At 52.3% G+C, this 121896-nt stretch overlaps 1 protein-coding gene across 2 annotated transcripts; it reads left to right on the forward strand.

The window, feature by feature from the left end:
• The first annotated feature begins 64185 nt into the window (after positions 1-64185).
• Positions 64186-119892, forward strand: PSD2 (pleckstrin and Sec7 domain containing 2). 2 transcript variants are annotated; one of them, XM_081231748.1, is made up of 16 exons: positions 64186-64268; positions 70661-70799; positions 84972-85396; positions 88799-89239; positions 89623-89817; positions 92642-92722; positions 95919-96031; positions 96758-96816; positions 110088-110177; positions 111285-111328; positions 112407-112597; positions 112768-112838; positions 113269-113426; positions 114332-114476; positions 115687-115830; positions 118524-119892. In XM_081231748.1, exons 3-16 carry the CDS (start codon positions 85023-85025, stop codon positions 118731-118733), a joined length of 2316 nt encoding a protein of 771 aa, XP_081087874.1. In that variant the 5' UTR covers positions 64186-64268; positions 70661-70799; positions 84972-85022; the 3' UTR covers positions 118734-119892. The 2 variants fall into 2 exon arrangements, with proteins under 2 accessions (XP_081087874.1, XP_081087873.1); XM_081231747.1 differs by lacking the exons at positions 64186-64268; positions 89623-89817; positions 92642-92722 and having other exon boundaries at positions 70729-70799.
• Positions 119893-121896: the final 2004 nt, after the last annotated feature.

Genomic DNA, 121896 nt, shown 5'->3' on the forward strand with positions numbered 1-121896 from the left:
GACTGACTCCTCATTATTCAGGTCTCAGCTCAAATGATACCTCCGAGATAAAGTCCTTGACCACCTTATCGAAAACCACCCACCCACTGCTACCTCCAGCGGTGTTGTTATGTCACCCTACTACATTATCCTGCTTATACTTTCACAGCATTTGTCACAATGTGAAATACATATTTGTGGTTTATATTCATTCTCCCTCTCTAGAATGGAAACCCCTGAGAACTGGGGACCTCATTTCTGTGATTTACTGCTGAAACCCCAGTATCTAAAACAATGCCCGGCACATGGAAGGCACTCAAATAGAGAATGATTAAATAAATGAAATTCAGGTATTCTGTTAGGGACTTCACCCAACTTAATTCTTACAAGAAGCTTTGAAAGTTGGTATTATCTCCATTTGAGATGAGGAAACTGAGGCTCAAGGAGATTGTGTGGACTGTAAGTTATGGTAGCTGGAATTACGCCCAGGGCTGTGTGACATCAGAAGTGTAAGGGATGTGGGGATGAACGTGAAGGTCTCAGCAGAGCGTAGGCCAGTGACAGGGGCACGCACAAGAAGAGGCCAGGGGTTGGGAAAGGCCACACCAGGTGGAAGCTTCCTCTGGGAGCTCAGCTGAGAGCACCCTGTGGAGCCTCTCCTGGGTATGGGGGCTGACTCCATTTGGGCTGCTGTAACGAAAATCCCATAGACTGGGTGGCTTAAACAACAAACATTTATTTCTCATAGTTCTGGAGACTGGGAAGTCCAAGATCAAGGCACTGGCAAATTCAGTGTCCAGTGAAGACCTGCTTCCTAGTTCATAGACACCATCTTCTCACTGTGTCATCACATGATGGACAGGGCAAGGGATCTCTCTAGGCTCCCTTTCATAAGGGCCCAAATCCCATTGATGAAGGCTCCACCCTCAGGACTTCACCTCCCAAAGCCCCCACCACCTCCTTATACTATCATATTGGGGGTTAGGATTTCAACATATGAATTTTGGGGGGACACAAACATTCAGTCTATCACAGAGGCAAAACCTAATATACTGTTCAGGGAGGTGGGTGCATGCAATTGATGCTGCACTGGGGGCCTTCACACAGGCCTGGCATTTTGCATACCCCAGGGCAGGGCTAAGATGTGAGCTATAAGCCAGGGTGGCAACCTCTTCCTCCAGTGTGCATCCACCTTTCATGTCCTCTCCTGCCTATCAAGGTGCTGGCTACCCAGCCTGGCATTTTAGGCCTGACACTATTCAGCCCTCGTCTGCCTCCCTCTTCTCCTCTCCCCTTGCTGTACCTGACACCCTGAAGTGGTCCCTGCCCACAGTGCCTTCAGTCACATGTCTTATCATTTTCTCTACCCAACCTTTGAAGACCAGCCCCTGCCCTGACCCAGAATTCCCCCAGGAAGGGATGGAGGGGAGGGTGAGGGGTGAGGGTAGACAGGAATCTTCCCATCTCTGTTCCTATAATGTTGGAAATAGATAAGGTTAGGTGGACCCTAAATGAGTACTACCCAAAACCCTCACCCCCTGTTCTGGGTCAGCAGTTTGCAGGGGGTTGGGGGGAATGCCAAGAGGAGGAATAGGGTACCAAGACCAGACCTTTGTGTATTTTGATGTTATGTGAACAGCATGCAAAGCAGATGCAAATATTATGCGAACTAGAACTTTTCTTTTTCTAGTCATCAGCACTGACAGGCTCTGAAATGGGATATAGGGGCCAGAGAACCCAAGGGGAGGTGTGGAGATGAGGGTAGGCATCAACACTACTTTGTCAAGAGGAAGCTAAGTTCAAGCAGTACCTGAGTATCTATTGTATACCTGACACCAGGCTGGGCTCCTGAGAGTTTAGATAAAGACTCAGGCATAGGGAAGTTGAGTGAAGTAAGGGCAAGATCCATCACCACAGGGATTTGGCTGAAGGCCTTTCAGAGACATCCTTGCATTTAATAGAATATGAGACCAGATAGTAGAATGTTTAAATTCTCCTGTTCTAGCCTCAGCCAGACCTGGGTTTTATTCTCAGTTCCACCACTTAATTGCCATGTGATCTTGGGCAAGGCACTTCATCTCTGGAAGTTTCTGTTTATTTGCTCATAAATTAAGGATTGTAATAGTATGGACCTCATTGGGTGGTTGTAAGGACTCAATGACATGTATGTACCAGGGCATGGTGACTGGCCCTGGGTAAAGGCTCCATAGATGGGAGTTGTGACTGTAGTAACTGCTGCCCCAAAGGGGCCCCTCCACCCTCTCTGGCCCTGTTCTAAGTTCCTAGAGCACAACATTCCCTAACTAACCACAATGGACTCTTCCAAGCACCTGCCTGAGGGCAGGGCCTGGGTGTGCTTTTCTCTGTCCCCACCTCAGCCTTGCCTGGAGGGTCACTCAACTGATTGAATGAATGATAACTGAATGCTCTCAACTCCTCTGGCAGGCACGGAAGGCAGGCCCCTATGGAGACCACTGAGGGGCTCAGAGGGTTACCCCAGGATGGTGAGCTGGGGTCCTGGATGAGGAGTGATCCCAGCAGTCAGTTTAGTGAACAAGGACTGGGTTAGTCCCTTCCCTATGATCCCCACCCAACTCCCCTCCAAACAAAGGTGTGGGGCAGTGGGGAGAGGAGGAAGAGTTTCTACCCTCAGCAAATGAAAACAAGGCCAGAGGTGGGGTAGGAAGGCCAGGGGATGGTCCTGATACAAAGAGGCAGGTGGTGGTGATGGGGGTGGGGGCGGGGGGGGGAATAGTAACCACAGTGCCCATAATAATAGCCCAAATTTATTGAGCACCTACTCTTTACCAGGCTCCGTGATAAACACTTTTCAGATGTCATATTCAAACCTTACAATGGCAATCTCCTTTTCCTTTTAAAATGTTTGACAATATTGATAGAGATGCCTGTCCAAGGTCACTCAGCTGGAAAATATCTGTACCAGCATTTGAACCCTGGCATTCCTGCTCCACAACTTCACCCTTCACCTCTAAGCAGCCCCTCCATGCTCCCAAAGGCTGACCTAGGTTCAAGTCCTGACTCTCTCACCAAGCTTCTGTTGCTTCACCTCACCTCCACATCCACTTCATCAGCCCAAATATATCATTACTGCAGAAAGCACCCCCCTCCACCCCCATCCTCTCCCCTCCTCCCTGGTCCCTCTCTTGTACCTTTGCCTTCCTCTGATCTATATAATAGCCAGAGGGATCTTTAAAAATTTAAGTCAGGGCTTCCCTGGTGGCGCAGTGGTTGAGAGTCCGCCTGCCGATGCAGGGGACACGGGTTCGTGCCCCGGTCTGGGAAGATCCCACATGCCGCAGAGCGGCTAGGCCCGTGAGCCATGGCTGCTGAGCCTGCGCATCCGGAGCCTGTGCTCTGCAAGGGGAGAGGCCACAACAGTGAGAGGCCCGCCTACCGCAAAAAAAAAAAAATTTAAGTCAGACCATGTCACTCCCAGTTCAGAACCCACCAAAGGCTCCCACTGCACTTTTCATAAACCCTGACCCCTCACCTGGTCTGCAAAGCCCTGTTCTATCTGCTGCTTCTTTGGGCCTAAGGTCATGTCCACAGTGGCATGCTCCACACCCTCTCCTTTGCTTGACTGGTTCCTCCTGGTCTTTCAGACTTCAGTTCAGATGTTACCTCCTCAGAGAGGCCCTCCCTGACTACCATAGCTAACATGGTCCCCTCCCTGAAATCGGTCTCACATGACCTATTTTAATATCTTCATGGCTTTTCAGACTCTCTGAAATGATCTTGTTCACCTATTTGTTTACTTGATTATGGTCTGTCTCCCTGAATTAGAATGTAAGCTCTATGAGGCTGATGTCCCCATAGTCTAAACAGCACCTGGTACTTAGTAGGCACTCGATAAACATCTGAAAGAATGGTTGTGGTTGGTGTGACCTGAATCAAGAAGTCCAGTCCGTCTCTACCTCAGTTTCCTTTCTCTGTTGGGCTCTGTCTCCTTCTCTCAGCTTCCCAGGGAGTGCTCTGGATGAGATCAGCGATGGCAAAAGACTCCCTCCAGGGGAGGGAGGGCACGATGCCCGCCTGGAGATGAGGTCAGCGTGGCAGGCACCTCTCCGCTGTGCAGGAGGCAAGGCGAGTTGCAAAGATCGTTTTGAGTAGACCACTGCCCCGGAATGAGATCCTAGACTGGCAGGGGAGGGTGCGCAACCCCTTCCTCCGGTGGCAAGCTCCTCCCGGCGGGGCCTCCAGTTCCCCCCTCCCCGGGGAGGCAGGTGGAGCTGCGTCCTCATCTTTGTTCCCATCTGGAGCGCGTTTGGCGCGGCGTGGCGGGGGCGGGGCTGCGCCCCCGCGGTGCCCGGAGAGGCTGGCCCGCCCGCTTATCTGATCTGCGGCTAATTGAAACTCCCTGCTCGCGAAGGTCAGCTCGGTCCCCTGACAGCTGCCGAGCCGAGCCGGGCCGGATGGAAAACCCGGGCTGTGCAGGGCCCGGCGGGGCGCGTGGGGGAGGGGTTGTGGGGGGCTGCCTCTGCGGCAAAGTAGACAAAGGCTGCCCCTCCCTCCTAGTGCGCGCTGCTGGGGGTCGGCAGAGGTAGCGGCCTTCGCCCTCACCCAGCAGGGCGCTCCGGCCGGGGTCACGTGGCCTAAGGCTAAAAGGGAGGGTGTGGGGGGAGCCCTTAATCCCTACGCGCCCGCCCACCCCGCTCCCACGCCGGGGCCCTGTCTGGGGTCTCTGGGAGAGTCACCCCCAACTTCCTGCCCCTACTCCGCCTCCACGCCCCGGCTATGAGACTTCCTGCCTCCCCGGCTCCGGGCTGCTCAGGCTGTGGGAAGCTGGCGGGGCTGGGGCGGCCGGGTCCCCTCCCCCTGCGCGCTCGACGGGGCGCTGGAGGTCCGGGAGGAAGTGTGCGCAGTGGGGGGTACGGCCTGGCCCCGGGGCGGCCATCCGGTGGGGCAGGTGCGGCCTCAGCCCTGGGAGGGAGGGCAGGCAGGCACGTTGCTAATGGTGCTGGGGCAGGAGGGGGGTGGGGCGCACACCGCGGGGAGTCCCGTTTCCAGGGTTCCGGGTGCGGATGTGGCTAGCTCAGGAGGTCCCGCCCGTCGCACCCCAGGCAGGCCCAGGCCCAGCAAAGCCGGCACGTGTCCCCTCAACCTCCTGCCAGAGTCTAGGCTGAGGTGCTGGGAAGCTCTCAAGGTGCAACTCTCAGCCTTCAGGCTGACCGCGCCCTTGAGCAATGCCTTTTGGGCCTTGGCTTTCCCAGTCCGTAAAAAAATAACCTCAATGACAGCTACCATTTTTCAGAACCACGTGCCAAACATAGTGTTAAACGTTTCACGTACTTTGTCTCAAGCCACACAATTACATTTTGCTGATGAGCAAGCCGAGACGCAGAGAGGTTGTGACTTGCCCGAAGTCACATAGCTAGTAAGATAACCCAGGCGGACTCCAGGGTTCTTAACTATGGGTGGTCTTGCTTTAGCAGAGAGCTCTGGAGTTGTGCGCCTATATAGGTCGATCCTGCGGGGCCATTCACTAGTGCAGGGAGCCCTTTGGCGGCGTCTCGCCGCACGTGTTCCCCGTCTTGGAGCTGGGCACGTGTGTCTTGGAGCATTCCCGCGTGCCAGAGCCCGGGGACAGAGGTATAGCCTAGCGCACTGGTGCCCAGGTTCACCCTTCCCGGTTGGGACCCGGCAGAGTCATATGGCTTGAGCCGCGGGCGGAGTGGAGCGGGGGCGGGGAACTCGGAGTAGAGTCCACGCGGGCCGCGGCGCCTGGGAGGCAGCAATCCTGGCGCCTGCAGCCGGCGAGGCGCGGGGTGACGCGCGGGGGCCCAGCTACCGTGACCTCCTCCGCGGTTTCCATGGAGACGGTGCACTATAAATAAAAAAAAAAAAAAAGAGAGAGAGAGGAGGAATTTCAAACCCGTTTTCTACCGCGCTAGGCGGGAGCGGGGCGCGGGGGGGGAGGAAAGCTCTCTTTGAATCGAGTTTCCCATTTCACCTTCCCAGGCGGTGGGAGTGCTTCCCCCGCAGCCCAGCCGGGAAATTGCCGCCCCTCACGCCGCGTGGCGCCCCCGGAGGAAGCTAATTAGCGCAGCCCGGGGAGCTGGGGACTGGGGACCCGGCCCCGGGGGACCGGGGCCCGCCTCTTGAGGGGGGAGCGCCTACAAATTGCCGCTCCCCCCCATCTCTCCAGGCGCGCACGCAGCCCGGCGCGGGCCGGGGCACAGGGCGCAGGCGGGAGGTCGCATCTGCAGCTTTGGCGCAATGAATCAGGCGCGGCCGCCGCCGCCGCCGCCGCCGCTGCGGAGCGCGTCTGGCATCCGGAGTCTCCCGGGATCGAAAATAATTTGGGCAAAGCGGTGGGAGGTGTGTGTGCGCGCGCGCTCCGAGGGGAGGGCGGGGGAGCCGGCGGGGCGGGGTGCGCGGGGCGGGGGGGAGGTGCCATCCGACAGCCCCGCTGTGGTGAGAACAGAGTTGACACTTCTTTCCTTTCCACTTACTGCGGCAAGTACCGCGAGGAAGCTTAACCCTCTCACTGCTTGGACGATTAGAGATGCCGCGAGCGCCCTCCTGAGGGCGCGCCAGTGTTGGGGGGCCAGGTGTGTAGGCTCTTTTGAGACTGGTCGTTGCGGCCCGCTGGGTTCAGCTCTCTGGCTCCTCAGACTGGCGCTCCCACCTGAGCATTACTTAAGGCACCCTCCTCGGGGCTTCTCTCCATCCCTCCTTTTACCTTCTACAGATCTGGCTAGTGTCAGCGTTATGGCCTCAGTTTCCCCACATGTACAAGAGGGTGAGAGTTCTGCAGCAGCTTCCTTGTCTGGATGGTGACCCTAGTTTTGTGACCTTTTGGCTGGAGCACTAGGCAGAGGCAGGAGTGGGTGGTTAGGGCGGTGGGTGCAGGAGTTGAAACCCCCCCTCCTTCATCTCCCGCCACGCACTCTGGGCGCCCTTCAACAAAATGGCCGAGTTCCTGTTTTTGCCTCTGACGGCAGAAATGTCACCGCCGCTGCATTAAGCACGCTTGGTGGGAACTCGGTTTGGATCGAGAAGTGGTGCTCAGCTCTGCCAAGCTGCCTGCCGCAGGGGGGTGGGGATGAGCTGGCTGGCCAGTAGGCCTGGCTGGGGTCAGCCTTTGTCTGTGCGGTTCCCACCTAAACTGCCTGCCTCTCCAGCACCCCCAGGCTCCCCTCCCTCGGCTATGCTAGTTGTTCCCACCCCACTCAAGTTTTTTACGGGGGCATCTATTCAGACCCTTGTGCCTGTCTGGCTCAGGGATGGCAAGGAGAGATGATTAGGGGGCAGAATCCACTTCTTCCTTCTCCCCACCCCCATGATGGGTAGCATCTCTAGAATTTACTAATCTTCTCCCCATTAGATGAGGAGTTGCCCTTTGGATGAGAAAGGAATGGTAGCCAGACCTCAGAGCATCCCCAGCCCCTGAAGTTCCCCTAGCAGGGCTTGAGTTGGGGGAGCTTTCCACTTTCCCCTACCCTCCTTCCTGCCAAGGGATCCCACCACCCCAGGAGTTCTCAAACCTTGGTGCACTGCAGATCATTTGGCCTTGTGAGCTTGCAGATGTGGGGAGGGAGGGGGTGCGGTATGTGGAGAGTCTGATTCAGTGGGTCTAGGGTGGTCCTGTCATCTGCATGCTTCACAAGACCCTAGGGGTCGACGCCCTGGCTCTTACCCAGGAGTCAGAGCTGGGAGTCCCACAGAGTTCGGTGGTCATGGCAATTAGCACCTGCACTGTACAGACTGGGAGATGGAGAGACGAGAAGGGACTGTCTAGGGTCACTCTCTAAGGTAGGGGTTTCGTGGTTAAGAGTGTGGGCTCTCTTGGCTCTGCTACGAATCAGCTGCATGCTGAGCTAAACCATGCCTTGGCATAGGGCAGGTGAGCTAAACTATACCTTGCTTTCCTCAACTGTAAAACGGGGTAACGCTGATAGTCCCTAACCTCACTGAAACAATGTGTGGCCTCAATGGGACAGTGTGTGGAAAGTGTGAGCGCAGGTCCAGGTACTTAGTGTGTGATAAATGTGAACCTTTATTATTGCTGTTATCACTATTAGAACCAGAACTGGAACTCAGGTCTGGGGTTCAGACACTAGTTTTGGGGGCAGAGAGTCTGGCCCAGCTGTTGTTGGCTCCCCAAGTTTGGTCCTTCAGGGCCTCACCAAGTCTTGGGCAGGGAAGAGTGGGTATGGGGTAGGAGTCAGTCCCCTGGGGGTGGCCTCATCTTTGGGTCTCCCCACCACAAGCCCTGGCGCTTTGGTCCTTTTTCAACCTTGGGAAATATCGCCCTCTCACAGCTCCAACAGTTCCAGATGCCCATTGGGCACTGGCCTGGTTAGTGTTTGAGGGCTTGCCCCGCCCTAGACCCATGTCCACCCATGCTTCCTTGTCAAGCATCAGATCCTGTGATGGTGGGAAAGAGGCCAGGTAACTTAGCACCTCTTCCCTGCCAGGGGATGGTGGTGGGACAGGCAGTATTGACCTTGGGCATTCTGGGGGCAGAAATAGGATTGGAATAGGATACCCAAATTGGAGAGATCTTTGAGGATGGAGGAGCCCACCTCCCTCTTTGGAAAGGCAGGTTGGAGCTGAATGAGGACATACGACCAACATGTGCCTGGAATACATGGCTGATGTCTGTTTCATTCTGTGGCTTTGGGACTACTGGTTTCAGAAGTGTCACTCAGGGATTGTGGTTAGTATGCTGAAAGGACTTCCTGAAAACCAGGGCTATGCACTGGGGAGGCTTCTGGGGTGGTCCCTGGGCACGAGAGCATTCAAGTCTGACGTGGGGAAGGGGTATGTGTCTATTTGAGGCTGGCTGGCAGATGGCTGAGATGAGAGCTCCTTCTTGGGCTGTAGGCAGTAGAGGGCACCAGCTTTGGGCCCTACTGTTCTCACACACACTTGCCTACACATCTACCCTTGCTCAGCCACACTCATCCGGACTTACACTGGCCCATATGTTCTCATGCTCCCACATGTACATTCATGTACCATGAACATTTGTGTACACACATGCTAAAACACATGTGCAACACACATGTACACTTCTGCATGAATTCACACTAGTATGTGCTTGTGCTCCCAGATGCACATGCATGTGCACACAGTATCCTGATGCACTCATGCACGCACACATTAACACCTGTGTACACGCATATGTACTCATTAACACTCATGTACGCACACATGGGCAAACCCCTAAGCATTTGCTCTTCCATCAGCTAATTTGTGTGTATGTGGATTTTCTGTTTTCCCTGAGGATAGTTCTATCTTTGGTCATCGCCAAGTACCCGGAGAACAGAGATTTGTTCGACTTCAGGGCCCACATGCCTGGTATTTGGAAGGTGTACAATACAGTATTATGTGGAATAGATGAGTAAATGTGTAAGCGTATACAGGATGTATGAGTGAACAATAACCATAATAGTAAAAGCAACTACCATTTATTGAGTACATGCTGAGTGTCTAATCCGGTGTTAAGTGCTGTCTTTAGAAGTAGCATCTCTTCTAAGCCTCGTAGCAACCTATGACACAAGTACTATTATAACTCCTGTTTAGGACTGTGAGAACGGAGACTCTGAGAAAGTCACTACTTGTATTAGTTTCCTAGGGCTGCCCTAACAAAGTGCCACAGACTGGGTGGATTAAACAACAGAAGTTTATTGTCTCACAGTTCTGGAGACGAGAAGTCTAAAATCAAGGTACCGGCAGCCTCCTTTTGAGGGCTGTGAGGGAAGGAACTGTTCTAGCCCTCTCTCCTTGACTTGTAGGTGACAGTCTTCTCTGTGTCTCTTTACATCATCTTCCTTCTATGTGTGTCTGTATCCATATTCCCCATTCTTGTAAGGACACCAGTCATATTGGATTAGGGCCCACCCTAATGACCTCATTTTAACTTGATTATCTCTGTAAAGGCCCTATCTCCAAATAAGGTTGCATTTTCAGATACTGGGGGTTAAGGAGTCAACATATGAATTTTGGGTGGAACATAATTCAACCCATAGTGCTACCCAAGTTCACACATCTAGGAAATAGGGGAAGCAGTATTTGATCCCGGGTCTGGAATGTTAGAGGCTACAGTATCATCCTACTATGTGGTGCAGAGTGTGTGTACGTGTGTGTGTCCAAGTGGTCACTCCCCCTGGCTCCCTCTCTCCCATCAGCACCTGGGTGTCCAGTGCCTGCTTGCATGAAGGAGTTGGCCTTTTACAGCCCTGGCTCACTGGCATGTTGGTAGCTTTAATGCTCCTTCGGCTATGATATGAACACCTAAAGCCATCTCCCAGGACCCTCGTGGCCAACGCTGCCCGACAAGTCACCATTGACAGGAGTGCCTGGAGATGCACACAGGGGACTGGGGGGGCTGCCTGACTCCCCCCCGACTAGCTGCCATCTCAGATGCTGCAGCCTCATTTCAGAGGCTGCTGGCTTTGAAGTGCTCAGCCCAGTCAGGCGGGAAGCTGGAGCCAGTGTGGGGGAAGGGGGGCAGTCACGAGGCTTCCCTGCATCAGCTGGGGCAGCTAGGACCAGGCAGGCCCCATGCTGACCTTTGTCCACAGCCTGAGCCTCTCCTTGCTGCCAGGAGTCAGGGGAGCTGGACCTCACCCCTTCCTGCTCCTCTGAGCTTGGCTGGGGTGGGGGGCTAAAAAAGAGACCTGGCCCCCGGGACCAGTGAGAGAGACAAAGTCTGAAGGGAGAGGCACAACCTCAATTCTATAGGGAGCCCAGACTTTGGAGACATGGCCTCTGCCTTCAGGGAGTTTTCAGTCTGAAAAGTCGTAGCTTTTCTGAGCCTCACTTTGTCCATCCAGGAAGTGGGGATGGCAGTTTAGTTTGTTGTGAAGGTTCTGGAAGTTATGGTAGAGGAGGACCAGGATTAACATGGGCATCATACCCCACGAGTAGCTATAGCATTTATGGGGATGAAGATGATGATGGTGGTGGTGACGGTGACAGGCAACAATTACCGAGCACTTACTGGCCCTCAAGTGCATTCTTTACCCAGTTATCCCATTTAATCCTTCTGAGATGTCTGGGAGGCAGCTACCAACATCACTGCCATTTTTTTTGAACAATTTATTCATTTACTTATTTATTTGGCCGCGCCACGGGGCATGTAGGATCTTAGTTCCCCAACCAGGGATTGAACCTGTGGCCCCTGCAGTGGAAGCTCAGAGTCTTAACCACTGGACTGCCAGGGAAGTCCCATCATTGCCTTTTTTTTTTTTTTTAATAAATTTATTTATTTATTTTTGGCTGCATTGGGTCTTCCTTGCTGCATGCGGGCTTTCTCTAGTTGAGGCGAGTGGGGGCTACTCTTCGTTGCAGTGTGCAGGCTTCTCATTGTGGTGGCTTCTCTTGTTGCAGAGCATGCTCTCTAGGCCTGCAGGCTTCAGTAGTTGTGGCTCGTGGGCTCTAGAGCACAGGCTCAGTAGTTGCAGCGCACGGGCTTAGTTGCTCCGTGGCACGTGGGATCTTCCCAGACCAGGGCTCGAACCCGTGTCCCCTGCATTGGCAGGTGGATTCTTAACCACTGCGCCACCAGGGAAGTTTCCCATCATTGCCATTTTTAAATGAAGAAACTGAGGTTCAGTGAGGTTGACTTGCCCGAGGTCACACAGCTAGAGAGTGAGGGCGTGGAGGTTTGATGGTGCTCTTAAGGTTTCCCAGCAGGCCCTGAAGTTATATGAGGATGGGGTCTCAGGGTGGAGGCCTCGGGGTAAGACTCTACCATGGCTGGTAATGGCACTGATTCTGGGGTCCCCACACTCTGAGCCCTACGCTGGCCTTGGTGACAGTGGCTGAGGTGTGTCCATGATTGAGGATGATGAAATGTATCCTTTGTCAAGGTGAACCAAGCACCTGCCTCCACACTTTTGAATTTGGTCCTCACAGCAGTCCTGTGAGGTCAGCAGCGTGGGAATTATTCTTTTTTTTTTTTTTTTAATTAGTAGATTTTATTATCATTATTTTTTAACAAAGACTCCATATTTTAGAGCAGTTTTAGGTTTACGGAAAAATTGAGCAGAAAGTACAAAGAGCTCCTGCCTTCTATCCCTCTCCCCCACCCTCCACCCTCCGTTTCCCCTATTATTATTATTTTTTTGGGGGGAATTATTCTTATTTTACAGATGAGGATACTGAGACTCAAGAGTGTTGGGAGGCAGTCTCCTAAGCAAGTCAGAAGGTAGTGAGGTCTCGCTCAGATGAGAATACCCATGGGGATATTCTTTCTGCTAGAGGCAGGTAAGTGTCTTCAGGTCACTTCAGAACAAAAGCCCTCCCTGGTTCCCTTCCCCACCCCTGGGTTGCAGGCACTGTGACTGAGGGCAGGGGCAGGTAAGGAGAGGGTGCAGATTCCCAAGAACCAACTCCCAATAGCAACAGCAGTGTTAACAGTCGACATGTACTGGACCCTCACTTTGGGGTAGGCGTGGTGCTTATGTGTGTTTGTGTAGCCAGTGCTTCAGGCAGCCGCTGCCAGCCAGCACGAATAGGCACAGGAATTCAGTTCAAATAAGCCTGTATTAGTGAGCACCTGCCATGTGCCAGGCGCTGGGTTGGGACAGAGCGATGCAGGTGAGAACAAGGGCAATAACTGAGAGGCAGGTGTGAGATAATGGTGATAACTGATAACGTACAGGAATGGCTAGACTGTGGGGACACAGGCACGGGGCCCCTAGTGTCTAACTGAGGCGCTAGGAAAGGTTTATCCAAGTAAGTAATGTCTAAGCCAAGGACTTAGAGTTCAGTAGGATTTAGCCAGACAAAGAAGAAAAGGTGTCAGGGAAGAGTTCTAGGCTTTGAGTACAGCCTAGAACCACAGAGGCCTGAAGGTAGAAGGAGAACAGCCTATCTGAGGAACTTAAGGATGCTAAAGGTGGCAGAGGGTGGAGGGGGAGAGAGGGTAGAGGGAGGGCAGATCATTGCTTAAGGACACTTCAGGCCAGGGTAAGAGGTCTGGTCTTGACCCTGTGGCATAGGGGCCCACTTATCCTGCTTCCTGTCCCCTCTGCCACGTGGTACTCTCCTATCTTTAAGACCCTTTTGCATCAATTGGATTTGTCCAATACCTCTGAGCAGTAGGTGGAGCAAGGGTCACCATACCCATCTTACAGATGAAGAAACTAAATCTCAGAGGTTATTGCGTTCACCCATTTTACCTGGCTGGTGAGAGGGGGATTGGGCCTGGGCCCCAGACCTCTTCAGCCCAGCACTCAGCCAACGACCTGGACTATTTGCAGGACGTCAGTGTGGATTGGGATGGTGGTGTGGTGTGGGGTAGGGGCACGGTCCGGTTTGGGGAAGCCCTGGGGATGGAGGGAGGGTGAGGATTCCCCCTCCCCAAAGCTCCAAGCTGGAGAGGACTGCTGCCGCCTCCCTCTTGCAGTCCCCAGTGGCTGGCTGGGGCTGAGTCAGCCTGGATGAAGTCACCTACTTCCGTGCAGCCTGTGCCCCCTGACCTGGGAGGCGCCTGCCAGGGGCACCAGCCGAGCAGGAGGACGGTCTGGGCAACTCTCCAGGTCTTTCCGTCGCAGCTGATTTAGGGGGGCTTGAGGTGTCCGGAGCCCTCAGAAGCAGCTGGGTGTCTGGGGCTGCAAGGCCCATAAGTCATGCTACCACCCGCTGTTCCCTGCAGTGCTCCCTGAGAGGTCTGTGATGAATCGCCAGGGACTGGGCTCATCAAAATCAGTTTATGCCAAAGGGAAATTAATTTCTGTCACTCTGAGTTGGGGTGTGGGGAAGGGAAGGGCAGTGCCAGAGGCAGGCCAGTGACAACACTGCAGGGAGGGGAGGGATCCTACAGTGTGGCCACGGTGGTCCTTGGCGAGGGACCCTGCCCACTTCCACAGAGGGGATGACCGAGGCTTCAAAGGAGTCTCCTAATCTTGGGGAGCAGAACCCAGGTTTTGTCCTTTATTAATTTTTCTCCCCTCCCTCCCTATTTCTGTATGTATTTATTGAGCACCTGCTATGTGCCAGACACTGTTCCAAGGTGGGGACACAATAGTGCACAAGACAAAAATCCTGCTTTCACAGAACAGACATTCTGGTCGAGTAAGACAGACAGACTTGTAATAGGTAGATAAGAAAATACTAGACAGCAGGAATACTAGGTGACTATTAAGGTAGGGTGATATGGCCAACTTACCCAGCATGGCCAGGGAAGACCTCTCTGAAGAGGAGGCAGTTAAGCTGACACTTGAGTTTCAGAAGAGGATAACCCATCAGTTGTGAAGCACATTTTCTGAAAATCTAGTGCTGTTGGGGGCTGGGGTAGGAAGAGTGCATTTCAGGGGAAGGAGCCAGCAGATGTGAAGGCAGGCAACCCCCAGCCCAGCACTCCCCTCCTGAGGCTGGGCTGCTGACTGCTGCCACCTGAGCAGCTCAGCCTAGGCCCGGCTATGTGGGTGGCTGGGGGGCAGGCTCAGTAAATGGCTCTGTTGCCTGGACTCTCTCTCTTACTAGGGGGAGAGTTCAGTAATTTAATATTACAATTTAATATGTTAGAAACAAGCCTGGATTGCTTATAGGGGAATTCACAAGACTCTTTTTATTTTTAATTTTATTTGTTTTGGGCTGCATTGGGTCTCGGTTGCTGTGCGCAGACTTTGTCTAGTGGCGAGCGGGGGCTACTCTTCGTTGCGGTGCACGGGCTTCTCCTTGCAGTGGCTTCTCTTGTTGCGGAGCACGGGCTCTAGGCGTGTGGGCTTCAGTAGTTGTGGCTAGCAGGCTCTAGAGCGCAGGCTCAGTAGTTGTGGCATGTGGGCTCTAGAGCACAGGCTCAGTAGTTGTGGCATGTGGGATCATCCTGGACCAGGGCTCAAACCCGTGTCCCCTGCATTGGCAGGCGGATTCTTATCCACTGTGCCACCAGGGAAGTCCCCCACAAGACTCTTCTTTAAAAATAAAACAGGAGATGTCAAAGAAACCTTGGGTGGGACAGCTGGCCCTGAGTCAAGGATCTGCTTTCTCTCTTTTTGAACCCTAGGGCTCCTTTGTGGTTAGGCAGGGGTGGCTGGGGGTCAGTCGTTTCCCAGCCCAGCTTGAATCCCTCTGCCAGGAGTTCCTCTGTGGCTCCCCATTGCCCAGTCACAAGAACCTCAGGCTGGGCATAGTGCCTGTCTGAATCCTCAGAACAACACTGTTAAACAACTATTGTTATTTCCATGTTACAGATAAAGATACTGAGACTTGGAGAGGGGAAGAGAATTTTCCAAGGTCTTACACCTGATTAGTGACAAAGCCAGTATTCAAACTCACAGCCTGAGCCATTAATCTTCACTGCCTTCCCTATGGCCACATCCTCACACTTACCTGCTCTTGACCCACTTTCCATAATCCTGCGTTCCACAGACTGCATGCCACACAGGTTCCTACCTCAGAACCATTGCATGTGTGGTTCCCTCCACCTGGAGTCCCCTACCTCCCCATCTCTGTTGAAACCCTAACCATTTTTCATGATTTTGTTCAGCTTCTTCCTCTTCTGTGAAGTCATGTGGTTTTTCCCACAAGCAAGGGGGCTGCCCTTTATCTCTTATGCATCATAGTTCTATTTGCCCTACTTTCTGAGCCCTTATCACACATATTTTGTGTGCCCAGAGATTGGAGTGTGACAGACCAGGATTTAGGTTCACGTCTCATTTATTCTCTTTATTTTTGTTGTGCCATGTGGCGTGCGGCATCTTAGTTCCCCGACCAGGGATCGAGCCCAGGTCCACAGCAGTGAAAGCGCTGAATCTTAAGCACTGGACTGCCAGGGAAGTCCCCATGTCTCATTTCTGTCACATATTGGCTCTGTGATCTTGGGAGGGCAACAACTTTGTCTCAGTTTCTTCACTAGTATAGTGGGCCTATACCAGGGAGTCAATAGATGATGAATTAGAAACACTCAGTATAGGGTCTAGGTAGCACTGAAAAAAATGGCAACAGTTGTTACAGAGCATCTTCTAGCCTCAGTTTCTTCATCTGAGTAAAACGGGGAAAATACAGTAATTCAACGTTCCCTTATAGGTGGTCATAAAAGATGACAAAGGGTGTCCGATGTGTCTGGCACACAGTGAGTTGGTGTGCAGCCAGAGAGGGCAGATCTAGGGATTCACCACATCTGTCTCCCTCACGGGTCCAGCCCAGGGCTTTGTGGCTCGGAGCTTTTTTTTTCCAGTCGAAGTTGAGGTGGATTTACATTTCCAAATGATGTGGGCTCATTCAGTCCAGGCAGCCCTCACACCCAGCCAAGAGGCTGAAATGTCTCCCACAAAGTCTCCATCATGATCATAACAGCAATTAATTTTTTGATATGGGCAGTTGGCATTTTCATTTTATGTAAAGCACTTTTGGAAAACTTTGCTGTTTTTACTGATCTGTAACGTATTATTTAAGTACAAACAGCGGCTGCACAGGCAGCTTTAAGCAAAGCCCTCAGCTCCCTTGCAAACGGACTGCTGCCTGAAGTTCTTCCTGAGGAGAAATTTGGGAGCTCCCTCTATGCAGCCACCCCCCACTCCCACCCTCCCTTGGTTATGAAGCAAATTCTCTGGAAACTCTGCCCTCTAGTGGCTGGGGGTGGGGTGGGGGTAGGTGAAGACCCCCAGCTCCTTTTACAGAGGGAGGCATTGTCTTCAGTTAACCTTCACAGGGGGGAAGAGGTCTGAAAAGCATTAACAGAAAGATGGGCTGGGGTCTTCCCTGTTGGTCCAGTGGTAAAGAATCCTCCTTCCAATGCAGAGGAAGTGGGTTCGATCCCTGGTCGGGGAACTAAGATCCCATATTGCCACGGGGCAACTGAGCCTGTGAACCACAACTACAGAGCCCATGTGCCCTGAAGCCTGCGTGCCACAACTAGAGAGAGAAAACCCCACACACCACAACTAGAGAGAAGCCCTCGAAGCCTGCACGCCAAGCCCACACATGCAACGAAGACCTGACACAGCCAAAAAAATAAAGAAAATAAATAAATATTTAAGAATAAAAGCATATGACACAATAAAATCATTAAAAAAAAAAAAAGAAAGAAAGATGAGCTGACCCAGGGGCAGGCAGGAAATCTGCTTTCAGGTGGGGGAGGGGCTGTGCCCAGAAACCAATGGGTTCTCTGTCCCTAAAGACCTGTAACCTTTCTCACCCCACTCTTCAGGCCGATTTCAGAGCTGGGAAGACTGAGATTGACATTCCAGTGGCACCCATCTTGGGGCTATTTCTCTGGGGAGTTGATCCCACTTTCAAAGTACAGAGACAGCCAACGGGAGGTGGGGGCTTGGTTGCGTGTCCTTTTGGGGCCACAGCTGATGGAAATGGAGCTTCTCAGAGGAAGCAGCTCTGTCCAGAGGGCAACCCTGAAGTGTGAGGTGCCTGCAGTCTGGCTTGTCTACTGGGTACCCAGGTGTCCCTCTCCACTGGTTGGGGTCTGAGCATCAGTTTGGCAACATTGAATGAGAGCTGGAGAAATTATCCAATAGTTTGGAAAATTGGATATAAGAAGAGAGAAATGGGGCAGCGGACCATAAGAAGGCTCTATCTTTTTAGTTCATGGTACCTGAGGATTTCAAGAGACCTTTGCCTGGAGAGGCATAGAGACCTGGGAGCAGCTGGGCCTCTGGGTGTTCCTGTGGGGCCTGGTGGCCCCTCTACCATCCTCAGTTTTCCACAGCCCCATATACTCAGGGACAGCAGAGGCCTTGCTGTGAGTGACAAAGTAGATGGTGTGTGGCCTTGGGAGAGAACTCCTAGGGCCTGTCTGGGCAGCCCCTACCTCCTCTCCCCTTGGGTATTGGGAGTCTAGCCATCTTTATTGAGCTTAAGGTTATTCAGTCAACAGTGTTTCTTGAGAGTCCCCATGGCCCGGGTTTGTGTTAGGAGCTGGGCCCCTGAGTGTCCCAAAAGTGTGTCCCCTCAAGGGACTCACCACCAAGAGAAGGGGGCCAAACCAGTGGACAGCTCATTCCATGCCAGACATCTGAGATTGGGGATGCTCACAGCAAAGGCCCTTAATCTGGTCTGAGAGGCCAAGGAAGGCTGCGTGGAAGTAACTTGTTGGATTCCAATTACACCTCTTGCTAGTTGTGTGACCTTGGAAGAATTTTCTTTTTTACCTTGCTGTGCTTTACTTTCCTCATCTTTAAAATGGGAATAATAACACCTATTTCAAAAGACTGTTGTGAGGATTCAGTGAATTAATACATGTAAATATCCCTGAAAACAGTGCCTGCTACACAGTAAGTATTCTGTAAATTTTTTTTAAATTTTTATTTATTTATTTATTTATGGCTGTGTTGGGTCTTTGTTGCTGCGCACGGGCTTTTCTCTAGTTGCGGCGAGCGGGGGCTACTCTTCGTTGCAGTGCGCAGGCTTCTCATTGTGGTGGCTCCTCTAGTTGTGGAGCACAGGCTCTAGGCGTGTGGGCTTCAGTAGCTGTGGCTCGCGGGCTCTAGAGCGCAGGCTCAGTAGTTGTGGCGCACGAGCTTAGTTGCTCTGTGACATGTGGGATCATCCTGGACCAGGGCTCGAACCCGTGTCCCCTGCATTGGCAGGTGGATTCTCAACCACTGTGCCACCAGGGAAGCCCTCTGTAAATTTTAAATAAAGAATAAAAACAGGGAATTCCCTGGCGGTCCAGTGGTGAGGACTCTGCGCTTTCACTGCCGAGGGCTCAGGTTTGATCCCTGGTCAGGGAACTAAGATCCCACAAGCCATGTGGCCAAAGAAATTTTTAAAAAAACCTACCGCTTGGATGAGTAGTACTTGGCAAGCATATGGATAGGAAAGAGTGTCCTCGGCAAAGAGAACAAGGGCTTGGATGTGGGGAAGCAGGTTCCTCCAAGGGTCTCCCTTCTGTGTTACCTGGTGGGGGTGACAGTGGCTGTCCGGGTCTATGATTTGGGCTGGTAACTTCACCCCCCTCCCCTCCACCACCACAGTGTGGTCTTGGGGCCTGAGATGTGACTGAGTCTGTGGGCTGTGACGTACCCACTCACCTAGTCCTGTACTAGTCCTGCCAATGTTTGTGAGCCCAGCCCTGGCTGGGCAGTGCTGGGCATTCTCATGTGGGCAACTAGAGCTCCCCGTTTGTTGGGAAGCCCAGGGGTCAGGAGGGCTTCTTGAAAGAGGTGCTCTCTGAACAGTGTCCTAAAGGAAAATGAACACTTTCCCAGACAAGGGGAGCAGAGAGTTCCAGGCAGAGGGCACAACCTGTGCAAAGGTTGGAGAGATCCCAACTCAGGAGAAACAAAAAGACCTTGGGTGGAGTTGAAGTGCAGGGCCTGGCGAGCCCCACTTTGGGTCGGTTTTATCAGGAGGTTTGGATTGTCCTCCCTTTGCCCTCTAGCCCCAGCAGGGGTGGTGGCCTAAGAGGTTAAAGTCTCGTCCTGCTCCAGGACCAGCCCAGGAGCTGGGGGTAGGGGCGCCAGTTGCCCTGTGCCTCCCTCCCACTCCAGAGCCGGGAGGGTTTGGCAAAGCAACAAGGCAGCCTTTGTGTGTCTCTGTGGGTCTAGGCACGTCTGGCCCAGCCTAGGCGGCTGCTGGTTTCAGTGCCCTGTGATCTTGGCCACGCGGGGTGGGGTAGGGCATCCTCAGGGTCCACACAATGTGACTTCCTGGTGTCCCCAGCATCCCCACCAGGCCTCCCCAGGTGAGGATGCCTGTGCCACGGAGTGCATGGCCACGTGTGGGGCTGGCAGTGAGGATACAGAGCAGGTAGAGGGCAGGTGGAGGTGTGCGGGGAGGTGGGGGATGGGAGCCGGGGACATCCCAAGGCTCCTGTGTGCCGCGGCATGTGCCTGAGGGGTACTCCTGGGTGAGTCTGTGAGTGTGCATTGGGGTGAGGACATGCTTCGGGGTGTGAGGGTTTGGGGTGGAGCACATGAGCAGCCCCCAGCCTGCTCAGAACAGAGCACTGCTGTCTCTCCCCTTAGCGCCAACAACGAGGCCTCTCTCTTGGCGCATAATGTCCCCTCTGTATTGTCTGCTGCTCAGTGGTGACGATAATTTTAAGGCTCAAATCCTTTTCTCGGGTGCTGGGGGGAAGGATGGAGGCCGTCTGGGGAGGGCCAGTGCTCCCGGGCTGGGTTTCAGCCTGTTTTCAGGGGAGGTCTGTTGTGTGCTTGGGGTCTCCCCCTACACACTTACCACCCTCCCAGGGGCAGCAGAGGTACTCCCAGAAGCCTCTTCAGGACCCCCTTAACCCCGCCAAGTCACGTGGCCCCGCCCAGCTCCAAGCCCTCGCCCACTTAGACTTCAAGGCCTGGGGGCTGAGACCTCTTCAAAGGAACCAGCTCTCTTAACCCCTTTTAGTCAGTGCCTATCTCTGCTGATCTAGATGTTTCTTCATGTTTACCCCTAGTCTTTCCTGCTGTGGAAGCACTAGCCCAGCAGTTGTGAACCTTTTTGATCTCAGGACTCCTTTACAGGCTTGATAATTATTGAGGACCTTGAAGAGCTTTTGTTTATGTGGGTTATATCCATCAAGACTTACCATATTAAAAATTAAAATTTAAAAACATGTATTTGTTTTTTGAATTTGAATATTCATTAAAAAAATAACAGTAATGGGGACTTCCCTGGTGGCACAGTGGTTAAGAATCTGCTTGCCAATGCAGGGGACACGGGTTCGAGCCCTGGTCTGGGAAGATCCCACATGCCACGGAGCAACTAAGCCCGTGCGCCACAACTACTGAGCCTGTGCTCTAGAGCCTGCGTGCCACAACTACTGAGCCCACGTGCCACAACTACTGAAGCCCGCGCGCCTAGAGCCTGTGCTCCGCAGCAAGAGAAGCCACCACAATGAGAAACCTGTGCACCATAACGAAGAGTAGCCCCCACACAGTAACAAAGAGTAGCCCAGGTGCACAGCAGCCAAAACAAACAAACAAACAAACAAACACAGTAATAATTCCATTACAAGTTAACATAGATAATATGCTTTTATGAAAAATAACTTTATTTTCCGGAACAAAGCAAAACTAGCAAGAGGAGTGGTGTTGTCTGTACATTTTTGCAAATCTCATTAATATCTGGCTTAATAGAGCAAAAGGCCCCCTTGGGGTTGGATTCTCACATCTGCTTTGCTTTCAGTCTGTTGTGGTATGTTTTTGTTGTTGTTGCAGTATATGAGGAAAACTTGGCCTCACACAGATTTCTGTTTGGAAACTGAGGAGTATTTTCATAGCCTTTCCAGATAATTTGATACTACACCAAAACTTGACAAGTGGTAATTTCTTAAAGGTTAGTTGCCATGAAGAATCTGAAGTTCTATCAGTGAGCCTTTTATATTCTGTTACATTAAAGTCCATTTGTCTATCTTGCCCTTTGAATAGATCTTTTGCTCATGCATAATTTTATAACATTATGCATTGATAATTTAGAAAACATTAGTTCACTGAGTTATGCAGATCTCTCAAATGTTCACACGCTTCATTATATAATATTAAATAATCACACTATATCACCATCAGTTTCATCAGAAATGTACCAGGGAGGGAGTTCCCTGATGGCGCAGTGGTTAAGAATCCGCCTGCCGATTCAGGGGACATGGGTTCGATCCCTGGTCTGGGAAGAACCCACATGCCGCAGAGCAACTAAGCCCATGCGCCACAGCTACTGAAGCCCGCGCACCTAGAGCTAGTGCTCCACAAGAGAAGCCACTGGAATGAGAAGCCCATGCACCTTAACGAAGAGTAGTCCCTGCTCGCCGCCACTAGAGAAAGCCCGTGCACAGCAGTGAAGAACCAACGCAGCCAAAAATAAATAAATAAATAATAAAAATAAGATGATTTGTAAATATTAAAAAAAAAAAAGAAAAAGAAATGTACCAGGGAGCTTTCAAGCTTATGGTGACCTATACAAGTATTCCCAAATTCAAATTTTCACTTAAAAAATAGAATTTTATCCTTGGCGATAAATACTGTAGTTGTTTTCCTTGAAGTGACAGGCTCACTTGATTGTTTTTGAGAGCATAGCTGCCAAATATCCAAGTCTAAAGTTTGTCTGTCTTTCTTGTCGAGTAAAAATGGTGCTCCATAAAAAAGCAGCTAGTTCAGCTTGTAACTCAAACAACGGCCGAAGTGCTTTCCCTTGAGGCCGAAATCATAATTTGGTATGTTACAGACTGTTTTGTGTGAATTTCCCATATCATCACACACAATGTTAAGTAGATGTGTATGCAAGGTTGAGATTTTTTTTTAAATTTATTTTATTATTTTATTTGTTTTATTTTTGGCTGCGTTGGGTCTTCGATGCTGTGCGTGGGCTTCCTCTAGTTGTGGGGAGCAGGGGCTACTCTTCATTGCGGTGCACGGACTTCTCATTGCGGTGGCTTCTCTTGTTGCGGAGCACAGGCTGTAGGTGCGCGGGCGTCAGTAGTTGTGGCACGCGGTCTCAGTAGTTGTGACTCGGGCTCTACAGCTCAGGCTCAGTAGTTGTGGCGCACGGGCTTAGTTGCTCCACGGCATATGGGACCTTCCTGGACCAGGGCTCGAACCCGTGTTCCCTGCATTGGCATGCGGATTCTTAACCACTGTGCCACCAGGGAAGTCCCCAAGGTTGAGATTTAATAAAATTACTAATTTTACTGCTTCACTTCAACAAGGACTTTCTTAAGTGAAACTAGCTTTTTTTTTTTTTTTTAATGGACTCTCCTGACAGTGACGTATACAATGACTTCTAGTACAGTTTGGTGTCACTGCCTTGATTTGTGCTAAGGCACAAACAATTTTAACCACTATTGCTTTTTTTTTTTTTTTTTTTTTTTACGGTATGCGGGCCTCTCACTGTTGTGGCCTCTCCCGTTGCGGAGCACAGGCTCCGGACGCGCAGGATTGGCGGCCATGGCTCACAGGCCAAGCCGCTCCGCGGCATGTGGGATCTTCCCAGACTGGGGCACGAACCCGTGTCCCCTGCATCAGCAGGCGGACTCTCAACCACTGCGCCACCAGGGAAGCCCCCACTATTGCTTTTGTACCATCATTGCAAATCTCAACACAGTAAAAAGTTTTAGTATTATTAGTAAAATAATTTTGACTTCACCTAGCCCTGAGAAGGTCTTGGATACTCCCGGGGTTCTATGGACCCTGCTTTGAGAACCACTGCACTAAGCTATTCTGCCTCTCATTCTGTTCTCATTCTGTGGTGATGGGCTGTATTTTACATATTTCACTGATTAGGACACTGAGGTGCAGTGGAACCTCACATGGGTCCTCATCTCTCATTTCAGCACTGAAATGAGAATTTTTTTCCTGCAAGGATTGGGGAGGCTTCTTAGGGGAGGTGGCATTGATTCGATGAATGGGCAGAATGCCAAAAGGGGGTGGGGCCTGAGAGTACAGTCTTAATGGAAGGAACAGCATTAGCAAAGACCTAGGGAAAAGAACACATGATGAGGCCAGATAACTAAGGGTCTCAAATGCCGGTCCCAAGGCAATGGGCAACAGAGAGTGGTGTTGACAGGGGAAGCGATGAACCTAGAGACAGAGAGGGCCAGAGATGGGGCCCTGGTCCTTCACCAGGAGGCCTTCCCATGCTGGCTGGCCTCAGGGCTGTGTCCTTAGGGTGGGGTGACATGTGGCTACTTACATGGACTCATCCTTCATGACCATGACTGGCAGTGTGTGGTCTGTTGCCCAAAATCCCCTAGTGAAAAGTGTCTCCACAGGTTTCTGCACTGACAGTCAGCTTCTCTTTTCCTTTGTATCGGCTTTTGTGGTGACAGCGACTAGCCTCACCCAGCTTCTTGTGTCATGCATGCATGTGAGGGGACCTGGGCAGAGGTGGCAGCTGAAGGGAGAGGTTGGTCGTGGTGCCATATCAGCGTGTGATAAGGACCTGGGCCTGAGTGCTGTGAAAGTAGGGGCTGCAGCACTGACCCTGAGCAGGGACTGCCTCCCATCTCCACCCCGGGCCTGGCCTTCACTCCTCCCGTGGCTCTGTGTTCCTGCTCCAGCTTGTCCCTCTGAGCTACTGGGGCTCGGCTCCTGGCCGGGTCTCATATGGGGAGACAGACCTCAGTTTCTGTGCAAGACAGGCCTCTATATCCTGCTGTGCTCCCGGTCTGGGTACTGGGCCTGTATGGGTGTTCATGGCTGTGCCGTGTGACTGTGTGGGTACGTCCTATGCTACGTGTGATCATGACTGTGGCACATGATGTGCTCTGCAGCACAGATATTTGCGAGCTTGTGTACCCTGCCATGTACATTGAGTTGTGTATATGTTTTTGTACCTTTAGTTGGTTGGTGTATATTTTAGTATATAGTTTTGTATATCTTTTGAGGGTGTGAGTGTCACCGTGGTGGGTGTGTGTTTTTGTGTGATGGTTTGTCAGTGTATATCTTGGCCCAGGCCCAGAAGAAGGCCTGCTGAGGTGTTGCCGGTGGGGCCCATGCTGGGCCAGGGAGCCCACAGCCAGGAGGTCCGACTGGGAACAGACATGTCCTCACTGGCCCAGAGAGCATCGCAAACCCTCAAAGGGCCCCTGTCCAGCTTCGCCACCCCTGGCCAGTCAGGGTGGCTGGCTGGAAAAGGAGGCATGAGGGAACCAAAACAACCTCGGCCCACCTCCCACACCTTGCTGGCGCTTGAGCCTAGTGGTGGTAGGCCAGGGTCCTGGGCCCATCCTCCTAAGGCTCCAAGCACTTTTTGTTGTGGGGTTGGGCAGGGACCACAGGCACAGCTCAGTGTGGCTCTTGGGGTCAACTTCAGCTTGTAGTGGACCACAGCGGCAGATCTGGGCCCACACCTTGTTGGGTCAGGGCTGCAGGTAGAACCAGCCCTGCTGAGTCAGGACTGATGCTGAGTTCATTACATGTGTCACTCATTCAACAAATATTTATTGAGCATGTGCTCTGTTCCAGGCCCTGCTTTAGGTGTGAGGAATATAGCAGTTAACCTCATCGAATTGGGGGAAGGGGAAAGGGGTCTGCTGCTGTGCATTTTACAGATGAAGAACCAGATCCTGAGGGGTTAAGTGATTTGCCCAAAGTCCCGGCAAAGCTGAGACTGGAAACCAGGCCTGTCTCGTACCAGAGCTGCCCTCCCCCTGCTCTTGCTGCTCACAATTGCAGCCTACATGCTCACTGAGCTAGGACCAGCAGGGTGAGGGGATAGGCAGACAACGCTTGGCTTGTCTTGTGCCCTGGGCTATTGTCTGATGCTGGAGAGTGGCTACAGCAGCTAAATAGTGAGCTCCTAGTTGCTCTGCAGGGAAGGGGGGGGTGCCTGGGGTGGTCCCCAAAGGCTGTGCATAGAAGTGGCCAGGTGGAGATTCAGGTGTGGGGAGGGTGTGGAGGGTGTATCTTGTGTCTCCAGGGTGCAGTGGGACCCAAGGGAACACTTCCTCTCTGGCTATGTGACCTGGGATGGGGCCCTGCTTCACTCTGAGCCTCAGCTTCCTCATCTGTAAAGTGGGCACAATAATTGTCCCTCCCATCCTCAGTGGTACAATGCTCAGGGCATAGTGCCTGGTGCACAGTAGGGCAGCTGGGGAGATGGGGCAGAAGTGGAAGTAGGCAGGGCCTCCCCAGGGCTCTCTGCTCAGCCCCAGGAAATGGGTAGAGGGTAGGGGGAGGAAGAGCAGATGTGCCCGCGTCTCACAAGAGCAGCCGCATTTAGCCACCGAGTCGGGATTGAAATATTCCTGAGGGAGAAGAACCCTGAGGCTTCAGGGCGGCAACAGCTCGTCAGTGGGGAGTGGGGAAGGGATGTTGTCACCATCTGCCTCGTGTCTGTCTGCGACTAAAATAATACTGGGGTGAGACTCGCCGCAGGCACGGGCCCAGCCGCAAGGTTCCCCGGAAGAGGGAGGGGGCAGGGGGTGCTGCAAGGCTCGTGGGGGGATCAGTCTCATGAGTGCAGGGCAAGGGGACCCTCCAGACCTGCCTGGGGTCTGCCCCAGAGGGGAGACCAAGCATGTGCTGAGATCCCAGTAAAGCAGAGGCTACAACAGAAACAAAACAAGGGGGACAGACAAATTGCCTGATTCAGCTTCCATGAGCTGATCCAGAATATTGAAACCAGAAAACGTAGCAAGAAGCTATTTTAATTTCAGCCAACGTATAAGTTTTGGGTGTATGGTTTACTGTGGTTTTTATTTTGAATCAAATATGGAGGATGCTCCATAATCTCCTCACAGCTCAGGGCTCTGGGGACGGAGTGCCCACCTTTCTCACTGGGTACAGTAGTCACATCCCAGCTGCCTCCAAGTGTTGGTACCCCTGGGCCCAGGCAGGTACCCCTTCAGATGGGGACCTGGCTGGGAGCCTGATGCTTGGCCTCTGGGCGGTGAAGCAGTCTCGTCTGGTCTTTTGCCGTGGGTCCCACCAGACATGAGCAGTTGGGTATTTTTGTTTTTGCAGAGAGAACAGACCCATGACCTCAGCGGTTTATTTTAACTGCAGAAGCACCCTGACTGTTGGTTGCTATGTGCTGACATGGTACAACGCTATCGGTTCAGCAGGCAACACATGAGCACCTACTGTGTGCGGGCCCTGAGCTGGGCAGGCTGGGCCCACTCTCAGCATACAAGGCCAGCCACCTGGGTGCCAGGGAGGGTGCTGGATATGGCAGGAGACCACAGCTGTTGCCCTGAAGGAGGTGGCAGATGCACTCAGCCTTGAAGAGGAGACACAGAGACATGTGGCATCAGCAAGGGAGAGTGGGGAGGATGCTCCAGGCAGAGGGAACCGCATGTACACGGACCACGACTCTGTGGCTGCCTCTTTGTGGCAAAGGTATACACATCACAATCTTAGCTGCACTGTGGAGCCCTTCTAGTAGGCCAGACCTCATGCTTACTGCTTACATGTGTTTTTCTGGTCGCTCCTTACCAACCCCCCAAGAGATTGGTACACTTAGCGTCCATCCTACAGATGAGGAAACCGAGGCTCAGAGATGTCTAGTAACTTGTCCTGTGTGCTACCCCTGCACAATGGCCTCATTCGGCAGGCAGCAGCTGAGGTCCTGCTATGCACAAGCCCTGAGTCAGGTTGCTTCCTGGAATCGGACCCAGCAGCACACTCCAGAGTGTTGTATGGCTGAGGTCTCTCATCTCCATCTGGGCACAGAAACCAGAGGAACCTCTCTCCAGGGTGTGTGAGTGTGTGTATATGGGGGAGAGAGATGCAGGAGCCTGCATGCAGCAGCCTGGGGAACCCCACTTTACAACCCTGAGTAAATTGCTCCTCTGAGCCTCAGTTTCCCCATCTATAAAGTGGGGCTACAGTACCTGTGTGATAAGCAGGTGTGAGAAGCCCTCTGTGAATTCAATGAGTCTCCGGTCAGGGCTGATTCTCCTCAAAACATGAGGAGTGATCTTCCCAGAACAATCCAGCCAGCAAGCTTTCCCTGCAGCTGACAGCCCCAGCCCCCCGCTGCACCCCCCCACCAGCAGCCACCACCCTGAATTATTCAGGACGCTCCAGGCCTCTGTGGCCACCCTTCCTCTCCCCTGCGCGCCAGGCTGTCAGCACCCACCTCCGAGCCTCTGCCAGGGTTTTGCCGACCTCAGGGCCTCCGCACTTCAGCCTGTTCAGGTGGGCCGTGAGTGTGATGGGGTGATTGTGTGTGAGTTTGAGAGAGTGACAGGGAGTGTGTGAGAGCATGAGAGTGTGACAGTGTGTGCAAGCATGTGAATGTGTGAGAGTAACTGAGTGTGCAAAGTGTGAGAGTGAGTGTGTGGACGTGTGAGGGTGAGCTTGTGTGTGAGGATGAGTGTGTAAGCATACGTGTGAGTGTGCTATACTGTGTGTGAATGAGGATGGAGGCTGGGTCCTCTTTAGGTTCAGGGAAGCCAGGCTCAGACAGGGGTGTCCCTCTGGCTCAAGAGTTCACAGTGATCTGGGAGTCAGATTCCAGCCTGGAGAAGGAGGGGGTCAGCTCACCTCTGTTTCCATAGTCCCTTCTTAATTGAGAGCAGCAGGGAGAGGCGGGAAGAGGCAGAGGTTTGGGAAGAAGGGTATGTAGTGGTTAGATCATGGACAGGACCTGGAGTCCATGCCCCTGTGGTGGCTTAGACCGCTGCCAGACTATTCCTGGTATGTCTCATTTCCTGACAAACTGAGACCCTCAGAGGAGAGGCAGTTCCCTCCCACTGGTCCCCTTCTTCTTCCTGAGCCTGGGAGAGCTGAAAGCCCCAGTGGGTGAGAGGTGGGGGACTGTTCCCTTGCATCTGTACTGTAGCCAGGTGGCAGCCCCCCACAAGGTCTTAAGGGGGTGCTGAGGAAGGGGGCAGGAATCCACTGGTAGGCTTGCTGGAGGGCCCCCACCCACAGGCAGGACCTCCCTCTTCTTGACCCACTCCTACCTACACCCTGGTCCTGCCCGGAGGCTTACTGTCCAGTGTGTGGGAATTTGGAGTGCCGGCGTGGGGTGGGGTGGTCTTTAGGAACTGGGAGCCTGTGGTGTGTGGTGGGGGTGGACTGTGTGACAGAGGTCTTTAGCATGAGAGAGGTCTATGTATTGGTGTGAGGATATGGGTGACTGAGTTTGCATTTGTATCTGTTAGTTTGTATGTGTGCAAGCAATGTACGTGTGACTGTGCTTGTGTTTATCTGCAAGTTGTGTGTGAGTACCTGTTGGTGTGACCAGATGAGTGTGTGCGATCTATATTGGAGAGTGTGTGTTTGTGGAAGCGTCTGTTTGTGTGAGCAGGTGAGAGATGACTGACAGGGAGGGGGTGGGGGGGCCACCCTCAGCTCCATGGCTTCAGCCTTCCTCAGACCTTGTTTGGCATGGCCTGATATCCTGTCTGACTGTGCTGGGACCATGCTGCTGGGAGTGTGATTGCCTGGCTTTGGCTGACAGAACCTCATAGCCCCATGGGAGGGGAGCTACAGGTAGAGGAGGCGAGGCAGGGTGAGAGACTTGATTTTTTTGTGTGTGTATGAGAGACTTGATTTTTGTGGGAGACAGATAGAACTGGGTATGGAGCCAGAGCTGCTGGAATCTGATGCCTGGGTCCAAGTCCCAGTTCCTCCACTCACTGGAGTGAGCTGGGTGAGTCGTTTCCCTCTCTGAGCCTCAGTTTCCTCATCAGAACAGTGGGGATTATTATGGTCAGGAGACCTTGGGGTATAGGGCCTGCACACTAAGTGTTACCCACCAAATATCCTATGAGACTGTGTTTTCCTCCAGACTCTGGGAAGTTGGCCAGTTGGAGGCCTGGACACTGGCCTCCAGAGGCTGGGGAGATGGCACCTCCTCCCCTTCCCTGGGCCCAGAAGGCCTGATTTGTCCCTACTGTACCTCTCCCATCAGAGGGCTGTGTGTGGAGGGCTCAGAGGAGTATGAGTCAGCAGGTCATTCTGTCCCTCCCCCTCCATTCGGGGAGGGTCAGCTCCCAGTCCCCAGACCAGCGAGCAGTGTCCAGTCCTCTACTCCTTCCCATGGCCAGAAGCCGGAATGGAGCAAGTCCTGCCCATTCCCTCTCTGGCCTCACTTTCTCCCTCTGTAGAGCCAGGCAGGTGGGGTGTACTGGGGTGGGAGGCTTGAGTGTCCCTGCTGCTAGGTCCTCAGAGCTGGCTAGCTCCCTCAGTGCCCCGCACCCGCTAGCCTGCAGAGCTGTGGTCCAGGCAGCTGTCCGGCTGAGCGGGTTAGCAACACAAGACAGATGGTGAGGGATTATCTCAGCTTCTCAGAGTGCAATGGCGGCAGTGGTTGGAGGGAGGAGGGGGGGGGCTCTCACACCCTCCCCATGTGTGTATCCATACACACACACAAATGTACATGCAGCTCCCCACTCCTGCCCCAGACCCAACCCAGGCTCAGGATACTTATGAGGTGGGCAGGAAGGCAGGAGGAGAGAGGAGATTCTGAGAATTGTTGAGAACCGTGGGACTTGGCAATATTGTCCCTGTCCCACTGGACTCCTGGACCACAGGCTGAACCAGCTGGGCTTCTGAGAAGGCCCTCCCTCTGCCTCCGCTTCCAGGGTTTCTCGGCAGCTGCCTCCACTGGGAATGGTGTGTTCAGGAGAGCATGGACTTACAGAGAAGCCTGAGGCTCAGAGATGTGTGAGCTGTGCCCAAAGCAAGTTTGGCACACGAGCCGGCTGAGCTCTGGGGCTTGGCAGGTGGTGGAGGGCACCAATGGTGGGGCTCCTGAATCTTCTGCAAACAAGGTGTGTTTGCCCCAGCACTTGATGCTGCTGCCCAAGATCCCACAGGGGTGTGTGTATAACCTGTTACAGGAGCAGCTGCACGCACACAAGGACTCAGGCACAGCCTCCCTTTCACATATACTTTGGGTTCTGCATGCAGGCTGTCTGGTGTTGAATGACAGAGCTCTGTCTCCAGGCTCTGTCACTGGCAAAGAATTGGGGTGGGGTTAGACCCCCACTGAGTGAATTCTCCCAACTGTCCCCTAATGTGCCATAGGCAGACAGTGGAGGGGCTTTCTCTTCAGCTTCAGCTAGAGACTCAGCACTTGTCCCCCATCCTCCCTTAGACACCCTTCCCTCCCTGCCAGGCCTGAGTCATCAGTGCTGGGCCCCAGGGAGGGGTGTGGGCTAGGAAGCTGGGCCAGATTTGCAAATGGCCACCCCAGGGGACCCTTTTCCCAGCAGGGGGTGGGAGTCAGGAAGGGGAGGGCAGGGTGGAAGCCTCAAGACAGAAACTGTTTCTCTACTCACAGCTACCAATGTCCAGACCTCTCCTCCCTCCCCAAGAGTGACTCGGCCTGCTGGACCCAGGAGTGTGGACTAGGGGCAGTGCTAGGCTGCTCGGGTAGCCTGGTGCCAGTCTCTGCCCAGAGCAAACCCACTCCTCTAGGCCCCTGAGGCTTCAGCCTGTCAGTGTGCTCCTAAGGGTTCATGTGTGGGCTGTCTAGGACTCAAGGTCAGGTTAGCCTGAGGGTCAGCGGGGGAGCCAATTGGGCCTACCTTTGAAGCTGCATTATTTGTGGGCTTGCAGAACTTAGTGACACCACCCCACTGCTTCTGTCACGGACAAGACTCTGCACCACAAACTCCTCATTTGTAAGCCAGGCCAGCCCCTCTCTCTCCTCTCCGCCTCCAGTCTGAAATGACCCCTGACTACACATCTGGCTCGCTGAAGGTGGGCACCTGGCAGGGTGCTGGGTGGAACCTAGCACCTGAGTCCTGGTCAATCTCTATCTCTTTGACCCTCCGGCCTCAAGCTGGTGGTCTGTATCCTGCATCGTGAGGGTTGGGCGAGACCATGTATAAGCTCCCCACCTCCCCTCAGAGCTTGACCTGGGGAGGTCCTACATGAACTTGAGGGGTCTGAGCTTCCCCCTCTCTCTCATCAGCAAGACTTTTCTCGTCGCTTTCTTAAGGTTTCAAAGTAACATTCTAAAGAGGCACCGTGAGAGCCAATCAGAGAGCCCATGTAAATGAGGAGTCGCTGATTGGCTGTCTCTTTCACGCCCTTTACGAAACTTCAACTACATCAACTCAGCAAAGATTTTTCGCTCTGGCCTCTCGCGCCCTGCAGGAGGCGGGGCTGGGGGTCACCCGGGCCATCCCCCTGCCGCTTGGTGCCTGGCCCGACGAGTCGGGCCACTTAGGGACATGCGGGGGCGAGTGCGCCGGACTCTGGGGGTTTATTCTGGCTCAGAATCCCGGCGGGGGCGGCCCGAGGAGTGAGCCCCCTCCTCTTCTTTGTAGGACCGCTGCAGAGCGGGCTGCAGACCGCGGGTATCGAGCTTGGCTGGGCCGGATCGATATCTGCCCACTGGACTGATGCGCCAGGGAGTCGGCTCGACAGGGGCTCAGCGGCAGAGTGATGGCCGTGCAGCTCCCCCGCCCCACCCCCTTCAGCGGCACTCCCCGGGAAACCGAGGCGGGGGAGTGGTGTCGGGATCGAGGGCGCGGCGTGGGGCAGGCGACACTCTCTCGTTCTGGACCGCGGCCCTCACGGTGGGGGCGGGGGTAGCCCGGGGCCGCTCCCTGTTCCCCAACCTACGCTCATCCCCACCCCCAACGACTGCCCGAAGCTCGAGGTCTTCCCCGCCTGTATCTCGTCCCCTCGTCCTACATCCTTCGCCTTCCTCCCACTCTCTTTGTGTGTCTCCTCCCTGGCTCTGAGGTCCCTCCCTTACTTCTCCTCTCTCTGTGGGTGTCTATCTCTACATCTCCGTCTCCATTTCTTTCTCTGCCTGACTCTGTCTCTAGCTGTCCCTTGGTCTCTGCTTAGGTCTCTCCTCGCCTCTTGCTCATTTTCACTTCCTCTCTTTGTCTGGCTCTCTCTTCTCTCCCTCCCTTCAGCCGTCCCCCCCCCGCCCCGCCACACACACACCTCACAGCCCTGTTTACGATGTCCCCAGGGCTGGCAGGTGGGCGGGGCTGCAGCAGAGACGGGGTAGGGAGGGAGACGCAGCCTCCCCCCCAGCTGTTAACCTTCACGCTTCAGGCCTCTGCGGATGGCAGAGGAGGGGGAAAGCCCAGCTGCCAGCTTGGCGGAGGTGACCAGGCGGGGACTGGGGCTGCCCCTCCCTCTGGGCTTGTCTCTGGGGAGACCTGGGGCCGGAAGGAATGTGATGGAGGGCGCCTCCGGCGGAGAGAGGCTATTGGCCCCCCGAAGGCTTTTGCTGGCCGGGCGGGTGCCCAAAGGGGGCTCTGAGCGGCGCCGGCTCTGCCCGCGGCCGGGCCGGACGTGGGGGCCGGCGTGAGAATCCCGCCCATCTGTGAGCCGGCCTCACGCCGTCAGACCCAATTTATCTCGCCGCCAAAGTTTCACAGCCATCTGCTCGAGTGGAACGGCTTCCAGCGCTGGCCCCACCGGGCCCCCCAGCCAGCGCGGGGATGTTTTCCAATACGGCAGTATTGCAGCCCCCCCACCTCAAAGCAAGGGGGGGGGGAGGCGGCAGAGCGCGGTGCGTGGGGCTGGCAGGCAGCCCTCTCCCGCGAGCGAGCCGACCCTGAATTTTAAGCGATTGATCAGGAAGCGCAGGCCGTTCCCATCACTTAGAGCAGCCAAATGCGACGGCGCAGGGATTTCAAGGGGCCTTTGCGGAGGCGGTAAAGAGGTCACCGTCACCGCGCCAGCCGGCGGGCAAGAGGGGGCGAAGGCCTGCGGGTACACGTGTGTACACACGCCTGTATACAACCACACCTGTATCCACGTGACCCCCGGGGCCCCAGCACTGACCAGAACTCGGCATTTGGATGTGAGCCCATCACTGTTCCCCAACCCCCATCCCCCAACCCCTAGCGCTGTCTGAGAGACCAAGCTAGAATTCCGCCCCTGTCCCAACAATGATCACCTTAGACAGCTTCAGCACAGGAAGCCCAACCTTCCTCCCCTCCCACTATGTGCCTAAAATGCAAACGTTTGGGCACCTGCCCCTTGCACTTCTGAACAAGCTTGCAGAGGCAGATGTACCCTGGGCCCCCGGTAATCACACAGGTGTGCACAATTCGATTACACACTTGACCTCAATGCTCATGCATCGGTATACTCCCAGTCACCACCAACACACCCCACAAACATGCACACAGTAGCTCCACCATTCTCAGCCCAGCACCGAGGAACAGAGAGCCTCCACACCCCCTTCTCCAGGACGCACACACATGTGCATACTGCCTCCCAAGACTCTGAGCTGCTGCTGTGTCCGCGGGGTGGGCGCCTCCACTGCCCTCCAGGCAGCGCGGGTGCAGACCTCAAAGAGAACAAAGGCCGAGCGGATGGAGGGAGGGGAGCTGAGCCCCCGGCCTCATCCTCCTTGGCGATGCTTGTCTGTCTCGGCTCCACGGCCACCGCATCGAGCGGCTCTGATTGCCGAGTAAATCACAGCGATGATCTGAATAATTATCGTCTCCTGAAAAGAGAAAAAAACAGGGGAATAAATAAACAGAGGAGAGAGCAGCCACCCGATTTCTCGCAGCCCTGGGTGGGGAGAATACATTGGGGTGAGTGTCAAGTGCTCTCCTGCAGATCCTAAGGGCTTCTTTGGGATGCGGTGCAGGTGGGGGTGGGGTGGGCCTCAGGGCTGAGAGTCCTTCCAGAGAGGTGTAATTATGATCTGGTCCTCTCTCTTCATTCATCTCCCCAGGTTAAGTCAGGCCAGCTCCCATACCCCTTCCACCCCATCTGGCCTGTCACTGCTTCTCACACAATCAGGGCCACCTATCCTGTAGAGCTCCCTCCTGTCTCCAGTCCTTGGTTCAAGCCCATCTGCCCCCTGGGATGCCCTCTCCCTTCCTCTCCAGCTTGCCTGACTCTCCCATCTCTGAAGGACGAACCCCAGACTACTTCCTTTGGGAGGTTCTTCCTGACTGTCCAGGCTTCCAGGATCCTCCCCTCCCAATAGTCCAGTGTCTGATTCCACATAGCCTGACTGATTTGGGGATGCTCACCTGGTCTCCTCAGCTGGATGGAGAGCTTTGGTGGGAAACAGCTTTGTTCTACGTAAAATAATGATTATAACGACAGTAGCAGCTATTACCCCATCCTGAGCATTACTGATGTGCTGGCCCCATGCTAAAATATCCTCTCACATGGATCCTCCCCAGAATCCTGCGTGGGAAATAATATTCTCATTTTACTAACGGGGAAACTGAGGCTTAGCAAGAGTGAAGCTTGGCTCTGGCCATCCCTCCAGGATTAAAATGCAGGTCATCTTCTGGAGTCCCCCCCACCGCCATACTACAGGTTGGAGGAGCTGTTCCTCCCCCAGGTCTCAGCCCATTCCTGCTCTTCCCACCTCCCCCACCTCCGTTTTCCTATCCTCAGAAGGTGTGCCATCCATGCATGGTGACCCTCAACCCCCTAAAGGGCACGACCCTTCCCCACAGCCCCGGCATCAAAGGAGGGGCAGCTCAGTCCTATGCTTCTCCTGCTTGAAATGGTTCCAGATGTGGGACCTGCAGGGGCCTGCGGAAAACGTAGGGTGATGTTTGGCCCATGGATAGGTTTCCTCCTGGAGGGTGCCCTGAGGGAGACCCATCCACCTCCCACCCCTGGCACCTGGTCAGTAAATGGGAGCAGAACATGGTTCAGGGAGGGGGTCTCCCCAGAGGCTGAGGAAGGAGGACCCCTTGTGGAGTCTGGGTATCTGGGGCAGGAGAGAAGCTGAACCCAATGTGGGTTTGCCTTCTACCCTCCATGGGGGGCAGGCTGTGGGATCTGGGGGCCTGAGGGCTATACCCATGGCTGGGTTCTCTGGGCTGTGCAAGGAGGCCCAGGACTTAGTGTTTTAGATCCCCCCACACCTCCACAGAAAAATGCCATTGTAGATGGGGGAAACTGTGTCACAGGTCCCAAACTGACTCCTGGCTAATTGTACCTGTGCAGACCACTCCCATGGGGATCCTGATTCAGGGCCTCATGTGTTTCTGGGGACATGGGTGGATCTGAAAGCTTTTGTCTGTGGCTTGGGTAGAAAAGGGACAGGTGAGACATGGTACTGGTCTAGAGACACATCGAGGTAGTCCCACCTCTGGATATGGGTGTAGATGAGGTAGGGCCCAGCCTGGCTCTGCGAAACCCTCAACCCCTACTCGTCAGGCCCCTGCATGTAACAGTCACAAACATAAGCACTCACACCTGGGTACAAACGGGCAAGAAGACATTCACACTAACATCCACACACACACGGGTACACACAGCACAAATATGTGCAAACAGGTACATACAGACACACTGTGACAAACACACAGGATATGCAAGCAGATTGCACACACAAGAATCCACAGGCCTACGTGCTCACCCCCATACACATGCTTATGGAGAACAGACAGGCACAAACAGATACATACAGACACATGCACAAAGACACGCAAGCACATTTGCACAGTGAGGCAGACGCACACATGTGCACACACGTAGGCACACACCAGATCGCTCGCCCCCACCCCCTTCAGGGAGCTGGCTGCCCGCCAAGCGCGGTGCTTTCTGCTGGGTGTGCACAACCTTTCACAGGCTCTAATTGAGTCGAGGGTGATTTATAACTCGGCGGCGCCCCTGCCTGAGTGGGCTGCCCCCTCCTACTGCAGCCCTGGCCAGAGCCTTTGACCACCTCTGCCCCATCCTCCGCACACTGGGTCACACACACAGGCCACTAAGAGGGAGAAGGGGACATTTCCCTCCTCGCCACCAGCTCCTTTCTTTATTCTTGCCTTTCTCCAGCGCCAGACGCTGGGTGCTGAGAGTTTTTGCCTCAACCTACTCACCACCATCCAACCCAGCACTACACAGCTCAGCCTCCCAGAGACCAGTCACAGCCTTTCTAACCTGCCTGTCTAGGAACAGCCAGGACTTTGACTGCAAACCTTGTGTGCTTCCCGACCTGCAGCAGGAGAAATGAATTTAGACATGAGAAGGGACTTTCTCAGTGTGTTGGGGCTGAGGGGTGGGTTCTGGTCAGCAGGGACTAGGAGAGCCTGGGTTCAGCGTGATGGGAGAGGGGGAGGCCACTGGGAATCTCATTTCCTCCCCCTCCACTCTTTTGGGTAACTGAGCTGACTGTGACCCTCCCTCCCAGCTGTCCCCATGGCCTGTGTGCCTGGGCCTGTGATTAATCACATTCATTAGGCCTGGAGGTTTGGCTCATAAAGTCCCCTTGTCCACCTAAGAAGGAGCTGCAGTGAGGGCCTTTGTCCTGGTGTGTGTGCGGGGAGTATGCACCCTGACCCCTCACCTCTGACCCCGACATGGACTAGCAGCTTCAGCCATGGTCCATGAGCTCAGCCTGAGAGCTATTTCATCCTCCCAGTATCAGATACGGATGCTGTTAACCCATTTGACAGTGAAGGCAACCCAGGCCCAGAGAGGCCAAGTCATTGCCCAAGTTATACACTTGGTTCATGGTGCAGCTGGGATTTGAAATCAGACAGCAAAGCACACCTAACCCAGAGCCTGACCCCACCATGGAGTCCCATCTGGCCCCCAGAACTCCTGGTGCTCAGGGCGCTGTGTTTTGGAGAAGGAGAGGTTCCTTGGAGGGGCTAGCCCTCTCTATTCCCAGAGTGGGCTTAGTTTACAGCATGAGGGACTCAGATTAGATTTAAGAGGGACCTTCCTGGCAGTAAAACGATAGAGAGCCAAGAGAAGTGTGTGTGTGTGTGTGTGTATGCGTGTGCACACGTGCGCGTGTTGGAGAGAGGTGCAGTGGAGAGTCTGGGCTGCCCCTAAGGGAGTCCACATGGTAATGGCAGCCAACATTTAGTACCTGCTTATTGCCTATTGACTCACATAATCCCATGGGAGAGGAGATGAACCCTATTTTAGAGATAAGTACAACTGATATTCTGACAATTTAAAACCATCTGCCCCAGCCTCATGGATTCAATGCAGCTGCACCCCCATTCCTTCCCCCCTGCCATGTTCTCTGGCCTCTGTGGCTCAGTGACCCCACTTCATCCTTGCTTGGGTCAACCTGGCTCTTGGCCCTTCTGAATTTTCTTGAACACACTTGAACACATGTGAGCGAGGGTGTGAAGTGGGTGGCCTCGAGGGCATGGGGTGTGTCTCAGACTCCGTTGGGGTAGGGATTTGTGTGTGGATGCTGTGTCAGTGTGTGTGCTTTTGTGACCCAGGTCTGTTTGTGTGCGGAGGTATCTTTGGGAGTCTGTGTGGGTTTGTGTTTGTCTATAGATCTCAGTATGTATCAGTCTACCTGTCTCTCTCTGCATGGCCTGTGTGATGTGTTTGTTCGTCTCTGAGTTTCCTCCTCATTTGTCTCAGTGTGTGTGTATTTTTGTATGTCTGTCTCTTTCCCAGCTTCTGGGTGTGTCTCTATGTGAGCATCTCTGCATGGCCTGCTGGGTGTGTGTGCTCCTGTAGCTCTGTCTGTTTCTGCAAGTGACTTTAGGTGTGACAGCGTGCGTGATGGTGTGTCGGTCCGTCCGTGTGTCAGTATGTGTGTGTGTGACTGCGGGTGAAGCTGTCTTAACTGTGTCTGTGTGCATGTGAGACACCATGTGTGCGTGTCACTGAATGGTGCTGTCTGTGACAGTGTTTCAGGGCTGGGACTACGGTGGGCACAACATTTCTCAGTAATCAGGAAAATTCTTTTCGTGTAATATTTTTTCAAAAATCGCAATTAATGCAAAAACGGCATGATGGAAAAATTAAAAAATAGTAAAGACAGGATGAGTATGTGTGCACGTCTGCGTGACTGTGTATGTCGCGGTGCCCGTGCGCCCTCCCTCCCGCGCCCGCCAGGTGAGCCCACCCCACTCCAGTCACGCTGCGCTGGGCTGAGCCGCGGTAATTTCCGAGTCGGCGGCGGCTTTGTGTGCACCGGCCGCTGTCTTGGGGGCGGGGATGGAAGGGAGGGTTATTTCTCCCCCCTCTTCCTTTTTATTGGGTCATTAACAACGGCCCGGACTGCCGCTGCGCCTCCGCCCCCCCCTTTCATGTCTGCCGCGCCTCCCGCCATTATCTCCCTCCGCCGCGCAGCGTAATTCGATGCCAATCAGGTTTGGGGCGCTGAGGCAGCCGGATCAAAGACCGGGCCGCGGCGCTGGAGGGAGTTGGGTGGGGGAGACGCTGTGTCCCCCCGATCCCCGACGTCGGGGCACCCACCGTATGTCCCTACCAAGCGCCCAGGGTCAGACTGGGAGGCCCCGCCCGACCCGGGAAGGGGTTCAGAAAACCACTTGGGGGGACGAGGTGGTCAGCGGCACCAGCGCCCCTCGTGGGCTGGAGCTCGCGGGTGGTTTCCTGGGAGGGCCTGGCCTTTAGGCGGAGCCTTGAAAGATTTTGGTAACAAAAGTGGAGCTAGCTGAGAAATGGCATTATAGGTAGAGGGACCAGCTTGGGCAAAGGCTGGGAGGCGCGGACCAGCAGTGTTTTAGGAATAGAGAAGAAGCTGGCAGACTGTTCTGGCTGGGTGGTTGTGCTGTGTTCCCCGGGCACGGAGCAGTGGAGGGTTCTTGGGAGGGGAGGGACAGTATCTCAGCCTGCCTTTAGGACCATTTATCTGATGGTGTCCTCTGCCTGCTGGAAGCCCTGCTGACTCAGTTTCCATCTCTGGGAAATGGGGACCCTATCAGCTCTCTCCACCTCCTCCAGGAGACATTAGTAAGATTGTGAACATGATACAACAAGCAAAGACAAGCCCAGCTCACATTTATTGAGCCCTTACTGTTTGCCAGGCTAGGCCCCGGTCTTGTTTCATCCTCACAACAGCCCCGCATGGTTGAAACTCATTTTACAGATGAGCAAATAGAGGCACAGAGAGGTAAAGTGACCTGCCCAAGGATCCGCAGCTGGTGAGGGCCATGGTTGGGATTTAAACCAGGCTTACACATCCAGAGCTCACAGGAAGAGGGTCCTCCCCTGGGAGAGCCCCCGCCCCAGCTCTCTATCCTCTCCCACCCGACCTGGGCCTTGGGGAGGGATGGGGGTAAAGGTTTTGAAGCTGCCTGTGTGGGGAGGTGATGACTCCACAGAGTAGACTGGGTGGGGGGTGGGACCAGCGTCATCCTCCCCACACTCACAGCCACCTCCATTGCTTACAACCCTCGGCCTTGGATATGTCACCTGCTACCTCCACCCAGTCTGCTGCTTCCTCTGTAAAATGGGGTTAACAAGTTTCTTTGGCTTATCCCTGAAGAATCAGTGAGTGAATGCAGCAAAGGGTATTTTAAAAGTAAGATGTAATAGAAATGGTAGTGTTTATTACCGCCATCAGCCAAAGACTGGCGTGTGTAGCTGGGTGGGGGGGAGCAGGGACTGTCTGCCAGACAGTCCCAGCAGAGGATGGAAAGTCCCTTTCTCCCCAAAGAAAATGTCAGTGTTTAGTCCCAGTGATTTTGGGGAGAGCTGTTCCCCTACCCCCAACCCCTGAGAAGGAGAGAAGTAGATTTTCTCTCCCAAATAGTGCTGGGTCTTCACAACTCTAAATATCTCAGACCAGAGAATGTTCTGAGCAAACCACGATATACATAATACATGTTTCTGTTCTCAGCTAAAAACAGGTCTCTGGACCTCGAGGGCGCCAGCCAGCAAGGGGCCCTGCCTCTGTCCTCTACCCTCAGCCCTCAGATCTGGGCTCTAGTAAGCAGGGGTTGGGGATTGGGGGGAGTGGGGAGTGGAGGCCCCTGAGCACTTGGCATCTTCCACATGGTTTCCTGAGTACCTACTTGGGCTGGGTCTGTGCTGGCGCCAGGGAGATAGATGTAGGAGGCCCACAGAGAGTGCGCATTCTGGTGGGGGTGGCCAGTGAGGACGGTTCCTGCACAAGGGGATTTGTGCTTACATGGGCCAGGCTTCTAGTGGGCCTGGGGGTGCCCTCTCTTCCTGGAGGGACAAATGGGTTGGATTGAGAAGAATGAAGAGAAGTTTACCAGATGAGGGCTGGGGACAGGAAGCACATTTCAGGAACATGCAAAGCCTGGAGGCCTGAAAGAATAGTGCACAGTGAATGTTTCTGGAGATGGGGTGAGCAGGGGGGCTGGACTGGAGAGGGCTGCCGGGTTCTGAAAGGGCAGAGACTGAAGGAGCTTGGAGGTGAGGGTGCTGGGGACCCAGGGTGGCTTCACAGCAGAAAGTCACCGTACCTCAGCCTTCTCATCTGTACCATGGGCACAAGACACCACCCCACCCCTCCCAAGCCAGACAGGCCTCGGTGGAAGGTAAGGGGAGGCACTTGTGCTTTCTTACCCGCCCCCCCCCCACCTCAGGGAACTAAGTCATGGGCAGAGGCTGGGGTGAGGAAGCAGGGATGCAGGGCTCTGTCCCCACTGTTCTCCATGCACATGGAAACAGATCTGGAGCCCCCTCCCAGACCTGGTCTGGGTTGCTAGATGGAGGTGGCCATGATTTGCAGCCCCAGGTGACGTGAGCCTGTGGCTTTGGCAGTGTCTCCTGCTGGGGAAATGGGATCTTGGTTCTAGCTCTCGGGTCAGGAAGGCTGCTCTCCGCTGGATGGCTCTGCAGGGCCTGGCCTCAGGCCTGACCAGCTTCTTTTTTGCTGTCTGTTGGTTCTATACCTCCTACCTTCCCGAAGGAGGTCCATTGTCCCCCATGCTCCATCCCTCCTGGGGAGTCCCTGCCTGGCTGGAGCTGGGTGCCTGTGTGCGTTGGGGAAGCGGGTGGCAGCGCTGCACACCGCAGATCCCAGCTGCCTCTGGACGCTGAAAAATCCAATTTTCTTCCTAATTGCCACCGCCCGTGCGCGCTCTCTCCCCTCTCAGTCTACTTCTGCTTGGCGGTGCCTCGTCCCCCCCACACTCCCCCTTCTCCTGCCTCCTCCTACCCACCCCACGGCGGACGCTGCCCCCCCTCCGTGGTCACCCATGTCGGGACGCACCATATATCATGTCTGCAGCCGGGAGGGGCTCAGGGAGTGGACGGCCCCCGCCCTGGGCTCCCTGACGAAATCGTCCTTTTCCGCGGCGGATGACAGGTTGTGGGAACAACAGCTTGAATTACGGAAAGAAGTTTCCCCACTGAGTTAATCTGCAGTGGCTGGAGGTGACCTTCTGGAGACGGCGATTAATCACGGGCCGTGGCGGGCGCCGTGCCACGCCGGGCCCTTTGGGGGAATACTAATTCCACTACAAGATAAATCATAATTTGACAATAATCATCTGCCCTAATCACTCCAGTTCTTCCGTTTAATTATTTGTATACACCATGTTTCTTCATCGAGGACCCTGTGTGCCCATGGGTGGGGAAGAGATGGCCACCTGGGCAAAGACCCCTCTCTGGCCCCCTCAGCCTCTTGGCGCTGTGGGTGAGCCTGGGAAGACCTGACTCAGAACTGCTTGGGGGTACGTTGGCGCTCAGAGTTGCCATAGCATGACTGGGGAAACTGAGATGCAGAGAGAGGCCAGACCTTGCCCAAGGTCCCACATCAAGCTTGGGGTGAGGCAGGCTGAAGACTAAAGCCTTTGATGTTCAGTCCTAGGTGACACCCGCTGCACCGCCCTGCTCAAGAATTGGTCCAGAGTGCCTCACTTCCACTGCCCAGCTCCCTGACCTCTATCCCCAATCACCTGGGATGCCTGGTCCCACTCTCCATCTGCCAGCATGGACAGGGTTGCTGGCTGCTTCCACTCTCCTTACCTAAGCCCTGGGCCTGGCTGTCCACTCAGGAAATGAGGATCAGGGGTTGTGGGCATCTGAGTAGGCATGGCCTACTCCTGCCTACCAGATGCTGTGTGATTGCTGGCAGTTGACAGGACCTCTCTGAGTCTGTAGCCTTTATCTGTAAATTGGGTGAGGCTCCCTCTCTTCCAGGGTGGTGGAGACCTGGCCTGGTGCCAGATCTACAAGGGTGCTCACAGATGCCTCCCACTGCTGCTTCTTGTTCTGTCAGGGCCCAACTACTAGGGCCCTGCATTTCCTACTTCCACCCGCCCACCCCCAAATCTGGCTTCTGGTGCCGCTATGCTCAGCCCTGGGTTGGGCTGCTAGGACAGCTCCAGGGATCTAGCTCTGCCCCTGATGTCTCCCCTTGGAGGGGCTGGCTAGGCTGCTGCCAACTCTGGTTCCCTGAAGCAGGAATCAGAATGACTCGGGGTCTTTCTTCTTCCAGGCCAGCTCCTGGCACGGCATGGTAGGGAGTAGTGGTAAGGAAGGGGTCCAGTGGGGGCTGTTGGACCGAGCAAAGCCCCCCAGATGGGGCTTTTGTGGGAACCTTGGTGTGCCTTTGTGGCACATGAGGGGATGGCTTCCCCAAACAAGAGCCAAAAGCCTAGGCGAGTGCTGATAGGGCTACAGCCGTAGAGAATGATATAGCAATGATAAGGAAAATAACAACAGCAGTGAATGTTCATTCCCAACAGCAGCCTGCCTGGGTATCTCCTGGTTCCAAGGATGCTCTATGGTAGGCTGGTGGTAGAAATACAGCCCTTATCCTCAGGCTGCCCTAGGCTCAGGGAAGAGATGTGGTCCCTTTGCTCAGATCTGAGAGAGAAGAAAGAAGCGGGGTTGGGGGGGGAATGTTTTTTTTTTTTTTTTTTTTTTTTTGTGGGTTTTTTTGCGGTATGCAGGCCTCTCACTGCTGTGGCCTCTCCCGTTGCGGAGCACAGGCTCTGGACGCGCAGGCTCAGTGGCCATGGCTCACGGGCCCAGCCGCTCTACGGCATGTGGAATCTTCCCGGACCGGGGCACGAACCCGTGTCCCCTGCATCAGCAGGCGGACTCTCAACCACTGCGCCACCAGGGAAGCCCTGGGGGGGGAATGTAAACCACAGTATTACCTGCCAACATTTGTGGGGCTCCTGCTATGTGCCCGGCCCGTGCTTAATACTCTGCCTTTTTCACATCTCTGAGTCCTCATGATCATGGGTGAGGTGTGATGGCAGCCCATGTTACAGATGGGGAAAGCAAGTCTCAGGGAGGCAAAGTAACTTGCTCTGTGTCACCAAACTTGTGAGTACAAGGTTGGAATACGAATTCAGCCTCCTTCTTCATTCCCTCCCATCTCCCAGAAATCTTGACAAAGCCACTTCATCAGTGTTGATCGGTCTTGTGGAATTTCTGGCCAGAGGATCTGGGGAAAGCTGAGCCAGTCTCTTCACCTCTCAGGGTCTCCGTCTTCCCACCCATGAAAAGGGGTCTGAGGCAGTTGTAAGACTGTATGTGAAAGGGCAGCTGGTCCCTACCTTGGCCCTCCATACTTGTAAGTCCCTCATGGGGTCTGACCTCCCTCCCTTCTGCTGTAGTTTCCCTTCACTCATCCTCTGTGGACACAGGGCTCCCTTCCTGGTCTTTGGCTAGACCTGTGCCCTCCAACTGCAGCTCCTCAGTGACCCCTGCCTGGAAGAGGAGATATGCGTGGGACTGGCAGTGTCTTGTAGCCCAGTGGCCTCCATCTGATGCCATTACCTGACAACCCCTGGGCAGATCAGCCATGGCTTGTGACCATGGGGACAATGCTGGCTCTGTGAGATGTGTTTTGGTCAGGGACCCCCCTGGGGCCATCTCCAAGTCCTTACCCCACCAACCTGCCTTTTGGGGCCAGTATTCCCACACCCCAGGCAGGGGTCTGGAGGGTGGCTGTGCAGGAGTACCCCACCCCAGCTATAAAGACCCGAGGGCGGTCATTTGGTCTTTCTGAGCCTCAGTTTCCTTATCTGCAAACCAGAGGTAATAATAATAAGCACTTAATAATTCTTACCTATTGTTAGTATAATTATCAGACCACATGGTGAGATCACAGAAGGGTCAGCCAATTGTCACCCGCCCCTGGCCTGACCCTTAAGTTGCCTATTTGGGGTGTTCAAGAGGGGATGGGCAACCCCCCCTGCAGACAGCGCTCCAGTCAGAAAGGCCAGGCTGCTGGGTCAGGCTCCTCCCACCTGAGCTGCCTCTCTTCCTGCGAGGGAAGGTGGGGGGAAGCTGGCAGGGAGGTGGTGGAGCGGTGGCAGAAGAGAAGGGAGGCAAAGGCTGGCCGAGTCGGGGAGAGATGGCCTGGGGGGAGAGCAGCTGAGTCGCTGGGGAGGGAGGGAGGCTGTCGCTATAAATACCTCCCAGGTAACAGGACCTGTAAATGAAGGGAGGGAATTAGTCACATTCCGCAGCGCCTCGGAGAGAGGACAGGGAGCAATGACCTGAATCCATGGAAGGGAAAAAATTAGGCTAACCTTGGTGGGGGCTGGTTGGGGCTGGATACTGTGCCTCCTCAGAGAGGTGCCCTGGACACGATCTGCTGGACAGGCCAGGGAGGAGCAACTGTGGCAGGAAGGGTCTGGGAGGGATAGCTTGTCTGCTCCATGCCCATATGGGTGAGGGGCTCTTTTCTTCTCAAGGATTCCCTCGCCTCTCTCAGAAACTCAGACCAATTCCTCGTGGAAGTCTTTCCAGAGGTCTAGCCCTGGTCTTTCCTCATGTCACTCTGAAGCATGTTCCCATTTGCTGCCCTCCTGAAGCTCTCGCTCTTCCTGAAGCCCCTATGTTATCATGCATTCAGCTCTGCGGTCATTCCCTGGGTTCCTGGTTCAGGCAAAGAATCTGCTTGGGAAGTCAAGAAGGAGGTGTCCTGCTTCCTCTCTGGACCCCACTGCCAGGGGGCTGGATCCATTTGTCCCTCACCGGGATGATGACCATGGCCTGCTCCCCAGCCTCCCAGCTTCACCCGGCTCTGGGCCCGCCCCCTCCCCATGGTTGCCAGAGCAACAGTCAGTGCACCCCTCCTTTACTTGTACCTTCCTACTCCTCTAGGGATGGAGTCAGGCCCCTTGGCTTGGCACACGGAGCCTCCCAGATCAGTCTCCAAGCAGCTTTCTAACCACATATTCTGCCCTTGCTCTCCCTCACACTCTAAATTCTCCAGGTCTTTGCTCTGGTGGTCATTTTAGCCAAGGATGCCTCCTCTTGCTCTGGCTGGCAGATTTTCATTTTCTCCCAGGCCTCCAAGTCTGAAATTTTCCCTGCCACCTCCCCAGCTGAGTTGGGTCCTCCCTCATCTATGCTCTGGAAACCCTTCTGGCAGGGGTCGTGTGGGGAAGTGGTTAAGATCCATACGATATGCCCTCTGGTGAATAAATAAGCTCTCCATGCCTCGGTTTCCTCATCTGTAAAAAGGGGTTCTCACAGTGCTTCCCAAGGGTGGTACAGTTTGGGTGAGACGCTGCCTGAGGAGGGCTTAGCACAGTCGGCGGGTGGCAGTTGTTGGGGTCACAGTATCGATCGCACTGTTTCTGTGTCTGCTTCCTCTGTGGGCTGTGAGATGGGGGGGTGGGGGTGGCGGCGCTGCGTCCCTGTGTGACTCGTCGCCGCAGCCGCAGTGGCCATCTCGCGCCTGGCACTGAGACGGTAGGCAAATGTTTGCTGAATTAATGAGTAGGGGCTGCAGGGCGGGTTTGGGCTGCAGTTCCGCCTGGGCTGCTGCAGCTGGGGCGCCTGTGTACTTGTGTGAGCCATGGGAGTATGACTGAGAGGTATCTGTGGGTGGGGGATTCGTATCCGTGTCCCGGGGGTCTGGCGGCGCCGTGGGCAGCCTGGCGCGCCCGCTCCCTGGGGTCCCCGCCGAGCGCCTGCCTGGCTGCGGGACCCCGTTGCCAGGAGCAGTCAGGATGCGGCAGCGTCTCCATGGCAACGCGGCATCACGAGCCGCGCGCCGCCCTCCCCCGGCGCCCCGCAGTGGGCAGGAGGCCGAGCCTGGCAGCCCCTCCCGGCCCAGCAGCCAGCAAGCTGGGCCAGGAGGCCGAAGCCTGGTGGGAGGGACTGAGGAGGGGGCTCCTTATTTTTCTAGAGATGAGGGGCTGACCTGTCTTTACTTCCCTCTCCATCTGGGGGAGGTGGACAATATGAGGGCTCTGTCCTCTGTCCAAGTGCAGCACTCCCCCCCACCCCAACTTCTGTCCAGGAAAGCAGGAACAGGTTCTGGTCAGGGCAGGAGACCCTCACTGGCCAAGGGACATCTCTGATCTAAGTCCACGCTGTGAAAATGGCACAATGATCCAGCCTCGAGGGGCTGTTGGGAGGGGGCATTGAGGTACTGCTGGGGAAGTGCCATCCTGTCCAGGGTATGAGTGCAAGCCCAGTGACTTCCAGTACTCACCCAATGTCCACCGGTATCCCCACTTCTCACCACTATTGCCCATGTCCCCAGTACCCTGAAACAAACTCAGTGATTCCCAGTGTGGGCTCAGTTCCCACCTAGTGCCTCTGGTACTAATCCAGTATCTTCCCAGGGCCTGCCAGTACTTCCAAGTACCCACTTGGCACCTCCAGTTGTTATCCACTAGCCCCCTATACTTACTCAGTATTTTCAAATATCCACTCAGCACCCCACCCCGCAGTTCATACCCAGTAACTATCTGGTGCCCTCCTCTCAATTTAGGCTTGGTGCCCCTTAATATGCCCTAGGGACGACCCACTTCGCCGGGTACCTGCGTGGTGGCCTCTAGTGCCCTCCTCTTGTCCACCCAGTACCCTACAATCAGTACCTACCCGGTACTCCTGTTCACCCAGTGCTAACCACTACAACCCAGTATACTCCCAGTATGCACCCCCTGCCCCACTCTCTACTTTCCGGTAAATCTCCCTTATCCTCCAGATCTGCGCCCCTCCCCACTCCATCCCCCCAGCCCGAGCTCCGCCAGACCGCAGTGCTCCAGATGGCCAGGAGGGGGCGCGCGAGCGGCCAACCGAAGACCGAAGCGCGGGGCGCGGCCCGGGAGGAGGTCGAGGGGCTGCCTCCGAGGCCTTTGTCTTCCGAGTCTGAGTACGCGCCCAGGATGGGGCCGCATTTCGGGGAATTCTGCCGGGAGTGACCGCACCCCCACCCTTATCCTCTGTTAGCCCCGCCGGGCCCGCTGCCGCCGCCGCCGCCGCGGCTTCGGCTCTGGGAGGGGGCGCGCGCCCTCTGGTGGCCGTGGAGCTGCATAGCTCCCTGGGCTGCTGCACGGGGACAAGGTGGTGCGTTCCTTCCCTTCCTCTTCCAGCGTCCTAGTTTGTTGGGCCTGTCCTAGTGCTGGCTCGAGGAGGGTTGGGGCTGGGGGTGGGGGTGGGGTGCGGTGGGGTTGTTGGCAATCCAGACCTTTCTCTGGTGGCAAGGCAGAGGGACTGGAGTCTGGGCTGAGGGAGAACATTGGTTAGGGAGCTTGGGACTAGTGTCGGGGGGAGTGCTCAATCCTCTAAGAAATGGATCTCTACTCAAGCATTTAGTAGTGGGATGAATTGGGAGATTGGGATTGACATATATACACTAATATGTATAAAATGGATAACTAATAAGAACCTGCTGTATAAAAAAATAAAATAAAATTCAAAAAAAAAAAAAGAAGGATTCAGCAATTAGGGTTTTTATCCGGGGTGTGCTGCCTGCAGAAGGGCTGGGGCATGGGTGGATGGGGCCCGAGTGGGGTGGTAGGATGAGGCAGCTCTATTCCAGGCCTGGCAGCTCCTGCCTGGCCCCAAGTCCTTAGCAATGGGATCCCCATCGATCGACCTACTCCTGAATGATGCCATTACTTCCTCTGCCCACCTGCCAGCCCTCAGTCCTCTTCCCGCCAGCCTGGACCAGTTCCCCAATCTTCAGCAGTGCTGGGGTGCCCTTTCTCTCTCCCACAGTGTGAGGTTTTCCCTCTTCTGTGTATTGGGGGAAATAGATGGAGCTACAGCAGGAAGGATCCAGGTTAGATTCCTGCAGTCTGTCCTTGATTTGGGTGACCTCGGCCTGTAGGACCAGCCAGGGTCAGATCTGTTATCTTGTGCCCACCTCTGGTCTGGCATCAGGACAGCACTCAGCTAGCCTCTGCTCAATGGAGTAGTGAGTGAGTTCACTTAGACTTATAGGTCCTTAGAGAGGCCTCCTCCATCTTCCTCCTCATTGCGTGGATGGGGAAACTGAGGCACCCAGCAGGTAAAGAATTATTCCAGAGTCACCAAGAATGGACGGGAGGGCTGCACAGCAGTGAAGTGATGACCACTGGTCCGGTCTGGGTTTGGGCTCAGTTCTGATACTTACTGAAGGAGCTTGGGCAAGTCATTTCCTTCTTTCTAAGCCTCAGTTTCCTCATTTATAAATTGAGGATTAAAAACTCTATCTACTTCCCAGGATAGCTGTGAGGATTAAATCGGACGGTGATGGTGTTGGGGAGAATAATAGCGATTAGAGGCATTGTCAGCCCATCGCTCACTTTGTGCCAGGTGCTGTGTCAAGTGACTCAGCACATGAGATCCTAGAGGTGATTATACTAGGTTGACAAAGGCTCTGGGCCTTCCTGAAGAGGCCTTGGTAAGGAGAGCAGCTCACAGGCAGAGTGACGAAGCCCCTACCAGGCCTGATGCCAGGCTCCAGGCCTCCAGGATGAGCTCCAGCGCTCCTTTGCCAGTGCTCTGGCTGCAGGCAGAGGGAGGGACGAGATGACCTTAAGCTGTCCCCTGTGCAGTGGCTCCCATGTTCCCGAGGCCTGGATCCGATTTCCGGCCCCGGGGGAGGGCAGAGGGGGCTGGTGGATGGAGGAAGTATGTGTCCTGGCCCAGGCAGCTGGACCTGGGGGCCTTGCCCCGGATCCTGGGGCCTTTCCTGCAAAGGGAATGTCCAAGAGCAGGAAGGAAGGAAGTGGGGAGGGGGAGGAAGAGGGGGAGAGAGAAAGGATGGGACAGGCCCCAGCTGGGAGTGAGTTTTCTCTGGGACTGGCCCAGAAAAGAGGACATCTGGATTAGCCTGGCTGAGAGGCTGTGGGTCTGGTGGCCCTGGCTGGGGCCTGGATGTGAGTGAGGTGGTGGGGGGCAAGAAAAGAGGATGAGTCCCACCCTCGGGTACAAGAACACCCCCTTCCTGGGCAGGATGAGAGTAAAGAATGAGGTCAAAAATGCAAAGCACCACAGGGGCCTGGTAGGTGCCTCACGCCTGAGTTAGTCCCTCCTCCCCCGCCTGGAGGCCTGACCTGTGAGACAATACACAGCTCAGACCTAGGCAAGGGCCTGTGAACTCAGGCATTCATTCGACAAGCGTTATTGAGCACCTACTGTGTGTTGGGGCCTGGGGCTCTTGACGTGCACAGGAGCCAGTCCTGCTCCCACAGAGCCGGTCTGTAGTGAGAGAGGAGGATGAGTGGCCAGGCAGTGAGGGAAGAGCACAGGGCCTGTGACAGTCCAAGAGAGAGGCCTGACCCAGCCTGGGAGGTGAGGGAAGGTTTCTTGGAGGAGGTGATATTCATGTCAGGACTCAAAGAATGAGTATGCATTAGCCAGAAGAAGGGGTGTGGTGGGGAAGAGGGTTCTAGGTGGAGGGAAAGAAAAGCAGGTCCCAAGCCCAGGGTTCAGGGAGTGCACGGCTATGGCCGCAGCAGAATGTGTGGCAATGAGCAGTGGCAGGAGGGGAGGCAGGGCCTTGGGGCTCAGGGATAGGGCTGTGGCTTTTATCCTGAGGGCACTGGGGAGCCACAGAGAGTTATAGGCAGGGGTGGAATGATCAGAGCAGAATAAGGCCCAGTGGAGGGCACTCAGGGCCTCCACCTCCGTGCCCTCATCTCTCCCCGGTCCTCGGTGAGGAGCAGCCAGGCCAGAGTATCATAGCCCCCTAATAACTTCTCAGCTTTTCCCACCCCATTTCTTTGTCAAGGCTTCTTCCCTATCTGGATATTATTTCCCTGGAGAAGCCAACATCTTCCCCTGACCATGAAAACACAGCACAAGGAAGGATGGAGCAGCCCTCAGTCCCTTTACCTTTCTGTCCTTCCTTACTCATCAGTAAGCCAAAGGGAGAGAGTGTTGGTAGAATGTGTGCGAACCAAGTGAATAAAAACAGTTGACTTAATTTGTGCAGTGTTTCCACCGCTCAGGTAAGAATGAAATACATGTGCATGCACAAGCTACAAACTGTATAATTTTGATGATTCTGCATATGAGTGAAATGTCCTTATATTTGCATTTAAAACTGGCATTGCATAATGTAAAGATGAACGGTAGAAGTCATGCTAGTCATTAAAATTTTTAACCTTTCTTTACTTAGAATGATATTAAATAGCAAATACAAAAACATCATGACAAGTTGAGAGACCACCTAGGAAAGGAAAAAGCTTCATATATATTACTATTAGGCACTTTCTCCTTGCTTTTTGGACAAGGAAGGGGCCCTGCCTTTCCATTTTCTGATGGGTCCAGCTCTGGGTGGAAGACCCCCTCCATGTCTGTTTTAGCTGTGAGGGGGAGGACCCAAGGCTGCCCCCACCCTGGGCATTCCTTCTGTGGTGCAGCCAGTGTGGTGAGTGAGGCTTACAATTCCCTGAGCCCAGGGGTGCCGGTAGGAGATGGAACCGCCTCTTTTTCTATTGTATCCCTCCCAGCTGGGGAAAGACCTAGCCCTCCCTGGGGGTCCTGCTCTCTCCCCATGTGCCACAGTCCAGGGTTTAGGGCAGGGCATCTGGGGGAAGCCAGCCCCCTCAGGCCTGAAGATGATGCTGTCCCTGGCCTTGGGCGACCTCTTCACTGACTACCAGGCTGCCATCCAGCCTTTGAGCCCCAGGGGCTTCCTGATTCCCTCCCCTTAAGATGGGGCTCCCCAAGGGCGGAAACTGCAGAGGGGCCTCAGAAGCAGGCTGTTGAGAAGCTGGAGAGGGCTTCTGTCTCCCGTCTCTCAGCAATGCCCCCAGCTGGGTGAAGGAGAGGGGTGGGTTCTCTCTCCTTGGCTTGCTTTTGGGGGACAGTGAAGGGAGGGACCGAAACCCTTTGGCAGTGATCAGCCAGCAACCTGGCGGGCTGCCGGTAGGAGGCCCTCGCTGTTGAGGCAGAGGGAGGGTGAGTGGGAGTGCAGTTAGGTGAGAGGAAAGAGCCTCCTGAGACTGGGTCTCCGAGGGGCTGGGGGAAGGGCAGGCTGCCTGGGGTGGTTAAGACTCCCTTCCCACTGTTTGCCTCTGGCTCTAGTCCCACCGATTCATCCAAGCTCTCTGACCCTATTTCCTCCTTGAAATCTCAGGATAATGACTGCACCTGCCCCAAGGACCCCTGAGCTAATGCACAAACAGCATTTAGTGTGGAACTTGGCACTTAGGAGCCACCATTCACAGAAGCTCATTTGTTGGGGAAGATGAGGTTGGTGACTTGGTGGGGCCTCCCTCCTCTGCCACCAAGAATGTCCTCCATCCCCTTTCTCTCTCCCAGGTCCTCCTCCTTTCCTCTACCCTCCTTCCCCACTTCCTCTCTCTGCTGTTCCTCTAGCATACTAGGCTTGTGCTCACCTCAGGGCCTTTGCACTTGCTGTTCCCTCTCTCTGCAGCTCTGGTCTCCCAGATGCTTGATGACTGACTCTCTCATTTCTTGGGTCATAGCATAAATGTCACCTCCTCCGAGATGGTGTGCCTGATTGCTCCAGTTGATGTCTTCCTGGTGAAGCCACTCTTACATTTCACTTGGTAGGTGATAATTTTGTTTACTTGTTTGTTCAGCATCTTTCTCCCTTGCCCCCCCAGGCTGTGAACCTCACGTAGGTGGGCACCTTGTCGTCTTGTTTCCCATGTCCTCAGTGACTGGCAGCGCATAATAGGTGCACCACACAGACAGAGCCCTGCTTTTCTGAAGTTCACAGTTTAGTGAGTGAGGCAGGATTGAACAAGCAAACAAATGTTTTGATACATATTTATTATTATTATTATTATTTTTTAAATACGCCTTTATTTTATTTTTTGGCCGTGCCGTGCAGCATGTGGGATCTTAGTTCCCCCACCAGGGATCAGACCTGTGCCCCCTGCAATGGAAGCGTGGAGTCTTAACCACTGGACTGCCAGGGAAGTCCCTATTTATAATTTTTCATTGTGGTAAGATATATATATAACATAAAAATCAGGATCTTAACCATTTTAAAGTGTACAGTTCTGTGGCATTGAGTCCATTCACATTGTTGTGCAACCGTCACCACCATCCATCTCCAGAACTCTTTTTGTCTTGCAAAACTGAAACTCTGTACCATTAAACAATAACTCCCCATTTCCTGCACTCCTTCCAGCCCCTGGCAACCACCATTTTACTTTTTGTCTCTATGAATTTGACTACTCTACATAGCTCAAATAAGTGGAATCATGCGGTATTTGTCTTCTTGTGACTGGCTTATTTTGCTTAGTATAATGTCCTCAAGATTCATCCATGTTGTAGCATGTGTCAGAATTCACTTCCTTTTAAAATAATATTCCATTGTATGTATATACCACATTTCATTTATCCATTCTTCTGTTGATGGACACTTGGGTTGCTTCCACCTCTTGGCCATTGTAAATAATGCTGCTGTGAACATGGGTGTACAAATATCTCTTCAAGACCCTGCTTTCAATTTTTTAGTGTATGGCTTCCCTGGTGGCACAGTAGTTAAGAATCCGCCTGCCAATGCAGGGGACACGGGTTTGAGCCCTGGTCCGGGAAGATCCCACATGCCGCAGAGCAACTAAGCCCGTGCACCACAACTACTGAGCCTGTGCTCTAGAGCCCGCAAGCCACACCTACTGAGCCTACGTTCCTAGAGTCTGTGCTCTGCAACAAGAGAAGCCACCACAATGGGAAGCCCGTGTACCACAACAAAGAGTAGCCTCTGCTCACTGCAACTAGAGAAAGCCCGCGTGCGGCAATGAAGACCCAACGCAGCCAAAAATAAATAAATTAAAAAAAAAATTCTTTAGTGTATATACCCAAAAGTGGAATTGTTGGATCATATGTTAATTCTACTTTTAATTAAACATTAAAAAAAATTTTTTTTAGGGCTTCCCTGGTGGTGCAGTGGTTGAGAGTCCTCCTGCTGATGCAGGGGACACGGGTTCGTGCCCCGGTCCGGGAAGATCCCACATGCCGCGGAGCGGCTGGACCCGTGAGCCATGGCTGCTGAGCCTGCGCGTCCGGAGCCTGTGCTCCGCAACGGGAGAGGCCACGGCATTGGGAGGCCCGCGTACCGCAAAAAAAAAAAAAAAAAAAAAAAAATTTTAATTAAAAAAAATTTGTTTTGGCTGCACTGCACGGCATATGGGAACTTAGTTCCCAGACCAGGGATCGAACCCATGTCCCCTGCATTGGAAGTGTGGAGCCTTAACCAGCCAGGGAAGTCTCTATTTTTAATTTTTTGAGGAACCATCATATTGTTTACTTCAGTGGCTGCACCCTTTTACATTCCCACTAATAGTGCAAAAGGGTTTCAATTTCTGCATATCCTCACAGGATATGCTTTTTTTCTGCTTTTTTTTTTTTGTTAGTAGTCATCCTAATGGATGTGAGTATCTCATTGTGTTTTTTTAAAAATTAATTAATTATTTTTGGCTGTGTTGGGTCTTCGTTGCTGCACGCGGGCTTTCTCTAGTTGCGCAAGCTGGGGCTACTCTTTGTTGTGTGCGGGCTTCTCATTGCAGTGGCTTCTCTTGTTGCAGAGCACAGGCTTCAGTAGTTGTGGCACTCAGGCTCAGTAGTTGTGGTGCACGGGCTTAGTTGCTCCGCGGCATGTGGGATCTTCCCCGACCAGGGCTCAATCCCGTGTCCCCTGCATTGGCAGGTGGATTCTTCACCACTGCTCCACCAGGGCAGTCCCTCCTATTGTGGTTTTGATTTGCATTTCTCTAATGATTAGGATGCACATTTTGAAAGAAATGTTTGGAGAGAATGGAGGGTAGGGAGCCTTTTAGCTCTGGTGGTCTGGAAGGAGGTAGTGTTTAAATTGAGGCAGAAGGGAAGGAGGCAGCCAGTGGAGGATCTGGGGGAAGAACATTTAGAGGAGAGAAAACAGTAAGTGAACAGGACCTGAAGTGTGAGTGAGCGCTGCATGTTTTTGCTGGAGAAATAGTGAGTAATGGGCAAGGGGGTGGACGTGGAAGATGTGGTCTGTCGGGTGGGCTAGGTGATCCAGGACTTTAGGCCGTGGACAGGACTTTGTATTTGCAGTTTACTGTAAGCACTGGTTTCCTCAGGTCATAGGCAGAAGCGGGGCCGAGGGGGAACACGGGGACAGAGGGGTGGATGGACGGAAAAGGGGGCTGATTGGGCGGTGATGTCGCTGTTGTGAGCGTGACAGTGTGCGTGCACAGGACACGTGTTGCTTGCTGGTGTGTGCCTGTGTGCGTGTGTGCACCTGTGTGCGTGTGTGCACCTGGTGGCCTGGGGCATGTGGGTGCTTGTGTGTGCGTGTACACCTCCAGAGGCCCCGGATCATCATGTGATCGTCTCTCTCAGGAGCGCGCTGTGCCCATCTACCTCATGCCCACAGTAGCTGCCCCAGCCAGCAGGGCGCGGTGTTGCTTCCTGGGCTCCTACCACCGGCCTGGAACCAGCAAGAAGGATCCGGTTGAGGCTTGTCTCCGAGTATGAGGACCAGTCTTTGAAGGTTTGGAGACAAGAGCTTGCCCGCCTGAGACCAGGAGATGACTCCAAGCCTCACCTTTGCAAGGCAGCAAGGGACGCGGGGGCCACAGACTGGGTGAGCAGGGCCGACTGCTGCAGTACCGAGAAGGGCCACAAGGGGGAAGCCGAGGACGCGGAGAGGAGGCGGGGAGGGGAGGGGGAGGGGAGGGGGAGGGGAGGGGAGGGGAGGGGAGGGGGTAAGGGGTGGGAGGGGAATGGTGTGAGCTGGGGGTACAGAGGGGCGGACAAGTCTGGGGAGAAACTCTGGGGGGGCTCTGAGGTTTGCTTCCGCCTCTAAGTGGCTGTGTGTGAGAGAATAAAAGGAAGCCATGAGCTCCTTGCCACCCCAGTGGTGTCTCATTTCATCCTCAGCAACAAACTCACAGGCCCAGAGAAGTGGGGGCACTCAGCTGGGCATTCAGAGCAGGCCTGCCTGACGTCTCGGCCTGTTTTCTAACCACTGCCTACCCTGAATGAGTTCATCTGCAGATAAGTGCTGGTTTGTTGATCTATCTCTTGGCCTTACCTGACCCCAACATTCCCTGTATCATCAGAGCATGATCCCTCTTGGGCAGGGCCAGGACAGTCTGGGAAGGGAGGCTAGGACTTGAGACCCCTCCCTGAGGCCCCTGGGGAGGAGGGGTTCAGGGGCCCTAGGGTGAGCAGGTGAGCTCAGATGTATGCCCCCATCACCATGGGAAAAACAACGTATAGTAACATCAATCCCCCTTCTGACCTTCCCTTGGCTGAGGGCTGGGGTGGTGGGGGCGTGGGGATGGTGGGAAACTAGGGCCTGAGCCCCTGGCCTGCCTCTGGGACCCCTACCCCCTCTGCTGAATCTCACCCAAGCATCAGGCCCAAGTCCCAAGGACTGTAAGCTGGGAAACAACCAGGGTCCTCCTCAAGAAAACCCACCAATGACTATTCCCTGCATATAAGTGTGTGACTGAAGTGGTTTGTCCATCCTTGGAGAAAAAAACATGGATGGTTTTAGCTGAGACCATTGAACAGAGGGGCAGACTGAGGCCCAGAGAGAAATGGAGTCATCAAGGGTCATGCAGTGAGGCAGCGGCTGAGGCCCTGTGCATTTTATCTGGAAAGGGCTAGAGAGCCCCAGACAGGGGAGTCAGGAAGATATATACCCACAGGGTGGAGATTGAGGGGCCAGAATGGCAGTGATCTGGCCTCCTCCTCCAGAAAGTCCCCCCTGACCATCCCCTCTGCCAGCAATCTCAGAAATGGTCTCAGAGCTCCCTTGACACTTTGTCTGGTCAGGGAGACTAAAAACTCACTCTGAGTTCCTTTCAGGGACCTCAGAGACCCTCAGTCCATTCTCTTAGTCTGTCTAGAAATCTCCTCTCTAACCCTCCTGACATCTGCCCATCTTGCTTGCACACCTCATGTGACAGGGAGCTCACTGCCTTAAAGGGCAGCCTGTTTCATTGTAGGACAGCTCCTTCTAGTGAGACCAAACTGGCCTTCCTGTGCTGTTCCCTTGGCTGGAGCTAGCTCACCCTGTGGAGCACCGAACATGTGCCTCTGTCTGTGCACACGGGCCCCAGCTGGCTGCAGAGAGGTCTGTGCCCTCTCACCCCCACGACAGCCTTCTCTGAAGCTTAAGTGGTCCCAGCCCCCCGAAAACAACCTTTCCAGCCCTTCATCTCCTGAGCAGCTCTCCACTGGGTATACTCTGGGTGGGAATGGCTCCTTCTGTGGTGACTACTTTTTTCTCAATACAGAAGAAAATATGTGTTTATTATAGGGAAATTAGAAAATACACACGAGGAAAAAACATCTGCAATCCCGTCACCCAAAGACAACCCTGTTTAGCTCCTTAGGACTTTCCTTCCAGACTGACGCCAGTGCGTGTGTTAATGAAGTGAGGGGTAAAAGCTGGTTGTAGGAGGCCTTCTAGGGGAGAAAGGCAGGTTCTGTTCAACTTAACACTTTGAAGGATCATTTGGTTGTGAAGACAGGTCTGCTCTGGAAGACTGAGGAAAGGGACAAAGAAAAGGAAAGGATCCTGATAATAAAGAAAGAAGAATTTCCAGTTTCCGAGGGCCATGCTAGAGATGTGGGGAAATGTTTCTGAGCACTGTCTTCCCCACAAGCTCCCAACCACTGTTTGCTCCCACTCTCCATCACCTTCCTCCTTCCTGAGCTGAGCCTGGGGCAGGCATCGTAAACCCGGGTTCCAACGGCAGTGGCCCCCTTTAGAATGGGGGAGTGAAGCCTGCAATCCTGAACTCCTGGGGAAAGCCTCCTGCAAGATCCAGTCACACGGTGAACTCTCCCCTTGCCCAAGTCAAGCTGTGAGTCCAGCTGGTGGCGCTGGTGGTGTGAAGGAATTAGGGGGGTTCCCAAGAGATAGTGCAGGGGAAATAGGACAATGCGTTCAGGAGGCAAGAGGCAGGTGGGAAATGGAGAATTTCCTGGAAAAAGAAAAACAGAGCCAGCTGTGATAAGAAGAAATGGAAACTCCCCAAGAACTCCAGGGATTGGGATGGGGGCAGGGATGATGCATGGAGTAACCTGTGTCACGGGATGGGGTCTCTAGTGAGGGGAAGGGTAACCCCAGAGAGCTGCTTTTCCTTCTCAACTAGAGTATGTGTAGAGAGAATGTCCTTCCATTTCAGCAAATATTTGTCATGCACCATTTTCATTGCTGCATAATACTCCAGTGCTTAAAGATGCTGCCATTTCTCTAACCCATGCCCTATTTTAGGATATTTAGGACTTTTTGCCATCATAATTAATGTTGCAGTGAACAACCTTGTAGCTACGTCTTTGCCCCCATCCATCTTTATTTTCTTAAGATAAATTCCTAGCAATGGAACTGCTGGGTTGAAGAGCAGGAACAATTTTTAAGGCTTTTGATACATGCTGAAAAATGGCTTCCCAGAAGGTGGCAGCACTTTTGGCTCCTAAGGGGTAACAGCTGTGTGAATGTGCCTATTTCCCCACACCTTGACCATCAGCTGTCTTCTTTTCACAATATGTTATTACTCAAATTTTAAACGTATAGAAAAGTTGAACAAATTTTACAGCGAACACCCATAGAGCCACCACTCAGATTTGACAATTTACATTATACTATATTCGTTCGCTCATCATCTATGCATGTCTCCTCCCTCCATCAGTTCATCTGCGTTTTTGGACGTATTTCAAAGTAAGTTACAGGTATCAGTACATTTCACCCCCTGACATTTCAACATGCATATCACTAACTAGAGTTCAATATTTGTGTATGGTTCTTTGATTTTTTAGATGAAACATATATAATGAAAAACACAAATCTTAAGTATATAATTGGTTGAGTTTTGACAAATGCATATACTTGTATATCCCAACTCCTATCAAGATATAGAATATTTCCATCCGTCCAGAAAGTTTCTTAGTCACCCCGTGACCCCACTGTTCTGGTTTCTTTCCACAGTAGCTTAGTTCTGCCCATTCTGGACTGTCATAAGTTGGAATCATATGGTATCTACTCCTTTTTGTGTCTGGCTTATTGCATTCAGCATAAAGTTTGGAGATTCATTCACGTTATTGCGTATATCAGTAGTTTGTTCCTTTTGGTTGTTGAGTAGAATTCTATTGTATGGATGTATAGCAGTTTGTTAATCCATTTGCCTCTGATGGACACCTGAATACCACAGAAGGTTGTAACGACGGGGTTGGCTGCAGTTGCCCTGGCAATCAGCTGGACACCTTGGGCTGTTTCTCATGCACAGACGAATGGATGGCTGCCCAGCTAGGTCTTCCTGACCTTGAACTTGTACTTTGTTGGAATTTGAATGGCTTTTCCATTTGTCCTCATTAAATTCCATTTTGTTGGTTTTGACTTAACCCTCCAGTCAGTCCTGATAGTGATGAGAGTAGCAAACTCACATACACTTACCATGTGCCAGACACTGAGCTAACTCATTCAGGCTTCAGAACAACCCTACTGAGGAACTACTATTATCCCCATTTTAGAGATGAGGAAATTGAGGCACAGGTTAAGTAACTTGCCCAAGTCGACCCAGTCATAAATGAGCTGGGAATAGAACCAGGTAGTCTGGATCCAGACATCATGATCTTAACCACTCACTCTATTGCCTCTTTTTGGCTTCGGATTTCATCTCCCTCCATCTTCCACTTTCTGCAAGCACACTGAGTATGCCTCTGGGTCTTCATCCAGATTACTGGTTAAAAAGCAAAAACAGGGAATTCCCTGGTGGTCCAATGGTTAGGACTCTGTGCTTTCACTACCAAGAGCTTGGGTTTGATCCCTGGTCAGGGAACTAAGATCCCACAAGCCATGCAGCGCAGCCCAAAAAAAAATCTATGGACCAGATAAGTCCAGGGCCAAGGACAGAACTTGGTGGCATGCCTCTAAAGATCTCTTCTATCACATTTTGTTTATCCCTTCATCTGTTGGACTCTTAGGTTTTTTCCACCTTTTGGCTATTGTGAATAATACTGCTATCAAGTTTGTTAATTGCTATTTCATAATCCCTTTCTCATCAGGTTCTCCTCAACCATTCCCACTATGATGGCTCTCGTCAAGGTCCCCAGGGACGTCCATGTTGCTAAATCCAGTGATCAATTTTCAGTTCTCATCTCATGTGATCCACCAGGAGCATTTGACTTGGTTCATCTCTGTCCTCCTTGATATGTTTTCTTCACTTGGTTATGGGATCCCACATTCTCCTGCTTTTCCCCTGCCTCTCTGGATGTTCCTTCTCAGTCCCCCATCTTGTGCTCCCCTTTCCCCCACCTACCTCTTCATATGGGAAGACCTCAGGGCTTCTGACATACCCTGCCCCCACTCCTAGGTGGCCTCATGGCTTCTCCCAAATGCCCATCTCTAGCCCGGACCTTCCTCAAGTATCCATTTGTCTATCTGACATATCCACGTGGGTGGCCAACTGATGTCTCGATCTCCACCTGTCCTCCTCAAGCACATACTTCCCCACCTTAGTTCCCAGCAACTCCATCCTTCCTATTGTTTGTGTTCTCATATTTTGCTTTACTCTTGACTCCTTTTTTCTGACACCCCACACCCAATCCCTCAACTCATCTTATTGGCTTTAACTTCAAAATACATCCAGAATCTGACCACTTCTCACCAGCTCCGCTGCTACAACCCTGGTCTGAGTTCCCATCAACTCTCCCCTGGAATTCTGCAGTAGCCTCACTTGTCTCCAGGCTTGGCCCTGATCCCTCCTATCTATCCCCAACAGCCAGAGGAATCCTTTAAACATATAAGTCAAATCAGGTCAGTTCTTTGTCCTAAAGCTTGGGTGGCTCCTCATGTCACTCAGCATCAAAGCCAAAGACCTTACAATGACCTTCAAGGCCCTATGTCACCTGGCCCCTTCCTCTCCGCCTCATCTCCTCCACTCTCCCCTTGTTCCCTTTGTTCTTTGTGGTTCCAAGGACACACCAGTCACACTCTTACCTCAGGGCCTTTGCACTGGCTGTTCTTGTTCCTTGAAAATCCACCCCCCCCCAGATAGCTACATAAGAAATTCTTTTTACCTCTTTCTTGTCTTTGCTTGAATTCACCTTCTCAAGGTGTCTAGCAGTAGCACTCTTGTTTATTTATTTTTTAACATCTTTTTTGGAGTATAATTACTTTACAATGGTGTGTTAGTTTCTGCTTTATAACAAAGTGAATCAGCTATACATAAACATATATCCCCATATCTACTCCCTCTTGTGTCTCCCTCCCACCCTCCCTATCCCACCCCTCTAGGTGGTCACAAAGCACCGATCTGATCTCCCTGTGCTATGTGGCTGCTTCCCACTAGCTATCTATTTTACATTTGGTAGTGTATATATGTCCATGCCACTTTCTCACTTCGTCCCAGCTTACCCTTCCCCCTCCCCGTGTCCTCAAGTCCATTCTCTACATCTGCGTCTTTATTCCTGTCCTGCCCCTAGGTTCTTCATAACCTTTTTTTTTTTTTTTTAGATTCCATATATATGTGTTAGCATACCGTATTTGTTCTTCTCTTTCTGACTTACTTCACTCTGTATGACAGTCTCTAGGTCCATCCACCTCACTACAAATAACTCAGTTTCGTTTCTTTTTTTTTTTTTTATTAGTTTCTGCTTTATAACAAAGTGAATCAGCTATACATATACATATATCCCCATATCTACTCCCTCTTGTGTCTCCCTCCCATCCTCCCTATCCCACCCCTCCAGGCGGTCACAAAGCACCGAGCTGATCTCCCTGTGCTCTGCGGCTGCTTCCCACTAGCTATCTACCTTACGTTTGGTAGTGTATATATGTCCATGCCTCTCTCTCGCTTTGTCACAGCTTACCCTTCCCCCTCCCCATATCCTCAAGTCCATTCTCAAGTAGGTCTGTGTCTTTATTCCTGTTTTACCCCTAGGTTCTCCGTGACTTTTTTTCCCTTAAATTCCATATATATGTGTTAGCATACAGTATTTGTCTTTCTCTTTTTGACTTACTTCACTCTGTATGACAGACTCTAGGTCTATCCACCTCATTACAAATAGCTCAATTTCGTTTCTTTTTATGGCTGAGTAATATTCCATTGTATATATGTGCCACATCTTCTTTATCCATTCATCCGATGATGGACACTTAGGTTGTTTCTATCTCCGGGCTATTGTAAATAGAGCTGCAATGAACATTTTGGTACATGTCTCTTTTTGAATTATGGTTTTCTCAGGGTATATGCCCCGTAGTGGGATTGCTGGGTCGTATGGTAGTTCTATTTTTAGTTTTTTAAGGAACCTCCATACTGTTCTCCATAGTGGCTGTATCAATTTACATTCCCACCAACAGTGCAAGAGGGTTCCCTTTTCTCCATACCCTCTCCAGCATTTATTGTTTGTAGATTTTTTGATGATGGCCATTCTGACCGGTGTGAGGTGATATACCTCATTGTAGTTTTGATTTGCATTTCTCTAACGATTGATTAGTGATGTTGAGCATCCTTTCACGTGTTTGTTGGCAATCTGTATAACTTCTTTGGAGAAATGTCTATTTAGGTCTTCTGCCCATTTTTGGATTGGGTTGTTTGTTTTTTTGATATTGAGCTGCATGAGCTGCTTGTATATTTTGGAGATTAATCCTTTGTCAGTTGCTTCGTTTGCAAATATTTTCTCCCATTCTGAAGGTTGTCTTTTCGTCTTGTTTATGGTTTCCTTTGTTGTGCAAAAGCCTTTAAGTTTCATTAGGTCCCATTTGTTTATTTTTGTTTTTACTTCCATTTCTCTAGGAGGTGGGTCCAAAAGGATCTTGCTGTGATTTATGTCATAGAGCGTTCTGCCTATGTTTTCCTCTAAGAGTTTGATAGTGTCTGGCCTTACATTTAGGTCTTTAATCCATTTTGAGTTTATTTTTGTGTATGGTGTTAGGGAGTGTTCTAATTTTATTCTTTTACATGTAGCTGTCCAGTTTTCCCAGCACCACTTCCTGAAGAGGAGTAGCACTCTATTTAAAGTTGCAATGCCCCTCACCCTGTCCACCTCCTGGGCCCTTCTACACTGCCCTATTTCCCCCGTAGTACTCATCATTGTCTATAGTATTATAAATTTTACTTATTTATTGTGTTTATTGTTTTGTTTCTTCCCCCACCCCCACTGGAAATACTTTAGGAGGGCAAGGATTTTCGCCTCTTTTGTTTACTGCTATGATTCACCCAGAAACATGAATATGTAATGCCTCAACGACAATTCGATGAATGAATGAAGGAAAGAAGAAAGTAGGATAATTTGAGAAGGGGTCTGCAGTCTAAAAATAGGTTGGAGCCAAGAAAATATGGGCTTCTGGCATGGCCAGGTGTCATGGATGTCAGTGCTGTTTGCTGTGCAGAAGCCATCTTCCTCTTCCTGGTGATTCCTCTCCCTGTTTTCCTTTGGAACAATTTCCCCTCCCACTATTGGTCTATATGAATTACCTGGGGCTGACTCCACTCCTCACTCCAAGGGGGGCAGTGACTCCTTAGGCCACAGTGACTGCTTCAGGGCTGGGCATATTTCGCTGGTTGGGCCAATGAGACTGCATCCAAAGACTTTTGCTTACATTCTTGGGATGGGCAAGTTTTCTCCCCTCAAAGCTAGACAGAAGCTCAGAGCTGCCTTAGCCACACTTTGTTGGAAGAGGTTACCTGGAAATGAAGCCCACATAGAGGAATAATGGGCTACAGGTGTGGAGAAAGACCACTTTGGGAGCCTGGACTTGGTACTTCCTGCAGCTGGATCTACTCCTGGACTTTTCATTTACTTGAGCCCCCTTTCACTGAGGCCAGCTTCTGTCACTTGCAGCCACTTAAACAGTACCTGCCTGAGCTCCTGAACTGGGAAGTGAGGAAGAGGCCGAGTAGGGCCAGCAGGTGGCAGTCCCAGGTGAGAAGCGTTTAGTATACGGAGGGCATTCAGTTATTAGTGCTGAATGGTGGGGAAATGGGAACAGATTTGCCTTTGTCCTGCCATAGAGGAGCTCTCAAACTGTTGAGGGAGAGAAGGACATGGGCACTGATGGGGCAAGACAGACTGAGGGATCCTTCCACACCAGCTGCAAGCTAAGCTGAGATGGATAGCACCCAAGATTGGGGAGGGAAGCGGGAAGCGGGAGGTGTCCCCTGTAGAGCTCATTCCCGAGCTACCACTTCCCCCATCACCTCCAGTGCAGGTGGAAGAGCCCAGTTAAAGTACACACCAGGGTGTGTTCTGGGGTAGGTCCCTTAACTTTCCTAGCTTCAGTGTCCTCATGGCTAAAATGGGCTGAATGATGTTCACCTAGGGTTTCTGTGAGGATGAAATGAGATAGTGTGTGAAGTGAGATAATGCCAAGAACGTAGGATGAACCTGGCTCACATAACTCTTTTTTAAAAAAAATTATTTATTATTTACAAATTTATTTATTTAGTTTTGGCTGCGTTGGGTCTGCGCGGGAGTTTTCTCTAGTCCCAGAGAGCGGGGGCTACTCTTCGTTGCGGTGTGCCGGCTTCGCATTGCGGTGGCTTCTCTTGCGGAGCACCGGCTCTAGGTGTGCGGACTTCAATAGTTGTGGCTTGTGGGCTTAGTTGCTCCGCGGCATGTGCGATCTTCCTAGACCAGGGCTCGAACCCATGTTCCCTGCACTGACAGGAGAACTCTTAACCACCGTGCCACCAGGGAAGTTCCTAACAAAATAGTCAATAAATGTCAGCTGCTCTAAATGTTCCCCGCGGTCTCTCCTATCCCATGGCTGTGCCTCGTGGTGCAGGTGCAATTCTTGTAGATACCAGCAGGTGGCGCCCCGACCTCAAAAGAACCCATTCCTGGACTGACTGCTTTCTGAAGTACTCCGGAAGGGGTTGGGCGGGGCGGCCTCTTGCTTCTCAGCCAGTTAGTGTCCTGTCTTCCCGGCTGCTCTGGGGAGAAGTACCTGCACTCCCCTCAGTTCCAAGGAAGCGGGGCCTGGGTCACCATAGGATAGTCAGTGGAACCTCAGTTTTCCGTCTGTATTGTGGAAGAGCATGGACTTCGGAGACAACCTGAGCCAAGTTAAGGAAATGCTTAGGTTGGTGCAGGTAAAGGACTTTCAGAAAGAGCGAGCATCCCAGCACGGAGGCTGGTTACAGACGGCCTGCGACTGGACCTTGGGGCGCGGCTCGGCCTGGTGCTGAGGTAGGGGGACGATCCATATGACCTCTATTCGTTTCCTTTCTGGGTGAGTGGGAGAGAGAGAGAGAGCCGGGCTGCGCGGCACGGAGGACCCAGGACCGTGCGTGGCCCTGTGACGCTAGACGCTCTGGTAATTCTGAGTCCGGCCAGCAGAGGGAGGCAGAGAGCCTCGTGGCCCCAGATGGCTCCGCTTCTAAGCCCCGCGCCCGCCCTCCCTGGACATTCCCGTTTGGCCGCGCTTCCTGGGGCAGGAGTCGACATGTCTCTCTGCTTTGAAAAAGACTTCTCCTCCTCCCTCTGGCTGGGCTTCCTGGGTCAAAGCGTGGAGTGAGGGGGAGTGTCAGCTTCAACCCTAAGTCTGTGAGCCCTAGCTGAGCCCATCCCCTGGGCCTCAGTAACCTGGATGGGATCTACCGGACACTCCAATTCTAGCAGCTCTCCAAGTTGTAAGGATTTGGGGGGCAGAAGGAGATCCTTTTCCTAACCACCCCCCCTCCATTAATCCAGGCCTGGATGGCCAGCTGGACCTCCGGAAGCATGGGAGTGCATCCCATCCCACCCTGGCCAGTTCCCGGCATTCTCCTGGACCGGCTCCCAGCGGCCCACAAAGGCCTTCAAAGTTCTGGGCCAGGCTTTGCCTGTGCCCTGGGCCCGCAGCCGGCTGGCTCTAGGCACTGCAAGTCCCTGGCACTCCTTGTGGGGCTTTGTCCACCAGCCCTGGACCAGTACTGGCAGGGCCACACTTGCTGGGGGAGGGTGTGGGACAGGCAGCTCTCAGAGCCTGAGCAGTCCCCCTTCCCTCCTACGCATGGGCTTGCTCCCCTCCAGGGGACCTTCCCTCTACCTCACCTTGTTCAGGCAGTGCCCTGCCTTCTCCTCTTGGCTGCAAGCCCAAATCTTCACCTTTTTCAGAGGCCTGCTCCTATTTTACTACTCATTTATTCATTCATCCATTCGATACTTAGCTCCAGCTACCCTCCAGGCCCTTACTAGATGCTGAGGATCCAGTAATAACTAGATACACAGTCCGTGCCCCTTTTTAGAGTTCACAGTCTGGGTGAGATTGTAGGCAGGAGACTAGTAAAATCCATACCTAAAATTTGACTTCACCTTGTGATAAGTGGGGTGAAGTAGATAAGCTGCCTGCCCCAGGAAGCTCCACCTACAGAGATATTTCCCCTGGGAAATCATCTGATAGGCTGTGAGCTGTGGAGGGAGGGACTTTGTCTGGGCTCTGCTCCCCCTCCCCCGCCCTCAGGGCCTGGCACACTGGCACACAGTAGGTGCTCAGTAAATGTTTGTTGAATTAATGAATGAATCATTGTCCTCACAGCCACAGGCTGCCAGTGAGCATGGTCTTTGCACTTTACACTTCCTCCCAGTTAACACAGGAGTTGCAGGTAATGTTGGGGATGTAAAGACAAGACCTTGAGGCTCCCAGGATTCCACCTCTGGCCACTCTGACTCCCCACCTGCTCCTCACTGCATAGCTTCCCTACCTCGGGCCCTTGCCCTCTGGGACCATCCAGTCCAGAGAGTAATGGCACAGTGTGGTATGTGCCGTGATGGGGGAAGATGATGGCATTGCTACAGAAGTGACAGAACAAATTTCCTGCCCTCCTGGAGCTTATGGCCCAGTGATGGTAGTGGTGGGAGGGAGACAGACAATAACCGGAATAAGCGAGTAAACATGTAGTATACAAATATGTGTTATGGAGGAAAAGAAAGCGGGTGAAGGGAAGACGTGGGTGAGGGAGGGGATAGTATTTTAGGTACGGTGGTCAGAGAAGGTGACATTTGAGCAGAGGGCTGAAGGGGATAAGGAGTGAGTCATGCAGCTACCTGGGGAAGGAGTGTTTCAGGCACAGGGAATAGCAAGTGCAAAGGCCCTGAGGTGGGGAGTGTACCTGGTGTGTTAGAGGAACTGAGAGGAGGCCAGTGTGGCTGGAGAGGTGTGAGATTAGAGAGGTGACTGGGGCCAGATCACAGTAGGACCTTGTAGCCATTGTAAGACTTGGCTTGAGTCTTAGTGACAAAGGAGCCATTTGAGGATTTTGAGCAGAGGAATCACATGATCTGACTTACACTGAACAGGATCCCTTCGGCTGCAGTGTTGGGATTGTTGGTACTGGGGCTGTGTGGAAGCAGAGGGACCAGTTAGGAGGCTCCAGTAATAATCCTGGTGAGAGAGGATGGCGGCTTGAGGCAGGTGGTGGCAGTGGAGCTGATGAGAAGTGGCCAATTTGAGACATGCTTTGAAAGTAAATCCCATAGGATTTGTTGTGGGATTGGATGTGGGGGTGAGAGAAGGAGAGGCAAGGATAACTCCCAGGTTTTCTGCCTGAGCTGATGGAAGGATGGTGGTGACAAGTACTGCAATGAGGAAGCTTTGGTTGGGATAAGTTGGAGCTGCCCTTTGGAGATCCTAGTGGACCCTTCAGACCAGTGGTTGGGTGTGAGGGTCTGACCTCAGGGGGAAAAGGTTGAGGTGGGAGAGTCATGCGTTGAGAATCATCAGGGTTTGAAGCCAAGGTGGGTTCAGAATGGGAGAGCAAGGGGGAAAAGACAGGACTGAGCCCTGGGGCACATCAGCATTTGGAGGTAGGGAGGGGAGGAGGAACCAGCAAAGGAAAATGAGAAGGCAAAGCCAGGATGGAGGAAAACCAGGGCAGTATGGGTCCTGGAAGACAAGAGGAGAGCATATTTCTGGGAGGAGGGGGTGATCAACTATGTCAAATGCTGCTGATAAGATGAGGTCTGAGAATTGACTTTTGGATTTGGCATCATAGTGGCCACTAAGGACCACTATCTAGTCCCTTCGTACAGATACTGGAAAGAGGTGGCCCCTCCAGGTAGACCCGGCTGTGCAGGCGCACAAAAGCGAGACACCTCAGTGTAAAGGAAAAGGTGTCCCTCTCTCAGCCAAATGTAGCCTGTACCAGGCACACAGCATGGTGAGGGGACAGCATGCTGGATTTCAGCTCCCACTCTACCCCTAATGCTGGGGGACTTGTGCAGTGCCCAGCCCGTACATCTGTACTCAGCAGCTGTGTTGGTGACCTTGGTAGGGCCTTGATGAGTGTTGTCAGCGGAATGAGTGCGGATGAGAAGATGACAGTTGGATTGGAGTGTGTTCAAGAGGGGTGGGAGGGCTTCCCTGGTGGCGCGGTGGTTGGAGCATGGCTGGGCATACAGTAGGTGCTTACTGAGTGCCCTGGGATTGCCTGGGGAGTCCCTTCCCAGCCTCTCCTCCCCAGACCTGCCTCCCAGCTGGCAGATGCGAGAATTGGGTGTTTCAAGTGTTCCCTGAGCCAGGGCTGGACCCAAATGCCTCCCCCAGTTGGCAGGTCTCAGGTCCTGGCCTCTTCTCCTCCCTGGATGCCCCAACCTGTTCAGGCTGAGTAAGAGCAGGAGGCCCTGCCTGGGCCTGAGGAGGCTGGACATCAGGTAGAGGCCTCAGCATGGCAGGAGCTGTGGTGGGCTGGGAACTGTGTCTCCTGCCCTGTGTAGCCTCTAGCATCTGACTTCCTGAGACTCACCCTCAGGAGGAACGGGAGAAGCTGCTGATTTTTCTTTCCCTGGAGGAATGCTGGGGAATACAGAGCATTTTGGTTGCTGGTTGGGGGGATGCTGACCTTGTTTTCTTTCGAGGTAAAAGTAGCTACAAGGACTAATAACAATAACCCTCTCTCCCATGCGCATGGCACCCAAAGTGCTCTCTCACACAGAGCCCATCTGTGGCCTTGTGACAGACCTTTGAGCCCCTTGAGCTAGTTCCACTTTGACATGGGAAAATGAGGCTCAGGGAGGGGATATAGCTGCCCACGGCCACACAGCCAGGAAGCAGCAGTGGCCACACTAGAACTCCTGTCTCCTGGCGCTGGCCAGCTCATGCCCACTGAAGCAGGCTCCAGAGTTTTGAAGGTTGGGGAGCAGATCCAGCCCAGGGACTAGGTTCTGCGTACCAGTCTGGCCCAGTTAAATGGAGAGACAGCTGGACCCTCCCTCCTTCCGTTTTTTCTTTTCACATACAGTTATTAAGCCATACCGTGTATTAGGTGCTGAGGATACATTGTGAATAAGGCAGACCTTGTCTTCAGGGGGCTCATAGTCCACCTAGGTGGACAGAGGTTAAATAATCCACTCCATGAGTAAGTCACTCATTACAATCGGAAGAGCCGTGGCCTGTCGGGTGCATCTGTGAGCCGGGTCTTGGGTAGGTGGGCACCGAGCACATTAACTCCTTTCATCCCTGCCCCATAAGAGGGGCTGTGACCATCCTCATTGGGTAGATGAGGAAGTGAAAGCTCAGAAATGTGGTCCAGCTGTGACTTGAGGTCATGGGTCCTGAGGATAAGGAGCAAAGCCCTGTCACCACCACTTCCTCCCACCGCCCTTGCTGGTTGCCAACTGCTGCCCAGCTCTGCCTGCAGGTAGCAGAGGGCAGAAGATAGAGGGCAGGACAGCAGGGAAGCCATGATCCCTCTGTGTCCTTCGAGAAGACCCTGAGCCCCTGCAGTAGAGTGGCTCCCTGGGAATGTCCTAGGGTCTGATGGGCCATGAAGGGCTGTGGCCAGAGTGCCCTCTGAACTGCTCAGCTGTGTCTACAGGATCAGACCTCCTGGCTTATGCTTTTGGAGTTTGTTTTCTCATCTGTAAAACAGGTGGTAGGATTGTTTTGAGGGTTAAATATAACACATAGAAAACATTTAGTGTGGACTCGGGCACCCGGTAGATGCACAGTTAATAGCAGAAGTGTCACTGAGGTTGATGAAACCCCAGCTCCAGCTGTAGCCCAGCTTGAAGAGGGAGGAGACTGATCACAGCTCAGACCCTGTACCTCCAATTACTGCCACTCTGCACAGCTTAGGCACCCCTCATAGGTCAGCAAATCTTCTCTTCTGTCATCCTCTCCTCCCTAAGAAGAGGGTCCCTAACTGTATGTGTGTGTATGAGTGGGAGGAAGGATGCAGAAAGCTTCATGGAGGAAGAGGCATTTAAGCAGGGATTTGAGGATTGGGTAGGAGTTCATTGAGCACAGCAGGATCAAGGCCCGACAGGGCAGAGGGTGGAATACTTGCAAAAGTGTGGAGGTGGGAAGGAGCTGGGTGAAGTGAACAGCGCTTGGGGGCTGGAGTGGAAGGAGAAAGGTGGAAAGTGGCTTCCTGTGGTAGGGCCTGACCCTGACCTGATCTCCCTTGTCCATGGCATGGGGCCTGCTCACCTGCCCTGCCTCCCCACAGCTCCCGGTCTCCCTAGATCCCTGTGGGTGGGGGCCCTTTATTACCTCTCTGAGGGGTGGAATCTTGCCCTGTAGGAGCCTCACAGCCAGGATGTTCTTTTTAGTGTTTAGCCCAGGTACAATACTGTCAACCTTCTCTTCAGAGCTAGGGTCCTGGGGTGGGGGGAGGGCTGCAGGTGGTGACTAGCAGGGTCTGTGGGGCAGGTTCCTTGGGAGAGAGTTTCCACAGCCCAGAGTACTGGGCTCCTGACCTGGTACTGCGACTCTGTATTTCCCCCTTCCCCTCCCTCAGGGTCTCTCCCCTTTGTCCCTCTCTCCTGCACCCCTCCTTACTGCACTGCTTCCAGCTCTGTCCCAAGCCCCTCTTCTCACCCCATACCCCAGGTCTGTCTGTTCCTCTCTCTGTCTCAGTAGGTAGGTAAGTAGGTTGGGCTCAGCCTCCCTCTCTCTGGGATCATCCACCGTGATCCCTGATCCCAGCACTCCTCACTCCTCTCAGTCGGCTGGGTCTCCCCTGGGCGGGGTGTGTGTGTGTGTGTGGAGTGTGTGTGTGTGTGTGTGTGGCGGTGTGTGTGTGTGTGGCGGTGTGTGGTGTGTGTGTGTGTGTGTGTGGCGGTGTGTGTGTGTGTGTGTGTGTGGTGTGTGTGTGCGCGCGCTGGCGGGGGTGTGGAGGGCAAGGAGTAAGACCAGGGGAGGAGGGCAAGGACCCGCTCCCTCCTTCACCTCGAGGAGGGTGGTTCCTGAGGGCTCAGGGTCTGGGGCCCCAAGGTCCCGCCGAGGGGGCGGTGTTGGGTCCGACCGGCTGGCCCGGGGTTAGAGGACAGCTGGAGCTCGGCTGGGCTAGGAGCGGGGGCGGAACCTCGCAGCGCTCCCCTCCCCCACTTTCTTAAAGGGCCGGCGCGGGCTGGTGCGGGACAGGGCTGGCCGCCCTTCTCAGCCGGGCCCGGGCGCGCGATCCGGCCCTCAGTGCAGAGCTGGGGAAGGTGGGCAGGAGGGCGGGTGGCCTGCGTGGCCGCTGTCGCCTCCCGGCTCTATTCCCCCCGCCCCCCGCCCGCAGTCCCCCCGCCCTTCCCGCTCCTCCCTCCCTCCTTCTCTACTTCCTTCCCTCCCTCCTGCCGTGCGTCCCCCCCACCTCTGCTCTGCTTCTCCACAGACGCGCTCCGACACCTGAAGGGATAGCAGCGAGCGCGGGAGCCCTGACAGGCGGTGGCGGAGTGGGACGGTCAGTCCAGCGGTGGCCTCCTCATGGCCCCACCGTGAGAGGCTGGACCCAGCGACTGGGAGCCGGAGCGGTGAGTCGGGCCGTGCGGGAACACCTTGTCCCCCGGGTCAGCGTGCTCCGGGACCCCGCCCCTCCCGAAGCTGGGCTGGGGGCCGGGAGGGGCTGCTGGGGTTGGGGGGAGCGTGCTGGGTGGCGGCGCCGCCCTCCGCCCTCCGTGCCCGCCTGGGTCTGCTAACAAAGCTACATTTCGAGATCAATTCCGTGGCGGCTGGAGCATCTGAAGGATACGGTTGTCATGGAGATGGGGCCGAAAGAGGAAGCCCGGGATGGCAGAGTCTGGGCCAGAGAGAGAGGGCACCGCTAGAGAGCCCCAGGCCAGCCTGCAGGGAGGGTTAGGGCCGGCAGCCCAGTTGTCTCCTGATCTCCCCCCCCCCACCCCACCCCCCGCCGTTTGTCTAATCTGAGTGTATATGTGTACGTTGAGGGGGTGCCAGTGGGAGCTTGGTGGCCAGGGACCTGGGGTGTTGGGTGCCAGGCCTGCTGGCCACCACCTTTACCACGGAGCAGCTTTGAAGATTTATTTCTGTTTCCAGTTTCCCAACTTTGACAGCCTGGCTTAGCGGCCAGGCCTCAGCGGCTCTGAGCTCTGCCGCTGGAGCAGGGCTTGCATGGGGGCGTGGCAGGCATCAGGCAAGGCCAGGAGGCACATAATGGCTGTGGCAGCCGCAGGGAGGGAGGGGTCTTTATAGTCACTGCTAGGGCTGGGGTGGGGCAGGGAGTCCAGATGTGGGGACCACCTGCTTAGCTGGCCCCCCTCCTAGAAGGAGGTATTCCAACTCTTGCTGTCCCTGGAGGACCTGGGGACTCCCTGAGTCAGAACTGGGGGCATTGTCTCTGCACAGGCCTAGGGGGCCACTGCCTCAGCCCATCCCTTAACCTTAGGGCCATCTGGGGGTGCCCTGGGAGAGAACTGGGGGCACCAGCCACAATGGAAGTGGGTCTGAGAATTCCTGGAAGGCTCAGGATAAGCCAGGCTGAACTTGATAGGTGGGTGAATGGGGAGCAGGGAGAGGGCTCAGGGTTTGGCCAGGACAGATGGGCAGCCTGGGTTTGGGGAGAGGCATTTGGACTTTCCTGGGTTCTCCAGCTCCTTCTTCCAGACCCTGGAAACAAAAGCTGCTTAATGGGGGATACTCAGGCAGCTCGAGGGAGAGTGGGGAAGGGGCATGGGGACCATCTCCAAGTCCAACCTCTGGCCCCGGCAGATAGTCATTTTTCCACTCCTTCCTTGGGAGGATAGGAACCCTACCTCCCAGGGATGCTGTAAGTTCTATGACCTGTGATCTCTGAATCAGCAAAATGGGCCAGCTGCCCTCCCTTACCCACCTTCCCTCTCTTACATCATACCCACCTAACCTCTCTTACATCATACCCACCTTCCCTCTCAAGAGCCCCTTTTCCCCAGTATATGGTAAGAGTCAGTGGCTTTTGAATGAGGCTACTGCAAAGTTTGGTCCTGGTGGAAACATGGCAGGTCCCTAGGTTGTGGCCTGAACCAGAGGATTCCCACACATTGGGATGAGTAGGTGGGTGGTGGTGGCCCAACTAAAGGTAGAAGGTTGACTGGAATGCCCTTTGAAGGCCTCCCCTGCTGGTGCCTTTTGCAGGGGCTGAAACCTCAATGCTTAGGTGACTTGTACCCTGTAGTCCCAGGAGTGCCCTGTGCCAGCCTGAGAGGCTTCCCTCCTGCTGCTGCTCTGACAGCTATGGGTGTGCACTCCCCCAGCCGACCTGACCTGCAGTGTTTCCTAATGCAGGGGAACAAAGTTACCTGGAAAGGACTTGCTGCTCTTGACAGGACTGAGAGAAGGGTGGGGGGACATTGTTTCGCCCAGCTTCCAGAATCGTGCACTGCCACTGTGCTAAGTACTCTCCTACACAGACCAGCCTTTAGAGGGAGGTATGCCCATTATTTCCATTTTGTGGATACTGAGGTTTAGGGAAAAGTTGCTTGTTCAAAGTCACCTGGTTAGTAAGTGGCAGAATCAGGATTTGCACATGGGCAGAACTACTTGAAGCTTGGACTTCTGTCCCCAATCTCATTCTCTTCTTCCTTGGAGGTGCAAGCTAGGAGGGAGGTGGGACTGAGCACCTTTTCATCTGGAGCAAGAGAGCGAACTTGGGGAAAACTGAGGCACTAAGCTGGGATCTTCTAGAGAGCTGGGATCGAGACATTCCCGTTCCGGACGTTGGCCTGGAGGAGAACAACACTGCCTCTCGCGACAGATGATGCTCTAGACATTCTTTGCCAGATGGTCTTTTCCAGGAAAATCTGTTTTGAGAGGCATCTTATGTCTGGGGCTCCATATTTAGCCTGGCTCCTCACACGGGAGGATACACTCAGGCTGTCACCCCTTGAGGGGTGTTTGGTAGGGGGGTGGGCCTGGGCCAGACCCAGCTCCTTTCTACGGTTCAGGCAGAGGTGGGTTAGGGCCCCTGTTCCTGCCAGTCCTGTCCCGGCTGAGGACTGCCCTGCTGGTCTCCCTGGGACCTGGCTGCTTCCTGCAGGGCCCTGTCCTCCTAAGTTGGTTTGCTCGTAGGTAAGCCTGACCCTGTTTAGGTGGTGAGCCACTCCAGGGCTGTGTCTGCTTGGCCCAGGAGGAATCCGGTGTCCAGGCCAGGCCCACAGCCCAGCGTGCCGTCTGCTGCAGTAAGGACTGCCCTCTCCTGACTCTTGCGCCATCAGGGGCCCTGAGCTCCCCTCTTTAGAGTGTCTCCCTCCACTCCCTTCCCTCCCCCCTAACTTTTTGTCTTGTCACATCTGATCGAACAATGAACACCCACCTATATACCCTTCACCTAGAGACCTAGATTTGCCAATTGTTGACATTTTGCCCACATTTGTTTTTCTCTCTCTCTCTGAAACTTCTGAAAGTAAGTTGCAGACATCATAGCACTTCAGCTCTAAATACTTCAGCATGAATTTCCTGAGACAAGGACATTTTTCTACATAATAACTGTACTGTTAATCATACCCAAGAAATTTAATGATGCCATCTAATCTCATGTAATCCATATTCAAATCTCTCTAGTTGTCCCTGTAATGTTCTTTATAGCTTAAAAAAATTTTTTTGATCAAGGATCGTACATTGCATTTAGTTATGTGTCTTTAGTCTCCTTTAATCTAGAACAATTCTCTGCTTTTTTTTTTTTTTTTTGAAGTCTCTTATGACATTGTCAGTTTTAAAGAGCCCCGGTCAGTGTTCATGTAGAATGCCCCACATTCTGGGTTTGTCTTACTGCTTTCTCATGAGTGGAGTCAGGTTAAATATTTTGGGCAGGAATATCCCATAGGTGATGTCGTGTCCATCAGCAGGTGCATGTCATTAGCCTGTGCTGTAATAGGTGGTGCTAAGTTAGGTCACTTGGCTAAGGAGTCCCTTTGTTTCAATCTTGTTCCTCCCTCTTCCCTACCTCCAGAAGCTTCATCCACCTGGTCACCCGCACTCCAGGTCAGCAAAACTGACTGAACCCCCCCTTCAGAATATACACCAGAGAAGGGTGATTAAGCAGACGCTGATGGTGCCTTTAAGGAGTTCACAGCCTCAGGGGTGTGGATGGGATGAGCCACAACTCAGGGCAGGTGCTGTCAGTGTGGGGAAGAAGCCCCGAGAAAGCAGTGAGGGGCACGGCGGGGGAGGAGAGGGAGTGGGGGGCAAGACAGGAAGAAAGGGGGTGGGGCCTGGACCACAGCTGGCCTAGAATGTGGGCTGACAGCTGGCCCTTTCCCCAAGGGCACGGGGAGCTACTGAAGGATTTTAAAGAGGGGAGTGATGAGGCAGATGTGAGTGCTGGGAAGGGCGCTCTGAGGAGGATGGCGTGGACTGGTGGGGCGAACGGGGTGAAAGGGATGGTCAGGAGGCCGTGACATGGTCCAGCACAAGACGCTGGTGCACTGGATTCTAGGCTGCTGCGTACAGCGCACGGAGGCAGTGCACAGGGGCAATGGAGTTGGTGTGGTGGCCCTGCTGGGACTGGGGTATGGCAGGTGGGGAGTGGAGAGAAGGAATGGAGTAAGGAGAGATGAGGAGGAGGAATGATGAGCACTGGTATCTGACTAGGTGGGGAGAGCTGTCATGCAGTGGCTTGGGGAGGATGTGGAGAATGCTGGTTTGAGTGTGTGAGGTCTGAGGTACTTTCCAGGTCAAAGGAACAGCATATGGGAAGTTCACTTCCCCAGGTCTTGGTGGGATGAGGGCAGAGGGAAGGCCACACACAACCCACAGCAGGGAGTGGATGGTGGGCTTTCAGGTACCAGCAGCAGAGGGACTTTGAGTGGGGGCAGAGGCCGGCTCAGAGGCAGCTGCCACTATAAAAGTCAGGATAATCTCTCCCTTGAAGACCCCCAACTCCCTTACCTCATTTCACTTCTTCATACTTGCTTGGCAAAACCCCAACCCTGGTTAAATGCAGTGCCTGGTCTGCTCCCTCTGTGCAGCTGAATGGGGCTGAGAAAATCCACTGCCCTGACTGGTCTCACATTTAGTTCAAAACCGTGAACTTCGGGTGTGTCCTTAGTGCTGTCCCGCAGTCCCACGTGGGTCCTAAGTCCATCCCCTCTCCCCCTACCTGATGACTATTTCACTCTTTCTGTTCTGCCTTCAACTCTAGCCCCTCTTCTGCAATCCTCCCTCAAAGCTGACGACATTGCTTCCTACTTCTTTGAGAAAACAGAAGCAGTTAGAACTTCCTCAGACTCCCAGTGCTGCGTTCACCCATCCACTAGCATCTGTACCCACTGCTCTGCCTTTCCCAGTTGCTGTGGATGAAGTGTCCCTGCTCCTGGTTTAGGCCAGCCCTCGACTTGTGCAAATAGATCCTGTCCCCTTGTGCAGTAGAGGGGGAACCTATAATGCGGGTGGTGGAGGGCACACTGTTCCAGCAAATGCCCCCTCCTGCATTATAGGCTCCCCCGCAGTGGATCATTCCATCAGCAGGTATCTTTTTTTTTTGGTAATAAATTTATTTATTTATTTTATTTTTGGCTGTGTGGGATCTTCCTTGCTGTGTGTGGGCTTTCTCTAGTTGCAGTGATTGGCGGCTACTCTTTGTTGCAGTGCGTGGGCTTCTCATGGTGGTGGCTTCTCTTGTTGCAGAGCATGGGCTCTAGGTGCGCAGGCTTCAGTAGTCGTGGTGTGCGGACTCAGTAGTTGTGGCTCATGGGCTCTAGAGTGCGGACTCAGTAGTTGTGGCTCATGGGCTCTAGAATGCAGGCTCAGTAGTTGTGGCGCACGGGCTTAGTGGCTCCAAGGCATGTGGGATCTTCCCAGACTAGGGATCGAACCCGTGTCCCCTGCATTGGCAGGCGGGTTCTTAACCACTGCGCCACCAGGGAAGTCCCTTTCAGCAGATACCTTGTTATTGTTTCTCCTGTCTTAAAAGACGGCTCTCTCATTTTCTCCAACCAGCTACCACTGCATCTCTGTGCTCCTCTTTACAGCAAACCTCCCCAGAAGGGTTGTCCACTGACTGCTCTTCTCAAGGTCACCAATGACCTCCATGTTGCTACACCCAATAGCCATTCTCAGTCCTCATCTGCCTCATTTGGCACCTTCAGTCTCTCCCTCTTCCTTGAAATACATTCCTTGATCTCCGGGACATCCACTGTCCTGTTTTCCTCTGACCTGGTGGGTACTCCTCAGTCTCCTTTTCCCCGACCCACAGCTCACAATATTGGAGTGCTCAGGACTCAGCCCTTGTATGGCTGCTCTTCCTCACCTGCATTCACTCCTGAGCCGATCTCATCAGTCCCATGGCTTTACGCACCACCTATATGCTGCCAGCTTCCAAATTTATATCCCAAATTTTGACTTCTCTCCTGAGCTCCAAAAGCCCACTCAGCATCTTGAATGCCATGTCTACTGGACACCTCACACCCAACTTGTCCCAAGCTGAGCTCCTTTCTTCCTGATCTTCTCTCCCAAACTTGCTTCACCTGGTCTTCCCCATCTCAGGAATTGCAACTCCATCCTTCCAGGTGCTCAGGGTCGAAATACTGGCGTCATTTCTGACTCCTCTCTTTCTCTCCTATCCCATGGACAGTCCATGAAGGGGTGAGACTTTTACCAGCCCCCAGATCTCCCATCAGTGGGCTATGGCTGAACAGGAGGGCCAGTTTCAAAGATGGGGACAAGGAGGTGATGGTGGAATGGCCCAGTACAGACCCTTTCACACCTGCTCACTTTGCACCACATGCTGCTCACTTTCAACCGGGCCCAAGGAGACCACAACCTTTGTCAGACCCTGTGCTGAAACCCTAAAACAGACAGGAGAGGACAGGGTAAGAGGAGGGAGGGAGGAGAAGAGGGGACTCAGCAAGGGAGGGGTTACGTGGAGTGACGTAATCAAGAGGTTGGGGAGAGGGTGGGGAGGAAGGTCTCAGGGCAGGAGGCAGAGAGGAGGAGGCAGGGTGGACAGAGAATGTGAGGATCTAGAGAGTATGGAGTAAATGAAAATTGGGCAGGGAGCAGGGAGGATGAAGTTTCTTGGTTCATCTCTCCTGGCTGTTGAACCAGACTGGGGGGAGGCTGCTCAGAGTTTGAGCCCCTGGAGTCTGCCCCTCCCCAGGCTTTTTAGCCAAGGCAGGACTTGCCCTTGGTCAGTTCATTGTAGCTTTCGGGGTTAAGCTTTCAATCTGCAGGCTCATGGCTCAAATGTGGCCCAAGAAGCAGAGTGAGTCCCAGGTGCCAGCTGAAGTTCCAGGAAGACAGGCAGCAGCCAGCTTAACCAGAACAGCCTAGTCCTTAGTGGTCCCAAACAACTGAGGGCTCACCCTGCAGGGAAGTTGACTGGGGGTAGAGTCACCAGCTATAAACATGATTTGGGGTTTGACAGCAGACACTGTGAATTTCATCAGTGTTGAGGGCTCTCCAAACCAGCATGCAGATGTATGCAAATGCTAAGCAAATGAAGGTGCCAAGTGGCTGTGGGGCGGGGAGTGAAGTAAGATGGGAGATGTAAAAGAATGACCTTTGCAGAGCTGGGCCCAGGGGCCCCTGAAAGTCCCAGCAGGCTGCGGGGCACATGCAGATAAGATGCAAATGTACACCCAATCCCAGGAATCTCTGCCTGCCTGACCATGAGAAAGGAGGCCTTCCAGATGCCCACAACCCAAGGCCAGGCTGAGAGGAAGAAAGCAGGTTGGTGCTGGGCTCCCAGTTAGTCCCAGATTAACATCACCTGAAGGGAATGGGAGCCTTTTAAGGGAGGTCCAGACCCCTGGCCCTTGCCCTGCACCTGGTGTGGCTCTTGTGCCTTGAGATGGAAAGCTAGGAGGGAGCCTGGTCTGGGGCAGGAGTGTTAGTGGGGCCAGGACTGTAGGGTCCTCACCTGCCTCAGGAAAGGGTGGGGCACCCTCTCTGGCCCACCCTCCTGGTCCCCACAGGAGCCTTTCTCCTGCCTCCACCCTCAGGCTGGGCTTCTGAAGCCGGTGCCTCAGAACCTGCTCTGACAGGCTGCCCAGGGCAAATGTCTGCTGGGACCCACTGGGTGTCCTGTGCTGCTCTACTGTGTATTCCGCCCCCAATGTGGGCAGCCAGCTCCCTCCCCTGCAGACCTGAGAGATGGTTCTGGAAAAGCACCCTTCCCTGAGCACTTGTGCCTGACTCTGAGCTGAGCATCGCAGCCAAGCCATCTCCTTTGTCCTCCCTGCAGCCCTGTGGGGCAGATGCTGTTAGCACCACCATCCCCATTTTGCTGAGGAGGGTGCTGAGGCTCAGAGAGGTACGCAACTTTCCTGAGGTGACACAGCTTGTGGGATTTGAAGCCAGGTCTTTCTGACTGCACAGGGCGCTGACCCACTGTCCTGGACTGTCCCATCTGAGGCACTAGGTGGTCCAAGCTGAGAAGACCAAGTAGGTAGAAGGATTAGGGTCACTGTGGGGAATGGAGGCAGGGCAGTTCCCAAGGCTCCTGGGTAGACATCCCTGCACATTATCCAGGGCATCTCCCTGCCCCGGGCAGGTGGGACATGGAGGAGGTACACGCCCAGGCTGATCTGTGCCTCGGAGTGTGCTCACAGCTCTGGGATGACAGGAAGGTCCTGACCTCCAGACTCGTTGGCTGGCAGAGATTGTGGGGGGGCATGGTGAGCTGTGTGATCCAGGGGCCCCGCTGAGAGGTCTTCCTGTCACCTCCCTGTTGCTCGCGCTGTCAGTGGCTCAGCAGGTTCTTGTGGAGGCCTGGAGTGGACAGGTCTGGGCCAACCTGGGCCCCATGAATGGTGTGGGGCACAGCTGGCCAAGGTCTGTTCTGAGCACTTACAACACACCAGCCCTTTTTGTGTCTAATTGAACTGTCCACGTGGGTACAGTTGTGTGTTCGTGTGTGTGTGAAGATCCCAGCCCATGTGCTAAAATCTGGGTGAGCTAGGGAGTCAATTAGTGTAGTAGAAGTTTTGAGAAAGGGCAGTGGAACCAATGGGGGTGTTCAGGGTAGGTTCCCAGGGGGCAGAAAATAGGTCTGAGAATGAAATGTTTCCAGCTTTTTTTTTTTTTTCCAAGTAACGTTCATGGAACTCTGAGTGTACAATGTCAGAGGTGGAAAGTCCTTGGGGATTGTCCAGGTTGGGGTTCATGCCCAGTTCCTATGGATGGGCTGTAGGGGTCCATGAGCCTCTCAAAAAATACTCAGAATATTGTGTACCTGTGTGAGTCTGTCTGGAGCAAGATCCAGAGTTCCATCAGATGCTCAAAGATGTCTAAGGCTTAGAAATGGTTAGGAATCTCTGATGTACACAGGGAATGAGGCCAGAGAAGGGTTTCATTTGCCCAAGCTCCCCTAGCACATTGGAGGCAACACCTGAGTGCCTGGCTCCCAGCCCTGCTGCCTGGGACAGCTGAAGTCTCAGTTTTGCCTGTACACTGACATTCCAGAATGATTTTCTCTGCTCCCTGTCCCCTCTACATACCCTGCCTGGGCTGTAGGCACTCTTGGACATCCCACAGGCTCTTAGATTTTGCCTGTGCTGGGTAGTGCTTAGTGCCATGGGTCCCCTATCCCAGCTCTGCCTCCTGTGCCCCCATTTCTACCAGGTTGGCCTGTACTCCCCCATCTCCTCTCAAACCCACACAGCTGCCTGATGCCATGGTTGTGGCTGTGGTCAGTGTGGGTGCCTGTCTTCCCCACCACCTGCCCTAGCCTGAAGCACTGGGTTGTCCCTCCCCTGCCCCGGCTGCTCCCAGAGCAGAATGGTTTCAACCAATCACCCAGCTGCCCAGTGATGTAGGTCTAGCTGCCCCGGACCTTGCCCCTAGGCCTGTAGGCTCCTCACCCCCTCAGGAGCCTACCTCATGAGTAGCTGTCCAGCTCCCTTCATGTGTGTTTATGGGTCTGAATATATGTGGGATGTGTGTGTGTGTGCCCACAAATGCCTGTACCGTATGCTTGCTCACAGACGTGCACGCAGGCGCCTGCACCCATGCATCTGCCCTCTGTCTTATAGAACATGTTGGGCCCTCCAGCCCTTTCCTTGGGCTTCCCACAGTCCCTGGCTTGGATCCCAGCGTGGAAGGCACTTTACGAGGTTATCCCTATGACAGTCCCGTGTCGTTCCACGCAGAAGCCAGCCTTGTCACTTTCCACCTTCGTGACCCTGAGCATGGTCCTCAGCCTCTCTCAGCCTCTGCCTACAGTGGGGATGATGGTAATCTCTAGGTTATCATTCACTAAATATTTAAAAAGTGTCCACTGTTTGCCAGGCACTGTGCTAGGCTCTGGGAGAGACAGCAGTGAACATGACATAGTCCCCACTGAACTTACCACCTGGTGAGCGAGATGGGCAGAAAATAAGGAAACAAATAGAAAAGGGAGTTTCAGTTCTGCTAAACGATGCTTAGCAGATATGTTGCTACGTGAAGGAGTGTAAAAGAGTGCTGTGTAGTCAGAGAGGGCCTCTCTGAGGAGGCAGCGCTGGAGATGAGCCTTGAGTGACAGAAGAGGCAGTCATTTAAAGATCTAGGGAGGGCTTCCCTGGTGGTGCAGTGGTTAAGAATCCGCCTGCCAATGCAGGGGACACAGGAAGATCCCACATGCCGCGGAGCAGCTAAGCCCGTGCGCCACAACTACTGAGCCTGCGCTCTAGAACTCGCATGCTACAACTACTGAGCCTGCGTGCCACAACTACTGAAGCCCACGCGCCTAGAGCCCGTGCTCCACAACGAGAAGCCACTGCAATGAGAAGCCCGCACACCACAACGAAGAGTAGACCCCGCTTGCCGCAACCAGAGGAAGCCTGTGCACAGCAACAAAGACCCAATGCAGCCCCCCCAAAAATAAAAAATAAATAAAATTAAAAAATATAAATGAATAGGGCCTCCTTGGTGGCGCAGTGGTTGAGAGTCCGCCTGCCGATGCAGGGGATACGGGTTCGTGCCCCGGTCTGGGAGGATCCCATATGCCGCGGAGCGGCTGGGCCCGTGAGCCATGGCCGCTGGGCCTGCGCATCCGGAGCCTGTGCTCCGCAACGGGAGAGGCCACAACAGTGAGAGACCCGCATACCACACACCAAAAAAAAAAAAAAAAAGAAAAAAAAATATAAATGAATAAAATAAAACCATCATAGTAAAAACTGGTTCAGGCTGGAACCATAAAAAAAAAAAAGATCTAGGGAAAGAGCATTCTAGGCCAAGGGTACAGCTGGTGCAAAGGCCCTGAGGTGGGAATGAGCTCAGGGAGCAGAAAGAAGGCCAGTGTGGCTGCTGGGGTGGGGGATGGGCTGAGGGCAGTGAACCAGCTCAGGCAGAGCCTTTTTAGGCCATGCTGAGGAGGCCAGATTGGCGATGGGAGCTGATGGAGGGTTGCCAGTGAGGGAGGGGTATGATATAATTTGTGTTTTCACAACTCACTCCAGCTGCCATGGGAGAGTGGGGAGGGGGATAGGGTTGTTGCAGGAGCAGCTGAGACCCAGAAAGTGGCTGGCTTGGCATTCAGCCCTGGCCCAGCCAGGGTTCCATTACCGTCATGGACCCCATTTTGGTTGGTGCTGAAAAAGAGGCTGCTATGCCCAAGGTTATCCCAAGGGCAATCACAGGAGCCCCTGCTGAGAGAGGGGCCTGGTTCTGGCTGAGGGAGGATGCAGAGGATCTAGCCACTGCTGGGCTGTCATTTGTAGGCGTCTCCTTCTCAGGAGTGGGCCCTGTGGCCCAGCTGTACCCCCTCCCCTGCTCTTGCCAGCAGGGCTGGAAGTGGGCAGGGTCACTGCTTTGTGTAGACTCTTCTGGTTGAGGATTTGAGCCGTGATCTTGAGGGAGGGTCTGGGAAACTGGACCTCATCCTGTACATCCAGCCCATGCAGGTGCAGAGGGAGGCTACTCCTGAGTCTAGAGGTAGCTACTCACTGTGTGACCTGGGGCAAAGCCTTTCCTGGTTCTGTGCCTCCATCTCCCCGTATGTCAAATGTGGTAGTGGAGAGAGTGGGCCATAGCTGCCTTTCTCCTTGACCTCTGTAGTGAGTTTGTTTTTCCTTGGATCTCAGCCCTCTCATCATTCATGACCTTAAGTTCTGCTACCAGCCCTGGGGAAGGAGAGCAGAGGTGATGCCCCCATTCTGCAGATGGGTTCACAAAGGCCAGAGGGGACAATGATGAGCCCCAGGTCACATGGTGATTCAGAGTGAGGACTTGGGGCATTGTTTCACGCCTCTGCCCTGAAGGGCACCCCTCCCTTGGGCCCAGCAAGAGAGGGGGGTCCTGGCTCAGCTCTTTCTGGGCTCAGCTGGCCTTTAGCCCAGGCAGGGACTCTGGGCCCCTTCCCAGAGTGGAGCTCAATGTGCCCCTTGTCTGTCCACCCCCAGAAGCTGAGGACCCGGCCCCGTGCCCGGTGTTGGCAGAACCTCCATCTTGCTCTCAGCTGCAGGAGGACATGGCAGGGCAGGTAGGGCTAGAGCCAGCCTGAGGCAGCTGCTGGAAGTTGGAGGTAATGTAGGGGCCTCCCAAGAGGTCCTTGATTTGTCCATAACCCTGGCTTTGGGGCTGGTGTAGACTGAGCACCAGGTGAAGCCGCTTATGCTCTCAAATCTCAGGCCTCACTGGGAGCTCAGGCAGAGCCCTGGCCAAAGGGGGGCTAAGCATCCATGTGTGGGTGTGGGAGCTTGAAGAATCCTAGTGGAATTAGATTGAAACCCTGTGCCACAGATCCAGTGCTCACCCAGGCCTGTGGGCTAGAAAGCAGGCCAGAGGACTAGAACTCAGGCAGCAGGCCCAGAGGCCCCACTGTCCCTCCTCTTTCCTTTCTAAATGCTCCCCTCACCCCCAAGGAGTCTCAGCTGAGGAGATGACTTCCTGTTCTCCTTGCTCTGAGTACACAACCCGAGGGAACAGATTGAAATAGCAACTGCAGCAGCAGGGATTTAGGGCAGACCAGAAAGAATCCCTCACTCAGTGCCGAGCCCCTTGGGGTCTCCAGTGTCCTAGGATCAGGGCCCAGATCTTCTAGAGCCTAGCTTTTCAGATTTTTTTTTTTTAGTCTGTGGAAGTTCTGTTTTGTTTTTTAGAGCAAAATCTTATGCTCATACAGTCTTCAAAACTCCAGGAGGTGACAGTCAGGGTGGGTGGGCTGGGGCCCCAGATCCCCATCGGTCCCGCCTGCTCTCTTGCACTCCATGTTTGAAAACCAAGGGGTACATGAATCTTAAGTGGTCCTGTGGTGGCACAGCTCCCCCACAAGGGCCCAGAAGCCCCCAGAGAAGTAGACTCACCTTCCTCTCCAGGCTCATCTCTAAGTGGGAAGTTTCTCCTGGAGTCTAACCCAGTGTTTCCCAAACTTGCCTTATTATAAGAATAACAGATTACTATACCCGTTCCCTATAGATTCTGATTCAGGAGGCCTGAGGGAGGGCCTATCTGTAGTTTAACAAGCTCCTCAGGTGATGCTTATGACTAGGTGAGTATGGGAAGCATGGGCCTCACTTAAATCCCTGTTGCTGTACCTGCGTGCCTCTCCTCCTCCCGCCCTCTCCTGAGCCCGCAGCACCCTTTCTCCAGAGGAGCGTGGGGTTCCTGGAGGAAGCTGAGGTCCAAAGAGGGGAGGAAGGAAGTTTTTTGGAGGGACTGGTCTGTGTCCTTGGTGGCAGAGGCCACTAGGGGTGGGGTGGAGCAGAGAGGGTGGAGGGGAGAGCCAGAGCACAGCCCGTCACATTGCCCGCCCTCCTGAGATTGGACAGGAAGCTTCTGGGAAATTGAGCTTGTTCTGATCTGTTTAAAAAAGGGGGTGTGTGTGGAGATGGCAGGGAAGATGGGTCTCCTCATTTTGCAGAGGAGAAACAGACCCCGGGCAGGGCAGAGGGGAGGGGGGCTGGCCTGGGTGGAGCGGTGAGGAGTCCCAATGTGGACCCCACGAGGCCGCACAGTGAGTGGGGCACCCCTTCCAGTGCTCTCCCCTGGAGGGCCCCGTGGCAGCCTCCTCACGAGTCCCTCCTCAAGGATGGTTGAGCGCTGGGGCCGGGGCCGGGGCCGGGTGTGGAGGGGAAGCCCAGGCCCCCCCCTCCTCCTTCCTCCCCGCGCAGCCAGGGCTTTGGGCGCTCAGCGGTGGAGGAAGCCCCGCTCTCGGCCAGTCTCCTGGGTGGCCTCGCCCCACTCAGCACCCTGGACAGCTCCTCCTCGGGGCCTCCCTTTGGCTTCTCTGGGGTGGCCTCTGTTCATAAAGCTGCACTTCTGTTGACTTCCTTGCCTCCCTACTTAACTCTCCCTCTAAAGGCAACCCCCAGTCCAGATCTTTTCAGTCACCACTTGTCTCGCTCCTGGAGCCAGGGCAAGGGAACATGGAAAGAGGCAAGGTGGCTGGCTGCTGTAGGCCTGGGGTTTTGTTCCCTTCACTCACCAGCGGGAGAGGAAGTGGCCTTGGAGGAGTCCTGGACCCTTCCCTAGTACCTGCCAAACTGGATCTTCCTCGTAGGGTTTTGATGAATTCTGAAGGGCACAACAGAGATATATAAGAGTTAACAGGGAAGGTAGGACTGGGGCACACCAGTGGCTGGGGGTCCGGGGAGAGGTGAGTGGTGCTGGCCTGAGCAAGGCAGTGCGGAGGCCACAGCCTGAACCCAGACTCCAGCTGAGAGGTCCTGAGAAGATCATCTGGGCCATCCTCTTGTCCTCAGGCAGGCTGCCTGCTGCTGGTTCTGCTGGGCTTTGGACCCCCAGCACCTGCTCTTTCTGATCCACCCCTTTCTCTCTCCATCCGCTGCCAGGTCAAGTTCGGTCCCAAAAGCAGCCAGCACAGGGTAGAAGCAGTGACTGCCATGGATGAGGATAAGCTTCTCTCTGCACTGCCTGGGGAAGATGGTGCCACCTACGACCCCAGCCTGGAGCCTGAGGAGGAGCCTGGGGTCCAGAATGGAATGGCATCCAGTGAGGACCTGAACAGTAGCCACACCAGCCCAGGGCATGAGATGAGGGGCACCCTGGTGGACACTGAGGGGCATACAAAGGGCCTGGACATGACCCTGCACGGCCTCAGCCTTGGCCTCTCCCTCACCAATGGCCTAGCCCTGGGGCCAGACTCAAACATTCTGGAAGACTCTACAGAGTCCAGGCCCTGGAGGGCTGGTGGGCTGGCGGAGGGGGACGATGCCTCCAGGAGCCTCTGTCCAGACACTGAGGATCCTCCACTGGGGTAAGTAGGCGTCTTGGGATGGGAGGCTCACCACATTTGCTCCAGTGCTGCGTGGCCTGGGCGTAGCCACTTAGCCTTTCTGGTTCTTGTTTTTCCTCATACATGAAATGGGAATTTTATGTCTCTGTTTTGGGAGGATAAGGCCATAAGAGAGATTTCAAAGGCCAGCAGGCCTGTTGTGCCCCACCCCCAGCCCCCCTATTCACCATGGGCTGTTTCTTTTTTTTTTTTTTTTTTTTTTTTTTTTTGCTGTACGCGGGCCTCTCACTGCTGTGGCCTCTCCCGTTGCGGAGCACAGGCTCCGGACACACAGGCTCCGCGGCCATGGCTCGCGGGCCCAGCCGCTCCGCGGCATGTGGGATCTTCCGGGATAGGGGCACGAACCCGTGTCCCCTGCATCGGCAGGCGGACTCTCAACCACTGCGCCACCAGGGAAGCCCTGGGCTGTTTCTTTTTAAAAAAAATTTTCTCTTCCATTGTGGTTTATTACAGGATATTGAATATAGTTCCCTGTGCTATACAATAGGACCTTGTTGTTTACCCATTCTCTATATAATAGTTTGCATCTGCTAATCCCAAACTCCCAGTCCATCCCTCCCCCACCTCCCCTTCCACCGTGGGCTGTTTCTATGTGGGGTTGGAGGGCCACACTCCCTCCATCCCAGGCTGGACATCAGAGTTCCAAAATGCCTTGATGTGGGAGGTCATCTGGCCTATCCCTCTGCTTCCTGGAGATGAGAATGTCCCAATTCTGCAACTGACCTCAAGAGAGTAGGCTTATGTGGATTAATCTTTGTCAGCTACTCCTCCCTGAGTGCCATCTGGGAGTTCGACCAGGAACTCCTACTTATTGGAGTAAGTCCTACTTCCTGGAGTTACAGCCCCATTTCTATTATCCTCAGCTGGAGGTGGAGAGGCCCAGCGTCTTAGAGGTGCCAGTTGGACAAGGAGGCGAGGATGGGGCAGGGGAATGTCTAGAAACCCCCAGTGTGGGCTGAGAAAAGAAAGCATATAGTGTACCGCTGCAGGCACTGTCCCGGGCAGACAAGCGTGTAGGAGGTGTGCGAGCATGTGTTTGTGGGGCATGTGTGTGTGTATTGGAGTGTGCACGGGGATGTGTGAGCATGTCAGTGTGCCTGGCCTGTGCATTTGAGTTGCACGTTTGGGTCTGCACGTGGATGTGTGGGGCTGAGGGTGCCTAGGTCTCCAAGGGCAGGAATGTGAGTATGTGGGGTCAGACGCCAGTGTGTGCCGGGTGTGCCAAGAGAGGGTTTCCATCCGGGCAGGGCCTATGGGGGGCGGGGCCTATGGGGGCGGGCAGGAGGCTGGGGCTTCTTGGAGCACGCTGTTTGTATTTAGGTTGGTATAATTTTGGAGGATGGCTGAAGGTGGAGGCAGATGGAAGTTTGGAGATTAAGCTGATGATCTTCAAGCCCCTGTCAAAACTACCCCTCAGGTTTGCTCAGGTACATGAGAGGGTGGTAGATATGGGGACCATTCTTGGCTCTGACACGAGATGAGAGCCCCCAAGGGCAGGACCCTGTCTTGTTGTTCCAGGACCCAGCATGGGCCTGGCAGAGAGAGCCGCTGGGCAGATTTTGGGTGTCTGCTCTGGCAGCCAGGGCAGTGGCCCTTCTCTTCCCTCCCCTCCTCCTGGAGGTCAGTAAAGGCAACTTCCATCCCAGCCCCCTGCTGGGCATCCTACCGCCTTTTCACCTTTTCGGTTTCTGCCCTTTCTCCACTTCCTTCTCCATATGAGGCTGCCGTCTCAACTCCTGGTGGGACAGGGGTGGCCGATGGCTGTGGCTTCAGCTTTTCTCTCTCAGGTCAGTATTTATCCAGGAAGCACTCAGGGATCAAACTTAGGCACTGGGGGTCCAAGGAGGGGTTTGAGGGGGTGGGGCACTTCCCAGTCCTCCAAATATGGCTCAGTCTCTGCTAAGCCCCAGGGACTAGGGGCTAAGCAGGGCATAGCCAGATCCTCAAGATTACCAGGGGTGTTTCTTTGCAAATGGTGGGCCTTGATTTATCTGAAATGGGCTGGGCTCAGCCTGCTTCTTTCTTTTTCTGTCTCTTGCTTTTGCTGTTTCTATGTTTCTCTCTCTCTCTCTCTCTCTCTCTCTCTCTCTGTGTCTCTTTATCTCTGTCAGAGATATCTCTGGCAGAGACTTTCTGTCTCTCTTATTCTCTCTGTCTTTGTTTTTCATGCTCTCTATATCTCTTTTCTCTGTCTCTTTCTTATCTCTCTCTTATTTCTCTTCGTCTCTATTTTTATCTCTTTTAGTCCTCTTCCTTGCCTGTTTTCCCTGCTTACTTGTGCATCTCCCCAGTGGATAAGAGGCCTCGGTTCATCTATGTGTGATGCTCGATTTTAGGTGCTGGGGCTACATCAGTGAACAGAATATACAAAAATTCCTACTTTCATGGAGCTTATGGTCTAGTGAGGAGACAGATAATATTTCATAAAAATAATAGATAATTACATAGTATGTTGGAAGGGGACAAGTGCCTTGGAAAAAATAAAGCAAGAAAAAGGGGCTGGGGTGTTTGTGGGCAGGTCCTAGTTATAAAGAGGGCAGTCATGGTGAGAAAGGGATGCGAAAGGAAGACTTCAGCTTGAGGAAAGAGCACTCTGGGCAGAGGGAACCGCTGGTGCAAAGGCCATTTTTGGGGGCAGCACAGGGCTCTGCAAGGGCTTAGGCAGTATACTGGGCTGTGGGGCTGATAGGCATCTGTCCATTCACCCGGTGCACCACTCAGCAGGGTTTAGAGGACCTACTGTGTGCTGGGTGCTCCCTGGCCTTGTGTGTGGGTGGGGGGAAACAGGTGTAAACGGGGGAACAAACAGAATACTACATGCTGAGAGGGGCTGGGAGGAAATGAAGAGGTACCCTGAGGATGGACACTACTGAGGGGCCAGTGTGTTGGGTGGTGTGGGCCTGCCTCCTGCAGTCTCTCTGAAGAGGTGACATTAAAGGCAAGGCCTGAGAGCTAGAATGTGGCAGCCAGGCTAAGAACCACCCAGGTTGTGGGGACAGCAAAATTATGACCCTGTGTGACACTAGCTGTGATGGGGAGCCTGGAGGAAGCAACCCCCCACCCCCTTCCCAGGCTAGGCTGAGGGAGAGTCTCACATTCATTCATTTAGCTCAGTGATGCCCACTGTGGGCCAGGCACGGTGGGCAGGGGGCAGGACCACACCTGTCCTTTCACTGCTGTGCCCCAGTACCCAGTCCAGCATCTGGCACCTAGTGCTCAGCAAGGCTTGGCAGAAAGAACAAACAGGACACGATCCATGCCCACTCCCTGCCCCCAGGGAGCCCCCAGACATGGATTGGTGCCATCCTAGCACCTGTAAGGGGGACACCTGGCAGGATGGTGACTGGTCCTCGCATCCCACAGGCCAGGAGAACCAGATGTGCGGGACGGCTTCAGCGCCACATTTGAGAAGATTGTGGAGTCGGAGCTGCTGCGGAGCACACAGTATAGCAGCCTGGACTCCCTCGATGTGCTGAGCCTCACGGATGAGAGCGACAGCTGCGTCAGCTTCGAGACCCCCCTCACACCCCTCATCCAGCAGCGGGCCCGGGATAGCCCTGAGCCAGGGGCTGGCTTGGGCACTGGGGACATGGGGTCCGAGGGGGACATGGGAGCAGCTGGCGGTGATGGGGAGTTGGGCAGCCCCCTGCGGCGCTCCATCTCCGGCAGCCGCTCCGAGAACGTCCTGAGCCACCTGTCTCTCACGGCTGTGCCCAATGGCTTCCATGAAGATGGACCCCCGGGCCCAGGCGGGGACGAGGAAGATGAGGAGGAAGACATGGACAAGTTGCTGAACTCAGCCAGGTGAGGCAGGGCCCAGGCTGGGAGCCGAGAGAACCATTGAGCAGATGGGGAAACTGAGACCCAGAGGAGGCAAAGCAAGTTAGGACATCCGGGGGTCTGGAGTGAACAGCCCTCTGCAAGGTCATCGTGCCCACCCTCTGCACCCCCAGCCTGAGGTTCCATTCTGCCCTTCCAGGCCTTTCTAGCCAAGGTGGGGTCAGGGAGCTGGTCATCTAATGATGTCCTTTGAGGGCTTTTCTAAAAGTCTGACTTGATTCTGTCCCGATGCAGTGGAGCTTCTTTCCCTGGTCTGACCCCTGGATTTTCAGAGGCCTGGGGAGACCTTCCAGCCCCCAACCACGGCTTCTGACCCCCTCCTCCCCAACCCCACCTTCCCTCTGCAGCGACCCCAGCCTGAAGGACGGCCTGTCGGACTCAGACTCAGAGCTGAGCAGCTCCGAGGGGCTGGAGCCTGGCAGCGCAGACCCACTGGCCAACGGGGGCCAGGGCGTGAGTGAAGCTGCCCGCCGGCTGGCACGCCGCCTCTACCACCTGGAGGGCTTCCAGCGTTGCGATGTTGCCCGGCAGCTGGGCAAGAAGTGAGCTCGTCTCTGCACCCCCACCCCAGGCAAACCCAGTGTCTTCCTCAGCCCAAGGCGGGGTGTGGGTGGCTGCTGTCAGGGGGGCCTGGTTCTGGGGACTCCCAACAGTCCCCAGGAACTTCTCCTCCTGCCACTGACCTCATTCTGGGCTTTGCCCTAAATCTGTTTCTTTTCTGGGCTGCCTGGGCGAGGGCGCCCCCGGCTCTGAGGGAGGAGAGGTGTGGCGGGGCGGCCCCTCGGGGCTGGGGGAGTGGCATGTGGCATGTGGTTATGGGGCTGTGGTGGACGGTAGTGATGACAGAGCAGCCGGGCAGGGGCTGGTGGGCCACCTAATGGGGCCAAGGAGGGAGGGGAGCCTGGGCCTGGCTGGGACCTCGGGGGACCCGGGAGCTGGGGAAGGGGATCCTGGCCCTCATTAAGCCCCATTCACTGTGTGTCTGTTGGGACCAGCTGAAGGGGTGGGAGCCGCCAAAGCACAAGCCCCGGCCTTTGGACTCGGGAGAAGGGAACTAGCCAGGTTGAAGTCCTGAGGGGTAGGCAACAGTCAGCTGTGAAGTCAGCTGGCGTGTCCTGAGCAGGTCCGGCCAGCAGCATGTCCACCTGCCTTGTCCTTCTTGCCTGGCCATCCAGAGGACCCCCAACACCCACATAAGCCTTCAAGATGCACAGAAGCAGGCCGGGCCTCTGGAGAGAGCTGCTCCCAGGCTAAGAGAGGCAGCCCAGACTCTAGACCCCAAGTCAGAGCTGACTGGGGCTTAGGCCACAGGGAAGTCCTGAGGATCCCCCCCTTCTCCCTCCCTCCCGACTCCTCCACCCTCTGTTGCCTCCAGGGCACTCCTGCCCTGGGCCTCCCCAAAAATCGCATCACCCACACCCTCACCTCTCCCACTGGGCTATAGTCCCCGAACCTAATGACATCCTCCTTCATTACCGTTGATCCCCACCCTCCCCTGTCTTTTCAACCACTCCCTCTACATGAGTTTTCCCATCAGCATTTAACTGTGCTTAACTCTTTCCCATCTGAAACAAAAATCCTTCCTCAAATCATACTTCCTCCCCCGGCCTCTTCACAGCCAAAATTCCCTTTTCTGCTCTAGATGGCCTCTGTCCCCTCCCCTTCTGCACATTCAGTGCCTCCAGGTTGGCTTCTTCCCCTGGAGGGGCCCTTCACAAGCCCCTCTTACTAGAGTCAGTGGCGGCCTGGTGTCTTTGAATCCGGTGTCTGCTACTGGGCCTCAACTTTCTCCCCTTCAACAGCCTTGACACACCGGTCACTCCTTTCTTTTTCTTTAATTGAACTTTTTATTATGAAAATTTCAAGCGTACACAAAGGCAGAGAAAGTAACATCTTAAACTTCCATGTACCCGTTACTCAGCTTCAAAGTTATCAATATTTTTCTATTCTTGTTTGATCTATTCCCCCCACAGCTTCTTCCCCTCACATTTGCTAGAATATTTTAAAGCATATTTCAGACTCTCTATCATATGATCCATAAATATTTAGTATGTGTCTCTAACTGACTAGGATGTTTTTTTAGACAGTCATAATTCCATTATAATTTCTGACAAAGTTAACAAAAATTCCTTAGTATCTCTAACATTCGGTCTATGCTTAATTTTCTCTGGTGTCTCAAAAATGTTTGTTCAAATCAGTACGCAAATAAGGTACATGCATTACATTTGGCCAATATGTCTCTTAGGCCTCTTGTAGCCAACAGCAGTTGCCAGTCCCCCTCCTTTTTGTAATGCCATGTATTTGTTGAAGAAACGGAGTCATTTGTCTGGAAGAACTTCCCACGTTTTGGATTTGGTGTCCTCATGGTGTTACTTCACACGTTTCTGTAAACAGGAGGGAGAGCTCGGGGCTTGATTGGATTCAGGTGGAAATATGCTCTGTTTTTTTGGCAAGAATTCATCACTCCAGTCTTGAAACACTCTCTTCCTTGGCCTCCAGGACAGCATACCCCTACCTCTCTGGCTGCTGTTTGTCTGTCTCCTTCTCTGGCTATCTCTTCCCTCAGCTCACCCTGACAGGGGTTCTCCTCAGATCTCTGACCTGGATCTGCTGGCCTGTCTGTACCCCCTCCTCTCACATGGGCTTGTCCCCCCTTCCTACTGAGTTGTTAGTCACCATGAAGGGCTGATGACTCTCACATGGGTGCTTCTAGCTCTACCTGTTGTCCTGGGCTCTGGGCATCACCCCAGGGGCCATCCTCTCTGTCGTGCCCCACACCCACTCCATCCCTCTCCATGTCCTGTGGATTCTGCCACCCAAACATCCCTCCTCCCCACCCCTTCCATCTCTCTCGTGGACAGCTCCTACCACCCCCGTGGGCCTCCACTCCACAGGCAGTGTTCCAAATACAGATCTGACCATCTCATTCACCCCTTCCCTGCTTCAAACTCTTCCAGATCAAGTCCCAGCCCTTGCCTCGGCCCTCAGGCCCGGTTCCCTGCCTCACCTCTTGCCACCCCATTCCTGCTCTCCAGCCCCGGCCACATGGCCCTGCTAGTAGCTTCCTGGACAGTTTCCTCTACTGTGGACACTTGGCATCATCTCACCTCCTACTCCCTTCACGTGGGTGGCTCTTCCTTCCCTGAAGGTATTGGATGAGACATTACCTCCTCTAGGAAGCCTTCCTGATTCCCCCACCTCCTGGCCCAAGGTTGAACTGTCAGAGCCCAGCTGGCCAGCAAGGGAGACAGCAGAGGAACCGGCAGGTCTGGGTGGGAGGGTCAGGGTCCCCAGGGGCCCACTGCCACAAACCCCCGCTGTTTGCTGTGCCCTGCTTCTAATGGATAACCCCTGCTCTCCTGGCAGCAACGAGTTCAGCAGGCTGGTGGCCGGGGAGTACCTCAGCTTCTTTGACTTCTCGGGCTCGACTCTGGACCGAGCACTCAGGTCAGTGGGGCTGGGATGGGATAGTGGCCACAGGCCATACAGCCACACATCTGGATTCTCCTGCCAGCTCTACTGTAAACTTGCTGTGCAAGACCTTGTACAAGTCTCTTGACCCCTCTGGGGAGGCTGAGGGGAAGGGGTCATGAGAGCAGCAGCAATGCAGAGACTCAGTGAGTGCTGGCTCTGCGGTGGGCGCTGAAAATATGAAGGTGGGAATGCAGTCGTGACTCTTCAGGAGGGGAAAGGGCCAAAAGGCTTGCCTGTACTGAGCACTTCCTGTCTGCAAGATGTACCCTTTACACACCCTGCTGACTGCATCTTAGCAACACCCCTGTAAGGTAGGCGGTATCATCCCATTTACTTGTGGAGAAACTGGGGGCCAGTTCCCCACAGTCACTGAGGGAGGAGATAGCCAAAATGGAATTTGCCCTCAGGTCCTGTTGGTGTTTGGACCCGGGGAGTGGCCCTCAGGAGGGGCGGGTGCAGGCCCCAGGGAGCGGAGGGCAGGGAATGGGAAGATGCAGCCCAGTGTCCAGTGGACCCGGCGGCGGGGCCAGCAGGGAGACCCTAGGCCAGAGCCCTCTTGGGGAGGGGCGGCGGTCTCTGAGCTGAGGGGTGGGTGGTCCCATGTATGTTAGATCTGTTCACCTCCTACATGCCTCTCACCTTTTAAAAACGGTATTTTCCCTTTTTTTTCTCTGTTTCAGTTGGGATATTTTCTATTGACCTGCTTCCAGTTCACTTACCCTTTCTATGTGTCTCATATGCTGTTAACCCCATTTACTGAGTTTTCACTTTCTATTGTTTTATTTTTCAGTTCTGGAAATTTCATTTTATTACACATTTTTGGGGGTAGGTTTTAATTCTCTGAGGGGAATTCTTCATCTTTTGATTTATTTCCTACTTACTTTCCCCATCTTTCCCTCTCTTTCTTTGAACGTATTAGTCGCAGTTATTTGAAAGTCCTTGTCTGCTTTTACCCCGATATCTGCATCATCTGTATCTGTTTCTATTGTTTCTCTCTTGGCTTTCCATCTTATATCCTACTTCTCTGTGTGCTTAGTAATTTTTTTATTAGATGCTGTACGTTTTGTATAGAATTACAGTGGCTCTAGATCATTATGTGTTCCTCCAGAGGGGGTTTACCTTGTCCCTTGCTAGGCAGTTAGAGGAGGGCAGGGAGGCGCAGTCCTAATCCATCCAGGGCTGAGCTGAGGAGAGGCAGCCCTGAAGTTTGGTAAGGCTCAGGATTCACCCCGATCACAGGGTGAAGGCCGCAGAGAGCATGGTGTGTTCACTGGGGCCTCTACCTTTGGTTGGTCCTAAATCCTAATTTTGTCTCCTCGTTGCGGTGAGACTGTCAAAAGACCAAATCCCTCTACTTCTCAGAGAGGCTTTCCTACCCATTACATCTTTAGGTTTTGGTAGATACCTCAAAGGGAGAACTGGCCACATGTTTACAGCCCCTCAAGTCTCCCAGTTTGTCTCTCCAGCTCCGTGAAGCCACTAATTGTTCTGCCTCTTGCCTGTGCCCGTGATTGGCAGTGTCCCCGGGGAGAAAGCAGCTGCAGATCAGCCCACCTCTCCCCAGTTCTCTCCTCTCCAGAATCTTGGTCCTATTGGTGTTTGTTGCGTCAGCAGTTTTCTGATAGCTTAAGAGAGATGTGTTTTGTCTGGCTGTTCTCATTGTTCTCAGTGGAAGTGTTGGTCGGCTGCAGGCTACTCTATCCTGAGCTGAGCCTGAATTTTTACACTGGATGATTGGGTGGGGAAGGTGTTTGGTGGGTTGGGCTCGCAATCAGAGGCATGAGTGCTGGGTGGGAGGACCTTGTATATCCAGCCCAATAGATTGAGGCTCGACTCTGCAGGCCCTGGGGAGCCCCAGAAGGTGCTGGGTGTGAAGCAGTATTTTGGGAGGTGGTACTGGCAGCAGTGTGCTGGCGGCCTTTGATCCAGAGGCTTCTGAAGAGGGTCAGGTGGGAGAGGACGAGGCCTGAAGTTGGGCTGTGGGGCAGAGGAATTATTGGTGTGAGAAGCGCAGAGGATACAGCAGACAGGCCTGTGGTTCCAAGATGCAGGGTAGAGGGTGGGCACTAATGAGGCTGATCCCGGGGGCAGCCTGAGTTTAACTGGAGCTTGGTGAAGACCCCTGAGGAAGGGGTGTTTGGGCTGGGGAGCCGGAGCTGGGATGGATGACTCCCAGGTAGGATAGGCTACGGTTGAGATGTGGGATGGGTTTTAGAAAGTCCTAGTGGAGTATGAGGAGAAGAAGGAGGGGCCAGATGCAGGGAAGAGAACGGGGAACAGGAGAGACAGGGAAAGGAGGAAGCCTAGATGGCGGATGGAGTGTTTTTATACAGCAGTTGATTGATTGGGATTGAATTAGAGAGTGGTCTGCAGTTTTGGTTGCCTTGGGAAGCCTGCAAGGGTAAAGACTGGCCAGAATGGGGCTCACAGGTCCCAGGGTGCCTTAGAAGTAGCTTGCGAGAGGATAAAGCAAAGTGGGCATTACAGAAGCCAAGTGAACCGTGGCAAAATCAGGGACAAACTAGTCTCATGAACCCAGGATGAATAGAGGCCCACACTGTCTCAGCTTGCTGTTTCCCTTCCCAAGAAAGGGTGTGCCTATGCCCCAGGTGAGGGACCCCAGCCCCATCTCCCAGCCCCTCTGGTTTTGGCATACTCTGCCAGGGGCCCCTGAGAGCTGGTGACCTTTGAATTTGGCCTTGAGAGGGACTCAGAGCTGCCCAGCAGAGGAGGCTCAGACTTGGGGTGGGGGGAGTGAGGGAGGCCAAGGTTGGGCCTGGGGCTCAGCTGGTAGCGCCTCAAGTGAGGAGTGGGAATGGCTGAGGGAGAGCGGTCTGAGGAGCGGTGTGGATGGCCCAACCATGGAGGAGGGAGCGAGGAGTGGAGTGGATGCTGGTACTGAGGTGTTCGTTTGCCTTTGCTCTTCACGATCTGTCCCCTGCATCCTTCCAGAAGGGCCCTGGAGGATGATGAGGGCTGAAACTCCACACTCCAGAGGCCATTATGCGGGTCAGGGTGCCTCCCTGGGCCCAGATGCTGGGGCTCTGGGGCCTCAGCCCCCTTGGGCAGGTTTGGGTGGTGTGTGTGTGGGTGGGTCCTACCCCGAGTGAGGATTCAGACTGACTCAGGGGCTCTTGGAGGCCCTCAGCATCCTTGCATTACCCTCCAGAACCTTCCTGAAGGCCTTTCCGCTGATGGGGGAGACACAGGAGCGTGAGCGGGTCCTTACGCACTTCTCCCGCCGGTACTGCCAGTGCAACCCTGACGACAGCATTTCGGAAGGTACGCCTCACCCCACTCCCCTGCCCCCCAGCCGGGCCCTGGCTTCTTCCTACCTCTGGTCCACCTGCCACCTCTGTCCTGCTCAAGAAACATCAGTGAATGAACGATGGCAGGTGGCATGGGGACTGTCTGCTGGAAACGGAACCTCCCAACTGCCCCGCCCATTGTCATTCCCTGTGCTTGAAAGTCCTCCGTCCTGGAGTCAGTCCTTTGGGTCCTCATTCTCTGTGGTGCCCTGTCGCAATGCTGATTGTTGGTGTGGTGGGAGTCCTAGTGTGGAAGTCTGGGTTGGGGTCCTCTTAAGTGCAGGACTTGTCCTGTGGATGGACCTGAGTCCCAGGACCTGGGGGACTAGGCTGGTTATTAGAGGAGACATGGGCCATGGAAGGGTTATAGCCCAGGACCCAGAGCCATTCCTGGGTCTGAGATTCAAGGTGAGTTTGGCCACAGCGGGCAGGAATCTGGGCTAGAACAGGCCCAGGGTGGTCTGGTCACCTCTGAGGGAGGAGTTGGTCCTGACCTGGGGTGAGCAAGTGATTCTGATGCTGTAATGGGGGGGGACACGGAGCATCACGCAGGCCCTGGGCCCTGATGTGTGGTTGGCAGGTGGCTGGCCTCTACTTGTCTCCAAGGCCTCCAGGCTGGCTCTGACAGGAGGCAGGTGGGAGCCTGGGGTTGGGAAAGAGCTGGGTGCTCACGCTGAGGGTGCCACCGTCTCTGATTTAGATGGGATCCACACGCTCACCTGTGCCCTGATGCTTCTCAACACGGACCTGCATGGACATGTGAGTTGGGGAGGCAGGGAGCGGGTGTGTCCTCTCACTGATTCATCCCGAGTTGTCCAAGGGCCGGTTCTTTCTCCAGCCCCCTTCCCGAGACCTCCTGCTCGCTGGCCGTGTTTCTTTGGCAGACCTGGGAGTTGGGCAGCTTGGCTTCTAGACTTGGCTCTGCCCTAGTTTTATCCGCTTGAGATCTGCCTGGGTCCCTGCCTCCAAGCAGGGCAGTAAGAACAGCTGAGGCACATGGGAATTTAGGATGTGCTAAATAAGACGTGTGCCCCTAGCCGTGTCCATGCCAGACATTGCTAAACAATCACATGTTCTTCCTACCCCTTGTGCTGTAAGCCTGAGTGCAGTCCTGTTTAAGTGCCACACCCAAGGCAGCCCCTTCCGGTCAGCTGGTAGATTGCCCTCAAGAGGCATTCTCGTCATGCACCCCTCACCTCCCTGCCCTGACTAGGCAAACAGAGAAGTGATAGGTGGGTGCCCCGGGCTGTGAGCCTGTGTCTGGTCTGGGATCTGGGCATCTCAGTGCTGCTTGTGGCTCAATAATTCCTTCTTCTTTCCTCTGTCTGCTCCGGGGACCCCCCACTTTGGGCTCTCTTGCCCTCTCTCAGGTGGTAAGTGTAGCTGGTGGTCTGCATGCCCTGTGAGCCTAGACCCCATCTCCATGTTCCCCTTCTGTGTCCCCCATCACCCCATCTGGCCCACTGATCACTACCCCGTCATTGCTCACCCCGGGGTGGTCAGAGCCCCTCTGTTGGGTTGGGGATATTTCAGTGACTCATGGGGACAACAGGCCAGCACATCTGGTTCCAAAGTTAACCAGGAAAGTCCAGGACATGTAGGGTGGAAGAAAGACCTGGGATAGGTCCAACTTCAGAGCCTACTCTTGCCTCCAGGTGGTACCTCTGTGACCCTGGGCAAGACACTAGCCCTCTCTGCGTCTCAGGTTCTACATCTGTGAGGTGGAAATAATGATTTCCCCCATAGCGTCCTGGGGAGACCTGAGAGAGGTATCACCAAGTGTTAGGGTCTGGCACTTAGTAAGGATTTATTATTTAATATTATTATGAATAATATTATGATATTATACATTATAACAATATATTATAATATATCATAACAATATATTATAATAATATTATAATAATATTATAATGTATTATTTAATACATTATAGCAATATATTACAATAATATTATAATATTATTGCACAGTGATAATAATCATATGTATTATTAATATTAAAATTTAAATAATGGAGAGTCCAAAGCCCCAGCCTGTAGATCCCTGGAAGATCAAGAAGGTGAAGTGCCCCGCCTGATGGCAGCCTGAGCAAGCATGGGCGCACTGGGGTACCTGGCCTGGGGAGGGTGAGAGCCTCGCTGACCTTGGCACGAAGAGTAGTTGTGTGACAACTTTGGTTATGTCCGCCTGGGCTGTCAGCCTGGGTGTGGAACAGGAGAGAAGAAGACGTGTGTATTCCATGGGAATATCATCAGAGTAAATGCCCATTAATGGGCTGATGTTCCCCCAAGACTGCTTACTGTTTGTTTACAGAGAGCAGGTGTTGCTGGCTTACCTTAAAAGGAGCTTTAAGCACACCCCTCCTCTCCCCATCTCCACCCTTGGCGGGGCCAAGGGCCATCTCAGGACCCAGTCACTCCTGTACCAGCCCTGGATGCCTTTCCCTCTGGTTGAGAGCTGCTAACAAGGGCAGCAGTCAGTGAACCCCGGGTCGAGAACACTCTGGAGCTTGGTGGGACTTAGCTGCCCATGGCACCACCTTAATGCCCACAGCTGAAGAGAAACATCACCACCTTCATAGATCAAAAGCGGGTGGGGCAGGATTGTTCATACTTGCAGCCAACAGACATTGAGGATCCCGTCTCTCTCTTGAGGCAGTATTGCAAAACATCAAAAGCAAGCGTTCTGGGTTGGAGTCCTCTGTATTTCTCCACACAATAGCTTGTGACCTGGAGCGAGTTATTTACTTCCCTAAACCTCAGTTTCCCCATCAGAAAGTCCCTGTAAGACTTAAGGAGACAGCACTTGTAAAGTGCTTAGCCCAGGGCCGGGTTGTTGCAGTTACTGTGAGCTTTCCAAAGGACCCCAGCGGAAGTGGCATCACCTGCTTTGTTCTTCTCCCCCTCCCTTCCTGCTCTCATTCTTCTGTTCTTTGACAGAGACTGAGCGTCTGGTGGAAGGTGGGGATCTCAGGAATGTGGGGCCCGCTAGGGCCCCCAGAAATAGCTCTGGTCAAAGCAGGAGGCAGTACAGGGGCTGGCAGACGGAGTAGGTGCACCCTCTTCAGATGGGCACAGCCTGGTGGAGGAATCTGGAGGACTTTCTGTAGGAGGGGCATTTGGACTCTAGGGGCTCAGCACCTTCTGTGTTCCATAAAAAGAAAGAAAGAGAATCCCTGCCTCAGGGTGCCTACCTTCTAGTTAGAGGAGATAGAAGATAAAGAAGTAAACAAGTGATTAAAGCAGTGATAGGTCTGTGAAGGGAATAAACAGGAGGGTGTGATGGGGCTGGACTGGGGGTCAGGGAAGGTGTCTCAGAGGAGGCACGGTTGGGGTAGAGATGTGGAGGATGAGCAGGAGCCAGCCATGGAAAGACCAGGGACAAAGTCTTCCAGGCAGAAGGACCAGTGGGGCTGGTTTCCACCTTTTGGCTATTGTGAACAGTGCTATGAACATACATGTACAGGTTTTAAAAATTTTTTTAATTTATTTTAATTTTTTAATTGAATGAAAAATTCTTTAAGTTCTATAGTACTTTACAATTTTCAAAAGTTTCACACACATGATTTCATATAATCTCATAATAACCCTTTTTCTTCCTACCCTATATTGCCCCTCGCCCTTCCTGGTAACCACTGGTTTGTTCTCTATATCTGTGAGTCTGCTTCTTTTTTGTTTTATTCACTGATTTGTTGTATTGTTTAGATTCCACGTATAAGTGATATTATATAACATTTGTCTTTCTCTGTCTGACTGATTTTACTTAGCATAAGTTTTTGTTTGAGCACCTGTTTTCAATTCTTTTGAGTGTATACCTAAGCAGTGGATTGCTGGGTCTGATGGTAATTCTATGTTTAACTTTTGGTGGACAGTAAAACTGTCCATAGTGGCTGTTGTTGGAGTCCAGGTGGGAGATGATGGTGGCCGGGGCAGACAGGGCAGTGAACATGGAGAGAAGGGACAGATGACGGAGGCCAGTTGAGGGTGAGCCTGACAGGACGTGCTGATGGGGCCGATCAGGGAAAGAGAGGAGTAAGGATGGCTTCAGCATCTGGCTGGATGGGGGTGCTGTTTCCTGAGATGTAGAAGGAACTTCCGTAGGTGGGTGGAGGGCGTGGTGAGTGGGAGAGCTGGGGCTCAAGTCCCATTTGTGACATATTGTGCTTGAGATGCCTACTGGGCATGAACATGGGGATGCCAAGGAGCTGGTGGGATAAACGAATCTGGGATGCAAGAGAGAGATGGGGTGAGGAGGTCATTGTCATCCTGGTGGAGTGAAAGCCATGGGATTGGCTGAGTGCCTCAGGGAGAGAGGCAGGCTGGTGACCTCGTCCCAGGGCATGGCATTATGTAAAGGTCAAGCAGAGCAGCAGGAGAGGCTTTGAAGCAGCCGTGGAGATGGGAGGAAAACCAGGAATGTGCAGTGTCTCAGAGGTCAAGAGAAGAAAACGTTTCAAGGAGAAAGGAGTGGCCAACTGCATAAAAGGCTGCCATGAGGTCAAGAAAGATGTCAACAGAAAAATGATCATTGAGGTTGGAATGCCCATCGGTGGGTCATTATCACTGCATGGTCAAGGTCATTGGAGACCTTCACAACAGCACCTTAGGTGGAGTGGAGAGGACAAATGCCAGGCTGGAGTGGGTGGAGATGAGGATAGGAGGGGAGGAATTGGAGGATGTGGAGAATTCTTTTGCGATATTTGGCTTTGAGTGGGCTCCTGAAATGAGCCACTGGCTGGAGGGGTCTAGGAGGAACTCTTTCAAATCTGACTAGGGCATGTGTGTATGTCAGTAGTATCCACTAAGCAGGCAAGGAGAAACTGATGATGCAAGAGAGAGAAGGGAAAATCGAAGCTTTCCTTGAGATGAGCAACAGAGCATAGGTGGAGAGTGGCCTTAGCTGGGAGTAGGGAAAGCTCATTCCCCATGACAGAGTGAGCTGGAAGGGGAGGATGTCAGAAGAGGGTGATTTTAACCTCCAGACAAGAGAAGATGGGAGCTTGGGTGAGAATTGGAGATGGAGACAAGGAGAGGTATTAAAAATGTATTTTGGATGTGCAGTCACTAGCACTGGTTAATGGAGTGAACGCTGGGGTGAGGGAGGGAGAAGCGTCTAGGCTGAGGCCAGTAGAGGGAGGAGGAGATGGATGGGAGAAGCTGTGCCATGAGCTTTCAAGCTGAAACAAAGATAAGTTTTTTTTCAAGAAAAGCTTAATTTCTCTCAAACTTGGGTTGCCTGAAGGTTAGCAGTGGGAGTGCTGGGGAGGTGGGTTGGTGCTGGATGGTGGAGGACTGGACAGATGCAGGGGTTGGGATACTATTCTGAAGACTGGGGGCGGGGGGTCCTGCCCATTCTCAGATGGCATCTGAGAGCCATCTGAGCGTCATACAAGAACTTTAAAGGAACACTGAGTACAACTCAGGTTTAGTCTAGATTTGCAAACAGTGATGAGGGTTTCCCTGCCCATGGGACTTTCAATTGGCCCCTCTCCTTGCCCTGAAGGATGACATCTACTTTCTTTCTTCTTGGCCTGTCTGATTCTGCTCTTGGGGGGAGACTTAAAGACAGGCTGGGATTGTTCTGACCCCAGGCCTGCGCAGGCAGGTCACGCCAGACCTGTGGAAAAGGCCTTGGAATGGGGCTGTGGCCAGGCCAACCATAACTCTTTTCTGATTGGAGACAGAAGCTGTGGGAACAGTTTTGAGGGTCAAGGCAGCAGGGAGGCCCTTTTGATCCAAATGGTGGTGGGAGGAAGGGAGGAACTGGGAACTTGGAGGCCCCAAATCATCCATGTCAGTCCGCCTTTGGAGTTTCTGGACACACGTCTTTTCCTTCTCTCTTTCCCTTTTTCTCTCCCTCCCTCCCTCCCTCCTTTCTTTCTTTCTTTCTTTCTTTTCTTTCTTTCCCTTCCTTCCTTCCTTTCTCTTTCTCTCTCCCTTTCTTCCTTTCCTTTCCTTCCCTTCCCTTCCTTTCCCTTCCCTTCTCTCTTTCTTTTTCTTTTCTGGTACATGTCTTTTTGCCTGGTTATTGTTGTTATTTTATTTTAAATCAGGTAATTTACCCAATATGATTTCACTTTTTTGCAGTTGATTATCTTACTTTCCCATCCAGAGAGAGATTGATTTTAGTAGACGAAAGTGTATTCTGCATTTGCTGGTTGTAATGTTCTATGTGTTAATAAGGTCAAGTCTTTTAACTGTGTTGTAAAAATCTTGTATATCCTTAATGAGTTTTTTATTATGGTAAAATATACAAGACATAAATTTACCATTTTACCCAGCTTAAGGTGTAAAATTCAGTGGAATTAAGTACATTCACATAGTGTGCAACCATCACCACTCTCTTGTTCCAGAACTTTTTCATCACCCCAAAAGGAAACCCCATACCCATTCTCAGTGACTCCCCATTCTCTCCTTCCTCCAGCCCCTGGCAACCACTAATTTGTTTTCTGTCTCTATGGATTTGCCTATTCTGGATATTTAATGTGAATGGAATCATATAGTATGTAGCCTTTTTATCTGGCTTCCTTCACTTAGTGTAATGTTTCCAAGGTTCATCCGTGTCATAGCATGTGTCATAATTTCATTTGTTTTTACGGCCGAATAATATTCCATTGAATGGATATGCCACATTTTGTGTATCCATTTGTCTTTTAGTGAATGTTTGGATTGTTTCCACCCTTTCGATATTGTGAATAGTGTTACTCTGAACATTTGTGTACAAGTTTTTGTTTGAACACCTGTTTTCAATTCCTAGGAGTAGACCAGCTGCATCTTATGGTAATCCTATGTTTAACTTTTTGAGAAACTGTGAAACTATTTTCCATAGTGGCTGAACCATTTAAAATACCCACTAGTAATGTATAATGGTTTCAATTTATTCACCTCCTTGCCAACACTTCTTTTCTTTCTTTCTTTTTTTCTTTTATAATGATAGCTATTTTAGTGGGTATGAAGTGGTATCCCATTTTGGTTTTAATCTGCATCTCCCTAGTGACTAATGATATTGAGCATATTTTCATGTGCTTGTGGCCATTTGTATATCTTCTCTGGTGAAATGTCTATTCAGGTATTGATACTTTGCCCATTTTGGGGGGTTTTATAATTTTTATTTAAAGTTGTAAAAAAAATTAAAAATTGTGGTAAAATATGCATTACATAAAATTTACCATCCTCACCATTTTTATATGTATAAGTCAGTAGTATTAAGTCTATTCACATTGTTGTGCAACCAGTCTTCAGAACTTTTTCATCTTCTCAATCTGAAACTCTATATCCATTGAACAACTCCCCATTCCCTGCCCCCCAGCCCTTGGCAACCACCATTCTGCTTTTTGCCTTTGTGAATTTTACTACGCTACATACCTCATGTAATTGGAATCACACAGAATTTGTTTCTGTGGCTGGCTTATGTCACTTAGCATAATATCCTCAAGGTTTATCGATGTTGTAGCATGTATCAGAATTTCCTTCCTTTTTAAGGCTGAATACTATTACACTGTATGTATATACCACATGTTGTGTATCCTTTCATCTGCTCATGGACATTTGGGTTGCTTGCATCTTTTGGCTACTGTGAATAGTGCTGCTATGAACATGGGTGTGCAAATATTTCTTTGAGACTCTGCTTTTAATTCTTTTGGGTATATACCCAGAAGTAGTATTGCTGGATCATATGGTGATGTTATTTTTCACTTTTGAGGAACAACCATGCTGTTTTCCATAATGATTGCACCATTTTACATTCACACCAGTAGTGCACAAAGTTTCCAGTTTCTCTACCTCCTTACCAACATTTGTTATTTTCTGCTTTTTGATAATAGCCAAGTTATATCTTATTATAGTTTTAATCTGCATTTACCTAATGATTAGTAATCTTGAGCATCTTTTCATATGCTCATTGATCATTTGTATATCTTCTTTGGAGAAATGTCTATTTAAATCTTTTGCTTTTCTTTAATTGGGTTGCTTGTGTTTTTGTTGTTGAGTTGTAAGAGTTCTTTATTTATTCTAAATACTATACTCTTATCAGATCATGGTTAGAAAAATTTTCCCTTTTTATAGATTGTCTTTCCATTCTCTCAATAGTGTCTTTTGGGGCACAAAAGTTTTAAATTTTGATGTAATCAGTTTATCTATTTTTTTCTTTTGTTGCTTGTGCTTTTGGTGTCATATCTAAGAAACCATTGCTAAATACAAGGTCATGAAGATTTAGCCCTATGTTTTCTTCTAAGAGTTTTATAGTATTGGCTCTTATGTTTACATCTTTGATCCATTTTGAGTTACTTTTTGTATATGGTGTGAAGTAAGGGTCCAACTTCATTCTTTTGCTGTGGATATTCAAATTTCCCAGCACATTTGTCCCAGCACCATTTGTTGAAGAGACTATTCTTTCCCCATTGGATGGTCTTGGTACACTTGTCAAAAATCAATTGATCATAGCATTACAATTTATAAATGTATCAAAGTAACACAGTGTAGGGACTTCCCTGGTGGTCTAGTGATTAAGACTCCGTGCTCCCAATGCAGGGGGCATGGGTTTGATCCTTGGTTGGGGAACTAAGATCCCACATGCTGCATGGTGTGGCCCCCCCGCAAAAAACACCAACAACAGAAAAACAAAGTAACACAGTGTACACCTTAAACTTACACAATGTTACATGTCAAATTTACTCAATTAAAAAAATCAATTGACCATAGATGTATGGGTTTATTTCTGGAGTCTTAATTCTATGCCACTGATGTATATATCTATTCTTATGCCAGTGTCCCACTGTTTTGATTAGTCTAACTCTGTAGTAAGTTTTGAAATCAGAAAGTGTTCTTTTCCAAGATTGTTTTGGCTATTGGGATCCCTTACAATTCCATATGGATTTGAGGATAAGCTTTTACATTTCTGCAAAAAAGGCCATTGGGATTTTGATAGAAATTATATTGAATCTGTAGATCAGTTTTTGAAGTATTACCATCATAACTATATTAAGTCTTCCAGTTCATGAACACAGGATGTCTTTATATTTATTTATGTTATTAATTTCTTTCAGCAACCTTTTTTAGTTCTCAATGTACAAGTCTTTCACCTCCGTGGTTAAATTTGTTTCTAAGTACTTTATTCCTTTTGATGCTATTGTAAATGGAATTGTTTTCTTAATTTCATTTTATGATTGTTCATTACTAACATATAGAAATGTAATTGATTTTGTGTGTTGATCTTATATCTTGCAACTTTACTGAATTTGTGTGTTAGCTCTAATAGTTTTTTGGTGGGTTCTTTAGGATTTTCTGTATGTAAGATCATTTCATCTGTGAATAGAGATAATTTCACTTCTTTCTTTCTAATTTGGGGGACTTTTATTTTTCTTGTCTAATTGCTCTGGCTAGAACTTCTAGTACAGTGTTGAATAGAAATGGGAGAAATGGGTATTCTTGCCTTTTCCTGATCTTAGGGGGAAAGCTTTCAGTCTTTCACCAGAGTGTGTGATGTTAGCTGTGGGTTTTTCATAAATGCCTTTTATCACGTTGAGGAAGTTCTCTTCTATTCCTAGTTTGTTGAGTGTTTTTTCCATGAAAGAAGTGTTGAATCTTGCCAAATGCTTTTTCTGCACCAATTGAAATGATCATGTGTTTTACCCCCCTTCTTTCTATTAATGTGCTGTATTATGTTAATAGATTTGAAAAAAATTTTATTTATTTTTGGCTGCATTGGGTCTTTGTTGCTACACGTGGGCTTTCTTTCGTTGCGGTGAGCGGGCTTATTGCGGTGGCTTCTCTTGTTGGGGAGCATGGACTCTAGGCAGGCGAGCCTCAGTACTTGTGGCTCATGGGCTCTAGAGCACGGGCTCGGTAATTGTGACGCACGGGCTTAGTCGCTTCATGGCATGTGGGATCCTCCCAGACCAGGGCCTGAACCTATGTCCCCTGCGTTGGCAGGCGGACTCCCAACCACTGCGCCACCAGGGAAGCCCCTGTTAATAGATTTTTATATGTTGAACTATCCTTGCATTCCTGGGATGCATTCCACTTGGTCGTGATATATAATCCTTTTTTAAAAAATAATTTTATTTATTTATTTACTTTTGGCTGCGTTGGGTCTTCGTTGCTGCGCACAGGCTTTCTCTAGTTGTGGCGAGTGGGGGCTGCTTTTCGTTGCGGTGTGCAGGCTTCTCATTGTCTTGGCTTCTCTTGTTGCGGAGCATGTCCTCTAGGCGCACAGGCTTCAATAGTTGTGGCACGTGGGCTCAGTAGTTGTGCCTTGTGGGCTTTAGAGTGCAGGCTCAGTAGTTGTGGTGCACAGGCTTAGTTGCTCCACGGTATGTGGGATCTTCCTGGAACAGGGCTCAAACCTGTGTCCCCTGCATTGGCAGGTGGATTCTTAACCACTGGGCCACTAGGGAAGTCCATAATCCTTTTATTATGCTGCTGTTTGCTAGTATTTTGTTGAGGGTTTTTACATTTATAGGGAATACTGTTCTATAGTTTTATTTTCTTGTGATTTCTTTGTCTGGTTTTGGTATCAAGGTAATGCTGGCCTTATAGAATGAGTTAGGATGTGTTCCCTCTTTTTCAATTTTTGGGTATAGCTTAAGAAGTATTGGTGTTAATTTTTCTTTAAATGTTTGGTAAACTTCACTGGTGAAGCCATCTGGTCTTAGAATTTTCTTTTGTGCGGTTCTTGATTACTGATTGAATCTCTACTTCTTTTTAGGTCTATTCAGATTTCCTATTTTTGCTTGAGCCAGTTTTGGTAGTTTGTATGTTTCTAGGAATTTGTTTATTTTATCTAGGTTTCCTAATTTGTTGGCATTAATTAATTGATTGTTACTAACAAATTAATTGCTTAGTATTTTTGTTCTTGCTACTGAGAAAGCAGTGTTAAAATCTCCAACCAAGATTGTGAATGCCTTTCTCTTTTTAGTTCTGTCCATTTTTGTCTTTTATTTTTTGAGACTGCGTTATTAGGTGCATACAAATTTAGGATGCTTATATCTTCTGGTAGACTGACCCTTTTATCATTATGAGATGTCTCTATTTCTAGTAATGCTTCTTACCTTTAAGTCTACTTTGTCAGTTATTAGTGTAGTTATACTGGAGTCCTTTTGCTAGTGTTTGCATGTATATCTTTTTTCTATCCTTTTTCCAAGATTTCTGTCCCTTTATATTTAAGAGGTGTCTATTAATCTTTGCCTTTTAATTGTACCATTTAATGAATTACTAATGTATTTGAGTTCAAACATACCAGGTTACTCTTTGTTTTCTCTTTGACTCATCTGGTCTATATTGCTTTTTTTTTCTCCTTTCTTGCCTACTTTTGGATTATTTAAGTATGTTTTAGAATTCCATTTTCCCCTGTTAGCTTGTTAGCTGTGAATTCTTTTAGAATTCTTTTTGTCATTTGCAATATTCATCCCTGACTTATTAAAGTACTTTTTACCACATCCTGGGAAATGAAATAACCTTAAAATGCCTCAACTTCATTTATTTGTCTTCTCAACTTATATACTACTGTTATCATCCTTTTAAATATTATATCTCTTTCTATATTTTATTCCCCAGAAAACTTTATTATTGTTATTTTGCACACTCAATATTCATTTAGACTTAGCCACCCTTTTTGTTGCTCTTCATTCCTTTCTGCTTCTCCATGCTTCCATCTGAGATAACTTTCCTTCTGTCTGAAAATTTTCCTTCCTTTCTTAATTTCAGGTGTTTTGCTGAAGTATGACCAGAGTGTTTCCCAGGGCCCCTTGTCCTTGGTGGGCCCTGAATTCCAATTTTTGTTCTCTAGTCCTATTGACCACTGAGTTGCTCACCCTTTTGTACACTGCTTGAGAATTGACAAATGCTTCAAAGAGGAAAGCTGCTCCTAGTCAGCCTCACCACCTCCATGTTTCCCTTATTTGCAGGATCTTTAGCCTTGAAGTCCTCATTGCTCTTATATTTCTCCAGTGTCTTCACATAGATGTTTTATTAATATTTTGACCAGCAATTGTTTCTGATGGGAAGGTTCATCTGCAATAAGATAGTCTGTCATTACTAGGATTGGAAATCTTGCCTGGTTATTGATTGATTGATTGATTGATTGCGGTACGCGGGCCTCTCACTGCTGTGGCCTCTCCCGTTGCGGAGCACAGGCTCCGGACGCGCAAACGGCCATGGCTCACGCGCCCAGCCGCTCCGCGGCATGTGGGATCTTCCCAGACCAGGGCACGAACCCGTGTCCCCTGCATCGGCAGGTGGACTCTCAACCACTGCACCACCAGGGAAGCCCAGCCTGGTTATTTTTTGATTTTGCACCCCTGACTGATAGCTGGGGAATGTTCAGTGTGTGTGGAACTCAGGCAATATTATCAACATTACCCTCATATTCCTCAATTATGAATGTACACATAAATGACTATATACATGTACACATAATACATATATGTACATGTAAAATATACACATAGACTTATGAAACATACTATATTAAGGCACACATAGGTCATTTCTCCTTAACCCTTTGGGAAAGGTATAGAAAATTCTTGCTTGCCAGCTACTTATAAAGCTTTCTATCATTGTTTTCTGGATTATTTTCTGTGGTGTGTGCATGTCCCACATGATGTTAATAGAATCTTTGCTAAAATGGTGCTAAGGTCAATAAATTTGAGACACTGTATGTGGAATCCTCTCCTTGGAGACTCTTAACACACAGAAGCACATTAAAAACTCTGAAAGATATAAACTTATTGGATTATGAAATCCTTTTCTGGGGGGAATTCCTATTCCCATCGGTAGGTGAATCTTGGGAAACACTGCCTTATAGCAAACCTAGATCCACAAAATCCTACACCAGTAAATATCTAGTGTTCAAGGGTCTTTGTCTTCTCAAAGGTGAAGTGCCACCAGTGTTTCCTCAAACGTGGACCCTGCAAGTCTGAAAGTATGCACATCAGATGTTGGGTTTGGAGGGCTGGAGCCCCTCTTCTAATCATTGGTTAAAAAATGAAGGCAGAACTTTGGGGTACAGTCATTCCCAGATCTTTGTCTGTTTGTGCCTCCTGGTGTGAAACCATCTGCTTGGGCTCCCTAGGTCCCAGTGCAGCTCAGCATGGGGTACCCATGTGTGTTGGTGGAAATTGATTTTTTTTTTTTTTTTTTTTTTTTTTCCTTTTGCGGTATGCGGGCCTCTCACTGTTGTGGCCGCTCCCGTTGCGGAGCACAGGCTCCGGACGCGCAGGCCCAGCGGCCATGGCTCACGGGCGCAGCCGCTCCGCGGCACATGGGATCCTCCCAGACCGGGGCACGAACCCGTATCCCCTGCATCGGCAGGCGGACTCTCAACCACTGCGCCACCAGGGAGGCCCGGAAATTGATTTTTGATTCTCTTAAGACCAAACTCTCCCTCACTTCACCTACCTCTTGGAGGTCTTGCCGCCCCTCTGTACAGGTGAGAGGGTGAGACAGTTGTGACGGAATACACAGAGCTTCTGCTCAGGAGCCAAGAGGCCTGGGTTCAAGTCCTGGTGCTGTGTGACCTTGGGAGAGTTAACCATGGAGTAGCGGGTGAGAGCATGGGCTTTGGTGTCAGACACACTCAGCCCTTCTCCTTCCTTGCTGTGTGATCATGGGCACGTCACTTCACCTTCCTGCACCTCAGTTTCCTTACCTGTCAAGTGGGGATAATAATAACACCCACCTCACCTTCTCTTTGTTGTGAGAAGGAAATAAGATAATGCATGTTGAGTACAATACCTGGAACATGCTAGGCACCCGGCAAATGTCAGCTATTACAATACATCATCTAACCTGACTCCTTCATCTGGGTTTGAGGAGAACCCCGACCTCTCATGATGCTTGAGGATCAAATAGAATCTTGAATGTGAAAAAGAGTTTTGTAAACTCTCGGGAGACCAAGGGAAACCCAGGCAGAGTCTTGTTTCCATTACCGCCCTTGATGCCGCCTCATCCCTTCTGGCCGGGCAGGGCAGGGTGTGGGGACCACACCAACCTCCATCCCTACTCTCAGGCAGAACCATTTCTCCATTACAGAACATTGGCAAGAAGATGTCCTGCCAGCAATTCATTGCCAACTTGGACCAGCTGAATGACGGACAAGACTTTGCCAAAGACCTGCTGAAGGTATAAATTGCTAAGGGTCCCTGTGGCCCCAGCTGTGTCCAGGGTGGATGGAGAGGAGAGAGGTTTCTGCCCACTAAATCCTGATGGTCAAGATTCCTAATTCTGGGGTCAGGGTCGTGATGACTTTGGGACAGAGGGAGAGACCATCCAGCTCAACATGTGACTGTTATGTGTTCCCTGAGTTAGGCAGAGGGATAGGCTCTGTGAGATTTGTTTTTAGTGCTCCACTATCATTATTGCTGTCATGGTAATCCTCAAACTTGCCACCCATTGTCACAGCTGCCGCCACCATCACCACGACCTTTATCACCACTACCACCTTCACCACTACCATCATGATCATTACCACAGGGAAAAGCCCACTCATTTTTTCAACATCACCAGGAATCTAATTTTCTTTTGAGGCTGAAGCCCAAGGTGGAACTCTGGCCTTTCAATCCCTGTCAGTTCTCCACCTTGGAGGAAGAGGAGCAGGTTTCTGGGGGGTAGATGATGAGTTCAGTTTTAGATAGTGAGTTAGAGGGACCTGATGATATCAGGTGGGCAGTTGAATAGTGAGTCTGGAGGTCAAAAAATAAACATTGCCTCCATCGCTGTTCTTACCATAATTATGTTCTTCACTGTCAGGAAGCACTTAAAAGTGTTTTTGTAAGTAAGATCAAATAATCCCAGTCCCTTCACCCACCTACTCCCCGTCTACTCATCCACCCATCTACCCATCCTCCCATATACCCATCCTTCCATACACCCACCCACCCTGCAACTCAATCATTCACCTGCCCATACACCCACCCATTCACCCATCACCCACACATACACTCCTACACAGTCCCCTATATACACTCCACATCCACTCACCCATTTCCCTGCCCATTCACCTACCTACCAACCCATCCACCCACTCATCCTCAAGTCTATCCAATCACCTAAAAATGAATCTACCCACCCATCCCCCATTTATTCACCCATCCAATAAATAAGTGTGAATCAAACACCTACTTTGCCCCACTGGCTGAAAAGATGCTCCCTCACCACATCCACATTGCTAGATGGAGATTTCTTTGACTGTTCATTGAACTCCTCTCTCTTTTTTTTCCCCTCTCCCAGACGCTTTACAACTCCATCAAGAATGAAAAGCTGGAATGGGCCATGTGAGTAGTGCCCATGGGCACAGGTATGGGGAGACTGAATTACGGGGAGGGGGAGCGGGAGTGGCTGGGGGTACTGGGAAGTCACGCCAGTTACTCTCCATGGTGCTGATTTCTCCCACCCAGGGCCCTGGTGACCCCTGGCCAGCTGGCCAGCTCCTGGTGTTGAGTTCCCCTTTGGGTTTGTTTTCTGTCTTGATAAAAAGTGTGCAATGTTTACAGCTATGGAATAGATTGAACTGTGGGTTTAGTTTCATGATGTTCACAACAGGTTTTCTGTTCAGGGGATATTGCCACTATTCCCAATGATGATAGCTCTTTCCCCTCGGGGAGGTACACAGGCATGAGCTATGAGTCCCTTTACAACTCCAGTAATCTGACCATGTTGAGGTGGTGATGCTGTTGGCAATGGGGAGAGGTGACTGCCCCCTAACTCCTTCCCCTGTGAGGGCAGAGAGACCTGGAGGTGCCCAGCCATCTGGAAAGAGGTGTGGTGACCTTGCTGATTGGGGAGACTAACAGCCTCCTGAGGAAAGTTGCCACTCCACTGGGGAGTTGCTGTACTCCCCAGGGCAGCCTGGGTCTTTGGGTCTATGAAGAGGTCCCAGGCAGGGATTGTTAGGAACCCCAGTCCAGCTGGGGAGAGCTGGCATTCTTATACCAGAGCTTCTAGGCTGGGGAACCTAGACTTTAGGGGCCTCATCTACTGACCTTCCCTCCCTCACCATGTCCCTGGGGCTTGGGCAGTCTGGCCATGGGTTACTGCTCCCTGGGGCTGGGCTTTCAGAGAGGAGAAGAAAGACAAGGAAGGAAGCCTGAAGGTAGTAAGGTCTCCAGCTTTGTGATCAAGGGTGAAGATTGCAGCTTGGAGACCAAAAATCAAAGCTCAGAGGAGAGATGTCAGAATTGAAGACTCAGGGGAGGGGACAAAGGTCTGGACCTGTGGTCTGGAACTGGAACCTCCTTATCTCTGCTCTTTACCTCTAACTGGCTTCCAAAGGAGTGTTTTGTGGGGAGGGGGCATGTTGATGTAGGGATGAGGCCTCCATGGAGGTGGTACTCAGGCCTAGTACTTTCCTAGTGATGAAGATGAGCTGAGGAAATCACTGTCTGAGCTGGTGGATGACAAGTTTGGGACAGGCACAAAGAAGGTGACACGGATCCTGGATGGTAGCAACCCCTTCCTGGATGTCCCACAGGCTTTCAGCGCCACCACCTACAAGCATGGTGTGCTGACCCGGAAGACTCACGCCGACATGGATGGCAAGAGGAGTGGGTGTCAGCGGGGAAGGGGCATGGGGAGGGATGCTAGTCCAGAAGGGGTCCACACCCCCTTGGCCACTCCTCTGGTAATGCCCATGCAGGCAGACGTGTGGGGGACACAAGGGAAGAGATATCGGGGTGGTTGGTTGTGGCCACACTACCCGTGCCCCCCTCCCCAGCGCCCCGTGGGAGGCGTGGCTGGAAGAAATTCTACGCGGTGCTCAAAGGGACCATTCTGTACCTGCAGAAGGTGAGAGACTACCCCAGAGTCCTTACCCAGACAGGGCCAGCTCAGCCCCTGCCTTATGGTGTCCAGAGAGTCCCGGGCAGGACCTAGAGCTTAGGCAGATTCTGGGTCCTCCCTCATCAAAGGCCTTACTCGGGCTCACGAAGGGCTTTGGTGGTTTCAGGGAGGGGTCTTTTGAATGTTCAGGGGTTCAGAGGATACACAGTGTAAGGCCTGTTCAGGCTTCTGAGACCAACTGGGGAGGAGTGCCTAGTGAGTCTTCTTGGGGTGGGCATGGCGTCAGAGTGGCAGCAGCTTGAGTAATGGTGGGATGTACAGGGACAGAGAGAAGGAGAGCAAGAGGGAGGGACAGTGAGGGTGGAGCAAGTATGGGCCAGTAAGTCAGAGCCTGGTGATGACAGAGGCTTGCCCAACCCCTACCTGGCTTGTCCAGGATGAGTACAGGCCTGACAAAGCCCTGTCTGAGGGCGACTTGAAGAACGCCATTCGTGTGCACCATGCTCTGGCCACCAGGGCCTCCGACTACAGCAAGAAGTCCAATGTGCTCAAGCTGAAGACAGCCGACTGGAGGGTCTTCCTCTTCCAGGCACCGTAAGTAGGAGTGGAGCACCCTCGCTCCCACCCTGGGCTCAGGACCTGCCCCATCCCCTCGCCTCGTCCACCTCAGGGGAGGCGCCCTTAGCTTCCCCTGCACAGCAGCCATGAGAGTGAGTGTATCCGTAAACAGCTTGGGTCCCTCCCCAGGAGCACTGGTTCTCAAGTGTGGTTCCCTCAGCATCTCTTGAAAAACCTGTTAGAAATGCAGTTTCTCTGGTCCCACCTTAGACCTCCTGAATCAAAAATGCTGGGGATGGGCCAGCAACTGTGTTTTAACAAGCCCTCTAGGTGATTCTGATGTGCACTGAAGTCCCTAAATACAGGGCAGATGGGATCTTTATCATCCTCCACTTAAAGTCAGGGGGACGGGTGCAAAAGACTCACCCTACAGTTTCTCCATAAGACCTTCATTCCACTCCCCTGCGCTCCATCCTCCTGTGACTTGAGATTGGGGTTTCATGTGTCAGATGAGATTAAAAGGGGGGAGGCTGGTAAGTGAGCTCTCAGGACAAGAGTGGATGTGCCGGGCCAGGTAGTGGGGCAGGGACGAGATGGCCAAGTTGGGGTGACCAGTTGCCCAGCTGCCTCTAACAATCCCCTGCTGGTGTCACACTCATTAGCTCCAGGCTGTTAGCTCTGAACCTGGCTGGGCAGCTTTATTTCCACATGAAAATCCAGGTCTTGCCTGGGAGCTGGGACAGAGGGGAGCTCCCTACACAGATGTGACCAGGCCCATCCAGCCCCCATCCTGCCGTCCTCCCTCACTCCTTTGCCCACTTACACGGAGGTCTTCATGCCCTCTCTGTGCCAGGCTGGTGCTGGGTACTGGGTGCTGGGTGTGGGATAGGGAGTCCTATTGTGAGAAGCCAGTGCGCTCTCCCCTCCCCTCCTTTCCCCAGGAGCAAGGAAGAAATGCTGTCCTGGATCCTTAGGATCAACCTGGTGGCTGCCATCTTCTCGGCGCCCGCCTTCCCAGCTGCCGTCAGCTCCATGAAGAAGTTCTGTCGGCCCCTGCTGCCCTCCTGCACCACTCGCCTCTGCCAGGTACAAGCTCCTGGGATCACAACACCACCTCCCCAGGCTGCCTCTGCCGTGCCAGGCCCCCCATTCAACAGCCCTCACCTCAGCGCCTATCCGGCGCCTGGTCCTGGGCTAAGAGACAAGGGCAGATATTCTCCTCCATCTCCACCGCACCCCATCCCCGTTTACAGATGGGGAGACTGAGGCCACACACCACACAATGGTCTGGGTGTGCCAGTGGCAGTGTGTCCTGTGGATGTGTGTCTGGGACGAATGGGAGAGAATGTGTGTGTCACAGGGAGCGAGCGACAGGTGAGACTTGGCTGCCCCTTCATCCAGGGCTCTTTTGCTGCCCTCACCTACCCTTAAATATTTTATTTGTAATCCTTAAAAAGCTCCTACTCATTAATACTCCATTTTTCAGAGGTTTTTTTTGAGAGGGGAGGATAAATGGTGGGCCACTACTTGTGAGGTGGAGGGCAGGGGCAGCGCTATACTTCCCTTCCTGTCAGGGCCCTTGTCCGGGGTCTTCTCCACAGAGCCCCTGGGGCTGTGCAAGCGGTGCACACTCGCCCCACGTGCACACATGCCATTCAAGCACACGCATGTTTATGTGTATACACACGTGCTGTGCACCCACACCTACACCACACTTGTGTCTGCGCACACACACACACACACCCCACACACAAATGCATGCAGCCCAGTGCCTGCATGGCACAAAGGGGTCTGGCTGTGCTGTGATGGCTGGGGTGTACTGTGCACTTGTCTGTGAGTGACAGTGTCTTTGGGTATGATCCTGGGTCTGTGGCCATCAGCCGTGTCCGGGCATGAATGTGAGAGACTGTGGGCATCGTATGAAGCCAGGGGGTGCCGAGGCCGGGCTGCCCCTTGGTCCAGTGGGTTTGTGTGCATGTGACGGTTCATAGGAGCCAGGGGCTGTGTCTGGGTGACTGTGTGTTTGTGTAAGGGAGTGTCTGCGTCCACACAGAGTGTGAGGGTCTCTCATCTCCTGAGCCTGCTGGGGAGGCTTTAGGAGAGCTGATGCCAATGGCAGGAGGGGAGGAAGGAAGGCAGCGGCGGAACACTCCCTTGGGCCTAGACCCGGCTCTGCCCCTGTGTATTTGACAACCCTGGCCAGGCCTCAGTTTCCCTTTGATGAAGCAGCTCCTGGTGGGATAGCCCTGTGACCTCCTGAGAGTGGGACCTCACAGTCCATGGCTTGTCTTTGCAGGAGGAGCAGCTGCGTTCTCATGAGAATAAATTGAGGCAGGTGACTGCAGAGCTGGCTGAGCACAGGTGTCACCCGGTCGAGAGGGGCATCAAGTCCAAGGAGGCTGAGGAGAACCGGCTGAAGGAGCATTATCTCACGTTTGAGGTGGGCCCTTCAAAGGAGGGGTTTTGAAGAACAGGGCTAGAGCAGGAGGAAGAGGGCAGCTCCTGCCTTCCACATCATTCCCCGACCAGGGGCTCCTGCTTTGGGGGCTCCCCTGAGGTAGTCGTGGACTGTGGTCTCCTGTGGGCCTATCTCTGCACAGTCCAGCTGCACAAACAATTGTGCCCTCACTTACGTGTCTCAAAGAGCACCAGACGGGCTCTGCCAGAGACCCCTGTCACCCCTCTACATCTTTCTCCAAGCCCCATCCTCACCTCCCCTTTCCCCATAGGCCCAGCTTCTCGGGAAGTTTTTACGACCAAACCACAGAACTCATAAGCTCTCTCCACGTGACTTTCCCCCCTTGTGTCTCCTGTGCCTCTTTCACATAGGTTTATCAAGCAGAGCACCTTGGTCTTTCCTTCTGAGCTCCCCCTTCTTTCCATCTTGTCTCTGCCCCCTCCCCTGGTTCTGCCCCACCGTGGGGTGAAGGATGGCGGGGTGGACTTGGGGGAGGAAGGCAGGAACCACTTGTCCATTTTGGACCGACCTGCACCAGGGGGGTGGACAGACACAAGAGAGGCTGAGACCAAGTCAGGAAGCCCCTGGAGCAGGAAGGGTGGGAAGTCGCCCCTCTCAGCCTCTAGATTTCCACTCTGATTTTCTACTGCAGCATAGAGGAGAGAGGAGAGCTCCCAGGATTGATCCTGACCTTTTGAAAAACATAACACTTTATAGCTTTTGGAAGTCTTCTCCATTTCACTCTCTCTGTGATGTAAAAAAAGCCACACTGATTGGCAGGTGTGATTCTCTTCACTTCCCTTGTATTGATTGATTTAATCCTCATATGAACTCTGTGACGTGGCTTTTGTTATTATCCCCATTTTACAGATGGGGAAATTGAGGCTTGGAGAGGTTGGATCATGTGCTTGAGGTGACACAGGAAGTGCAGGAGCCAGGATCCTAACCCAGGCAATTGATTGTGGCTCCAGAGCCCTGGTCTTTCTCACCCCCTGCCTGGCTTAACTGGGGGTGGTGGGGAGTGGTGGGGAGAATGAAGGGTAGGGGAGGTGAAGCCCAAAATGAAGGGTCTTTCAGCTCCTGTGGCAGAGCTGGGTGAGAACAGGGTCCTGTGACCCTTAGTCCCTGCCTCCCCTGGGACTGCAGTGAGGGCCTGAAGCTCAGAGTCAAGGCCTCAGACACTGCCAAATCTCCCTCCTAAATGTTTACCAATTTACAGCCCCTTTAATAGCTCATGAATGTGCCTCTCTCTCCAGGCCCTCACCAACACTGGACATAATCTCCATTAATCTGATAGGTTTAACAAGTGGTGTCTTATTGCTGTTTTAATTTGGATTAAATTTTTTTTTTAAAAATTGTGGTTAAAAAGCATAGCATAAAATTGACCATCTTAACATCATCTTATCATCATTTTTAAGTATATAGTTCAGTAGTGTTAAGCCTGTTCACATTCTTGGGCAACCAATCTTCAGAACCTTTTCACCTTCCCAAACTGAAGCTCTATAACTATTAAACAAAGACTCCTCAGCACCCTCCTCCCAGCCTCAGCCCCTGACAACCACAGTTCTACTTTCTGTCTCTATGAATGTGACTACTCTCTAGGTACTTCATATAAATGGAATCATACAGAATTTATGTTTTCGTGACTGGCCTGTGTCACTCAGCACAATGTCCTCAAGGTTCATCCCTGTTGTAGCATACGTTAGAATTTCCTTCCTTTTTCAGGCTGAATACTATTCTGTTGTATTTGTATACCACGTTTTGGCTATCCTTTCATCGACTGATGGACATTTGGGTTGCTTCCACCTTTTGGCTACTGTGAATAATGCTGCCATGAACATGGGTGTGCAAATGTTTCTTTGAGATCCTGCTTTCAGTCCTGCTTTTATATCCAGAAGTGGAATTGTTGAATTGCATGTAATATTATTTTTCACTTTTTGTGGAATAGCCGCACTGTTTTCCAAAGTAGCTGTACCATTTTACATTCCACCAATAGTGTACTTGGGTTCCAATTCTTCCACATCCTTACCAACACACTTGTTACTTTCTGTTTTGTTTTTGTTTTGATAGTAGTTATCTTAATGTGTTTGAGGTGATATCTCATTGTGGTTTGGATCTGCATTTTCCTGATGAATAGTGATGTTGAGCATCCTTTTGTGTGCTTATTGGTCATTAGTATATCTTCTGTGGAGAAATGTCTATTGGAGTCCTTTGCCCATCCTGAAATTGGGCTGTGTTTTTGTCGTTGAGTTGTAGGAGGTTTTTTTTCCCTTTAATATTCTGGATACTAGACCCTTACCAGGTTTATGATTTGCAAATACTTTTTTCCCATTCTGTGGATTGCCTTTTCACTCTATTGACTGTGTCCTTTGATACAGAGAAGTTTTAAATTTTGATAAAATCCTATTTGTCTATTTTCACTCTTGTCTGTGCTTTTGGTATCATATCCAATGTCATTGCCAATTAATTTAGAGTTTTTAAAATTATGAGTGAAATTTCTGTGCATGTCCCTTGCCTAATATTTTTTACTGGGTTGTTTATCTCCTTTTTATTGATTTGTGAGAGCTCTCTAAATATTAAGGAAATTAGTCTTTTGTTATATAAGATACATTTTTTTCTCATTTTGTTTTTTGTCTTTTGACTTTGTTTTTGGCCTTTCTCTGCCCTTTCCCCAGAAAAGCCGTTATGAGACCTACATCCACCTCCTGGCTGTGAAAATCAAAGTGGGCTCAGATGACCTGGAGCGGATTGAGGCCCGGCTGGCCACCCTGGAGGGGGATGACCCGTCTCTCCGCAAGACACACTCGAGCCCTGCCCTCAGCCAGGGCCATGGAACTGTGACTGGCAGCAAAGCCACGAGGGATAACACTGGGCCTGATACTTAGCTGGCATGGATGGGCAGGTCCCAGAGGCAGGCAATGCCCCCAGAGGGGTCAGTGAGCACAATTCCAGCCAGGGGCCACTTGGATCAGCTCCAGGCAGTTGTTGGGCAGCCAGGGGGGTGTGGAGAGCCCTGTGGGCCAAGGAGATGGAGATGCTATTCATGGTGTCGATCTTGCATCCTGGGGCTTCTCTGGGCCTCCGACCCTCTCCCCAGCTCTCACATCCCTCTTCGCCCCAGAGCCTCATTTTCTAGGCCAGTTGTGTGCATGCTCTAGCCACCATCTCAAGAAGTGGGAAGGGTGGTTGAACTTACCAGGCTCTCCTCTTCTCACAAGTTCCTCCCCTTATCTCCCTTGTTTCCGAGGGCAGGTCTTGACCCCAGGTCTCAGCTTGGACTCCCACCCTTTTTCCTCCTCCTTCCTCTGAGTTGACCAGCAGCAGGTCTGCAGACCACCAGCACTATCCTCTCTTCCTCCACTCAGCAGCCTTGGGAACCACACCCCATTCTCCTGCCTCACCTGGCAATAACCCAGGACCCAGGCCTGTCCCTCAGTGCCAAGCTCTCTCCACTCAAGTGTGTGTCCACCTCATCTTCCATCCATCGAGGCCACTACTGCTTTCTTTTATATGGACATAAATGTATATATATAAGAATTATATATATATATAAGGAACTCCTCTAGAGATGGTTTTGGAACTGATATCAGTTAGAGGATGAAATAAGAGGTAGGAAAAGCCTATTTCAGAATGCACTTGTTAGCAAGGAGGGCTGCTCTCTGGCCCCTGGAGGCCCTGACACTCTGGAAGGTAAGGTAGAGATAGTATGACCTCCTCTCACCCTATTTCCCCCTCTTCCGGCTGACCTGTGACTTAAACTGCTCTTACAGTTAATGCTTTGGAATAAATAGTGTGTGTGTGTGTGCTGCCCCTTCTGTCCCACAGGCATCCTGGGGTGTGAGTGGGATGGGACTGTGGCCCTGTTTATATTTTGGTCTTTATGTTGGTGCTGCCGGGTCTCTGAGCTCCAGAGGTGGCCTCTTGTACAGATCTACTGCTACAGGAATAAAAGACACTCTGCCTTGCAAATAGCCATTTGTCAACAAGCCCAAAGATGTTTGGTGGGGGAAGGTTATGGAAGCCATTAATTCTTGGTCTTGGGAAAAGGTGGAATGACAAGTTGTTGATTGTTTTTTAGGTTGCTATTTCTCGTACTCTTCTAGTGACTCAGAAACGCTAGTGAAGGACATGTCTGGGAAGAATAATTTTCCATGTGATGATCACAGACTAGCATCCTTTAAACCCTGCAATCCTCAGACTGACAGTGGTGGCACCTGCAATACAGCTGTGATGAGCAAATCCTTTCTATTTTTAAAATAGATTACTGTAGTTTGGCCAGCAGTTTGACCTCAGTGGTAACATATTTAGTTAATAAGCCAACCTTGCAACTAAGCAGTCAACATTTATAAGCCCACTCACATTTGATACAAGGGACCTGTGAGTCTGTGGAGAGATGTAGTGACTTAAAGCCAGGTTATTTAATTTGGATCAGCTGAGTGTATTTTATAACCAAGCCATCTGGCACCTTCATTTTGCTGAGTGGAAGTAAATGTTCATTTAAGTGAAATTGAAAGAGCAATGTGGCAACATAAAAAAGCTCTCTGTACTTTCTTCTCCACGCTGTCTCAAAGGTCCTTTGAGTTTGGGGTCAGCTTCCCACCCTCTACCTCACGAGGGTGGGTGAGTGAAAGCAGAGGAGCAGGCTCCATCCGCTGCAGACACGTGTGCTTCCCTGAGCACTAGCTGTGCCTCCCATCAGTAAAAAAAACGTTTAGTTCACTTTCTTAATTGTATAATTATTTATTGTAAATTATATACGTGTACTACTGTACTAAAATATGTACATTATAAAACATACACAAAAATAGAAATTTTAAAAAGATGAGATGAAAATAAATCTAAAGCAAAGTTCTTTTTTTTCTGCATTCTAACGGCCCATCATATTCCCTCCACAACCTCTGCCCTTAATAGGTCCATTTTCCAGGACTGTCCAAATCCAGAGACTTGGAGGACTGCAGGTGAGATGTGATAGGTGGTTTGCGCCACCTGGTGGTCCTGGGACGTGTCCGTGGGCTCAGGGACTCCTAGGGGCTGACCCTTGAGGACAGCGTCTCTTGAGCCTCCATCCTCTCATTCAGTGAAGGTGAACAGTGCTGCACACTGTGCTGGGTGCTGGGGATACTGTGGTGAGAAAAGGATTGACCAGATCCCTGTCCACACGGGGCTCACAGTCTAGTGGGGAGGGGGACAGACAGTCACCATTTCCATTTGGGACTCTGGAAGGGCTGGGGAGACAAGCCAAAAATGACCTGGCAGAGAGAAGAAAAAAGAATTGGAGAAGTGGGGAAGACTGACTCAGGAAGCCACCCGAATGTCCTAAGTGCTCCTGGGGGACAGGGTAGTAGTAGGAAAGTCACTTAACAGGGCTATACCTCTTCCTGACAGGCCATACTAAAGATGCCCCAAGGCAGAATTTGAGAGGTGAGTAGAAAAGGGGCCTCTCTGGCCACACCTGCTCCTAGGTTCCATTCACACCTGTGAATGAATAGGTGGCTGATATGATGGGGAGTCAAGGAAACTGATTAGGTTCTGGCCTTAGACTCAGCAGGTAACTTAGAATCCAGAGCAGATAATGAAGGTACCAAATGGGGTCATGTGAAAGTCAATGAGTTATATCAAGGGGCCATTCAGAAATACTTGGGGTTACATAGAGGTGGATGGGTTCACTGGGGTCATGGAGGTGGTTTCTGACTAAAATTTAGAAGGTAAAAACTTAGGGCCCTCAGAAGGGTCAAATGAGGATACTAAACTGGGTCATGAAGAGGTCAGTGGGTTCACCAAGAGGTCATTCAGAATTACTTGGGGTCACATAGAGGTCAATAGGTTCACCAAGAGGTCATCCAGAATTACTCTGGGTTAGATAGAGGTCGGTGTGCTCATTGGAGTCATGGAAGTGGTTTCTGAGTGAAAATTTAGAAGGTAATAGCAACTCAGGCCCTCAGAAGGGTCAAATGAGGACAATAAACTGGGTCATGAAAAGGTCGATGGGTTCACCAAGAGGTCATTCAGAATTACTCAGGGTCATACAGAGATCATAAATCACACAGA

This window comes from Mesoplodon bidens (assembly GCF_964165515.1).
Source record: "Mesoplodon bidens genome assembly, chromosome: 4".
Lineage (NCBI taxonomy): Eukaryota > Metazoa > Chordata > Mammalia > Artiodactyla > Ziphiidae > Mesoplodon > Mesoplodon bidens.

Bases quoted from the DNA above. Each gene is read 5' to 3' on its own strand.
- PSD2 (XM_081231748.1), top strand. From the start codon at position 85,023: ATGGATGAGGATAAGCTTCTCTCTGCACTGCCTGGGGAAGATGGTGCC. The intron at 96,032-96,757 runs GTACGCCTCACC...TCTCTGATTTAG, and splicing joins TGACGACAGCATTTCGGAAG to ATGGGATCCACACGCTCACC. The intron at 114,477-115,686 runs GTACAAGCTCCT...TTGTCTTTGCAG, and splicing joins GCACCACTCGCCTCTGCCAG to GAGGAGCAGCTGCGTTCTCA.